General features: G+C 44.7%; 2 protein-coding genes across 8 annotated transcripts in view; both read left to right on the top strand.

Annotated features, from left to right (window-relative positions):
* Nucleotides 1-5,029, top strand: part of tbx5 (T-box transcription factor 5) — a 76,877-nt gene extending 71,848 nt beyond the window's left edge. For all 5 annotated transcript variants that reach the window (XM_062958437.1, XM_062958436.1, XM_062958434.1 and 2 more), the window contains one exon: nt 3,924-5,029. In XM_062958437.1, the coding sequence (XP_062814507.1) occupies nt 3,924-4,510 (587 nt within the window). In that variant the 3' untranslated portion in view covers nt 4,511-5,029. The remainder of the gene's footprint in view (nt 1-3,923) is intronic.
* A 61,958-nt stretch (nt 5,030-66,987) lies between these two features.
* Nucleotides 66,988-138,111, top strand: rbm19 (RNA binding motif protein 19). Of its 3 annotated transcripts, none has more exons than XM_008118682.3 (25): nt 66,988-68,185; nt 68,843-69,025; nt 69,698-69,829; nt 70,119-70,163; nt 70,436-70,652; nt 71,457-71,746; nt 71,900-71,980; nt 72,231-72,309; nt 73,050-73,121; nt 73,324-73,524; nt 74,421-74,551; nt 74,700-74,821; nt 75,548-75,644; nt 75,987-76,097; nt 76,631-76,831; nt 77,014-77,131; nt 77,258-77,415; nt 77,522-77,582; nt 77,675-77,754; nt 77,894-77,949; nt 79,127-79,243; nt 108,541-108,646; nt 112,450-112,570; nt 119,310-119,423; nt 137,608-138,111. In XM_008118682.3, the coding sequence occupies exons 1-24, from the start codon at nt 68,150-68,152 to the stop codon at nt 119,399-119,401; spliced, it is 2,907 nt and encodes a 968-aa protein (XP_008116889.2). In that variant the 5' UTR covers nt 66,988-68,149; the 3' UTR covers nt 119,402-119,423; nt 137,608-138,111. The 3 variants fall into 3 exon arrangements, with proteins under 3 accessions (XP_008116889.2, XP_008116888.2, XP_008116887.2); XM_008118681.3 differs by lacking the exon at nt 137,608-138,111 and adding an exon at nt 126,706-127,987; XM_008118680.3 differs by lacking the exon at nt 137,608-138,111 and adding an exon at nt 124,530-125,116 and having other exon boundaries at nt 66,989-68,185.
* The last annotated feature ends 6,068 nt before the right edge of the window (nt 138,112-144,179 follow it).

Here is a 144,179-nt window from a genome sequence, read left to right as displayed (position 1 = left end):
TCCTGGGCATTATAGTTTGTCAAGGACGTCTGGCAAAAAGGTTAGATGTATGTTTGATAGTAGAGATGGTTTCGTGGTTTGACTCCGGAGACCAGGATTTCAAGCCTAGATCTGCCCTGGAAATCCACGGAGTGAACTTGGGTGAGTCACACTCTCTCTGCCTTCTCATAGCAAACCCCTCTCGGGCGAAATCGTGGCAAGAAAAGCCCAAACATTGGAAACGACTTGAAGGCACACAAAAACTGCACCATGTATTTGACCAACCTAATATCCCGATTCCTCCCCCTTTTTGTCTCCTTTCCTGAAAGCCATATGCCCCAAGATTTTTAATAAAGGAGAAGAATAATTCAATCCTTTCCACACCTGCCAAAGGCATGTATCTATAAGTTACTCTCTCCTATAAACTTGGATGCGATCTCTTTCATATTAGCTTTAGCAAAGTATAGCACCTTGGGTTCAGTCCTTAAGTTGGGTTTGATAAGGTTTTCAACTGAAACCATTGACGAAAAAAGATGGCAATACTAGGCTTAGATGGATGCTGCATGTATTGTAATAGCAATAGTAATAATAATAATAATAATCATCATCATCATCTTAAATATAAATAAATTATTATTATTATTATTATTATTATTATTATTATTATTATTATTATTATTATTATTATTATTATATGACACAGCAAACAAGATAGATATGCTGGATTTCGTTTCACAAAATCACAAGTCGAACACTTCCCAAGTATCTAGGACTGTGTGATGTATTTTCGGATAATGTGTGCCGATCCCAGTAGGGTGACCTTTTGCAGTTGACAGATCATAATTTTGTCAATGTCTATTGTTTCCAGATGCCGGCTGAGATCTTTTGGCACGGCACCCAGTGTGCCCATCACCACTGGGATTATTGTTGTTGTTGTTGTTGTTGTTGTTGTTGTTGTTGTTGTTACTATTATTTTAATGGCAGGATTTACTCAGAATTATGTCATGGACTTCCATTGAGGCTGAGAGGATAGGACTATAGGTTATCCAATAGGTTTCCATGGCCGAGAAGGGCTTCGAACCTTGGTCTCCAACATATTTTGATGGGATTTTCTGCTAAAAGAACATGGCCAGCTTTGGCTCCTCTGCTCCATGATTTGTGGGTGGCAATAGTGTGGCTTCCCCAGCTTTGCTGCTGAGGTTCTCCATGGAGCTGTCCAACCTTAAGTCTTCCCCACTTCCCTTCCCTAGAATCTCCGAAAGCAGCCCCATGGAACAAAATGTTGGCATGTCCTGGTCACACGAGGCCCATCCATCATCTGACTCCGACATACCCAAACGATAAAAGAATCTACAACAAAGGTTTCCGTCCAGTTTTGGGATTCCCACTCTGTGTGCATGTGGCTCCCTTTGGCTCTTTTCCTCCCCATTATCTAATTTCCTTGCATTGTCAGAAGAGAGAGGACTATCTCGCTGGCCAGCCAACGCGGCCACTTGCTTGCTTGCGGACGGAGGCTGGCGTGTCTTGTCTCCTTGCTATCTCGGCAACGTCTCAAGCCCGTCTGAAGGCTCATTTATCAACGTCGCCACGCTTTCATCACAGAGAGGCCACATCCTCTTTGCATTTTCGATGCGTCCAAAGCGGGGCATCCCCGGGGGCACAAAATGCCCTGTTCACAATGTTCTACTATCATGTTTAGACAGAAAACAGAAGACGCATGGAGGAGTGATCTTAGATGAAGGCAACTTGTGGTCCTCTGGGCATCATCCATTTTCCTAGGACTGATGGGACCTTTTTGAAAAGCCACCCCAGTTGTGGAGCTGGACTTTATAGCCTTGCCGGAGTCACGTCCTCTTTCATGGCTTTGTGGTGTTGCCACTCTGTTTTCTCTTCTCCAAACTAAGCTTACCCAGCTCAACCAAACCATTCCTCGGTAGGCTTGGTTTCCAGATCTTTTAGTATCTTGGCCAACTTACATAACAGATATTCCTCTTCCTACCACCTGCAATTCTGCTGCATGCAACTAGTCGTTGAGCCCTTAAACAGAAGAGCGGGCCATCATCATGTTCTCCCTTCCTTCCCCCCTTCTTCCATGTCATTTGCATGCCTTCCGTTCACTTGGCAAACAAAGCTTGTCCTTACATTGTCTTGCGGTTCGCGTTGTGACAGTTTCTGTTATCATCATCATTATGAGCCTGGAAGCGAGAGCAGGGCATCTTTCTTGTCGGGAGCCTGCCTAGCTTCCGTTGAAAGGAAGCCGATCGACTGGCCGCCAATACAGCTGCCCTTTCCGCTGGCACTTCTGGCCGTGCTTCTTCTGTGTTGATGTCTCAGCAGGAGTGCCATTTGGAGACGGGGAGGGCGGCGGACTCCCTACTCCTTGGGAAAAGGGTGGGTACCATACAGCGCGTGGGGCTGGAGGTGGCCTTTTCAACCCTGTTTTGTGGCCCGCTGCTCCCCACCGCTGCATAACCAGCCCTGGCGGCTCCTGCCACCGCCATTATGCATGCCACTGAGATCTGCGGTGACTCCTTCCGTTGCCTTCCTGTCTCTTCTGCCTGGCGCGGAACAGTCGGGCAACCTCTTGAACCATAGAAGTGCATCGAGAGTTGGCACAGTGATGCTAGCGCTGGCGGCTGAATTGGTAATGTGCAAAGCCAGTTGTGTGATGACCATGGGGGGCAAAATGCGGGCATTGCCCTTTGCATTAGACGTAGTTGCAGTCCTCAGCTGGAGAGGCAACACGGATACCTTTACAGATGCACCTACACAATTGAATGAATGCAGTTTGATACCACTTTAAAAAAATAATTTAAAAACATTATACTCCGCTCTATCTCCCTGGGGAACTCAGGGCGGATATCATTGGGGATTCTATTATTCTTGTCCCCACCTCCCCTTTTTGTCTTTTCTTGTTATTCCTACATATCTGTAATAGTCGCTTGATCTTACTAATGTTAAGAAAACTGTTTTTTATTTTCTTCTTTTTTAAAAAAAAAAAGTCAATAAAAGGCTGCCCCTCTTCTTCAAACTTTGACAGTCTAGTGACTGTATAAGCATAGTCAATTTGTCCATCTCTGCTACAGCTATCGTTTCTGTAACCCACTGGAAGGGAAATGTCTTCTTGTTTCCAATAATAAGCGTAGACAATAGAGTTGTGCAAGCCAGGTAAATCGCAAAACAATTGGCCTCTCTTTGGAAGCACTCTTAATGTAGAAGCCTGCAAGTCAGTCAAGAGCAGGCTATTGGCTCCTGACTTTCATAATCTGACTCTTGCAGCAAAGACAACTTGTTCCCCTACCACGTCATTCATTCTGTGCTTATCTTCGCATTTTGATTAATCCCACCCAGAGGAGAACTTTGGCTACTGCAAGATATAATGTGTTGCCATCAGTTCTTTTGAGAGATGTAAAAATGTGGAACGTTCTAAAAGGGTTTGTTCTTGTGACCTGGCCTCTGTTGAAACACTTCACCATTATTTGTTTGAATGCCCTAAATATGATAATATATGGATGAAATACAACCTGTGGGTCCCCAGGTGTTTTGGCCTACAACTCCCAGAAATCCCAGCCCGTTTACCAGCTGTTAGGATTTCTTGAAGGCCAAAACATCTGCAGACCCATAGGTTGAGAACCACTGAAATATAGGAATTCAATTTTTTCACAGTTCTCAATAGCAAGGGTGTTATATAATTCCATATGTTCTGAACAATGCTGATGCATTCTTCTGTGAAACTCTTGCACATTTTATTCTTGAGATTACTAACTCTTCTTAATGCTTTCCTTTTTGATCTGTGACTTCTTCTTGTTGTATATGCCTGTGTTGTGATTTTGTTGTTGTATGCCAATAAAGGTTGTGTATTATATTGTAGTCCAGGTCATCGTGTGAATTTAATCTTTGTTTCCCACTCGTCTAAATATAAGTCCTGTTGTGTCTCCTGGCAGATGAGGAATGTTCGACCACAGAGCACCCCTACAAGAAGCCCTACATGGAGACCTCTCCCCAGGAGGACGACTCCTTCTACCGCTCCGGCTACTCCCAGCAGCAGGGACTGAACACCAGCACATACAGGACTGAGTCCGCACAACGCCAAGCCTGTATGTATGCCAGCTCGGCCCCAGCCACCGAGCCGGTGCCCAGCTTGGAAGACATCAGCTGCAACACCTGGCCTCCGGTGCCCTCCTACGGCAGCTGCACCGTCACGGCCATGCAGCCCATGGACCGCCTGCCATACCAACACTTCTCGGCCCATTTCACTTCGGGGCCCCTGATGCCCCGCCTCGCCACCGTCGCCAACCATACCTCGCCCCAGATCGGGGACACCCACGCCATGTTCCAGCACCAAACTGCCGTCCCTCACCAGCCCATCGTCCGGCAGTGTGGACCTCAAGCGGGCCTCCAGTCTCCCACCAGCGGCTTACAACCAGCTGAGTTCCTTTACTCGCATGGGGTGCCCCGAACCCTGTCTCCGCACCAGTACCATTCGGTCCACGGAGTGGGCATGGTGCCAGAATGGAACGAGAACAGCTAACCAGGCAATGCGAGGGAGAGCAGCGTCGGGTGGGATCTGGGGGTCCGCCGCAGCAAAATGAGGAGTGTTTTTCCCAGACTTGTTTAACTGAATGTTCATATCTATATATATAATCTATCTCTATATATATATCTATAAAAACCAACACTCGAGAACTGGACTGTGTCCTAACTTCCGGGGAGGGGAGGGCAGACCATGGTATTGTATTTCCTCGGCTTTTGTTGCGATCGACTGATCCATGCCTCCTCCCCGACACACAAACACACACTCACCGCCACTGTCATCACACTCAGAAATAGCCACGTTGTTTGCATTACGTCTCCAACCACCGATCCTTTGGGTTTGAGTTGCGTTGGGCATTGGGCAAGAAAACAAAAGGAGAATGCTTGGGGAAAACAATGGCAGCAACAACACTAGAACAAGTTGCATTTTTCCCCACCCCTTCTTCTTCCTCCCCGTCTTTTTCTTTTGGTGTTGATGATGACATTGTTATATAATAAATAATAATATATATCCATATCTTTATTCGATGTTCTTTGGAGACTCTCAGCAAAGAACCAGCTCCCTCTTTTTGGACAGAGGCTTGAAAAGAGTCAGGTGCATAAGGCTTCAATGCTGGGGAGGCCAAATGGTTTGGTGCCTACGTCTAGCTCCGTGCATTTTGACCTTGCCATTTTGCCATGTGCCAAATATTGGAGAAAATGAGAATGAAATCATTCTTTCCCAAAGAGCCTTGCATGTTTGTCTCTCCTCCCTCCCTTCCCCTCCCTGGTTTGAGCTTTTGCTTGAGATGCTCACCAAGGGAATCCGATGACTTTGGATGGAAGATGCCCATAGCTGGCAGGAAAAGTGATGCCCTAAGCCCCCTAAACTGGGCAGCTGTTGAAAAAGAAAACTATTCAACTGTTAGTCCTGTTGGCTTTTCTATATGGGATGGAGATGAGGCTTTACGATGGCCCTGGATGTGGGAGCTTTTGAAGGCATCACCCATTCAGCTTCATGGTGCCTTCAAAGATTGTAGGTTTCTTGTGACACGAGAATGCTTTGGACTAGATAGGCAGCTTAATGTGACTCTTTGGACCATGCTAGATGTTCAGTTAAACTTCCAATGGCAGCCACATATGTAGTGTTCTATCTTCCATAATGTCTGTTACATCAGTGATAGCTGAACATTAGAGTCTGTTGGTGTCTTCTGCAGGCATTGGTGCATTATGCGTGGCTGTGCATTGCACATCAATGCGCATGGACCTAGGCCAAACATTGCATGTCAGTTGTATTGTGCCAAATGTACCACCAAGGTGCCATTTCCTCCAACGTTCCCGCCATGCCACAGGGTGCCCTGATTGGTCTATGGGTGGCAGATGGGCTCTCCAATGCCATTCTTGGTGACATCGGGATTTGCAGGATGCGCTTAGTCTGGACCTTAAAAGGCTTGAATTTGACACCAACATCTAGCCCAGCCATGGATGCCGTGCAACTTCCCAGAACCCATCAGCCCTAGGTTGCATGGCCTATGGATAAGGATACTTTGCTATGGTGATGAGTTCCACAGTTGAGCTGTGTGCTGCTTTTACTTTGCCCTGAATTTCTCACCATCCACTTTCAGTGTCTTCACTACCTGAGAAGGAGAAAGAAAGACCCCTCCCTTTCAGCTTCCTCCTGACTTTCAAGCTGAATGTATCCCATTTGTGCACAAAAAGTCTTTATGGGCCAGAATTGCTGGGCTTCCCTATTTTCTCTTCTCACGGAAGGCTGTTCCCATTCCTTTCCTCTCAATCCACAGAAGTTCTGTGTTTCAGCAAAGGCTATGAACATATACAACCGCTTCCAGATCACGGAACAGATATGTCCATAGATCAAGGTCCAGCAGAAGGTACAGCTCCATGGACGTCCTTCAGGAGATGTTCCTGCTAAACTTGGTTTGCCATTCCTAACCACAAAATGACTTCCACCACTCCAAATTTGGCAGCTGAAAGGAGGGAAGTGTGGGATAACCCAAAACAGACTTCTGTATTGAGCTCAGTATGGTTCTGGTATTTGCAAACCAAGCCTTAGCAGAACATGGCCTTGGCGGAACTGATGTCTTCTGGATCTGACCCTATTGGTTGATCTTGGAGTCCTGGTGTTTGTTATGTCTGAAGTCTGCCCAACTTGGCCTTATATCTTATAAGTGTATCAACTCCACTATTCCATCTATTCCCTTATATTCTGTCCACCTTCCCTTCTCTTTTAATACTTTCTGATCCTGACCAGTCACTATGTATGATGAGATGGCTTCTGTAAATACATTATAGATCACAATGTGAGCAAATGAATTGAGTTTTCAAACAAGTGAGGGCAATATAAATAATCATTTCCAATGGGGAATGTTTCCCAAAAATGGAAGCGAAGCATTGAGTTTCCTTCGAGGCTTTCAACTCACCCGTCTTGACCTTCTAAAATGGAAACATCTCCAAAGCGATTGTTAGAATCAGTAAGAAATATACCCGGCATGAAGGTGGTGGTGAAAAAAACAAAATCAAAGTTGTAAAATGATCCTTTTGTTCTTTTTTTTTGTCTTCCTCTGTAAAAAAAAAACTGGTAATGATAATGCAAAACTATTATCTGCATATGTTAAAGGCGACGTTTAAACAAAATTGTGTTTAAAAAAAGTGCTGAGTTAGGTGGGACACTTGTGTGTAGGTCAAGGAAAGACAATGATCTCGTTGCAGGGTTCTTTGGATGTAATATTTTATTGGTACTAGTATTTATTGAGAAATAGGTATTCTAATAAGTCACAACAGGCCATACAATGGGCAAAGCGGCTGGCGGGGGACTTTGCTATGTTAAGGAGACGCCAGATACCCACCTCCCCTTCCTAGTCTTCTTCCAAGTTGTACTTTTTCCAAAATGACATACAACCCTAATGATGATGGACAGGGTGTACATGTGAGCATGTGAGCGCATAGGGACCTGGGTGAATGTTATATATGGGGAGCAGGGTGACCAAATGCCAATACATCCACGTGTATGTTTCCAAGGGGGCGGCGGGACTCTAGCTATCGGATCTTCCCATATGTTTTGTGTGTGGCAATTGATGGTTAATAAATACCATGTGCGATGAAGTACAAGGTAGTTGGGCACCGGCTTTTCTTTCTTCAAGCCTCCTCTCTTCTTTGTGGTGGGTCTTTTGAGTCTTTGACAACCTACGGCAAGCAGAAGGAGCCAATGTCTTGGCAAGATGGCTTCAGAAGACCTTGGCCTTCCTTGGACCATGACTTGTCCAAGGTCAACCAGCAGGTTGCATGACTGAATTTGAACCCTGGTCTCCGTAGTTGTGGCCCAATGCTCAAACCGCAACACATCGTTTTGTACCCGGAGAAAAAACCCAGCTCAAATCGAAACTTCATCTGGGGAGACTTCTACGCCCAAGAGATGGTTTGCAGAAGTGGTGTCCAACCTTTGGTCCTCCAAATGTTTTCAGCTCCCAGAATTCCTGGCCATTAGACAAGCTGCCCAGGGCTTCTGGGAGTTGGAGGACCAAGGTTTGGACACTAATGCTTTACAGGGTCCACACAATGTCAGCTCTATGTACAGCATGGCGCATTCCCAAGTAAAGAGCCAGATCCCTACTGATGTTCTCCACTAGCCTGAATTCCCCTGCACAAGGGTTGGCCATTGTTGTCCAATGTGGCAACATCTATATAGAGTTCAAGCTTGAAGGTGCAGTGTTGTGTGTGTGGTGTCACTCCATAGGCTGCACATTGCACATTGGGTTGTACGTTGGGGTCCAGGTTTGCTGCCTTGGTTGAGTAGCTCATGGATTCCACTCAGCACCACAATACTGATGTAGGCCCATGGCCATTGATCCCAATGTTGACACCTCCCAATGGGGAACCTCAACGGCTCCAGATGTTCTTGTACTCGTACAATGCTACAATATCCATGCGACTGGGTGGGATGGAATTTGTGCTACTATGACAACCAGAATCAGGGAAAGCTGGTCTGCCAAGAGAAGGCACTTCCAACTATCTTGACACGTATTGAAAGAAATGTCCAAATAAACAGCAAGTGCCTGATCAATGACACCTTGCACCCACACTAACCCATGCAAGAGGAGACATCTCTTCTGAGATGAGGAAAGAAATGTGAACATTCAATAGAACCCATAGAAGAAGGTGGGGACTTGTAGAAAGATTATGAAGGACGTCTTCTTTCTTCTGAGATCATGCTTACATGCATTTGCTGACCAACCATAAATAATATTTTTTTGCTTCAGGATAGTGTTATTAACCATATACAATCCCACCCATTAATTAATTGACTAAAATATAATAATAATCATCATCATCATCATCATCATCATCATCATCATCTGGTTCTCTGGAAGTTCTAGACTTCTGTCTTTGTGTCAAAATAATAATAATAATAATAATAATAATAATAATAATAATAATAATAATATCTGGTTCTCTGGAAGTTCTAGACTTCTTGTTCTGCATTCCCAAATCTACTCCGACTTATGGTCACGCTAACACAAGTATTGATCAAGGTTGGATTGGAAGGTATTGACTCCATTGCCATCCTCTCAGGCTGAGAGAGTGTGGCTTGTGCAAAGCAAGTTGGGTTTTTATGGCTAGGTGGAGCTGGTAGGGATTTTAGGCTAAGTCTTGCATCTATAGGGAACTGCAATGGCGCAATGCAATGGAAGCCGGGGATGTGCAGTGTTGAGAGGCACCTTCACTTTTTGGCGGAGAAGGCTTTGTCAAACTACAACTCCTAGGATACCATACAGCTTTGACAGTTCCAGGAATTGAAACTTTTGGTCAGCACACGTTCACGTTCCAAAACCAGGCAGAGAAATTTCGAAAGCCACGGTATTTTTTCATGCGTGCATTAAAAAAAAAATCCTGCCGGAGAAATGGATCCATTTTTCTTCTGTCCGGTATTAAGGCTGGAGTAATGCTTCGGAAAAATAATTTGTCAAGGCCCCGACTGATCAAAGAAAGGTATATAAAAGGCTCCCATTTAAAAAAAGGAGGAGGTGGAAAGCAAGCAAGCAAAAGACCAACTAAATAAAATAGCTCAAGAGTTCCCCTCCGAGCTCAGAATGAATTGGCAATTCATTTACCCGACTGTCAGATGGGGCAGCTCAATCCTGGACATGTCTTTTCGCAGGAGCCGGATCCAGACGGAAGCAATTGGCCGGCCACTGTGTGTCCATGCTTGGAGTATGTTCATGATTAGAGCCTCCGCGCTCGGGGGATTCGCTCAGATATGACTCCCATTTGCAAAAGCCTCATAAATCTCCCCGCTTCGGATTCCAAAATGTGGGCTTTATGGCTTTCCCCCCCCTGGCCAATGGAATCAATACATAACATCACTCGGCGTGTTTGCGTTTCCCCTCCACCCCCTCTCTGCGAATGTGCAAGCCGCAAAGAAACAATATTTCTTAGCTCATTGCTCTTTCTTGGCGTCAGAATGGCACACAAAACTCTTTGCCAATGGGTAGCCAACTTATCATAAGGTAGATACTAGGGTGCATAGGGCAACTTAGCATTTCTTGGCGTCAGAGGGGCACGCCAAACCCTTGCCAATGGGTAACTTATCATAGGGTGTTTGACACATGTGGTGCGTAGCGTAACTTATATAGGGTATATAGGGTAACATATGGGACATATAGGATTGCTTATATGGAGCATTTAGGGCAGGGGTCCTCAAACTTTTGAAGTGGAGGGCCGATTCACAGTCCCTCAGACTGCTGGCAGGCCGGACTAGGATGAAACAGTCCAAAATTAGGATTGTTTTTGTGTGCCTTCAAGTCGTTTCAGACTTAGGTCAACCCTAAGTCTAAAGTTTAGGACAGAGGCCAGTTTAATGGTCCTGGAGGGCCTTAGTTGAGGGACCACTGACCTAGACGATCTCATAAGACCATAGGTAAGCAAAGAGACCTCCAAAAACCATCTAGACGATCTCATAAGACCATAGGTAAACAAAGAGACCTCCAAAAACCATCTAGACGATCTCATAAGACCATAGGTAAGCAAAGAGACCTCCAAAGACCATCTAGACTATCTCATAAGACCATAGATTAGCAAAGAGACCTCCAAAGACCATCTAGATGATCTCATAGGACCATAGGTAAGCAAAGAGACCCTCAAAGGCCATTTAGATGATCTTGTCAGGACATCAGAAGACCATAGATAAGGAAAGGGACCCTTAAAGACCATCTAGATGGTTTCATAAGACCATAGGTAAGGAAAAGAGTCCCCAGAGGCCATCTAGACAATCTCATAAAACCATAGGTAAGAAAAGGGACCCTCAAACGCCATCTAGACGGTCTCATAGGACCATAGGTAAGGAAAGGGACCTCCAAAAACCATCTAGATGGTCTCATAAGGCCGTAGCTAAGCAACAAGACCTTTAAAGACCATGTAGACAATCTCATAAGACCATAGGTAAGCAAAGAGACCTCCAAAAACCAGATAGGTCTAAAGTTTAGGACTTGGGCCAGGTAAATGACCTTGGAGGGCCGCATCCAGCCCACGAGCCTTAGTTTGGGGACCCCTGATTTAGGGTAACGTTATCATTTCTTGGTATTGGAGGGGCACACAAAAGTTTTGCCGATTAGTAATTTATTATAGGATATATAGGGTATATAGGGAAACCTCTTTCATTATTATTATTATTATTATTATTATTATTATTATTATTATTAAAATAGGCACTGCCAGTCTGATAATTTTTTTGATAATACGTGACAAATAACTTCAGTGGCCGGAGGTTTTGGATATCTTTAATATGGTGCTTGTTGTACGTTTTAAAATTGTTTTATTTGATATCTTAATTGGGTTTGAATCGGGATATGATGTTGTAATTGATTATGTATTGCTGTTCAATGTATTGTATGAATTTTATATGTTGTATGCCACTTGAATCCCACCCACGGGAGAAAAGCGGGATAGAAATGAATAAATAATAATATTAATTAATTAATTATTAATAATAACATTAATAATATTAATTGTTATTATTATCATTATTAGTAAGATACTTGACTAAGCAATGGATGTAGAGAACTGGCTGCGATGTGCCGCCGTGAGTGTAAAGTTACCTTCTTGGCCAAGGATCTCAGCCTTCGACGGCTCGATGCAACACCTTGTTCGATTTATTCCGTACATGTTCTGCTGAAGGCATCATTTGTTAGCGGGAAGGCTCCGTGGGGAGAGATGTCCACCCGCAAGACCTACAACGGCCAAAACGGCACCGTGGCGAATGTGTCCCCTCTTCGGACATCGCGAGTGCCGTCCCGATGCCGTCAGAACTTGCTCTCCCATCAAAAGCTTCGATAATCAGATAATTAGACACTAATCAAAACCCCAGCCGACAAGCCAAGGCCTCGGCGGGTTCCTGGTAGGAACACCTGGAAAAGATTGATCAAAAAGTGAGTTGGCAAAGGGCTGTGATTTATGAGGAGTAAGCCCCGCTTAAGTAGGAGTTCTGTGGAAATATCGCCACTCCAGAGCTCGGGAAGGTGGGGCGAAAGCCCACCGTTCTTCCTGAGTTACTGGATTGTCAAGAGAAATCGCTTGCTATGGTCCCATGGTTACAAAAAGGGAGAAAGAGAGAGCAAGAAAGCTGGGAGTTGCCATCTACAATGCCCTTCCTCGAGGAGAACCCGCTTGGCTTCGATGGGGTTGAATGGATCAGTTGCTTATGAAGGAATTAGAGAGGGAAGAGGTGCCAACCAAACCTCTCCGGGACTCAGAAGTATTTATTTATTTATTTACAGTATTTATATTCCGCCCTTCTCACCCCGAAGGGGACTCAGGGCAGATCGCATTACGTACATATAAGGCAAACATTCAATGCCCAAAAACACATCGAACAGAGACAGACAGACAGACAGACAGACAGACGCAGAGGCAATTTAACCTTCTCCTGAGGGGATGTTCGATTCTGGCCACAGGGGGGAGCAGCTGCTTCATCATCCACTCTGATGGCACTTCCTCATTCCAACGTTGTAAATTAAACTTGCCTCCCCACTTTTATAAGTGGTACCTTATTTCCTACTTGATAGATGCAACTATCTTTCGGGTTGCTAGGTCAGCAACGAGCAGGGGCTATATTTTATTTTTAATTGACGGGTGCTCACCCCGTCACAGGCTGGCTTCGAACTCACCCCGTCACAGGCTGGCTTCGAACTCATGAGCTCATGGTCAGAGTGATTTATTGCAACAGCTGCTTACCAGCCTGCGCCACAGCCCGGCCCCATTCATGGTAAACATGAGTCCAGTGGCTATTTTCCAAAATCTGATCTTTCAAATTGCTGGAATACTCATAAAATCCTAGAACTGGGAGATATCCTAGGGCCATCCAGTCCGCTTCTCCCAGGCAGGAAGGCACTATCCGATCCCTCCTGACAGACGTCCTTCCAGCCTCTGCTTAAAAACCTACAGAGACGGAGACTCCACCAGATTCTCACTGTCGAAAAGCTCTGGCTGCCAGGAAGTTCTTCTGAATGTTTACGTGGAATATTTTCCCCTGTAGTTTGAATCAATGGCTTCATTCTGTGACATCCTCTCACCTATTTAAACCTGGCTTTCACCCCTCCCTCCCCCCCCCCCCCCAGGGTTAACATACCCAGCCCCATAAGCATCTCCTCACAGGGAATTGTAGTTTTGAAACATTGGACCATTTTGGTGGCCCTTCTCTGGACACCTCCTATCTTGTCCATTCTGAGCAAAGTAGAATAGAGTGGGATTAATTCTTCCCTCAGTCTCTGACTGACACAACCCAGCATCACATTGGTCTTTTTAGCTGCTGCATCACACCGTTGGTTCATGTGCAGCTTGTGGTCTGCTGAGATTCCTAGATTCCTTTCACATGGAGTGTTGTCAAGCCAGGTGTCACCTATCCCATATTTGTGCATTTCATTTTTCGTGCTGAATGGTACCCGACATTTCTTCCCATTGAGTCCATTTTGTTAGTTTGGACCCAGCTCTCTAACATGTTAAGGTCATTTTGGATTCCGATCTCACCCCAGGGACATTAACAATCCATCTAAATACCAATTGATGAGGGATACTGTCAGCGCGGGATCAAGATAAATCAAATAACACCAGCTAGGCAGGTATGTGAATTATTCCCTCCTTTCACACCCTCCCAGAGCAGCACATGGGTCTAAATGTCTCTCAAGGCAAACAATTAAATCGAACCAAAACACTGCAGAGTCCTTATCTGTAGTTAGCAGAGATGTATAGCTCTGACCTTGTTTGCTGCTCACCACAATAATACACTTGAGCTCTGGCTTTCATCCAAACTATTTTGGAGGCTTTATTCTTCACTCGTTGCTATATAGGGAGCTATTTACCCATCAGTTCTGCTATCAGTATATACAGAGATCTACTCACAACAACACAGCATGGCAAAGGATCATGGCAATAGAGCCACATGTCAATTGAGCCAATTGTCTAGGCTGTTTCGCTAAGTCCACATCTTCACTTGCTTAACCCTTCAGTGGACCACATGTCCATTAGAACTGTATTTTTTACACACAATGGAGTTACATACAATGCATTTCTTTCCAACACAGAATTATCTACCTGACCGATACAAGGTGCCATTATTTGTCTTCCTGTTGGGCAGGTGGGCATCCCAGAAGCATGTGCCATACAATATTGAAGCTTCTCAAGCGATTAGTAATTAAACCATACAACCTTCTGTGATGTTAGGCGATAATGACCTATTTACAAGACATGCTGATACAGGAATACATTTGGATCCCTTGATATAAGGCAGGAGCAGTTTAAAAGCACACAGCAAGAGAAATAAGTAGAAGACCGGCGACATCTGACTCCCATATGATAAGATGATGAAGTAGCTTTCTTGCCTAGAGTCAGTATCTTCAGTCGAAGGCAACAACAAGGAAGGGAGTAAAAGAGCAGGGCGTCCAATAAATCAGAAAGGGTTTTTCTTCCCCCCTGCCTTCCGATTTATCTTTGCCTGGAATCAAAGAAAGCTAAGAAAGGAAGAAAGACCCGGGATATTGGCGTTTGGGGACTGGAGGTGAGTGAATAAAAGCGATCGGGTTCTTCTCCCCTTTGCAGGCGGCCGTCCTCAAACCACATGAAAACCACAGCTCCGTTGGCTTGTGGTCACAAGAAGGATATTGTGTCCAAAGGAAGAGGAGGCATCCAGAAGATTTCCAGACATTTTCGATATTAAAAAGTGATTGAATGCAACTAAACCAGATGGATCTCTTGGCTTTCGAAAAATAACAAAGAGCCAAGGACAACATTGAACCCTGTAATACACACAGAAATAGGAGTGATTTTATACATAGTAGGACTTTATATATATTGCATAGGTGGTTTTGCCAGTTCCTTCCTCTGAAATACAACCTACGGCACCCAATATTTAGTGTCAGTCCGTCATCCAAGTACTAACCAGGGCTGATCCAGTTTAACTTCCAAGATCAGAGGCGATCTGGTTCTTTCTTGGTATATTTACTCTTTATTTACGCTTTTCATGAAGACAGTGCTTTGTTGGGCTATATTATATTGGCTCTGGGTTGGACTGGATGGTCCTTGTGGTCTCATCTAACTCTATGATTCTATGATTCAGTGCAGCCTTCTGACATGCAGGAATATACAGTAGGGTTGTGTATAGATTCAGGTTGGTTGGTTCCCTTCGGCCAATCTGACTTGTTCGGCTTGTTCAGACGGCCATAACGGCAAGGACTCAGCAGCCATGTTTGATCATTTTAGTTGCCCTTTTCTTGGTTCCAATTTCGTGATATCCTACTTGAATTGCTTTGCCCAGAGCTGGACACAATGTTATTCCAGGTGAGGTCTGACCAAAGCAGAAGAAAGTGGGACTATTATTTCCCTTGATCTGGACACTTCTCCTATTCGATGCAACCTAAAATCGCATCGAACATTTTATCTGCCGCATCTCAGGGTTGGCTTATGTTCAGCTTGTGGTCTACTAAGGCCTCTAGATCCGTTCTCCACGTGGACTGCTTTCAAGCCAAGCGGCATCCATTCTACATTTATGCATTCCATTTTGTTCATGCCTTAATGTAACATTTATCCCTGCTGATGTGTGGGTCTCATCTCTTGTTTGCTCAGTGATCTTGCGGTTTATCTCCTTCTCCCCAAATCCTGGAAAACTGAGTCTATAAAGAGAGATTGAGAGAAACACTGAAAGACAGACAACTTCATCTTCACAGGGGCGACTCCATCACTCGGCAAATCCATCTTTGATGAGATCAAATACAATTTGGTAGAGATGGAGGTTGGGGTGGGGAGGAAGAAAGAAGCCCGCTAAGCTCACTCAGGGCCTTGAAGTGGACTCAAATGGAAAGCAAATCCCTCCACAGAGAACACTTTGGACACATTTCTCCCTTTTTGTGGCCAACAAAATGACTCCAAAAGCCTCCTTTGCTTACTTTCGCCCTGGCTGGAGCTTAGGAGAGAAGACCCAGAAAGAGAAAGGGATGAAACCAGGGGGAAATTGGAAATGTGTTTTTCAGAGCCATCTGGAAAGAAGGGGAAGCATTATTTAGACAACATATAAACTGTTGTCGTAGAAAGGAAGGGAAATCTTGGCCGGAGCTGACATGAACAACTTTTGAAGTGTCGGTTCTGTGAGCATCTCCAATCTCATCCTTCTTGGATGAGGAGAAAGTGGAGAGACAAGAAAGCAGGAGCGATGAATGGCATTTGTTCAGATCTGAATGAATTCTGCAGAAACTCCACCACCAAGGGGGAACATTGCCTGGGACATCAGGCAATGGCTCCCCACATTCCTGTACAAAGCATAACTGGCCCAACCTTGGGGGACTCGGCAACCCGTCCATTAATAATAAAGAGTCAAATATAGAACTACAAATGCAATAGTCTTGTTGCGGAGGAAGGGTTAAAGCATCTCCCACTATGTACTGCTGCAGGAATACTCAAGAAAAGGCAGAGACATACCCCCCCCCCCTTCGCCAGCCTCCTCCCCGGCCCTGCCTGCTGTCTTATACTCTGATAAGAAATGAAAAGGTGCAACTATTTCCATATGGCGCCTGAGCCCCACGCAGGCCTGCCAATGCATAAGAGCTCCCAAGCCTGATAAATGGACAGTCCTTTCTTGTGGCCGCCTCGAACGAAGTTGGCTCGATATCGAGAAAGAACTGAGTAGAAGAGAGGGAGATTTCTCTCCCCCCACCCACCCACCTTCTGTGGTTCAGAAAATTTGCAGAGATTTATCTAAAAGCAGTGGAGTAAGAGCAACAAAGATAGACAAACTGGGATGTTTCAGGAGAAGGATAATATTTTGTAAAGGCGGGGAACAATATCCTCATATATAATGTATGTTTAGATGTAGTACTCACTTATTTACCTCCAGAGATGGACCAAAGGTAGGTTCATCAATGATATGGAGCAAAAAATTTTTAGACTTCTAGGAAATGTTGTTGCCTGAGGCAGAATAGCAACCCTCTGATTTGGCAGGGATAAACCAGATTAATTTACAACGGGATGGCCTGTCTGGTGTAGATAAGCCCTAGGTAGTTAACTGTAAGGAGTATATTTAACCAGGGCCCTATCTACAATATCTAAGGAGTCAGTGTAGATGTGCCCTGGGTAGCATTTCCTGGCTTAACCTCCCCACAATCTTGCCCTGTGAAGCATCAGCTGCTGTGAGCGACTGGAATCTGTTCTCCTGTCAGTTCAGTTGGGATGCAGCAGCTAGAAGAGGGCCTGTGGAGCCCATGACACTCTCTATCAGTGATCTCCAGTGTGATAAGAAGAAGAAGTGGGAAAATTGGAAACATTGGTCAGTTGAGCCCTGACCAACAAGAGAACAGACATTAATCACTCGCAGTAGCTGCTGCCCAGTAAAACAGAATGGGGGACTTTTATATTCCCAATGTACTCCTTATACTGCTACCATGAATACATGTAGATAACCCCTACATTTTTTAATGGGCCTGCCATAGCTGGGACTACAAACTGAAGGATAGAATCATTGCTATCCAGTCCAAATATGATTCAAGTAACGGTTTTCATTGTTGACAAGTGGTGTCAAAAGACACAGATACACACACACCCAATGTTGTTTGGACATAAATCCTTGCAAAACCAACTTTCTCTTGAATCTTCTTAAAGGGCTCAGACTCTTCCTTTGGCCTTTCTGTTGGATTTGATGAAATGCCAGGTTGCCGCAGTCTGTTTGCCGGCTTTCCCACATGCCTCTCAGCATGAGTAACAAATCCATCAAGGCCCATCCAAGCTGAGGGAGGCTGTCGTCTCCGCTTCAACCCTGACCCGTGGGCTTCGGTAAATCGTTCTCTGTCAAGCTGACGGATCCTTTCGCTGAAGGGCCGAAGAAGCGCTTCCTCGCAGGCAGCCAAATATTTCCCCTCTGGAGGCTAATCCGACAGCCTGCCTTGAAGCCAAGATGTTGCACGTCTTCCTGTGAAGATGTGAGCCCCTGAGAAACAACAAGAGCAAAAAAAAAAAAAACCTTCCTATTAACTCCTGGATCTATCACCATCTATTGCTGGAATAAAGAGGGAGCTTTAACTCTCTCCAGCTGGCTTTTACGTTCTTGGAAACGCCAACCCATTACTCACGGTGGGCACTTCTGGGGAGTTTTGAGTCCTGTGGAGCTGTGCATGAGGATCCCTATCAGCAATCGGCCCAATCTAGCTTGAGGAGAAGGACTCTTTTCATGTTTTTAATGCTTCCTGGGGGGAAATGGGATGAAGATCAATGCCTTTGTATGCAGAAAACTAACACATCAAAGGATGTATCGTATCCCAGAGGGGTAACTATGTTTTGTCCATCACTGACTTTATTGCACGAACCCGCCATTCCGTTACAGTTGAGCAATTGCACCCCACAATGCTGCACATGGACAACACTTAGGGTGCATCCACACTGCAGAATGACACCAATTGAACTGCCATGAGTGAATACAGCGAAATCATGGGATCAAGACACCAGCACTATCAATGATAGTGGAGCTGTAGTGAATATATGGCCACGTGGGCTCTATGATTCTATGTTTCTCTGATTCTATATATTGGGTTGACATCTTTTCATTTTGCAACTGCACTCATCCAGCAATTCTTAGTAATTTTGTATCTCATTCTACTCTTTTTTAATGGAAACGTGCCATATAATCGCACTGAAGAACCAAGAGAAGCTCATAAACACTTCTGGGAAGGGAGATATTTTTTGGAGCAAGGCTAAGTACAACCATGGATAGTGAGACCGTGGTATGAAAAGTGATATGAAAAAGTGGACCATAGAGCAGTTGGGAAATTTTCAAAATCCTGGGTGAATCAGAAGGTATCTGTTTTTTGGAGGAGTTTTCAGTGCTATTCCCGTGTAGCTTTTGCCCTCTTCTTGCCTGCCCTCATCCTTTGGACCGATCTGATACAGCTCAAACATGTCATAGGGTTTGCCATAGAGACCTATGTGGAATCAATAGACTTTATCTTGTTAACTGTGGCACTGCCAGGGTCCGAGACCCTCCCCATGAGTGGGATTTTGTGAATGAGCACAAGGGGATCCCAAGGCAGCTTGAGCCTCCCAGCTAAGTAAAATCATCTGCCCTGGCACTGACTCCATGAGATGTATAGTTCACTGCCTTGTCAAGCCGGGATATTAAATTAAGCAATTTTCATCAGATAACACATCTTCTGGTTCGTGTAAAACGTCCGGCAAATCGTTGAGCTCATACGTCAGCCTGATTGAAAGTGAGCTGCTAATCCATTTCACTTTGTAGATAGGCAGCCATGCTTTCTCAAAAGCTAGCTTTCCAGAAGAAGCCTATTGTGGCCATGCAGACAGACCTCGAGCAGAGTCCTTTCCGTTACTGTCTCTACCCGCTGGCAAAGTCATGTTTGCTTTCCATAGTCCTGCTCTTTGCTATTGTCCAAGCTATCTTCCCCTTCCCGACTGAATGGCTTCAAAGATCCAGATCATCTGCTCAGTAGGACTCTTCCTTCCATAATGTTGAGAACTTTGGAGGCTTTATGGAGTCTATAGGCTTCAGGATTTCCATCCCTGGTATATTGGGGCACTCCAACTGAAACAGGTAGACCTTGAGATATGTGTTTCGGACCTCCAGATCTCCCTAACATTGACGACTCTAGGTTGATTAAGATTTCATCTTGCCAAGAAGTTCCTTGACTCCTTGATCTGTTTCATCTTCTCAAGAGCGCTGATGGAGATTTGTCATGCTCACCAGCCTGACCTTAGTTGACCTGGAGCTGCCCATTTCTGGTCTGTTTCCTCAGCATCCAGGCACTGATTCCTGTAAGAGCATTCGTTTACACTCCACACATAGCCAACCCCAAACAGCCAGACGGCCTTGATCTTTCTGCCGTGTAGAGAACCTGTAATCTAACACGCCTGCCTTCGTTCACATGTAAACTCAGTAATACCTGGATGTTGTTATGGGTTTAAGGCACGGCGTTCTCAACAAAACTTCTCCTTCCAATACAAGGCCTCTTTGATGCTCCGGTCTTGGTGACGGGGTATTTATCGGGAACCCGAGCTCCCCGTCCTTTTCCGAGCAGTTGTGGGTTTTAAGTGCCTCTCCCAGCTAAGCCTGCCTTTGCCTTGGCATGGTCGGATTTGCCTCTAAATTCCTTCCAGCTGCGAAGGGTGGGGAGGCGCACTGATAAGGTTTTCTCCCCAGCGTCGGAATGAAACATTGGCCAGAGGTAGCCGCTGAATGCATGACTTTCACTCTCGCCCGCTTTTTGCGGCGCATATGGAATATATTGTGGTCGGCGAGAAATATATTTTAAGAATGCCTCCTGTATCTTTTCAAGGGCTGGATGGCTGCAGGTGTCACCAAAGGTTGCTGAGCATCTTGACTGGGTTTTCGTTTTTTTAAAAAAATCATGGTGCTGGGGAGAGAGAGTTCAGGGAGAAGAGAGAAATCTCTGTCTGAGATTGGAGATAAATCGCTTTGGAGGCTCCAGTTAACTCATGGACCGGCTTCTGTTGACATTGATGCAACCATGGTAAATTTGTGTCTGTTAAGATCCATATACTTCTTTCATAGACTATACAAAGGACTTTATTTCAAATGAAAGAGAGGTGCAGAGAGCTCCATCCATTGACCCCAGCCTCATTCCTACATAGTCTTGAAAGTGAGGATATATTCATTGAGATAGCATTGCTGGTCCAGTTTAACAAACCAGTTTCAGCTGTTTAGTCACCCCCACCCTTGTAGGTTGTTGTTGTTGTTGTATGACACAGCAAACAAGATAGATATGCTGGATTTCGTTTCACAAAATCACAAGTCGAACACTTCCCAAGTGTCTAGGACTGTGTGATGTATTTTCAGATGATGCGTGCAGATCCCAGTAGGGTGGCCTTTTGCAGTTGGCAGATCGTGATTTTGTCAATGTCTATTGTTTCCAAATGCCGGCTGAGATCTTTTGGAACGGCATCCAATGTGCCCATCACCACCGGGACCACCTGCACTGGTTTCTGCCAGAATCTTTGCAGTTCAATCTTGAGGTCCTGATAGCGGCTGAGTTTTTCTTGTTGTTTTTCGTCAATGCGACTGTCACCTGGGATGGCAACATCAATGATCCAAACCTTTTTCGTTTCCACAACTGTGATGTCTGGTGTGTTGTTATTATTATTATTATTATTATTATTATTATTATTATTATTATTATTATTATTTTATTGTATGACACAACAAACAAGATAGACATGCTGGATTTCATATCACAAAATCACAAGTCATTATTATTATTATCAGGAAAGGTGCATCCATTATTTGTTATTTTGGATAGATTTCTCCAAGAGGAACAGACTCTCCATCCCACAATCCACTCAAACTGCCTTCCCCTGTATTATGAATGTTTATGATATGACTTTGTATTATACTTCTATCCTTCATTTTCTTTTTCTACACCTCCCTCGTCTTTGTGAATATATAGTGTAATTCTAGATGTCTCGGAAGTCCGTTATACCAACTTCAATAGGGCTGAATCCTATATCTGTCTGAGTGTATATCCAGCTCTCTCGTCTCCCCCTTTGCTCTCATCCCTCCCTCCCACAACCAACGTCAACATTGGGAAGTTACTACAATTTGGAGGGAACTTACAAAGTGCCAGAGGAATATTTTGACACCTTGTCGCTGAACCGTCCCTAATAGGTCAGACCAATGGAGGCAGAGGGAAATCAATAAATGCTTCCTTGTCATTTTCCTCATAGACTCCTGGGGACTCTCACTTTCTCTCCCCCTCCCATAAGCAAGTCTAACTTTAACAGAGGCAAAAGTTACAGTCAAGTTCTTATCCGCATCCTCCAAATCATCTATGCACTTGCTGGAAGAAATCAACCGAGGACCACAATGACCGAGGCACCCAAATGGCATCACCGAGCATATAATTTTGTTATAAACCATCATCAGTGGGGCACAATTTGGGGTTCAGCTAGATGTCAAAGGCCTGCAGGGATCGGAAAGGCTGGCAAAACACAGTAACACCATCCCTCTTGAAGCCAGGCCTGGATTCTCAGACTGGGAACCTATTATGGACTTTATTGCGCAATGCTGCTATTCTGCAGCAGTCGCAGAATTACCAATAGAACCTATGCATTGGTATGAGCACTCTTCTTATTGCATTTACACAATAGCACCAATTCATGATCTCATTGTCATACTTCTGCATGTCCTCATAATCCTGCCTTCTGCTGCTCTGCATTATTATTATTATCATCATCATTATTGTTATTAATATTATTAATATTAGTAACAATATTAATATTATAAGCAACTTTGTAGTTCTAGCAATGGTTAATTTTTTAAAAGTCCACACCCCTGTGAATGTGAGGGTGGAAAGTGTATGTATTGTATATATGTATGATAGTGAATTGCAAAGATGCATCATGGGACACTGCCGAGAGGGTCCACCTGTGCGTTGGCATTCCCCAATCAATATCTTCATACCCAATGGGACCAATGTGCAATGGTTTCAGTGGTATACACTTTGCTGGTCTCCCCATACAGTAATATAACAGCCGCCCTTTACCAAACGTAGTTTGGTGGATGGAGGCAAGTCTGTCCTTCACCAAGAGTTGGGTTTCAGCCGCACTCAACTTTGAACAGTCCTGTCTTGAAGTTGCAATGAAATCATACGTGGACTTTCTTGGACTGGAAGCATGAACACGTATTTGATGGACCATGGGGTTCCTACTTTTCAAAAGAGAAGGAAAAGTAACCTCAAAGTAAGTATAGGCCGATCCATTCATGGTTTAGTCAACACCATCTTGGCTTCTACTCTTCTTCCAAGGAGGCCTCCTTACACTTGAGTTAGCTGATCGAATTCAAGTGACAACTTTGGAGGCTCGGGGCTGGTGAGTGGGTGGAGCGAGCGGCGGCGTTGGCCTTCCCGCGGGGACGGTGACACCTTGTGTGTTTTGACAGGGGACAGGTTGTTCGGCTGCTTAATAGCCTGTCGGACATCATGTCCGCTCACCTCTCCATTAGGGCCGAGTGGGGACAAACAGAAACCAGGCACGGCTTCGAGGCTTGAGGTGGGGGAGGGGGCATTTCACCGTGGCACCCCAGCTGGTGGCGACAAGTGCCGGGATCAATACGCCAATCCATTACTGCTCCTCCGGGGTCGGAGGTCAGCTTGTTCCATCGAGTCAAGTCCATTGAGGTGCAAGACGGCTGAAAGGCGGAGGCGGCTGAGTCAGAAACACACCGAGGCCAATTTGAGGAGGGTAGTGAATGGTTTCAAGACCCACGGGTTAATGATGGCTCTGTGGGACACTCAGCCAGGCCAATAGCCGTGTCCTTTCCACGACAGAGGAGAAGCAATTGCCTCGTCCTCCAATCCATTGCACGCTCAGGGAGAAGGGATGACCCGGCATGAAGGCTTGCGTGCCAGTTGCCAATACTCAACGGGAGCTGTATTTCGATATTGCAAGAACAGCGCGAGCTCCCCAGTGGGACAACTCGACAGCTCCTTGAGCATGCAATAATGTTGTGCCGAGCAGAAAGCTAACAAGAGGACAGCCCACCTGTTGCTGAATATATTAAGAGCCTAGAGGAGTTGCTAGTGGACGTGCCAATAATGTCAAGATGTTGTCTCTTCCAAAAAAGAGGACAAGATGGGTCACCATTCCTATCGTCCAGAACTGTGGGTGGGAGTTGAAGCCAACATGTGGCGATACCATAGCATTGCCAATATAGGGAAGCAAGATTTTCTTTCCATACACTCAATTTCAGTCTCAGATGGAAGAATGATGGCATTTTGTGCATGCCTAGACTGCGCAGGATGACTGGGAAAGGGGGAGAACAGCAGGTGGGAAGAGAGAGAGAGAGAGAAAGAAAACGAGAACGAGGCTGGGAAAGTACTTGACTGTTGAAGTCCCCTGGCTCTTGTTCTCACTCTAGTTAGCAGTCCTTGAAACCTCGGTGGACGGCCCAGGGATGCAGCAACGCCTGGTTTGTCAGCAAGACTTGACAAGCAAGGCAAGGGAGACAAAATGCGTGCCGGGATGTGCACGTCTGCGTGTGTAACAGCGAGCCGCATATTGATCTTCCTAAATGGAGAAAACACACGCTGAATTTGGTCCAGAGAGGGGGGGAAAACTGAATCCAGATGGGACCTTCCCAGAAAAGCCGAGTTTCCAATCTCTTCTGTCATCTCAAGCCCAGAGACCCCCAGAACCCTGAAGTGTCATTAGACGTTACCGATGAATTTGTCAGACCCAATTTCCTAGGATGGTGTGAAGACCAAAATACCAGTTCTCAGTCAGGAGTAGACCTTTTGTGAAATCAATGGGTATTCATGATCCTTTGACTCTTGTCTTGGACCATCGTGCCCTTGGTGAGTAGACTACGCTTATCTATTGCTTCCTCAAGGAATGTTCCACCATTGGGCAGAATGAGGCAACCAACCTGGGATCAGATGTCGTTGGGCAATGGATTGTTCCTCATAAAGTTCCCCATGGCCCCTGCCCAATTGGAAACCACGCACATATATTTCCTGAAGGTCTACCTCAACCTACATCAAGGTCTACCTCAACCTACATCTGGGTTGCCCAATGGTTGGGTGGGTGAACAACAGTGGCACTCTACTACTTGTTTGTCTCCACTCCCGAGCTGTTGTCTTCTGCTCCCAAACCCAACCCAAACTTCACCGAGCTAGATGGAAAGACCTTGAAGTTCTTCTGCCCGAGACTAGAAGCATCAGATCAATGTGTTTTCGAAAGCTTTCATGGCCGGGATCACAAGGTTGTTGTATGTCTTTCGGGCTGTGTGGCCAGGTTTCAGAAGTATTCTCTCCTGATGTTTCGCTCACATCTATGGCAGGCATCCTCAGAGGTTGTGAGGCATGGATAAACTAGGCAAGGAAGGTAAATATATATCTGTGGAGAGTCCAGGGTGTGACAAGAGTCCTTTGTCAGTTGGGAGCCAGCGTTAATGTTGCAGTTTGGTGAAGGCTTTGGCAGACTTGGGAAAGTTTTTATCAAGGAAGGAAGGAACCAAGTCTTCTATGTTTGAATGGAAGCAAGGAGAGAGACCCCCTCCCCATTTCGAAAGGGGGGGGATGCTGGTTTGTGAGTAAGAGCTCCCTCTGGCGGCACACATGAGATGTGATCTGCTCCATTCTTAGAATTGCTCATGCTCACCAGAAGCAGCAGAGGGTCTGGTCTCTCTGGAGGCAACCAACCACCCTGTAGAATTAATGCAGTTTGACTCCACTTGAGCTGCTGTGGCTCAATGCTATGGAATCCTGGGAGCTGCAAGATCTTTAGCCTTCTCTACCAATGAGAGCAGGAGCCTCACCTAAAAACAAACTCCCAGGATACCATAACATTGAGCCATGGCAGTTCAAGTGGGACCAAACTGTCTGATTCTACAGTGCAGTTGCACTCCTTGATCTTGCCATTTTAAATAAGGGGTTCTATTTTGCTACGGTATGTCATGATAGGACTTGAGTATCCATGGATTTGGGTATCCACTGGAAATCAAACTCCAGTGGATGCCAAAGACTCATCAGGCCACAAAGGGATACAAATTGTGAGTTATTTATCTTATTCTTCGTGTATTTTCAGCAGCCGATGAACGGTATCTGTGGGATTTTGTGCTTCTTAGGCCAAAATAACCTCCCTGGTTTGGGATATTATGCTGATTGACATGTGTGTGTGTGCAGGTGAGGGGTGTCATTTCTTGCCCTGCCTTTGGCAGCAGGTTTTTGGGGAGAATATATCAGAGAATATGTCTGGAAACCGATTTTTGAAAAACACCATAGAGTCTTCACTGTTGCTGACTTGGAGCCTTGACTTAGCTTTCCATTGTTTCCAAAGCTTCCCTTGTTTATCCAGGAACACCAGCGAAATGTACACAGTGCGGACAGTTCTCATCAATCAGACAGGATTATTGAGTCCCCGGAGTGTGAAATTTAAGGTGGTTCGCCTCCATTCTCGGATATTCCAAGAACTGCTGCCGTTTGTCTTCTCAAGCACAAGGAAGCTTTGGCCATTGGAGATGTGGATGGGACCTTGGCTGAAGACCTTTCTTCCCTTGAACTTTTTTTTTTGGGGGGGGGGAATGAATCCACAGATAGAGAATGATTAGGAAGCTTAGAAGGAAACTTACGACACACCAACAAATGCAGATTTACTTAGAATTTGTGAGTAGAGGATTTGTTTTGGACTATAGCTCCCAAAACCTAGATTCTGAGAAATGTCAGCGAGAACATCATGAAGATGTTCTTCGCTTGAGTCCTCGCCAAAAGCAACCTTTCCCTGGATGCATCTACACAGTTGAATGAATGCAGTTTGACTCCACTTGAAGGCTATGGCATCCTGGGAGTTGTAGTTTACACGTTATTGAGCATGTAATGCAGCAGTAGATCCACCTTAGATGTTCCCCATGTTCTCCTTCTCTCTCTGTTTTTGGAGCATCAGAAGCTGCTTCGTATTATGGAAGCCTTGTCACCCGGAATCCTTTTATTTGAAATGAATTTTCTCTCCTTCCGAGTCAAGGCAAGGTTCGGAAAGAGTCCTGTTGTCTTCGGGGCCAGAGGAGATTGGCAGGTCCCCCTGTGTAACCTCCTCCTCCCCGAACTCCACCAACTGATAACTCTGGGAAAATGGCTCTTCTTCATTAAGGCCAAGCCTTCCAGCTCAACCCGGCGAGAGCGAGGTTGAAAGTATAGAGATAACTGGTAATCTTTCCAAAATAAACAGCTCATACTTGCTTGGTAGAGAAGACTCGGAGAGATGGGGTGGCGTGGAAAAGGCTTGATGGAAATGTTATTCTTTGAGTCCCGGATTCCCAGCAAAAAAGTAGAGAAAATGAGACAGGAGGAGGGAAGATTAATGGCACGGTTGAGATGGCTCAGGGGTCCTATCTCGGCTCCGGCATTTCCTTTTTCAGTGGGTTTTAGCTGAGGTTGGATGGATAAGAGGGAAAGCTGGTGCTTAATTTAGATAGAGAAAGGAGGAAAGGTCCTCCTCAAAGACCTCACCTTTGTCCGTTGACCCGAGGTGGCCTTTTGAGGTCTTTCCATGGAGGTAGAGGTCAACTCCTGGACTGAAGCCACAGTTCCAGATCTATTTTCCTGGGAAGAAACCTCATAGCATTCAATCACTCTGCGATTCCTCCTTCTTACTTAGGAGGAGGAAATACCAAGTCCTGAGATCTCAGATCCTTAAAAATATTCATTGAATTCAAGACTGAATTCAGGTTCATGGGACCCATTGTGATCTTGGTGCTCTTTCATGTCTTGGACTGCACCCTTCCTCATCCCAAGTCATGCCCTCTGGTCATCATCCAATACACCTGAAAGACTGGAGAAGGCAAGTGTGTCTATGGAGGTATGGTACAAGTCAACCTTGGGAAAATTCACCACCACACAGCTTATCATTGGCTGCCAAACCCATAACATGATGGTTTCCATGCCCATTAGGTGGTTGATCTGTTCTGGGGTCTAGTCCAAATTGTCAGAGTGTTAGTCATGGTGCTGAACCTACCTTGAGAACTTTAGATAGGTTCATAGGTTGCATTCCAATGTCTGAAATACCTCACATTTCGAAATTGTCCAAATAGGTAGCTTAGGTAGTGAACCATTTGCTTTTTGATGGTTTGGTGTACAGTTGAGTTTTTCAGATATCTAGGTATCTCGAAGTGTCCTCCAGGGTGACTCTTATGATCTTGTTGGAGGACCTCAAGATTCCTCAAGTTCCTTTTTAAAGAATCTCTGGAAATAGAAATACCATTCATGTTTGGATTTGAGTCCTGTCTGTAGGTTTTCCAAAACTGAAATACTTCTGGTCCAAATCATTTTGGGTAAGGGAGAATCAACCTATATTATTATTATTGTCATTATTTCCTAATACAGTAGAGTCTCACTTATCCAACACTCGCTTATCCAACGTTCTGGATTATCCAACGCATTTTTGTAGTCAATGTTTTCAATACATCGTGATATTTTGGTGCTAAATTCATAAATACAGCAATTACTACATAGCATTACTGTGTATTGAACTACTTTTTCTGTCAAATTTGTTGTATAACATAATGTTTTGGTGCTTAATTTGTCAAATCATAACCTAATTTGATGTTTAATAGGCTTTTCCTTAATCTCTCATTATCCAACGTATTTGCTTATCCAACATTCTGCCGGCCCGTTTACGTTGGGTAAGCGAGACTCTACTGTATTATTATTATCTCCTATTATTATATTACTATTTCCTAATATTATTATTATTTTCTATTATTATATTATTATTTCCTATTATTATATTAGTATTTCCTAATGTTATTATTCGGCCGACAGGAAGCTCTGGCATGGACTGGTCCATGAGGTCACGAAGAGTCGGAAATGACTGCGTGAATGAAGAAGAAGAATGTTATTATTATTTCCTATTATTATATTATTATTTCTTATTATTATAATATTATTTCCTATGATTATTATTTCTTATTATTATTTCCTATTATTATATGATTATTTGCTAATATTATTATTATTTCCTATTATTATTATTTCTATTATTTTCTCCATTATTATATCCTATTCTTTTTATATTATTTTCATCATCATTAATAATAAATAGAGGGTTCAGAGATAAAAGAACCTGCCGTCCAGCTCAACCAAACAACCCTTCCAATTTTGCCTCTCTAGGGACAGGCCATGCCAAAACCCAACTCCATCCCACTGGATCTGAAGCCTACTTATTGGGGTTACAATGTTTTGGGGGTTTCTTTTTCGCCCTGAACTTGGAGCGGCCGGGAGTGCAGTGCAAGGCCACCGCAAGAGCGAAGAAGAACCTGCAGTCGGCAATAAAACTAATTTCCCCCTGTAATATATACAAGACTTTCCTTCGGAGAATTATGACCCAAGATGATCAAAGTCTGTAAGTGGTCCTTACGCTATCAGTTTCACCCCCTTAATGCCCTCCTGTCAAAACAAAGCCCCTCCGAAAGGGCTTTGAGGATGGTCACGTGAAGGTAATGGCTTTCCTTTTTTAACAGGAAAAAAAAGAAAAGACCCTAAGTACTTGGTAACATATACAAGAGAGGACTATTAGATCAGGCGCTGTAATTGGACTTACGGCTCAATGTAAACATCCTAGGGTTGGCGAGATAGTCCCCGGGCTTCAAATGCAAGGAAAGAGAAGTGTGTGTATGTGCGTTTCCTCCAAGTTTATTCTGAGGAGGTTAAATAGGATCAGGAGAAGGAGATAGGGACGCGGATTGATTAAACAACCAACCTATCAGGCTCTATGTAATCTCTCGTAAGGCTCTAAGAGCTTCAACAGATTGGCACCACAAAGGGTAATCATTTTAACCGGCCTATCTTGATAATTTTTTTTCTTTTACCCCATGCACTCTCTCTCCTCTCTTTTGTAATTTTTTTGGTGGGCCACGTTTCCCCACTAAGTTCAAACTGCTCAGTCCAATACGTGGAACAAAAGGCCACTCTGCTCCAGGGTGTGTGTCCCTCTCGATTTCTCAACAGCGGTTCTCCAATCGGAAAAGGGAAAACGCATATGAAAAGCAAGAATCAGGGAATCGGCTTTTCAACAAGCGCACAAAAAGTGTGCACCGGTGCGGATAATAGGACAAACACCTTCTGAGGAAACAGCTTGCCAAAAGGGGCCAATAATAATAAAGTAATAATAATAATAACAATAATTATATATATATATATATATATATATATATATATATATATATAAGAATGATGGAATCCTGGCGACCGCCAAAACAACAAAACTAAACACTCCACAACCTCGAAAATTGACAACACAACCCATCATCCACGCCTCTAGGTTGATACAACAAAAAGAAAAGAAAAACAAAGTCCTAATTAGAGGGAGAGGAATAATTGTTTTTATCCAATTGCTGCCAGTTAGAAGGCTAAGCTCCGCCCACTTGGTCTCCTAGCAACCCTCTCACCCAGGGGACAGGCAGAGTTAGGCCTCACTTAGGCCTCTTCCACACTGCCTATAAAATACAGATTATCAGATTTTAACTGGATTAGATGGCAGTGTAGACTCAAGGCCCTTCCACACAGCAATATAACCCATATAATCTTATATTATCTGCTTTAACTGGATTATCTGGACTCCACACCTTTACCCTTTACCTTAACTACCACCAATTCCTCAATACTTTATTTCCCATACCACCACAGCTAGTAATAAATAAAATACATGTCTTTGTACTGTATTTAGCACTGTTCACCACTTTGAATCTCCTTTGAGAGAGAAAAGGTGACATAAATATTATAATTAACAATCAGCAATCGACAACTGACAATCAATAATTAATAATACATTTATATGCTGCTTTCTCTCTCTCTCTCTTTTTTGGAGCCCCCGATGGTGCAGTGGGTTAAACCACTGAGGTGTTGAACTTGCTGACTGAAAGGTTAGTGGTTCAAATCCGGGGAGTGGGGTGAGCTCCTGCTGTTAGCCCTAGCTTCTGCCAACCTAGCAGTTCAAAAAAGTGCAAATGTGAGTAGATCAATAGGTACTGCTCTGGTGGGAAGGTAACGGTGCTCCATGCAGTCATGCCAGTGGCCACATGACCTTGGAGGTGTCTACGGACAATGCCGATTCTGCAGCTTAGAAATGAAGATAAGCACCAACCCCCAGAGTCGGACATGGAAAAACTTTTTGAACTCCTTCACAAGCCAAGTGCTTCAATGGTATGATGCATGGATGCTCATGGGCAAAGACAACTTTCAAAGCCTCCTCCTTCCTCCAGCCCCTTCCATTCCTAGTTGCAAAACAATACAAATATGGCTTCTCAATTGGGTGCTATGTTCCGTGAAATGTGAAATCAGAAAAGAGGGGGAACGATTCCTTTGGCCTTGTGAAACACCTCCCTAGCCCAATCGTCCTCCTTTCCTATATTTGTCACAAAGTTCAACCGAGGAAATTCCAGGCCCGTTGGGATGGATCCACCATCCATTAGACCTGACAGATAGTGTGCTCTGAGGCCTTTGAAGTCCCCCAGCTGGGTTACTTTGTGTATACACGCCAAGCATCAAGCAGGGGAGAGGAGAGCTACGTTTGCCATTAACCCCGACTTTGGACCCCCACCCTCCGCTCTTCAGGCCCTTGGAGCAGAGAATTCTCCAGGACCATTTCTTACCCAGAGTCTGGAAGGATCTGGCCATAAATAATGTTAGTATGGGCCTTCAAGTCAAGACTCAAGGTGGCCCTTCATGGGGTTTTCTTAGCCATGTTTCATCAGTTTACTGATGCCTTCCTCATAGGCCGAGAGAGAGGTGCTTGCTGAATGCAACCCAATGGATTTCCATCCCTGTTTAGACTCTCAAAATCCTTGGCCAACTCCCAAACCTCTAGACAACCCTGGATCTCCTCCAACTTATGACAACCAGGGATGTCACTGGGAGGGCACAGGGGGTGCCAACTACACTCTGAGAAGATGACACCAAAATGTGAAACTTTCAATACATTGCTTTGTCACCCTCATCTTTGGTCTGCCTTCTCCACCATTCGTGACAATGACCATCACAAGGAGTTGCATACGTAGTTCTCCAGCTTTTGGGGAGATGCCATTTCCATGCTCAACGTTTCCAGTTTCTTCTTGGTTGTCCAAAAACCTTCCATCCCTTTAGCCCCCCCCCCCCTTCCCATCTCCTACCATCACCGGGGATGAAACGATGGCTCAGGATGCTCCGTTTTATCAGACAGCTGATGACCTCTCGCCCTGTCTCAGGAAAAGCCATGGCTGGGTCATGTCTTGGCTAATCTCTCCTGCTCCGGGTTGGAGACAGAAAGAGCCTCATTCCTGGGCTGCACCCAAACAATCAGGGCGAAGGGCTTGTCTACGTCCATGGGAAAAAGATATCTCCTTGGCACCCCATCTTCCGAGTCCTTGACGTGACCCTATTAATGCCACACACATCATGGACATCAGAGTGAGCTCACCATAACCAGGTATATTTATACATTTCCCCTTCTTGTAGTTTTATCTGCCCGAGAATGATGGCACCTCCTCGAACTCCAACTCCTATTATTCCTTTGCATTGAGCCATGGCGGTTCAAGTGGAGCCAATCTGTATTCATTCTACAGTGTAGACCAGGGGTCCCCAAACTTTTTAAACATGGGGCCAGTTCACAGTCCCTCAGACTGTTGGAGAGCCGGACTATAGTTGAAAAATAAAAATGAACAAATTCGTATGTATACTGCACATAACTTATTTTGAAGTAAAAAAGTGAGAACAAATACAGCCTTAATGTTAATAATAATCATAATAAAAATAATAAAGAGGGTTGGAAGAAACCCCTTGTGCCATTTAGTCCAACCTCCTTCTGCCATTGTGCACCGAAAGCACAAGCAAAGCACCTCTGACAGATGGTCACCCAGCCTCAAGGTTGTTAACAACAACAACAACAACAACAACAACAACAACAACAACAACAACAACAACAACATATCACACAGTCCTAAACGCTTAGGAAGTGTTTGACTTGTGATTTTGTGATATGAAATCGAGCATATATATCTCGTTTGCTGTGTTATACTGTGTCTTTGTGAAAATAATAATAATAATAATAATAATAATAATAATAATAATAATAATAATAAAGAGGGTTGGAAGAAACCCCTTGTGCCATTTAATCCAACCTCCCTTCTGCCTTTGTGCACTAAAAGCACTAGCAAAGCACCCCTTAATAATTAATTATTAATTAAATAATAATCAAAATACCATTATAAACAAACGTGCACCAGGCGGGGGCCGGATAAATGGCTTCAATGGGCCGCATGTGGCCCCCGGGCCTTAGTTTGGGGACCCCTGGTGTAGACACACCCTAGCTGTTAATCGAGTATGTGCATTGATCCATTTTGCTCTGTGTTGGCTACATTGGGCAATGTCTGTGATACACATCATCTCCACCTTGCAGTCCAACCCTATTCAGAGGGTCACTATCCCTGTCTTATAGGGACTTATAGTGTCATTATTTGTCCCAGCTCTACCTTGATGACCACAGCATTGCACCAAAAAGCCCTCGAGCACCTCAATACCATTTGGGTGGCATTCTCCGTCCCGCTCTCCTTTATCTCCGTCCATCCCATCCATCTATGCCCTTTGCACTGTGTGGTTTCCTTCCCTTCCCCCTGCCCTGTCAACCTTTCACTCAGCTGGAAAAGGATAACCAGGTTGTAGCGGGGACGACAGAGGCCGGGCATTTCCCCGCTGGCTGGCGTGTGTGGTCTTGTCACTTGAAGGGGGAGACGAGGGCCAAGATGTCTTTTCGAGCGGCCTTCCTGGGTGGTAAAGGGGCGATAACACCAATCTCTCCTGCCAAGGCAGAAGGCCATCCTCATCAAGCCGGACAGGCCAACGGGAACCCTACAATTGCGGTTGGCCTACAACTTCGAGTGGACCTCACCAGCAGGGATGAAGGAAACTGGGAGATCCATGTTTCCATCCTTTATTGTATAAGCCGTAGGAAACAGTAACGCAAATTGGAAAGGTTCGGCTGTGAGACGCAATGCGTGAAATCGATAGGAGACACCTGACATAGCAGACAGTTCCTTCTTCTTGCTTAATTGCTGGTTCTCCTATCACACAAAGTAAAACACTGGAATTCACTGTCTTCCGGAAGCAATTAAAAACATGGCTCTTCTGTTGTGCTTTTGAGTAGACAAATCTGTTATAGTAAAAAGGTAAAGGTTTCCCCTGACGTTAAGTCCAGTCGTGTCCGACTCTGGGGGTTGGTGCTCATCTCCATTTCTAAGCCAAAGAGCCAGCGTTGTCCGTAAACACCTCCAAGGTCATGTGGCCAAAGGCATGACTACATGGAGCGCCGTTACCTTCCCGCCGGAGCGGTACCTATTGATCTACTCACATTGGCATGTTTTCAAACTGCTAGGTAGGCAGAAGCTGGGGCTAACAGCGGGCGCTCATTCCGCTCCTGCGATTTGAACCTGGGACCTTTTAGTCCGCAAGTTCAGCAGCTCAGCGCTTTAACACACTGTGCCACCAGGGCCTCTGTCAAGTCCGTTATAACCTGGCCTATATCCACACTGAAACTTGCCCTGTCACTTTATAGTTGATTTCTGTTCAGATTTATCTTCCCTGCTTGTTGTGTCTATTTGTTATATGTTCTATTCTGTAATAGACACTCCCTTCATCCGTTTTGACTGTCGCCCAGACTGTTGTCCTATATTGGACCTTTTAACGCCTTGGATGATTGTTCAATATTATAATTATGTCTATTTTAACAAGCATGACTTGTCTAATTTGTTTTTAAATGCATTCTTTGATATCTCAACTGTTGATTTTATGATTGTATTGGACATTATTATTATTATTATTTGCATTTCTATACCGCTTTTCTCACCCCTGGGGGGACTCAAAGCGGTTTACAACATAATAAATGGCAAAATTCAATGCCTTACATATATAAAAAAAATATATCACATATGTAATTAACACCCCCCCCCCCCCCCCCGTGTGAGCCGCTCCAAGTCCCCGTTGGGAGATGGAGGCGGCATATAAAAATAAAAATTATTATTATTAATAATAATAATAATAATAATAATAATAATAATAATTCCATTCTCCAATCTTCAGGGAGATGAGGAGGAATCTCGGGGAGAGAGCACCACCTTGAAAAGGAAGGAATGAAGGAATGAATGAAAGAAAGAAGGAAGGAAGGAAGGAAGTTTTTCTCATTTGCTAGACTGAAGTTAAGATCTCCATCATGTCTGTGCATGGCATAAATATTTACCCCACACAAATCAGCCTGCATGTAAGGCACAGTTTTGGCTTGCCAGTATCACCACAATGCCAGCCATTTTTAGTATGAATTGCCTATTTTATGCTCCCTTGGTTGGTGTCCAACGGATCTTGAACAGACACTTCCAAAGAACTGCGAGAAATTGTCAAAATGAGAGTTAGCTTTGCAAGAGTCAAGTCAACTCCTTTCCAATGCTTGATGATTTTATCTTCAACGTATTCCACCAATTAACCTGGCATAGACATTGAGCCAATGTCCTGATAGTTTTTCTTTCTGGGACCTCTCCAAACTCATCCCCAACCTTTTAAAAGCAGCACTGTATCGTCCGCTGTCCAAATTTCACTTTGGAGTCCTCTGTCTCACTTTTGTCTGTCTTGTTTTTCCCTTGACACTTGCCAAAGCCTTACACCGCTCGGATTTCCATTGTCTCCTCTGAACTGGTGCTACAAACTTCTGCAATCCAAGAGGAAAGCATTTGGGATTGGCTTGATGATAACTCAAATAGAAAACATTGATAGCAAACGTTCTGGAAGCCTGGAAGAACTATGCAAGTACTTGATACTTAGCAGCGAGCCAAATATATAAATACACTGAATAACGGTCACCTGACTACAGTTAGAGATCAGAGCTACTGGGCTCCAAATGCTTTCAAACTAACCACAGCGAGAGAAATAAAAGATGACATTTGGAAAGATGCCTATTTCTGTCGTCAATGTTTGTATATGTCTGGATTATAATTCATTAATTAAATGATTTATTTATGTATTTTTGCTTGATATCTGGAGTGAAAATCAAGGGCTACTCATCCATACTCAATGTCACTCCTTCCATAGGTATTGGATGCACTCAACCTTCACTGGGTTGAGTTTGGGAGAGGCGGGAAAGATGGTGGTGGTGGTGACCATGAATTTTGTCATCTTTTGTCATTCCAGCCAATGTCCTGAAATGTGGCAAACCTACCAAAATACATAAAATAATTATTTGATGTCTTAGCGTATTTTTGCTTGGTATTTGGAGGAAAACTCGACAGTTGCTGATCGATGCCCTATGTCCATTCCATAGGTATTGGATACATTCAACCTTCATTGAGTTTGGGCGAGGAAGGGATGATGGTGGCTACCATGAATGTTCTAAGTATCTGCAATTCCAGGTTATGTCTTGCAATGTGGCCAACCTACAACAAATTTAGGGAGGCAGAGAAGGCTCTTGCTCATGGGCCTGAGCCAACCAGGAGCAATTCCATCTAAAGCCATGTTGACCAGTGGGCATCAGAAGACCTTAAAGCAGTGATTCCCAAAGTGGGAGCTACCGCCCCCTGGTGGGCACTGGAGCGATCCAGGGGGGCGATGATGGCAACTATTAGGACACGGGAGCGGGGCCAGGGGAGGAGCGGGGCCTCTTCCCATGTGCCAGAGACAGGGCTGAGCACCTGAGGCACCTGTTAGGACATGGGGCGGAGCTAGAGGAGTGGGCGTGGCTTCTTCCCAAGAGCCTGAGACAGGGCTGAGCATCTATACCTCTCCTGAGGCTCGTAACTCCGCCCATCCCAGCCTCACCAAACTGCAACTCCCATGAAAAGGAGAAGGAACCCCATAACCCATCGGTCTGCTTTCCGTGGTCCCACCTGGCAGCTGTCCACAGTGCAAACCTGCCGCACCTGTTTGCAATGGACCACGGCCATTTCCAGATGCCCCGCACATCTGGAATGAAGCAAAGGGCCGGAGGATCAGATATCCCGAATAGCATCCTCTCTCCAGCTTTATATTAAAATTTCCCGTGCCGTCAGGGCGAAAACTGAGACCGTGCCCCTAAGCTCCTTGCCTCTGCAGGACTTTTGTTAGACTTTTTCGGACTCTTTTCCACTCCTGCCCTGTAAATGTCAGCGGTCCCTCGCTTGTGATTTACTGTGCAGGTTCATGAGTGAAAAAATAATTTCAAAACGCTTTCCACCCTCCCAGACGTTTTGTTTAGAACAGCTGGAATGTAGTCCTTTCAAATCTCCACGGAGAGGTATCCAGCAGCAACCAAGACTGCATACTGCCTATATTTATGGTACTTTAAAAGCACTTCATCGAGTAGCCCATTGCACGCCTCCAAGTACAGCAATTTGCCTGTTGAATAGGTTCTTAGAGCCAGTGGTTTGAGCATAGACGTTGGGCTGCGTCTACATTGCAGAATGAAAGCAGTTGGATTATTGTTTCGCTCCAGGTGCTCACCAGCCTTGTAGGATGGATGGATTCCCGCTGATCGAATGAGGCTTTAGATCTTCCTGGGCCAAACCAAACTCTGCACAGTTCAGAAGGAAGGGACGGGGTCTTGGTTGCCTGGGGGGTGCGGGCCATGTCTACTTCAGGATGGCCCCAGCTGAGCTGCTGACGGTGTCTCTCTGTTGTTTTGACCCCAACCTTTCTTCTTCATGGCCAGATCCTCATGGAGCTGTTGAATGGAGCTTTGAGATGAGTGACCCTTGGGGTCATCTGTTTTCAGAGCATGAAATATGGCTGCCCAGTGGACAGAAGCGTAGAGAGAGATAAAACTGCGGCTGAGGAACTTTTACAGGCCAATGAACTGTGACTAATGATGATTGTGGCTCATTAGTCTGGGGCATAATTGATTAAGCCATTGACTACTTAGCACGCTGCCTGGGGAATTAACCCTTTGAGGGAGAAAGCCATGCCTAACCCATTCGCTGTTATGCGGGAAAGAGCTGGTGTCCACTCATGTTTATGGCTAACTGGTGGGTCTCAACCGGTGGGCTTATCTCATATGTGAGGAGGGTTAGAAGACACACAACAACAACAAAGTCTGAAGTCATCAGAATCTATCTGAAGTTTAAACAAAGAACTTCTTCGCAATGGCTAATATATGGATTTTGGTGCTCTAAGGCAGTGATTCCCAAACTTATTTGGCCCACCGCTCCCTTTCCAGAAAAAGTATTACTCAGCGCCCCCTGGAAAGGGGGGCGTGGCTTAGAGGGGTGGGTGTGGCTCCTGCTCAAGAGGGCGGGGCTGAGCCTCTCCCCTAGTCCAAGATGCAGGGCTGGGAGGGGGAGGGGGAGGTGGGCGGGGCCACAAATGGGCGGCCAGGACTGGGGTGGGCGGAGTTACGAGCTCTGAGGCAGGGCTGAGCTTCTACCCTGTCCTGCGGCGCCTGCCAGGACACAGGGGGTGGGGCTAGAGGGGGGGGGGCCTCTTCCCAAGTGCCTGGTGGGGCTGAACCTCTCTACCCTGCCCCATGTTCTAACAAGTGCCTCAGGGGAGGTATACAGAGGCTCAGCCCTGTCTCTGGCTCTTGGAAGGAGGCCCTGCCCCCTTCCCTAGCTCCGCCCTCTGTGTCCCAACAAGCTCCTCAGGAGAGGTATAGATGCTCAGCCCTGTCTCAGGCTCTTGAGAAGAAGTGGTATCTGGGATATCCAATCTACCCGCCCCCCGCTTCTTTGTTTCCCATCAGATGGAAATGTCCAAGGGAGTCTCAGAAGAAGAGCCCCCCAAAGTATCACTGCTGTCCTTTTGCTGGCCTGAGTCCAAGCAAATGCAGGTAGATGCTCCTTTAACCCTTTCCCAATGCAAGAAGGTCAGGGATGGCAAAAGAGCAGGTTTCCGACATCCCTTACATGAGCCGGCTGGATGCCTGCGTCGGGCTTATCTCTCTTCTCCTCGGGAACCAGGGGGCTTTAATCCCAAGCCGGAGGGGGAGGAAAGCAGGGAAGAACAAACGAATGCATTTCACATGATCATCATCCGAGGACTGTCCAGGACTGGGACAATGACCAGATCTTCTTTGTCGCAACGATGACAGCCATTTCAGACTTATCATCCCGGCACTATATTAAGGAACTGAGATTAAATTGTTGTTCATTAGGGCAACATCTGTTGGGAATCAGCCAAGAACAGGCACTGCAAGGGAGACGAGAAAGGGGATCATAGGGGGGGGGGTGGAGGGGATAAAAATGTCCTTGCCCTTTTCTCTGCTGTTCCTTTGGTTTGTCTTATGCAAGTGGAAGAATCTGGAGCCCCGCTGAGTCAAAAAAGGAGAATAGAAGTCTGGAAACTGGAGATATGTTTGTTTCTTGGAGCCATCGCTGAGCTTTCTAAAAGACGAGTTATGGTATAGAATTCCCAGGTGCCAAGGAAGGTTCTTCCAGGCCTCAGAGCAAGAGGAGGAATCTCAGGGTGAGAGCGTAGCCTTGAGAAAGAAAAGATCTGTTCCTACCATCTGCTGCTAGCTATTGCCTCTGGTTTATTTATTTATTTATTTACAGTATTTATATTCCGCCCTTCTCACCCCGAAGGGGACTCAGGGCGGATTACAATGAACACATATATGGCAAACATTCAATGCCAACAGACAAACAACATTCAGTTTTAGACAGACACAGAGGCATTTTTTTTAACATCTTTCCAGCTTCACGATTCCGGCCACAGGGGGAGCTGTTGCTTCACCGTCCATTGGTGGCTGTTCTTCCTCTTTGGAGTGGCTACTCTAGGGTGTCACCTAGAAGTGTCAGAGTTGTGTCACATACAAACACCACCATCCCTTTGCCTGGACTAAGCTTCAGTTGGGTGGTCAGCTTCTTGCCAAACCCAAAACTGTATTACTAAATGCTTAATGGAAGTTGTAAGTTCCCACATAGCATGACATACTCATGTGGTTTTCCCTAGCCCCATGGCAATTGTCAACCATATTGTTGGAAGTCCCACTTCTTCAGACTGGAGATCACAAATGGGACCATCTCATTAAACCTCAAAACATTATGTTAGTACGACTTTTGGGCACGGCCCTTGTCGATCTCTCAGGAGATGGTTGGCGGAGCATGATGGAAGATGCAGATTAATTGATTAATTGACACTCTGAAAGCCCTTCAGACTAATTAGAAGTAAATAATTTATGTCATTGCTGGATCCAAGGTGAGGAAATGGGCAGGGATGGTATTGATCTGGGGAAAAGAAGGAAAAGCAGCTGTTGAGTTTGCGAGAAGCCTCTAAGGAGAGTATGGAGGTTCTACCATGGGACAACCAACTCAGTAATGGCTTTAGTTTCCATCCAAGACATGTGGAAGACTCTGAGCTAGATAAGATCCATGAATCAATTGTTGGGCGCTGAGTCGAGGGCTAAATATATTCTATTTATTCAACAGATCTCCTGAAGGAATGACAATAAAATCTATACTTCTGGATCCTAAAGGCACCAGATCTCTTCCGATGTTGGAAGCTAAGCAGGGTCAACGCTGGTTATCATTTAGATGGGAGATCACCAACAAATACTAGGTGCTATGGTCTCTATTTCAGAGGAAGGAGCTGGAAAAACCACTTCCGAGTCTTCCTTGATGAAGGTCCCTTCTACACTTTTCTTATATTCAAGGTTATCTGATTGGAACTGGATTATATGAGCCTTCACTGCCATATAATCTGGGATAAGTAGATAATCTGGGATTTGATCCTGGGATATAAGGACAGTATAAAGGGAGCTTAAGAAAAACCTGTGGTCACATGGTTTGAAAGCTGCTCAAATATAGGTATCATGTACAATTATCTGATAAGGGAAAATCTATTATCAAGGGAATGTAGTATATCTGCCCTTGTTTGACCGCACATATTCATTCCGATGTCTACTGATGCCCAGGGTAGGATAGTGGTCAAAGCATTTGCCCAGGCCTGGAAAGTGCTTGGTTCAAATCCTCTGCCCATCCATGATCTTGGCCCAACCTCTTTCTTTATTTTTTTTTCCCCTCTCATTTCTTAGTCTTCTCCACTTTGCCTGCTGGTTGTGAACATCTGAAAGAAGCCTCCTCCATCAGACAGAAGTCAAATAACGCTCAACAATGCATCACCTGGAACCCTTTGGAAGCAGAGCAGGCTCCAAGAGAGAATCCCAAAGGCTTAGTGCCAATGTAAATTCACGCAATTACAGCAAGGCGAAAAGATGGTCGCCGCGCGCCTCCTTTTCCTTCTGGACGAACGTTCCTCAGCGCCCAACGCCGGTGGATTTATCATCTGTTAGTAAGAAAGTGCAGAATCGAGAGTGTGCAACAGATGCGGCTGTTATCCGATCCGAGGGATGCCTTCCCTGGCTTTGCTCGCCTCGGACGTCCCCTTCATGTGGTCCATTGTGCAGAGAGAGCCTCCTTTGTTTCCTGGAGTTTGCGATGCCCATTGCCGGTCACATGGATAGGTTTTCACTCTGGCTCGGGGTCTGGCGGGTACCATATGGAACCATTTCTCCGCCTGGATTTGGACCCCTCATCTCCCCCCATGAAAACTTCCTTGCGGTTTTCAGGAATGGTCCCTCAGATGAACTAGGAAGAGGAAAGGGAGGGGGACAGAAACCAGGAGATTTTACACAAATGCAAAGAGGGAACTTTGGAAAAATGAACGCAGACAACGTTGCTGCCTTTGTAGCACAGAGCTTTCGCCTCTCTGTGCAATGACCCTTGACTTATCCATGGGCCGTATCAAAATCATCCTTTTGGCCTCCTGATTTATACATGAGGTAGACTTATACATGAGGTGGACTTATACATGAGCATCTACAGTAATGGATATATAATACAACTAGCTGTGCCCGGCCACGCGTTGCTGTGGCGAAGTATGGTGGTATGGGAAATAAAGTATTGAGGAATTGGTGGTAGTTAAGGTAAAGGGTAAAGGTGTGGAGTCCAGATAATCCAGTTCAAAGCAGATAATATAAGATTATAAATGGGTTATATAGCTGTGTGGAAGGGCCTTGAGTCTACACTGCCATCTAATCCAGTTAAAATCTGATAATTTGTATTTTATAGGCAGTGTGGAAGAGGCCTAAGTGAGGCCTAACTCTGCCTGTCCCCTGGGTGAGTGGGTTGCTAGGAGACCCAGCCTTCTAACTGGCAGCAATTGGATAAAAACAATTCTTCTTCTCCATCTAATTAGGACTTTAATTTTCTTTTCTTTTTGTTGTATCAACCTAGAGGCGTGGATGATGGGTTGTGTTGTCAATTTTCGAGGTTGTGGGGTGTTTAGTTTTGTTGTTTTGGCGGTTGCCAGGATTCCATCACTCTTTTATATATATAGATAATAACGGAATGGGTTTTTCTGCCTCGTATACCAGAATTCAAATCCTTTCTTAACCAAAAGTCATGGTCTTTCAAGATTATATTTTCCTCGTCATCCTCCTTGTGGGAGGAACCATTCTTGTTCCTCCCACAACCCGTTGCCCATGAGAGGACCACTTCATTCCAGGTTTTAGAAGCTCAGCATAGTGGAGAGTGCCACACAAGTCTGAAATAAAACCCGGAGCAGACTCAACGCCCTGCTGACACGGAAGGCACTGGTTTGCCTCTTCTATTTCCTATCTCCAGGGTCTGCTTCATTTTCCACTGAGTGACGGGAGCTAGGAAAGTGCCCTTTTGCCAACCAAGTGGCAGCCGGCACCTCAACGGAGAGCCGACGCTCATGGGTAGATGCCTGTGGTATTTATATATTTCAGGTACTGAGAACAAGACTGCCTGTCAGCCAAGTCCTTCAGCGGACACTCTTGCCCGATCCACCCGCCCTGCTAGCTGTTCTCCCCTTACTTTTCAACAGCTCTGCAGCCCTCCCTCGGCCGGTCCCAACTCCGTCTTGGCACAGAGGAACACATTTTTTACCCCCCCCCCCCCTTTCCCTTTCCCCTAGGTCCTCTAATCTAACATTCCCACTGGGAATGTTTACAGCAAACTGCCACTTGGAACATCTTATCAAGGCCCTCTCCTATCGCCCTGCCACTCAAGGACTGCAATCCACTCCACTGGCTGGGAGGAAGGGGACGGCGGGCCTTTGTGGGAAGGACTTGAGTCAGAAGGAGCAGAAAGCCGAGTCTTCGGGGTAAAAGGAGACAACACGAAATGACCTTGTCACAAACACTGTGGACCCCAAGAGAAACTGGGGTGCCTAGTTTCTATCCCTGAACGAGTCAAGGCACAGGACCATAGTGTTGTTTACCATCACTAGGCATTCTCCTGAATTGAGAAGCTCTCCTGAGAAGGAGACCAAAAGGTCCATGTAAATTCATGGGGTACAAAGAGAATGGGGCATTTCTCACCAGAACGCTCACAGCCAAACAGAAAGAACAGAAAGGGTGCTTCGGAGAATTGTTGGGTGGACAGGGGTCAAAGGAGATGGCACAGTTGGAACTGGTATCAAGGGGTTCTCCCATTTCAAGAGGGACATTGCGCCTTCTCAGCAAGAGAGCTGCCCAAATTCCATGATTCCATTAAAATAGAATCATAGTGCTATAACTATATAGTGGAACAGACCTTAATCCTCAGGGTACTCCCGACCTCAGCTCAAGGTTACAGAAACAACTCCCAACATCATTACCCTGGAGTCTAATAGGCACTGGAGTCCGAAAATGTCAGATCCTAAACATCTGAAGGCTCCTTCAGGTAACCGATGATGAAATAGATCCTTCTTGGGCTGAGATTCAGTTTAGCGGCTGCCAGTCAGAATCAATAATACTGATGGATGAAGAAGCCATGCATTCCTAAGATGCCTTCAGTTGAGTGAGAGCCTTGGTTGACTGGGCTTTCTTGGAGAGGCAACTTTTCTCTCTGGTCTTTCTCATCATCTTATAGGACCTTTTAGACTAGCAATGTCAGTTTGTAAAGGAGTTGCAGTGCATGCTTTTCCTGACCTCTCCAGTCTACCACTGCATAGTGTAGAAAGGCCAAAGATCTTGAGTCCCAGCTAAGGAATTTCCCCCAGATTTCAGCTTAGGTAGAGCAAAGTGGCCCATGGCAACCAGACCAGGGGTTGAGTCTTTCCCCATCATGGAGCTGTGGGCTAACCACCAAGGAGGAAGAACATAGAGGAAGGACCCACCTCAACATTGTTGATGGTCACAAGGCTCTGGCTTCAAGGAGTTGGTGGAAGTTTCATGCACAAGGGGTGACCTCTAGTGCAAGCCGGCTGGAAGCGCAACCAATTCGGCCAGTTTTGCTATCTTCCATGTACCTGTTTTTCGCAGATTATGGAGTTTGCCTTTTTTTTCTCCTTTGGACAGAATGAAGAATTTTGCCAATATTAGAAATTCTCACCTATCCATTTCTGTAGCCGCTGGTGTCCAATGAGGGGTATTTATTGTCTTCGTTGAAGGAGATGTTTCTCATTCCTTCTGGTTGTGATCTTCAAGTGGCAACACTTGGTGATGACTTTGTGGATCTCTTTCTAGGCTAGAATGGGAAGCCATGCATTCAAATGACAAAGGAAGAAGTTCCACCAAAACATTCAGAACCATGATGTAAGAGTTTGATAGTGATTGCCTTGAAGGCAGCTTTGAACAGAGATGGATGGATGGCCATCTTCCAGGAATGCCTGAGTTGTGCATGATAGGAGGTTGGACCAGATAGCCTTCCATCTCTATCATCAATGCAGCTCTTCTTTGGTGCCAATGTTCAAGTGCCAAAATGGGGTCAACAAGAAATGGGAAGGACACAGAACCACAGTTTCTACAACTTCTCATTCCTGAAAGAGAAGAAGGGAGAAAGGTCTCCCGTTAAAACCAGAAAACTCAAGCATTGCTCCATCCCACCATGCACAGACGCACACTAGTATCCGCCACTGTCCTTCCCACCGTTTCAGTCCAACCCTGATGTCATGGAACAGGGCGCCAGCTTTTGAATTGCTGAGCGATTACACCATGCGTTTCAAGGAGCTCGGCCGGAAAAGCAATAACCCACTGGAAAGGGATCACCTCGTGGGTGTTTCATGACTTGGCTGACATGCCATTGGCAAAGGAAAACAAGACAACAACAATAACAACAACAACCCTCCCTCCCTTGCACTAGAGCTGATGTAACTGACAACCAATGGGGAAGGTGAGGGGCAAAGCGGAGGCATTTCCCCTATTTCCGGACAATTCCCCAATTTCCAGCGTCGTAGAGAACGAGACGCTGAAAAATGTTCACATGTCTAGACTTCGTCTATACGCTGGGTTCCCGTTCCAGGGGGTCCCTTGGTCTGTGCTTTTTGTTTTGGGTGCCTGAACCATTTTTCTAATGTTTCCAGTGACTTCAACTATTGCACATGAAGATCAATGTACAACAGGGATACAATGGGACCTAACGCACAATGCGACCCAATGCACTATGGAGTGCCAATGCTCCATGGTAGCGCCTGGTTGCACACCAGGACACTGCTGTCCCTTTATACATCTCCACAATGCCCTAACAGGTTCTTGACTACTGATGATGATGATGATGATGATGATGATGATGATGATGATGATGATGATGATGATGGACCTTCCTGAGGAGCCATAGTAATACAATCCTTGCTTGTGGTGCTTGTCTACAATTGGGCATAACATTTCAGCTCGAGGAAGAAACTCTGAAGAGAAAGAGTCAACTTGCAGATTTGCGCAGGTTAATTCTACCCCAACAAAGACTGCAAATGGACCTAAAAGTGACTATATATCTACTTACCTGGGAGTAAATGCCACTGGCAGGTGTATGTCACCAAGTTTAGGATGGTGCTGGAAATGTTTCAGGGAAATACCCATCTTTTACTGGTGCGCGTACAGCCTTGTGTTCATAGGCTTAGCCAGCATGTTTGGAAGGCAACAGAGACGGGCGTTTGCCTCTCGTAATGAGAAGTGACAGCGGCTCCAGCTTTCCACAAGGGAATTAGGAGGGGACGGATCTTCCTGGAGCCTGTCTCTTCAGAGTCTGATGCCCATCTCACCATCCTGAGGTTGCGCAGCAGGTGAAAGGTCAGTTACCTGCCGCCAAGGCCCGACGTCCCAGCCTGACCCCACTCCTTGGCATTCTTCAGGAACTTCACCAAGACAAAAGCCGCCAGCCGTCTCTCCCACAGAACCCATTCAGTGGACTGGAACATGTGAGGAGGAGAGAGGATGGGTGCCATCCCCAGAGATTTTGCAACCTGAGTCAAGATGGTGCATTTCCCCCCTTGCGTTTCGTGCAAAGAAACCAACAGGGTGGTTGGTTGAACCTTGATTCAGTGCTGGCAAATGGATTGCTATGGAATCCTGGGAGTTGTAGTGTAGGGACCATAAGCCAGAAAAATAGTAAACTTTGCCTGTGCATATGCCCCTCCCTTCCTGTGAGCTGGTGCCTTTCTCCAGGAAGTTCCAAAGGGAGAAGAAAGCTCAGAGTAAACAAGTTAGGTCATTGGTATCACTTGTGCCAAGTAGGTGTGGAAGGTGAGGAAGACCCTCAGCCATTGGTCAATTTTAGATAAGCCGAGATATAAATTCTTTGTTTGCTACACACATGTGACAGCCATTTGCATGGTATGGACCCACAAAATGGGTACCTACGGCTGTTTTGCCTTATCATCAGCTGTGATAACTATAAAAGGCTTGTTTTATTGCTCTCTTGGAATTCTCCCCTTTTCTTCCCCTCCGGGCTAGTCTCCAACAGTAGTTTTATTGTTCCCTTTGCCTTCCCTGCCAAAGAACGCTACAAATCCAAGGGTTCCATAACACGTGGTGTCAACCTGCATTTATTCTTTGGTATAGACGTACCCCTTGGCATGAAACAAGGGTGGCAAGAGTAGGCGGTAGAAACGGGATGAATGCAGGTAGGAACTCAATTAAATTGAAAGCGATTTTCTCATCTCTAGGGCAGCTTGACTACCATGCCTTTTTTCCTCCTGCCTCCCATCTCAACCCCTTCGTTCAAAGCATTAGGGAGAGCAGAAGAAGATGTGGAGGACAGCGAGCATCAAAACAAGGTGTGAACATGCTGAAGGCCACTTTGGACATGACAAACGTCCATCCCTTGAGATCCCTGGGAAGAACAGGCACATGGCACTCTCCTCCACCCCTTCCCTCCTTCCGTGGCTCTCTCGTTCCCGTTTTAAACCCTTCCTCGTATGTCTCTCACATGAAAGCAGCAGAGGCTGGCAATCCCTTGGCAGGTGAGCTCCGTTGCACTCTAGCTGTGAACGCGGGCCACGGAAAGGTGCCGCATCCAGCCGAAGAAAGCACTCCCATCTAACCCTAACCCTGAAGACATTCCCCGCCAACAATGGAAAAGGAAAGGAAAGCAGGAAAGTGACCCGATGTCCTCCCATCTAATTGATTTCCTGAAGCTGGCTCTTGTTTTCCCCATTTGCTGTGGATTGAGTGTACCTGGCGGAGTGTTTCGGCTCCCCGGGGGGAGGCGTTGCTCCTTCCCTGCTTTCTAGACTTTGCAAGGATGATGGACTTATTTGCTTCCATTCTGTGCCCCCCTCCCCTTGTCAACGGCCCCTTGCCTCTGATGGAGACGGATTAGCAATAGAGCAGGCAATCTGGTACACTTCATTACGAGTGCATTCTCCCCAGTTAGCAAGTGGCTCGGTGTAGCGGGAGGAAGAAGGCGGCGGCCAGAAGACTCAGTCTGGGATGGAAGGCTTATATAGTTGGAGACGGTGGCAGAATTTGAAAAGGAGGCTTGTTGGACAATCTTCCCATTTTTTGGATACTTACAGGAATCATCCTCAAGTACACTATAGGACAAGGGTCCTCAAACTTTTTAAGCAGAGGGCCGGTCCATGGTCCCTCAGAGTGTTGGAGGGCCGGACTACAGTTTGAAAAAAATACAAATTCCTATGCACACTGCGCATGTCTTATTTGTAGTGAAAGAACACATGCAATATTTAAAAATAAGAACCATTTTAACCAACATAAACCTACCAGGATTTCAATGGGAAGTGTAGGCCTGCTTCTTGCTGATGAGATAGTCAAGTTACTTAGGATTGTTGTTGTTGTTGTTGTTGTGTGCCTTCAAGTCATTTCAGACTTAGGGCGAGCCTAAGTCTAAAACTGAGGGTGGGGCCAGATAAATGCCCTTGGAGGGCCGCATTCGGCCCGCGGGCCTTAGTTTGGGGACCCCTGCTATAGGATGAATGCAGTTTGACGCCACTTGAACTGCTGTGGCTCAATGCGATGGAATCACCAAGCCTTCTCTGCCCAAGAGTTCTGGCATCTCATCGAACTACAATTCCAACGTTTCCATAGCACTGAGCCATGGCAGTTCAAGTGGTATCAAATGGCCCTCGAATTATCCATCAGCCCTCGACTTATACATGAGTTCGACTTATACATGAGTATATATGGTATACGCAAAGGTGCGGACGGCTCCCTGGGGGATCGAACCATTGTTTGACTCTCCTTGCTCACTTGCGAAAATACAGCCTTCCCGAGACCATGTAGAATGCCGTGGCTCATGTTTCCTTTCCCGACTGTCTCTAAATCACTGTGTCAGGTGCTTGCCTGCCCCCTTCCTGCTCCCCACGCTGCAATTCTTTTCTAGCTCTTCAAATTTTCCCTCGAAAGTCTGGGAGATCTTTTTATTTATGGAGTCTTACCTTCTATTGCCCAGGGAGCTCCAGCTGCAGAGGGAGGCACCGTTGTGGTCATTGGAAATCAAAAGATGGCATTGAAATCAAATGCGTTTCCCTTAAAGTTCAGTGCCAAAGCCCTCCATTCCCCCCACCGCATTGTTCACGTTCCCTTTTGGGTTGGGATGTAGTGTATAAAACAGTTGCACTTTCTCAAAGGTTGTCCTATTTAAAGCCAGCAAGTGCCCCGGTGAGAACATTTACAGTCCAGTAGAACCGGCACAGGAATCCCAGTTCAGTCCCAATTGTAAACTTATGTGAGGATACCAACCATGCATGGTCCTGATAAGCTATTTATTTATTTATTTGCAGTATTTATATTCCGCCCTTCTTTCTCACCCCGAAGGGGACTCAGGGCGGATTACAATGAACACATATATGGCAACCATTCAATGCCAACAGACAAACAACATACATTAGACAGACTCAGAGGCATTTTTGACATTTTTCCAGCTAAAATCCAAAGAGGTCAAAGCAGCCCTGAGCCGAATCCAAAGCTGAGAGGGGAGTTGCTAGAAAACTGAATACCAACACCGGAGAGCTAGGAAGCCGGAGAAGAGGTTTGGGAGCTGTTGTTCCGCAGCAACGGGAATAGTCTGAGCTAATTTATAGCCTGGAGTTAATCAGCCCTACTGACCTCATTAGCTCAGCATCCTGTATTTAAAGCGGAGCAGGACATTGCCTGACCTTTTGCTCCCTGTGCTTTAATTTACATTATTGCTCAAGCGGAGGGAAGTGCCTCTGCCGCAGCCTCCTGCTGATCGGCAACTTTTGTCTGGGATGGACTAGGCTCTGTCTCTGCTATGGACAGACCATGTCAGTCTCCTCCGGCTCCAGCTGGGGCCCATCATCCTGGCTCTTCTCTTCCCCTTCATTGTCCAAAGAGGCCTCGTCCAGGTAGGATATGACACCGCTGTCCCTCCCTTCTGCAGCCTATCATTCCAGAAAGAGATCCACACACACACACACCGCTCATTCATATTTTCCACTTGTTGGATGGATAGCTAGAGGACCATTTATGAGCTCGAAACCATGGTGCATGACTATGGGGTCTGTTCTATTCTAGATCACCAAGGGCCCGAGCATGCTCCTCCATTGTCTAAAAGGACAGGAAGGAGATGAACTAAAACAGTCCATCAGTTTCACTGGCTACTGGTTACCGTATATACTCAAGTATAAGCCGACCTGAATATAAGCCGAGGCACCTAATTTTACCACAAAAAAACTGGGAAAACATTCACTCCAGTATAAGCCGAGAGTGGCAAATTTCAAAAATAAAAACAGATACCAATAAAATTACATTAATTGAGGCATCAGTAGGTGAGATGTTTTTGAATATTTACATAAAGCTCTAATTTAAGATAAGACTGTCCAACTCTGATTAAATCATTATTATCATCTTCTTCAGTGTAGATGTGCTTATGTATCCTTTTAATAATAAGAGTAAACTAAAACATGTAATAATAATAATAATAATAATTATTATTATTATTATTATTACAGGAAAATAATACATGTAGTAATAAATAGAGTAAAATAATATAATAATAAGATCAGTGAAATAATAAATGTAATAATAATAATAATAATAATAATAATAGAGTAAAATAAATGTAATGGTAGCAACAATAATAGAAAAAATAATAAATGTAATAATACCAATAATAATAGAGAAAAATAATAAATGTACCCTATATTCTTGAGTATAAGCTGACCCAAATATAAGCCAACCAGGACCCTCACCCGAGTATAAGCCGAGGGGGGCTTTTTCAGTCTTAAAAAAAGGGCTGAAAAACTAGGCTTACACTTGAGTATATACAGTACTTTCAGGATATAACTCAAAGCACTGACCATGACCCATAAAGCCCTATACAGGCGAGGTCTGTATTATCTGAAACACCAACTCTCTCATATAAAGGTGCCAGAGCTCTAAGGAAGGGCTTTCTCTCAGTCCTATCACCATAAAACACTTTGTGTTGTCGAAGGCTTTCATAGCCGGAATCACTGGGTTGCTGTGAGTTTTCCAGGCTGTGTGGCCATGGAAATGATTCCAACAGATCTCACAACCTCTGAGGATGCCGACCATAGATGTGAGTGAAATGTCAGAAGAGAATGCTTCTGGAACATAGCCAGACAGCCCGGAAAACTCAGAGCAACCCATCGAACACTTTCTTGGTGAGGACACAAGACACACGGCCTTCTTCTAATAAAGAATTTTATTAAATTTTTTATATTACACCGAAAGAGTGAGAACAACCAAGGTATAGAAAAGTAAAGAAAAGAGAGAAAGGTAAAAGTCTACAATCTACAAAAATCTACCGACACACAAAAAAACAAAAAACAAAAAGAAAAAGAAAATGACTTCTATTCCATCTTCTTGGATAATATTTTCTTATCATTCAATAATATTTTTTCTTGCTAAGAAAAAAAATAGCAAAATTGTCTCCCGTAGTCTTCATTTTCTCAAATTGTCAAGATAGACCTGAAGATGATCCCAATTTGTTCTTTTCATTATCTTGCCTGTATTTTTCTTCAACAAAAAAGTCAATTCGTCCATATCCTTTATTTCTCTTAGACACACGGCCTTCTCAGCGGCTGCTCCCACTTTCTGGAACTCTTTCCCATAGGAGGCTTGCCTGGCCCACTCCCTGATCTCCATTTGTTGGCAGCTTTTTAATGTGTTACGTAGGGTTTTAATATTTTGCTATTAAGAGTTTTTTAGCCGATTCTCTTTTGGAGCCGCTTTGTGTCCCGCTCTGGGAGAAAGGCAGTATCCAAATGAGCTGGCATCCCTGCTTGGCCCCTTTCCCTTTTCAAAACCTGGTCAAGCTCAGTTCAAGTTTATCCCCAGGCCTTTTTGGGAGATGGCTGGCGGTGGCCTTCAAGCCCCTGAACGGCCGGCCGCAGCCTGGCGGAAGGACTTTCTCCCCGTTCTTGCCTTGGCACAGCTGCCCTGCCCTTATCTCTTTGAAGATTAGGGAGCTTTCGCATGTCTTTAAAGTGACGTCCTGGGCCTCGGTTTTATTCCAGTAATTAATGAGCGGCCAAGCCTGGCTTTTCCTCCCCGTCCCTCCTTTATCTTTTAAATATGTTTCTCTCCCTTGGAAAAAGAAAACCAGGGGGGCAATATTTCTTTTAACTCGGAATATGGATGAGTCTGTGCCTAGCAGGGCGGCCCGTGCGCCATCTGTCAATTTGATGGCTGCAAAGCCTCTGTTTTGAGCTGGCATCCTGCACAGATTTCAAAGCTGTGAGTCACCCAGAAAGAGCAGAAGGCAGAGAGAGATCCAGCTCATGCCTATAGTGCGTTTCAAGCCATACGGCTACATACTTCCCCCCAAATGTCCAGAAAACCAAGTTGCCACCTAGCAAAATAGATGACAGAGGTCTAACCTTCTGGCTGGGTCAATGGGAGGGATCAGGAAGGAGAAGTCCTTCCCCTCTCTGAGAAAATATTTTTCAATATTTGTATTTATTCACCACTGCTCAATCTTACCCTTCACAGGAGGCTCAGGCAAAAGCAAACTGCAGCAGCCTTGCCTACTCCTGAGTGCCTTTCCTTTGACTATCTTGACCAAACTCTGGTGTTGGTTGGCCACATATATCATACGTGAAATGTTGAAGCACTCAAACTGGACGTATGCCCCCATTTCTTCCTCCCTAGATGCTTCTGAATTAACTCCTATAATAATAATAATAATAATAATGATCGGCACATTTGGTGCCGTGCCAAAAGATCTCAGCCGGCATTTGGAAACAATAGACATTGACAAAATTACGATCTGCCAACTGCAAAAGGCCACCCGACTGGGATCTGCGCGCATCATCCGAAAATACATCACACAGTCCTAGACGCTTAGGAAGTGTTCGACTTGTGATTTTGTGATACGAAATCCAGCATATATATCTTGTTTGCTGTGTCATACAATAATAATAATAATAATAATAATAATAATAATAATAATAATAATAATACTTTATTTTTGTATCCTGCCACCATCTCCCCGAAGGGACTCGGGGCGGCTGACATGGGATCAAGCCCAAAAGGATATAAGGTATAAACAAGTTAAAATATAAAGCAAAAACAATAACAATAACAGTATAAATTCAAATTCAGACACGAAGTATACAAGTAAAACCATAACAGCAAGATAAAAGAAAAAGTCATAAAAACATCAGGAGGCACTATAGTAATAGAGAGCCACCAAGACTCGGAGATATTGCTTCCAAATGGTTTTACCATCAACAATGACTTGTGTAGTCCATTTACGGTTGTCTTACCATACCGATAATACAGTTATCCCTTCGCTTTCGCGGATTTGATAGTCATGGACCGGCACAACTTTAAAGCAACTTCCAGTGGAAGTCTATCATAGAAACACCTGGAAGACCTAGAAAATTCCTAGAGAGATTTTGTCAGATGCAAATACTGGCTCCATGTGTCCAGGGGTGATACTGTACTTGCGGCACAAAAAAAACCCCAGTCTTTCGAAAGATGCCCATACACTGTACTCTGTCGGATAGATGCACAACCAAGGAGATGTCTCCATGATGATGAAGAGGCAGTGCTACATCCAGATGAGAGGAAGAAGACGTTGGCCTTCAACATGTTTTCTCCATGCAAAGATAGGAAGGTGTCCTCCAAACGCACTGGAGAGCCAAGTGTCATCCAGGTGTCAGAGATGTCAGGGACTTCGGACTTGGTTCCTTGCGGACGCCAAAGGAAATGTCAGCCTTTCAGAATGAATCTCTTCTTGGCATCAGAACGGACAGTCGTGACGTTGAGATGCAGGACGAAACGCTTTGCAAAACTGCCAATCCAAAATGCCACGAGCGGAAGAAAGTGGTATGGGAAGCTGACAGATGGAGAACATTTGCAAGAGCAGAGATGGACAGGCAGGTAAGGTGAAGAGAGGAGAAGACCGCCGAGAAAGAAAACCATGCAAAAAAGAAAGAATTGCAAATGTGGAAGAATGACGTCAAAACTCTTACTGTCAAGGACAAATCTCTTGACAGTAAGATCTGTTTGACTGCCTTGGAGGTGGTGGAGCTCTCTGCGAATAATTTTATTTTTATTTATAGTGAAACATGATACATTGAAAGTGGTGGAACAATATATCAATAGAAAAGTGGGAAAGCATCAAGAGGAAGAATAAACATAGAAATAGAGGTTAAAAAAAGACAAAACCAAAAAAAAGGAAAAAAGAAAAAAAAGAAAAGAGAAAAAAAATCGGGTTATACTTCCCATCTTGGCTTCGGAGTTGTCTCTTTCATTAATTGTGTCTTTATGTATTCCGTTTCATCTACTTTATATATTAGACAGGTCTATCATAAAATCCATTCTTCTTTTTGTTAGGAATTTTATAAAGTTCGTCCAGTCCATTTTGTTTTTCCCTTCACTTATTTTTTGTGTTAACTTATCCATTTGTACTGTCTAGTATTCTTATTATCCATTCTTCGGGGGTTGGGAGTCTTTTTCCTTTCCAGATCTTTGCAATTGTTAATCTTGCCACTGTGCTTAAATAAAAAAAAATTACCTTCGTTTTTCTTAAATTTTGTGTTCATAAAGCTTAATAAACACGGTTCTGATTTAAATTTAATTCCTACAATTTCTTGTGTCATTTTGTGGACAGTCTTCCAAAATTCTTTAATTTTCTCACAGGTCCACCATTGATGAAAAAATGTCCCAATTTTTTCCCCGCTCTCTACTTTGGAGATCTAATAAAGGTCCCTCTTGGGAATGTTTAAGTTTTCAAAGCAGGGGTTGGACTAGATCAGGGGTCCTCAAACTTTTAAAGCCGAGGGCCGGTCCACAATCCTTCAGATTGTTGAGGAGCCGAATTATCATTTGAGAAAAAAAACCGAACAAATTGCTATGCACACTGCACATGTCTTATTTGTAGTGCAAAACAACAACAACAATGAAAGAACAATACAATATTTAAAAATGAAAACAATTTTAACCAACATAAACGTATCAGGATTTCAATGGAAAGTGTGGGCCTGCTACTGGCCAATGAGATAGTCAATTTAATTAGGATTGTTGTTGTTGTTGTTGTGTGCCTTCAAGTCATTTCAGACTTTGGGCGAGCCTAAGTCTAAAATTAATTATTTATTTACTGCATTTATTTACTACATTTATATCCCACCCTTCTCACCCCGAAGGGGACTCAGAGCAGCTGTATGTACATACAATATTTTATTATTATTAGCATAGCACAATATTAGCATTATATATTACTACTAGCTGTGCCCGGCCACGCGTTGCTGTGGCAAAGTGGTGGTGCTATTGGTTAAAATTGTTGTGTAATTTTTATTTGACTTTATTTGCATTTTTAAATTAATTTTATTGTAAGTTATATTTTTATTTATTATATTGTATTATTTTCTTGTATTATTTTTAGTTATTTTCTGTTATTGTAGTATTTTATTGTATTAATTTTTTTTAGTGTTTTTTATTATTTTTTATTGGGTTGCTAGGAGACCAAGTTGGAGGAGCTTAGCCTTCTAACTGGCAGCAATGGGATAAAAGCAATTATTCCTCTCTCTCTAATTAGGACTTTATTTTTCTTTTCTTTTTGTTGTATCAACCTAGAGGCGTAGATGATGGGTCGTGTTGTCAAATTTCGAGGTTGGAGGGCCTGTAGTTTTGTTGTTTTGTGGGTCGCCATGATGCCATCACTCTTTTATATATATAGATAATGAACTATACCTCTATACTGTAATATTATATGTAACATATAACATATAATTAATATTATTATATGGTATTATTATTAGTATTATATTGTATAACATTATAATATTATTATCAATATTATATGTATATACAATATATTATATTATTAAAACTGATATAAAAATATCATATTATAAAACGGAGGGCGGGGGCCAGGTAAATGACCTTGGAGGGCCGCATCCGGCCCCCGGGCCTTAGTTTGGGGACCCCTGGACAAGATGATCTGCGTGGCCCCCTCCAACTCTAAGATTCAGCCCTTCTTGACACTGAACTAACAGGTGGACTCCATAGACTCCGACTTCTCTGATATCGTTCTGCATAAACACTGCTTTTGACAGAGATCGAAGAGTCTTGGGAGTGGGGAGGAGGAGGCAAACTGCCCACGGACATGTCAATGGGGGGAAAGAAAAGGCGAAAAATGTCCAAAGAGGTTGGAGATGCAGCAGCGTGTAGGGTCCAAGGGGCCCTGGCGGGGAAGGAAAGCTCCCTGGTAGGAAGAAAAATAAATAAGTGCTATTATCGCTGATGAATTTCTGCCTTTGATCTCAGCTCCTCTCATCTATGCTCACGGAAGACCTTTCTGCCCCTTTCTTTCTCCCCTCGCCCATCTTCCTTCCTGGGGTATTCCTATATTTTTAATTCCCATAGTCAGTCTAGTACTCTTTTTGGGCAGAGGATTTTTATTTTTATTTTTTTGCAGTACTGGAAAGATATCTTTCCCCCAACTCTGATCCAATGGATACAGTATTCTAAAGGGTGATGTCTTGACGCAACTTACAAATGGACTTCTATGCAGATACATAACCTACCTTGATTGAAATCTGCTGAGTTCACTTTTTAATATAGTAGAGTCTCACTTATCCAACATAAATGGGCCGGCAGAATGTTGGATAAGCGAATATGTTGGATAATAAGGAGGCATTGAGGAAAAGCCTATTAAACATCAAATTAGGTTATGATTTTACAAATTAAGCACCAAAACATCATGTAATACAACAAATTGGACAGAAAAAGTAGTTCAATACGCTGTAATGCTATGTAGTAATTACTGTATTTAAGAATTTAGAACCAAAATATTACGATGTATTGAAAATAGTAACTACAAAAATACGTTGGATAATCCAGAATGTTGGATAAGCAAGTGTTGGATAAGTGAGACTCTACTGTAACACTATGTCACAAAATTTGTTATGTCATTTCCTAATTGCTTCTATCCTAAAAACATGGGAAAAGCTTATTACGCTGCCAAAACTTTGTTTTTGTGGGACATCTTACAGTAGATTTTGCTATAGCTTTTCAATGACTATCTCATTGAGTCTCAACCAATTCAACATACTGTACATACTCGAATATAAGCCTAGTTTTTCAGCCCTTTTTTTAAGACTGAAAAAGCCCTGCTCGGCTTATACTTGGCTGAGGGTCCTGGTTGGCTTATATTTGGGTCGGCTTATGCTCAATTATATATGGAACATTTATTATTTTACTCTATTATTATTAATACATTTATTATTTCACTCTGATATTATTGTTATTACATGTATTATTTTACTCTGTTATTACCTTTATTAATTTTACTCTATTATTATTAATACATTATTATTTCACTCTGATATTATTGATATTACATGTATTATTTTACTATGTTATTACATTTATTAATTTTACTCTATTATTATTAAAAGGATACATAAGCACATTTACATTGAAGAAGATGAGACTAATGATTTAATCAGAGTTGGACAGTGTTATCTTAAATTTGAGCTTGACGTAAATATTCAAAAACATTTAACCTACCAATGCCTCAATTAATGTAATTTTATAGGTATCTTTTTTATTTCTGAAATTTACCACTTTCGGCTTATACTGGAGTGAATGTTTTCCCAGTTTTTTTGTGGTAAAATTAGGTGCCTCGGCTTATATTCGGGGATATACGGTAGTTTGTGGCAGCCATAAAAATGACATTTCTGGAGGAAAGCAACTACTTTCGAAGTAAGGCCAACACAATTAAACGGGAAATAAAACTTTCTAATCAGGAACAGAAAAAAAATCAAATTTTGTAACATGGGATAATTTCCTTATTCCTTCTTGTTGTAATGTTAGGACAACAACAATAAAGGTGGCAAAAGTCCCGATGTGTCAATGTTTTATCATAGCCTTATTGCTGTTTGGAGGTTTGCCTCTTGTCAATCCTATGCATGCATTCATGTTCTCAGAGAGCAAGTTTGAATGAAAACATTTGCTTAAAGAGATAGTGGACCAAAAAAACCCCACGCTCATTCATTCCTGTTCCATCGCAATATATTTCCGATGCCAGTCTCCTTCCAGCAGCTTTCCTGGATCCTCCGCAGCCCCCACTTTCTCCTCCCAATTGCTGCCTTTTTTCTCCCTCGATTGATGGGTCTTGACTCATTATTACGCCAAAGAGTCTCCAGAATGGCATCTGCTCCTTCTAGGCATTTTGTCCCAGTTTGAACTCCCGATTTTCCCGGCACGCTCTGCAAAGGAAATTGTAAATATCCACGGGCAGCATGGGCTTGCTCTTCATGGCTGCGTCTATCATCGTGTGACTTTTACACAAGGCGGCCTCCTCTCTTCATGTATTTTATATTGTGGTATTTTATACTGTGTATTTTATATTGCTGCATTTTATTGTATGTGTTGGGCTTGGCCCCAGGTGATTCGCCCCGAGTCCCCTCGGGGAGATGGGGCGGAATAGAAATAAAGCTATTATTATTATTATTACTATTATTATTATTATTATTACTAGCTGTGCCCGGCCACGCGTTGCTGTGGCGTTGTCTGGTGGTGTTGATGAGAAATTGTTGAGGTAGTGGTGGTATTGAATGTCTGTTGTATGGTTGTCTTTATGTTTAGTATGCACACTGAAGTGGATTATATGGCAGTGTGGAGTCAAGATAATCCAGTTCAAAGCAGATAATATAAGATTCTAAATGGGTTATATAGCTGTGTGGAAGGGCCTTGAGTCTACACTGCCATATAATCCAGTTAAAATCTGATAATCTGTGGAAGAGGCCTAAGTGAGGCCTAACTGTGCCTGTCCCCTGGGCCAAGTAGGTTGCTAGGAGACCAAGTGGGTGGAGCTTAGCCTTCAAACTGGCAGCAATTGGATAAAAACTATTATTCCTCTCCCTGTAATTAGGACTTTATTTTTCTTTTCTTTTTGTTGTATCAACCTAGAGCCGTGGATGATGGGTTGTGTTGTCAAATTTCGAGGTTGGGGGGCCTGTAGTTTTGTTGTTTTGTCTGCTGCCCTGATGCCATCACTCTTTTATATATATATAGATTATTATTACCATATATACTTGAGTATAAGCTGACCCGAATATAAGCCGAGGCACCTAATTTTACCACAAAAAACCTGGGAAAACATTGACTCCAGTATAAGCCGAGGGTGGTAAATTTCAGAAATAAAAATAGATACCAATAAAATTACATTAACGGAGGCATCAGTAGGTTAAATGTTTTTGAATATTTACATAAAGCTCAAATTTAAGATAAGGCTGTCCAACTCTGATCAAATGATTATTCTCATCTTCTTCAATGTAAATGTGCTTATATATCCTTTTAATAGTAATGGAGTAAAATAATACATCTATATATATATAAAAGGGTAATGAAATTTCGGCCTAGGACAAAACAACAAAACTACACATCCCAGAAACACTAAACTTAGCAGCACAACCCCTCATCCATGCCTCTATGTTCATACAACAAAAAGCTCCAGCTACTCCAGAAAACAGCCAGGCTTTGAGACTACAAGGCTATTCACTGCTATTCCACCTGGCCAACAAAGGATTCCCATAAGCCACAGCAACGCGTGGCTGGGCAAAGCTAGTGTAATTATAATAATAATAAATACAGGAAAATAATACATGTAAGAATAAATAGAGAAAAATAATAAATGCAATAATAATTATAATAATAAGATCAGAGTGAAATAATAAATGTATTAATGTATTATTAATAATAATAATAATAATAGAGTAAAATAAATGTAATAGTAGCAACAATAATAGAGAAAAATAATAAATGTAATAATACCAATAATAATAGAGATTTATTATTGGTATTATTACATTCTCGGGTATAAGCTGGCCCAAATATAAGCCAACCAGGACCCTCACCGAGTATAAGCCAATTCAGTCTTTAAAAAAGGGCTGAAAAGCTAGGCTTATACTGGAGTATATACATTATTATTATTATTATTATTATTATTATTATTATTATTATTATTATTATTATTAAAAGGGTTCAATCCAGCCCCCAATTTGCCAAAACAGTGCAATCGCACAATTTTGGCATCTTTCCTCTTTGCAATATCAGGACTGCAGCAAGGTCACTATCACACAAGGAAGAGCAACGGAAGAACAATGGTACTGAATTCATTATAATTTTTTCTCCGTCAGTGGAAAGGGATTATCCAAATGCTACGTGGCTGTAAGCCAAATGTGGTAAGTCCCATCCAAATATAATTTTACCCTGCTGTAATTGTGCTTTATCAGCCTCGTGTGATAAAGTCCTTCCTCAGTGCAGGTTCAGGAATGCATCCAAAGCCTATGGCTCTTACGCCAAACATCCTTTGACAGAATTACTGTGTTGCATTAAAATCTCCAGCCAGCGGGTGGCAGCAGGGAAGCTGGATTCAGGCATTGAGAAAGCACTGCGAAAAGGCGCATGCCGCACACATCCCAAGCCTTCCTTGATGCTAACAGAAAACATATGGGACCTCTCCACCCAACATGCAAGTGCGAGTTACATGCAACGTCCACCACAAACAGCTCAACCCTGAGCAGGGATTGCAAAATGATGGAGCCGTTTTGACTTTGCTACATGTTGACTTTTGACATTAAATGTACGTAACATGCATACCTTTCTCACAAGCGCTTTTGTGTTCATCGGAAAGGCACGTCAAGGCCCAGCAGAATTAAAAAGAACCCTTCAAAGGGGTGGGATTTTGAGTGTATAAATCTTGGAAGGCAGAAAGTCACCCCGACGTAAAATATCAATACTGTCCTGCCTCCAAGTGGAGCCTGAGATGCGCTTGGAAGGACAAAGTTTCTTCTGGGGTTGGGAGACCCAGCTTTCTCTAAGGAACCCATTTGTCGTTGTTGTTCTCTTTGCCTCCTTGCAGATTCTTATAGAGAAAGGGAACATTATTTTTCCTGCCCACGATCATCCAAGCATCCTTAAATACAAAGGAGATTATCACACGGCACCGTTAAAGTGTCACTATCCCACTGTAAATCCCACTTGGAATTCTGGAATGTGTAATTTAGTGTGGCACAGGACCTCTCTGGCTGGGAATTGGAAACTGCAAATCCCAGAAATCCACAGGAAGTGGGCATAGGATTTGAGGTGGGATAACAGCCTCGTGTGATAACTCCTAAGACTCCAACAGACACAGCAGTCCCTCCCTGGGTTCAATGTCACTTCCTCGTGCGTAAGAATGCACAGGATGGATTGCAAGCAGCCTTTCTTATTCCTGGAAGGCCTCGTATACCATCGCTGTCATACTTCTTGGTCCTGGATCATTTAGTGCCCTTTGGATGGATCACGTTTTTAAGGAGCTCAACCACATAGGAGTGTTGGTGGTCCACTAAGGAAAGATTATTTCGAGGGGATTCAGTCCCATCTGCATCACCTTGAACCCCTCTGCTCTTCCCTTTCCTTCCAGAGTTCATCGTCTTCAGCCTGATGCCGTCCAGATGTCTTGGTTGGGGACGATGGGAGTTGTAACCCCAAACAGCTGTCTCGGGGAAAGCTGGCTCGGTGGTCTTTGGGATCCCTTCTGACTCCTCCTGCCGTTCGAACCTCTGTGTATGTGTGTGTGTGTCTCGGGAGAAATTATGGTCTGTAACTTGAACAGGGAAAGGAGGGGGGACACCCGCGTTCGCCCCCAAGGCTGGCTCTCAATTTCCTGGCTCATAAAAACCCACACTTCCTTTCGACTCTGGTTTCCAGTGGGTCACACAACACCGGCAATTCCCCCAACGGTTGTAGGAGAGAGCGATGGAGTCGGCTCCCCAGCCTTCCCCTCCCTCCTTCCCTCCGTTTCCCCTTTTTGTGTTGTTTCCCAAAAGAAAGAAAGAAAAAGCTCCACATGTCAGAGACACATGGAAAAATGAGCAAGAGAGCTCCCCCGATGCGGGAGCAAAAAGCCAGTCGGTTTACAGGGTGCCGAGACTGATGGAAGGGCAACATTCCCATTTTAAGACTGACCCTCTTGCCAATTGCGAGCGCTCGCTTTCGGGCCTTTTTCTCCCCCTCTTTTCTTTTAAAGCTGGAAAACAGGCCAAGAGGCGGTTGTTAATAGACTAATGATTTGCTGGCCTTCTGAATACAAGGGCAGGCACGACCCACCGACTGCTCCTCAATGTGCAGCCTGTTCTGTTTTTTCTGAAACCCAGACAATAAAATGCAGTCAATGATCAGCTTTTGCCGAGGGCTTGTCCTCCCAAGGCAGGGGATTTTACAAGGCTGCAACGCTAACAGACTGGTTCGCAACTCAACTGCGCTTTTAAAAGAAGGCCGGGGGTTTCTATAATGGGGCTGTATTCTCCCCGTTACAAAGTGTGAGTTGAGCTGAACAATGAGAGGTCGGAATCGAGGTGGAGTCTCTTAAGGAAGGAGCACTGATCTGGGAAGGAACGCATTGAAGAATAAAGGCCACCTTATTCGGGGAGCGTAATGGCTGGGGAATCCGGACAACAGTCAAAAAAATATGGCCAGGATCCTAGACCAATATGCAAATATCATACGTAAGTTACACTGTATTTTAAGTTACATTGTGTCATATTTAAGTTACCAATATTGTATCTAAGTTACATCTGTGCTTCCTGATTTATTAGGCAGCAGCTGCTGCAAGCGGCGGGGATCTAGCCTCCTCCCATTTGGGCACAACATACTGACATTTCCACTGTCTCCTCCTTCACTTCAATATTCGCCAAATCTTCCAATACAACTCTATGATGTGGTGGCCAAATGTGAAGTCATTTAACAGCATCCGGTGGCTTTGATAGTTTCAGGTAACAGAGGTCCAGCCTGAAATGTATTTCCTGTGGATACAGGAGTCCTCCTGAATGTATAATGTGGACAGAATACCCAGCAACACTAGAGAAATGGAGGACATCCCCCAAGTGCCTTCTGCTTCTGTATAACTTCCTTCCAAGTCCACCTTTGCCTTGCTGTCTTGGGCTCCCTCCTTATGAGTGACAAGGACAGCTTGCTTGTGGATGCAAGCAATGAAAGCCATGAATGAAGGCCAAGGGTGTCCTTCGGAGAGCAATGTTTGGGCCCGAGGGAAGCCTGTCAGATCATCCGTGTTTCATGGCTGTGACATGACATCTAGGGTCCGGTGTCCAAAGTCCTCCAAGAAAACGCCAACAAAGGGGGAAAGAGGCACCAGAGGCAGACAGGGATGGAGCTGGGCCAGAAGGAGTAGATCATTGCCAATAGAAGAAAATAGCAGTCACTGACTGGTTGCCTTTGATAAGGACTACAACTCCCAGAAGGCTGGCTGGGAGATTTTGAGACACAAAAAAATGTGCCTAGTTCTGGGACCGTCATCTCTCTTCTTCCTAGGATTGTCACCTTTTCCTCATCAGTCTCAGTACTCCATTCCAGCTACTGAGAACAACAGTGGAGCAAGGTGTTCCAGGGAAGTTGGCAACCTTCGCTGTCTTCTCCCAACTGTACAACCCACAATGGGTTAACTAGCCAAGCCGGCTTTGCCTTTTGCTGCCGAGTGAATCCAAAGGTTAATTCTGCCTGGACTCCGTCGCCATTTTTCTGGTTGAGTGGGCAGAATCCCTCAAATGGCACTTTGCATGCCAGGAAGGAAGGGGGGAAGGAGAAAGAAATGAAAGCTTTTACATCCAAAAATAACTCGGGAGCAAAGTAGGATAGGAGGGCAGGTCAGGAGAAGAGCGGGAGAAAAGCAAAACTACTTCGCTCGGGGTTAAAGCCTCTCGTTGGGTACCTGAAGCTCACCTTTTGCAAACCGACAGATGAAGCTGAAGCAAATGAAAAACACAAAGATGGGAAGTTTTGCACCCGGCCTCCTCCTCCCTGTCCATCAGCCAAACCTATTCCATGTTTTCTCAATAGACTTCTTTGGGCGCTTGGATCTCATGTCACCCGAGTGGCCAGTCTGCATCCGGTTTGGAGGAGTTTCAACAGCGCTCTCCAAGGTGCTGAACCAATATAGAAATCGGCTCAAGCACCTTGGAGAGCTACTAATATCAAGTCAGTCCAGAGTTTACGGGATGGTTTAATATGATATATACTCTCCATCCTATTTTAATAGTAACTCTCAAGCAAGCAGAAACTACATTTATCCAGCATCTAACAATCCCCGAGGTTCTACTGTAGCCAGATTTCAGACAATGTGTCTGTATAAACACAGGCTGAAGAAATGGGCTCTTTGGGGTGACAGTGTTCCGATTTCCCTAACCAGGGTGCCCTTGGGGATTCTGGGAGCTGTAGTCCTACAAAAGTAATGTTACCATGGCACACAGGGAAATGGGAATGGCATTCCCGATGGTTACCTGTGCTCCCGTGTTGTATACCTTCTCATTGCTTGCAAGAAACATTTCTTTGGTTTTCTCAGGAAAAAGGAAGGAGCCCTACGTTGATAGAGTCAATAATAATAATAATAATGCCGTGCCAAAAGATCCCAGCCAGCATTTGGAAACCATAGACATTGACAAAATTACGATCTTCTAGCTGCAAAAGGCCACCCTGCTGGGATCTGCGCGCATCATCCGAAAATACATCACACAGTCCTAGACACTTGGGAAGTGTTCGACTTGTGATTTTGTGATATGAAATCCAGGATATCTATCTTGTTTGCTGTGTCATAATAAAATAATAATAATAATAATAATAATAATAATAATAATAATAATGATTTCATTTTTGCATCCCGCCACCATCTCCCCGAAGGGACTCAGGGTGGCTCAGATGACAACAGATTAAAATACAACCAGTAAAATTAAGCATAATAAATACATAAAACATAAACAAGAACAACAATCAGTTAAAACAATGCAATAATAATAATAACAACTGGACATTCCCTCCAGGAACCTTCCTTGTTTGGGTCGGAACTGGTTACGTGTCAAAGCAACTCCTTGGCAGTGTACATTGCCTCCCTGTTGCATCCAAGGTCAGAATCCGCCTGTCTTTCTGCCATGCCTCGGAGCCACCAACCAAGCTGGCATGTGCTGACAGGTGCTGCCAATGCGCTCTCTCTCTCCGTCACTCTCTTTTGTATGTGGCATGTGCTGGCTGTCAGGTGGGGCCTTCCCTCCCCCCTGACACGTTTGACCCGTGTCACCTTGTGTCCTTCCCCGCTGTTTACCTCTCCGACAACAGTCCCCAGAATTCCCTGATGAAAAGGACCCACGACAGGAGGTCGGAAGGTATCGCCCAGAAAAGAAGGTTCTCGATGTTTCACAATACAATCAAGATAGCCAACACTATCAATGGGGAGGAACAGGTTGGTTTGGAGAGGCTGCAGCAGTTTGCTTTTGCCTGAGTGCAGTGTGGAGGCACCCCAAAGACGCTGCAGGGAAGAGGGGATTTGGTTGTAATTGGGTGGGCTTTCCAGCAAGGAGAGAAAGGGCACCCTCAGTAGCTGTGGAAGTGCCGGTGGAAGGGGGAGGAGAGCGTTAGCATCCATGGGCCACCCTCGGCTGCCTCCCACCCCCCCCCCCCCACATTAACACAGAGCTCAGCTGTCAGAGGGCTCCCACCTTTGATCACGGCGCAGCATTCCTGCTGCTCCGACTCTCCCAGATGTGGAGCTGATCAAAGGCAGCTGTTGCCTGGACCCTCCCCAGAGTCGGTTGAGACACAAGCCGGGAAGGAAACCAGGAGCAGGAGAGGAAGACGGATGGCCAGGAGAGGGGACAATGGGAAGGATCGCCCATGCGCACATCATGCGCCCTCCCATAGGTGGGCAGGCAGGAGGGAAGGCTCAGGGTGCATCTCTACACTGGGGAACAAATGCCGTTTGACCCAACTTGAACTGCCACAACTCCGTGCAACGTAACCATGGGAGGCCTTCAGCCTTCTCTGCCACAGAGTGCTGGTGCCTCGGCGAACTACAAATCCCAGGATCCTGTGGCAGTTCCAAGTGCACCACCTGTCACGAAATATACACCTAGGGGCGCATCTAAGAAGGAATGCTGTGTGACATGGCGTGAACTGCCACGGCGCAATGCAACAGGATCCTGGGAGTTGTAGTTTCCCCAAGGCTCCCGAGTGCCAGAGCCTCACTGAACTGCAGCTCCTCGGATTCCGCAACACTTACTCTATTTATTTATATATCATGTCAGAAACGAATTGAGAATACAGTGTTCCCTCACTACTTTGCAGTTCACTTTTCACAAATTCTCTGTTTTGTGGTTTTTCAGTAAACTCTAAAAGACTATTATAAATCATAAAAAATTACAATTTACAGCCTAAGGAAGGGAAGAAGGAGAAGCCGAAGGGAGAGAAAAGGAGCCCAAGCGGCAATGGGAGGAGAAGGAGGTGATTTAAAAACACACAATTGGTTGATAAAGACTTAAATAGTGTATAACTATTAAAATAATGTATAAATATATAGTGCCCCTACTTCGTGGATTTTCACTTATTGCCGGTGGTCCTGGAACCTAACCCCTGCGATAAATAAGGGAACACTATACAGTTATAATGTACAGAGAAACCACAAACAAAGTTAGAAACTTGGCATGATACTAAGAGTCCTTTGACCAGAAGCTGGCCACTTGGAGTGCCTCTGGTGTGGCTGTGAGAAGGTCCTCCACTGTGTGTGGGGCAGAGCTCAGACCACATTGTAGTCAGTGGTCTGTGGTTTGCTCTTCTCCACACTCGCATGTCGCAGACTCCACTTTGTGGCCCCATTTCCTAAGATGGGTTCTGCATCTCGTGGCGCCAGAGCCCAGTCTGTTCAGCACCTTCCAAGTCGCTCAGTCTTCTGTCCGCCCAGGAGGGAGTCTCTCATCCAGTCTCAGCCACTGATTGAGTTTCCAGGTTTTAGCCTGCCACTTTTGGACTCTCGCTTGCTGTAAGTATCTCTGAGCGAGTAGCACTGAGCCGTGGCAGTTCAAGTGAGATCAAGCTGCATCCATTCTGTAGAACAGATGTAGCCTAGGTATCCACAGACCATTTGCCCCCTCCTTTTTCCGTGTGGCTGCCTCTCTGCCTTTCCTGTCAGGGTCTTTCGGGACGTTCAAGTCAAGCTGTCACAAAGCATTAGGAGCCCGGCTCCTCCGAGGAACCGGACATGGAATGGCACAGCGCAAAGGAGCAGCGGGTCACCTTGCTGGGGAACAAGACGCCTGAGGCCTTGCGGCGGAAGTCTCCAAAGCCAAGTGGGGTCTCAAATCCAGTCGAGAGTGGGCAGCCAAGAATGCTTGGAGATGCCTTCTACGGGTGGCAGAAAATTGGGGAGCAGAGATACTTTGGAAGGTGCCTCCTGCACTGTGAAAGAGATGGAGAAGGACAAGCAGAGAAGGAAAAAAGTGTGTGGGGTGGGAAGGCTACATGCCACTCACTATCAGCAAACAGCTGGATTAATGGTAGAAATTCAGTGCCAATATACATATAACTGGGGGAAAATCATAATAATGTAACACTGACATTTAGCTATACAGTAGAGTCTCACTTATCCAAGCTCCGCTTATCCAAAGTTCTGTATTATCCAATGCAATTTGCCTTTTAGTAGTCACAGAATCACAGAATAGTAGAGTTGGAAGAGACCTCATGGGTCATCTAGTCCAACCCCATTCTGCCAAGAAGCAGGAAATTGCATTCAAAGCACCCCCGACAGATGGCCATCCAGACTCTGCTTAAAAGTCTCCAAGGAAGGATCACAGTCAGTGTTTTTGTAGTCAATCTTTCAATACATTGTGAAATTTTGGTGCTAAATTCATAAACACAGTACAGTAGAGTCTCACTTATTCAGCACTCATTTATATAACATTATGGATTATCCAACACATTTTTGTAGTCAATATTTTCAATACATCATGTTATTTTGGTTCTAAATTTGTCAATACAGTAATTACTACATAGCATTACTGCGTATTGAACTACTTTTTCTGTCAAATTTGTTGTATAACATGATGTTTTGGTGCTTAATTTGTAAAAACATAACCTAATTTCATGTTTAATAGGCTTTTCCTTAATTCCTCCTTATTATCCAACATATTCGCTTATCCAACATTCTGCCGGCCCGTTTATGTTGGATAAGTGAGACTCTACTGTAATTATTACATAATGTTATCATGTACTGAACTGCTTTTTCTATCAATTTGTTGTAAAGCATGATGTTTTGGTGCTTAATTTGTAAAATCATAACCTCATTTGATGTTTAATAGGCTTTTCCTTAATCCCTCCTTATTATCCAACATTTTCGCTTATCCAAGGTTCTGCTGGCCCATTTATGTTGGATAAGTGGGACTCTACTGTACATTAAAACAATTAAACATATGCATACGCAACATTTAAACACTAAGACAAAGTAGAAATATAGAAATATTAAAATCACAAGATCCAAAAATCATATACCGTGGCTTTTCTAATTGTCATTGCATGTATTTCTTAATTACCTTGTCAAACTACAACTCCCAGGATCATGTAGCATTGAGCTATGGCAGTTAAAGTGGTTTAGATCCGCATTAATTTGACATTTCATGCAGTCATGGTCTGGGACGATCCTGAACAGTTTGCAATGTATTTATTTTTTTGAAGGGAGGGGGTCTTTTATAATACATCCAAGCTGAAGGCTCCCCCTATTGACTGCAAATGGTATTACACTGGACCACATTTGGCTGCTAAAGTATTCTTCCAGTTTGGCTACTAACTAAAGGTGAATCTCCCTTGTAGTACTGCAAACTACAACTCCCATGATGCCATAGCACTGAGCCATGGCAGTCCAAGTGGTGTCAAATTGCATTGGTTCTGAGAAAGAAGATAAACATTTGCTCTCACTGCTTTCACCGCTTGGAATCCGGAAGTGTTGCTCAGATGTGGCTTACCTCTGCCAGCAGTCCCTTTGGCAGAGAGGACGCCTGGTTTGTTTTTTTCCCCAACGCGCAGGCGCACAGCTGCTCCAACGCGGAGGCGGGGCTTCCGCTCCACGTGATCTACTGGGAAATCCAAAGATGGCGGCGCCCATGGAGCGGCGTGTTTGTTGTTTGTAGTTTCTTCTCCTCCGCTGGAAAAGTGAGACTCCGCATCAGTTCCCGACATGTCGCGACTTATCGTGAAGAACCTGCCCAGTGGGGTAAGGGGAGATGGGGCTATGTGCGTGGTTTCTTGAAGCTCTCTCTGTTTTTTTTTAATTGAAGGTCTACACAGTCGAATTAACCCAGTTTGATACCACTTGAAGTGTCATTGCTCAGTGCTGTGGAATCCTGGAAGTGGTATTTTTACATGGTTTCCAGCCTTCTCTGCCAGTGAGGGCTGTACTATCACCAATCGCCAACTCCCAAGTGTCTATAGCATTGAGCAATAGAAGTGGTATCAAACTTCATTAATTTTACAGTGCAGATGCACCCTGAAAGGTGTGCAGAAGAGACAAAGGGGGAGGGGGGAAGAAACCTCTGGATTGTTGTGAGGATTCCGACCTGTATAGCCATGTTCCAGAAGCATTCTCTCCTGATGTTTCACCCAAATCTATGGCAGGCATCCTCAGAGGTTGTGAGGTATATTGGAAACTAGACAAATGAGGTTGATATATCTGTGGAAGGTCCAGGGTGGGAGAAAGAACTCCCTTGCCTAGTTTCCAACAGACCTTACAACCTCTGAGGATGCCTGCCATAGATGTGGGCAAAATGTCAGGAGAAAATGCTTCTGGAGCATGATCCTACAGCAAGAGTTCTTTCTCCCACCCTGACATCCTTTGAATAAATGATCCAGTGTCTCTTTTGCTTCCCTGCAGATGAAGGAAGATCGCTTCCGCGGCCTCTTTGCTGCCTTTGGGACGCTGACCGACTGTGCCTTGAAGTTCACCAAGGATGGCAAGTTCCGCAAATTTGGGTTCATTGGCTTTAAGTCTGAAGACGATGCCAAAGCAGCCTTGACACATTTCAACAAGAGTTTTATTGATACAGCCAGAGTCTCGGTAATGTGCCTTTCAACTGCATTTAGATGTTAAATGAGCGGGTGGGATATATAGGTTTGACTGAGAACTAGGTAGTTCTGTTAGTAAGTACTGAAATCTATTCTGAATCTGGAAGAACTGGGATAAATAGTGTTCCAATAACACAGTAAACCATGGTTTATCACATCAGGTGCAAGTATTGTACCCATGTGAAATATTCTAAACCCGACACACCACAGTTTCCCCTTTATGACCAAATCAATAATCTGGGTGTACTCTGCAAAATATATGTTATGTGTTTAATGCATTTTTAGTCATTTTAAATTAATATTTTGATTGGGTTGAGTGTTTAAGGCATTTTAAACTTTTATTTATTTTGTTATTTATTTATTTTGGAGATTTCTATGCCACCTTTCTCCAGAGCGGACCCAAGGTGGCTCACATCATTTAAAAAATATATACGGGTTTTTTTTCATGTCAGGAGCGACTTGAAAAACTTCAAGTCACTACTGGTGTGAGAGAATTGGCCGTCTGCAAGGACATTGCCCAGGGAACATTGCCCGGATGTTTTGATGTGTTCACCATCCTTGTGGGAGGCTTTTCTCATCTGGAGTAAAACTTATGAGGAGGAGTTGGCACACTTTCTCCGCCATTTAGTCTGTGAACTGACTTGCGCCTTGAAATTCTTTTCAGGTTGAGTTCTGTAAGTCGTTTGGAGATCCACAGAAACCTAGAGCATGGAGCAAACATTCCCAAAAGCCGCCAGCCACCGAGAAAGTACCTGAAAAATCTGCAAAGAGTTCAGGCCATGCAGAAATTAAGCAAGTAAGTTTGCAAATCATTTCACTGCTGTGCCTGAAATGTCTGGAAGAAAGGTTTTGGGCGTCTTGGTTTTTTAACAGTATATCCTGAGAGCAGTTTGTGAATTGATATTAAGTTTCCCTATCATTTTTAAGCAGAGGCTGGGTGGCCATCTGTCAGGGGTGATTTGATTATGCTTTCTTGCATCGTAGGGGGTTGGACTGGATGGCCCTTGTGGTCTCTTCCAACTTTATGATTCTGTGATACCCTTTTTTTAAAAAAAAAAATCTGCTTTTGTATCATTCTTTCCTAGGATGAAAAGAAGAAGAAAAAGAATCAGCCAGAAGATTTTAAAAAGGTAAATCTTGGCCATTTGCAAACAGTCTGCTTCAGGCCCCACCTCTGATGAGGGATGGCAAAGTACAAAGATGATTTGGGTGATTATTTTGGGCTATGGCTCCCAAAATGACTGGGTTAACCCTAGATCTCCCAGTAGATCCGAGTCATTCTTCTCATGTTCACCTGAGCCTTTTAATGGGTACCTGGCACCTTTGACATCCCAAATGATATTCTGCTGGGACTTCTATAACTGTTTGTGACTCGCTCTTTGCTTGGTTTGCTTTCCCTCAGCTGGAAGGAGAGGAGGCCTTCCAAGACTTCCTGGAGGCGCACAAGAAACGGTCTCAGGCGACCACTTGGTCCAACGACACAAAAGCGGAGGAGGCCAAAAAGAACCGTGCCAAGGTGACGGATGACTATCTGAATTTTGATTCCGATGAGTCGGAGAGTCTAAGCGAGGAGGACGCTGAGTTTGGGAATGAGGATGGAGACGCTGGAATTACCCAAGGTACTTGATGTGTTGGGTTGATGTACCATTTCATGAGCGGTGTTATCTTGGTAAAGAAAGGAAGTGCAGACTTCATGTGCCTCTTTTTGTGCCATTCCTAGCCACACCAAGTGCTAATATTAATCTGGGGGATCATGTAGTCTTCACTGCACAATTAAAACTTTTGCACCAACTGCCCATTCCTTGAGAAGCAAGATCTGGCCATGGTGGTTCATGCCAGTCTGGATTACTGTAATGCGCTCTACATGAGGCTGCCTCTAAAGAGTGCTCGGAAAGTTCGGCTGGTCCAAAGGGCTTGCAACCAGACTGCTCACTGGAGCTGGCTGCAGGAAGCGGTCCACCCCTGTTGCAGCTAAAATAATAATAATAATAATAATAATAATAATAATAATAATAATAATAATAATAATAATATCTTTATTTTTATATCCTGCCCCATCTCCCCGAAGGGACTCGGGGTGGCTCACATGGGGCCAAGCCCAACAACATACAATAAAATACAACAGTATAAAATACACAATATAAAATACAGCAATATAAAATACATCACAATCACAGTAAATCAACAACACAGTTTAACAGAGTAAAAAGCATAATAAGTATAAGCTGGATAATTGTGCTGTGATAGAAACGATGCAGGCGAAGTGAAGTTGGGCTAGATTATGTATCTGTCTGCTACTGATTTGCATTTTCTCCTTGACCATATCTCCGATTCTCCCCATTTGGACTGTATGCAAGTCCTTTGGCTTATCTTTTAACCCTCTCATGATCCAATATCACTCATGTCTTCTTCCCACCCTGCAGAGGAGGCCCAAAGCCCCCAAGGAAAGGCCGCAGCCAGGCCAGAGCTGTCGGATATGGACTACCTGAGATCAAAAGTGGTGAAAAATGTGGAGTCCTCGCCTTCATCTGAGGAGGAGAGTGAAGCTGAGGAGGTGGATGAGAAGGAGCCTAGTGAAGGCGAAGAGGAGGAAGCGAAACCCAGTCCTGGGCGCCAGGCTGGCTCTGGTTTGATAGCAGAATCTGGAGCGGGTGAAAAGATGGAAGGCTTGAAAAAGGTTGCAGGGACAAAGAAAGAGAAGGCCACAACCGAGGTATGACCCAGCCCTAAATTCTAGAATTCATCAGTCTCTCATTTGGTCATGGCTTGGTGATTTGTTCAGTTCTGTTGTGTCTGTTTATGAATATCTCAGTGTCTTGGGATCTTTCCTCAAAGTGTTCCACTGACAATTCTTGTGTCTTCCCAGGTGAAAGCTCAGGGCGGTGCAAATGAACCCACCACGTCATACACAGTGAAGCTGCGGGGCGCCCCTTTCAATGTCACAGAGGTAAGGATCCCTGTTGTTTTGCCTGGCTCTGGCCAATGGAACTGAAGTTGTTGTTTGTAACGTTCATGCCATTGATCTCTGTCCTGAGATTATGGAAGCTTGAGAACACTTTCACCATCTGACTGTGATCCCATACTGGCCTGACCTGCCATCCTAGTCCAAACAAAGGAACTTTTCCACGTGCCGGGTGGGGGCAAAGAGGCCTCCGATACCTGCTTTGCTAACGTCCTTGGGCTTTTGTTGTCTGCAGCAAAACGTGAGGGAGTTTCTTGTGCCGCTTCGCCCAGTCGCGATCCGAATTGTGAGGAACGCCCATGGGAATAAGACAGGTAAGAGTTGACTTCTTGTGTTTGCCAAGTGCTCTTTTCTTGGGTGCCATCTAGCTCCTGACTGGGGCTTATGCCACATAGGAAGGCACCATCCGAACACTCCCAGCAGATGGCCATCCAGAGAAGGAGATTCCATCACAACAAAGTGAACTTACTTAAAAAGCAAATTTAATATAGACACTTCACACTGTTGAACTCAAAATACATTCCCTATACTGACATTGTAGAAGAGGTATATTATTCTAGGCAACTCTGTTTGTGCTTGAATTGCTGTGAGTTTTCCGGGCTGTATGGCCATGTTCCAGAAGCGTTCTCTCCTGATGTCTCACCTGCATCTATGGCAGGCATCCTCAGAGGTTGTGAGGTCTGTTGGAAACTAGGCTAGTGGTCGGGCTTGCCCCCATGTGAGCCACCCTGAGTCCCTCTGGGGAGATGGAGGCGGGATACAAAAATAAAGTTATTATTATTATTATCATTATTATAATTATTATCTGTGGAATGATATGGTAGAAAAACTCTTGTCTGTTTGAGGCAAGTGGGAATGTTGCAATTGGCCACCTTGATTAGCATTGAATGGCCTTTCAACTTCAAGGTCTGGCTGCTTACTGCTATAGATGCAGGTGAAACGTCAGGAAAGAATGCGTCTGGAACATGGCCATACAACCCAAAAAACTCACAGGTGATTCTGGCCGTGAAAACCTTTTACAACACATCTGTTTGTGTTTGTTTTCTCCTCCCAGGTTATGTGTTTGTCGATTTTAACAATGAGGAGGAGGTTCAGAAAGCCCTGAAACGGAATCACGAATACATGGGTAGGTATCCACCTGTTTAGATGCTCATTTGGGACTCACACCCAGGTCTGGGTTCATGTCCTTTCTTGACCCTGCAAGCTCAGTGACTGGGCAGTCACTCTTTCTCAACCTCACATACCTCTTAAGGTGGTTGTTGTGCTCTTGGGATGAAGAGATGACTGACAGTTCTTTACGTATCCTCTTTTTCTGCCTTCTTGTCCAGGTGGGCGGTACATTGAACTCTTCTATGAGGAGCACTCCAAAAAGACTAAACCTTCCTCGAAGGACCCGGCCCGGACCTGGCAAAGGACAAAGAAGGTTGATGAGGAAGACGAAGATCTGTCTGACTCCGGGAGGCTTTTTGTGAGGAATCTTCCCTATACCAGCACTGAGGAGGACTTGGAAAAGCTGTTTTCTAAATATGGTAGGCAGCCATCACAAGCCTTAGATTACCCCAAAATATACCATTTTCTTTCTATAGTCCCTCAGAATGTGGACGACTGTGACACGGTGTCACTTCTTGGCTTTCTAAAGGCTTTGTCATATATATATTGTTGTCGAGTATTATGTTTTATTTTTGCCTTTATTTTTTAGGTTTTTAATGTTATTGTTTATTATGTTGACATTTTGTAATTTGTGTTTTGCAGTGTTTTTGCTTCTTGTAAGCCTCCCCAAGTCCTGTTTGGAGAGGGGATGGAATATAAAGTTTATTATTATTATTATTATTGTTGACACAAAGACACAGTATGACACAGCAAATGAGATCTATATGCTGGATTTCGTATCACAAAATCACAACACTTCCCAAGCGTTTAGGACTGTGTAATGTATTATTATTATTTTTATATTATTATTATTATTATTATTATTATTATTATTGACACAAAGACATAGTATGACACAGCAAACGAGATCTATATCCTGGATTTCGTATCACAAAATCATAAGACGAACACTTCCCAAGTGTTTAGGACTGTGTGATTTATTATTTATTTATTAGCGACATTTATATCCCGCTCTTCTCACCCCGAAGGGGACTCAGGGTGGCTTACAAGTTACATATACATACAATAAATTATATTATTAGTATAGCACAATATAAGCACTATATGAGCATTATATATTATTATATTGTACTGTAGGACTATACTGCAATATTGTTAGCAATATTACATGTAATATAAATATACAATTATAATAGTGTATTATTATTATTACATTTTATTACATCATAATGTTATCAATATTATATGTATATACAATATATTATAATACTATGATGTATTATTATTATTGTTATTACTTTTATCTCTTCCGCAGGGCCGCTTTCGGAGATCCACTTTCCCATTGACGGCCTGACCAAGAAACCCAAGGGCTTTGCCTTTGTGACCTACATGTTCCCTGAACATGCGGTGAAGGCCTTTGCCGAAGTGGATGGGCAGGTTTTCCAGGTAAGGACGTTGGAATTCAGGCGGCCTATTTGAGTGTGTGCAGTGAGGATTTCTTTTGAGACCCCTTTCCACTCGAAATCTTTCTTTTGCCCTTGTCGACCTGCTTCCGTTTCCCAAAAAAGTTACATTCTCGAGGTGCTCTCTTTAGGGTCGAATGCTCCATGTCTTGCCTTCCACCATTAAGAAGGACGAAGGGGAGAGTGGCGACGATCCTGGGGCCTCTTCCTACAAGAAACAAAAGGCGTCCAAGGACAAAGCCAGCAGTTCCAGGTTTGCGCTCGCAGTGGGCAAATGTTCGGTGGTTGGGAAAGACGCTCTTGGAATAGGAATTTAGGAACTGCCAAACCAGTGGAACTACAAAGGTTATCCAGAAAGGAGATTACGTTTTGGAATTAAAAATGAACAAAGTATAGGAGAAAACATTTACCATATGCAGTTGAAAGCCACACCCAAATACCACATCTCATGTAGTCACCATTCAAATCTAGATGAATGAGCTTTGCAACTCGTCTCCACAAAATTCTGCCGCTTGCTTCCTCAACCACTTATTTCCAACAATGGGGGCGTGGCTGGCAACACAGCATTTTGGCGACACTGCGCAGCTGCTGGAAGGGGTGACCGGCTGGTTGAGGAAGCAAGCGGCAGAATTTAGTGAGGATGGAGTTGCAAAGCTCCTTCATCGCTATGGTAAGTGCCTAGATTTGAATGGCGACTACGTGAGATGTGGTATTTGTGTGTGGCTTTCAACTGCATATGATAAATGTTTTCTCCTATACTTTGTTCATTTTTAATTCCAAAACGTAATCTACTTTCTGGATAACCCTTGTAGAATTATTGCCAATTGCCAGTTAGTGTAAGCTGCCTTGAGTCTTCTCGGGTGAGAAAGGCGGGGTAAAAATGTTGTAAATAAATAAAAATAAATAGAATTACCAGCAATACTTTGTACCTTATAGCTTGATCTGCCATTAGCTAACCCTGCTTTGCTCCCTTTTCCAGCTCACATAACTGGAACACTCTGTTTATGGGGGTGAACGCTGTGGCCGACGCCGTTGCGCACAAATACAATGCCACCAAGAGCCAAGTGTTCGATCATGTGAGTCGTAACTTTATTTTTTTTAATCTACTGTCTATTTCAGCCCTATTTAAACTATTTTTGTGGTCCCCACTTGATTCTGTCTGTGGCCATCTTAAGCGTATCCTAGGAATCAGAGAGGTTTTTAGGTTGATTTTATATAATAATAATAATAATAATAATAATAATTTTATTTTTATACCCCGCCCCATCTCAGGGCGGCTTACATTTTTTTTTAATATTGTGGTTGTTTAGGGCTCATTGCTATTCCCCATGCCAGCCCTCAAGGTTTGACCTGCCATACGGATGGAAATTGTCCAATTACCAGCTTATTTTGACCCATACCTGGTTTTCTCTTGGCAGGAGCTGAAGGGCAGTGTGGCCGTGCGGGTGGCGTTGGGAGAGACGGAGCTGGTTCAGAAAGTCCGCCAGTTCTTGCTGGAAAACGGTGTCAGCCTGGACTCCTTCAGCCAGGTAAGAATCCTGCACTTGGGAGCTTAATTTTTCATCAGTGATGTGTTCTCCTCCGGAGCAGAGGTCTGAATTCTTAAAGAATTGGGTCTTGTTTTAGAGAGATTATAATACTATAATGATATATATTGTATATAATTATTATTAATATTAATATTTTAATACTATCATTATTAATATTGTGGATGGTAATTGTTAATAACAATAATGAAGATGGAAATAATAATAATAATAATAATACATATCACACAGTCCTAGAGCCCAGCATCCATAGGGTACTTTGGGCCCTCCAGATGTTTTTCAACTATCACTTAAGAGCCAGGATGGCTGGGGGTGTAACTGCAGTATAGAATGCAGTTGGACCCTAATAATAATAATAACAACAATAATAAATACATCACACAGTCCTAACTGTTCAACTTGTGATTCTGTGATACAAATCCAGCATATCGATCTCGTTTGCTTTGTCATACTATATGTCCTTGTGTCAGTAAAATAATAATAATAATAATAATTTGCCTTCTTCTTTTTGCCAGGCTGCCAGTGAGCGGAGCAAAACAGTGATCCTGGTGAAGAACTTGCCTGCTGGCACAGAGGCAACTGCGTTGGAGGAAGTCTTTGGGGCCTACGGCAGCCTTGGGCGGGTGCTGCTCCCCGAAGGAGGAGTGACGGCAATTGTGGAGTTTCTGGAGCCCACGGAAGCGAAGCGGGCGTTCACAAAGCTGGCCTACTCAAAGGTAACAACAGGGAGACCAGGCGTCTGGGGTTTGAATGTGGCCAAAGTGGCTAGATGTTGTCGGAAGATCCTCCAACTCAGTCATTCCTATGCAGAGACCCACCATTACAACTCCCACACATGCCACGGACTCATCATTGAGTTGGCTCACCTAACTGTGATCTTTCTCACCTTTTCTCCCAGTTTCGGCATATCCCATTGTACCTTGAATGGGCACCCATGGGGGTCTTTTCTGGCCCTGGAAAGAGAAAGCCTGAGAATCCAGGAGTCAAGAAGGAAAGTGAAGGGCCAGCAGAAACAGGTATGCATGTGGGTTTGATATATGTCAAGATCCTGTCCTAAATCTATGGGGTGGGTGGCTTTGCCCACTTGCAGAGTGGCTGCGAAGCTGCGTCCAGGATTAATAGTGGTCTCACTCATTGCATAGGTGGCTCTAAAGTTGACGAAGTTCAAATGGAAACGGAGAAAGGCCAAATTGAGGAGGAGGACGATGAAGATGATGATGATGATGAAGAGAGCCTTCCAGGGTGTACGCTTTTTGTAAAGAACCTGAACTTTAACACCACTGAGGAAACATTGAAGGAGGTGAGCTTTTGCCTTACTGAGCTACCTATTCTGGAGTCCCAATTTACTTGTATTGATAGTATACGAGGCTGAAATCATGGAAATATTTTTTTTCTTTTTTGGCCAGGTTTTCACCAAAGCCGGCGCTGTGAAGAGTTGCACTGTCTCCAGGAAGCGAGATAAAGCCGGTAGGTTTTTTATGAACCATCCACATTCTCCCCAGAGCTGTCTTGGATTTGAGAGCCTCGCTTCTCACCGAGCCCGTCTCCTTATTTTCTAGGGACGCTTCTCTCCATGGGATTTGGATTTGTGGAATACAGGAAGCCAGAGCATGCGCAGAAAGCTTTGAAGCAGCTCCAGGTGAGATTGAGATGCTTCTTCATGCTCTTACGCATGGAAAAAGGGCAGACTTGGGACTCACAGACAAATGGTCTGAATGCTGCAATGTTTTGAAGTGGTTCAGTTTGGGTTTCCTTCATCTGTGTTTGGGTTTTTGCAGGGTTGTTCCGTGGACGGCCATCAGTTGGAGGTCAAGATCTCCGAAAGAGCCATCAAGTAAGTTTCTCATCTGAGTGACAATCGTTCCTAGTCTTATTTTATCTGAAATCGTGGAGGGATCCCTGCTGTTCCGCCCTCTTCTACTCTTGCGAGTCCCCTTAGCAATAAACCATGCTTTGCACTGATGCCCCTTGGCATAACTCCCTCCCCCCAGCAACAACATAGTACTATATAATATAATAATATTGTTCTATGGTAATAATATATTGTATATACATGTAATATTGATACTAATATTATAATGTAATGCAATATAATTCTAATAATACAATATAATAATATTAATTATATCTATATATATATAAAAGAGTGATGGCATCAGGGCAGCGGACAAAACAACAAAACTACAGGCCCCCCAACCTCGAAATTTGACAACACAACCCATCATCCACGGCTCTAGGTTGATACAACAAAAAGAAAAGAAAAATAAAGTCCTAATTACAGGGAGAGGAATAATAGTTTTTATCCAATTGCTGCCAGTTTGAAGGCTAAGCTCTGCCCACTTGATCTCCTAGCAACCTACTCAGCCCAGGGGACAGGCACAGTTAGGCCTCACTTAGGCCTCTTCCACAGATTATCAGATTTTAACTGGATTATATGGCAGTGTAGACTCAAGGCCCTTCCACACAGCTATATAACCCATTTATAATATTATATTATCTGCTTTGAACTGGATTATCTTGACTCCACACTGCCATATAATCCACTTCAGTGTGCATACTAAACATAAAGACTACCATACAACAGACATTCAATACCACCACTACCTCAACAATTTCTCACCAACACCACCAGAAAATGCCACAGCAACGCGTGGCCGGGCACAGCTAGTAGTACTATATAATATAATAATATTGTGCTATGGTAATAATATATTGTATATATATGTAATATTGATACTAATACTATAATGGAATGCAATATAATTCTAATAATACAATATAATAATATTAATTATATACTATATATTATATATTAAATGTAATATTACTAATACTATTATGGCATAGTGGTATAGTGCAATATAGTAATAGTAATGCTAATGGAATAATATATTGTATGTAAACATAACTTGTAAGCCGCTCTGAGTCCCCTTCGTGGTAAGAGAGGGTGGGGTATAAATGTAGTAAATACATAACTAAATAGCTCACCTGCCATTGTCTCGATTGACCAGGTCGCCAGTGACGTCAACTCGCAAAACACAACGTCTCAAGAAGCAAAAGAGCTCCAAGATCTTGGTGCGCAACATTCCCTTCCAAGCGACGGTGAAAGAGATCAGAGAGCTTTTCAGGTAAGGAGATGGACCTTTTACAGGCCACATTGGGCATTCTGTACTATTATTGCTGTTATTACTAATAGTATTACTAATAATAATATTAATTTTTAATTAAATTTTATTACATTTCTATGCATAATGTATTATGAATAGAAATGTATAATAATAATAATAATAATAATAATAATAATAATAATAATAATAATAATTGTAGTTATTTACTTACTTCATTTATACCCTGCCTTTCTCACCCCATTGGGGGACTCAAGGCCACATTGCGCATTCTGTACTATTATTACAGTTATTACTAATAGCATTACTAATTTTTAATTAAATTTTATTACATTTCGATTCATAATGTATTATGAATCGAAATGTATAATAATAGTAGTATTACTAATACAGTAGAGTCTCACTTATCCAACGTAAACGGGCCGGCAGAACATTGGATAAGCGAATATGTTGGATAATAAGGAGAGATTAAGGAAAAGCCTATTAAACATTAAATTAGGTTATGATTTTACAAATTAAGCACCAAAACATCATGTTAGACAACAAATTTGACAAAAAAAGTAGTTCAATACACAGTAATGCTATGTAGTAATTACTGTATTTACGAATTTAGCACCAAAATATCATGATGTATTGAAAACATTGACTACAAAAATGCGTTGGATAATCCAGAACGTTGGATAAGCGAGTGTTGGATGAGTGAGACTCTACTGTAATAGTATTTATTTATTTACATCATTTTTACCCCACCTTTCTCACCCCATTGGGGGACTCAAGGCGGCATAGTATTACTAATAATAGTATTACTAATAATGGTATTACTATTATTATACATTATGTATTATTTGTTTACACTCCTTTTTCCCCCCAAGGGCTTGTCTACACTGTAGAATCAATGTCATTTGATCCCACTTGAACTGCCATGGCTATGGATTTTGGGAGTTGTAGTTTGGTAAGACACTAGCCCTCTTGAGCAGACCTTGTAAAACTACAACTTTCCGGATTCCCTAGCCTTGAGCCATGGCAGTTCAAAGTGGTGCCAAACTGCATTTGTCCTGCAGTATGGATGCACCCTGGCATTCTGTAGATATGCAAGTTGAATGAGAACTGGTTTCCATTGACTATATTTTAATGTATTGAGTTTCCGAACTGTTGGCAGACAGGTTGAAGTTTGTACGACTGGTGCCAAACATGTAGATTTGAGTTCATAATTCTTCCCAGTGTTGACAGGCTCAGCAATAGTGATACAAGTTTCTGTGAAAGCTGGTGTCGAGTGTCTCGTTGGTGTTGTGTTTGTGTCTTATGTTACCTTTTGGAAGCAGCCGGGCATTTTGGAATTATGCGGAATGGCCGTGTCTGGTTCAAAGGCATGGGAGTGTCATGGCATCAGTGATATGCACCTTGCACACTCCTCTGGCATGCATATGTGTTATACACCTATGGACCTACCATATGTGCATTCGGTTTCAGAACATCCCATTTTGCAAACAAGTTGCCGTTGCCCTAACTCTTATTTATTTATTTACTGCATTTATATCCCGCCCTCTGTCACCCCGAAGGGGACTCAGAGCAGCTTAAAAGTTACATTTACATACAGTATATTATATCATTAGCATAGCACAATAATAGCATTATATATTACTATATTGCACTATACCACTATACCGTAATATTATTAGTAATATTACATGTAATATATAATTAATATTATTATGTTGCATTATTATTAGTATTATATTGTGCTACATTATAATATTAGTATCAGTATTACATGTATATACAATATATTATATTATTACCCTAGCACAATATTATTATATTTTATTATATTATAAAGTTAGGCTTTATAATACAATTTTATTATTATTGTATTATAAAGTGAGGCTCTGTCTCCTCATTGTGAAGGATCTCAGCCACTTCCTAAACATATAAACTGATATCACAACGGGATGCTTCTGGAGAGGAAGAAGATCCCTTTCTCATGGCTTCGGCTGCAGCTTTAGCGCTCCCGCTCCCTCTTTGTGACTCCGAAGCCAGTCTTGGCTCACGTTGCTCTTCTCTCGTCTCATCTGCAGGGGGCACTCTTCATCTTTCCAGCCAGGGGACCTCAATATAGAAGGTCTAACCCTGCTTCCGATTGGGAGGTTAAAGCCTTACAGTTGCCAAATGTAGGGGTTTTGTGTCATCGGAAGCTACCATCAAATCATTTCAGTCTTTTGCTTTAGAGATCATGGGCCAGGAAAGGATTGTCATGTTGCTCGTGTCTTTCCTTCCCTCCCTTTCTCTTTCCTGTCTGGGGAGAGGCTGATAAATTAGAAAGGATGGTTAATAATAATAATAATAATAATCTGAAAATACATCACACAGTTCTAAACACTTGGGAAGTGTTCGACTTGTGATTTTGTGATACGAAATCCAGCATATCTATCTTGTTTGCTGTGTCAGACTATGTCGTTGTGTCAATAATAATAATAATAATAATAATAATAACAACAACAACTTTATTTTAATACCCTGCCTCCATCTCCCTGAAGGGACTCGGGCGACTTACATGGGGCGAAGCCCAATAATAATAATAATATTAACACCAACAACTTTATTTTTATACCCCGCCTCCATCTCCCCGAAGGGACTTGGGCGGCTTATATGGGGCCAAGCCCAATAATAATAATAATAAATATAATAATAATAACTTTATTTTTATACCCCGCCTCCATCTCCCCGAAGGGACTTGGGCGGCTTATATGGGGCCAAGCCCAATAATAATAATAATAAATATAATAATAATAACTTTATTTTTATACCCCGCCTCCATCTCCCCGAAGGGACTTGGGCGGCTTATATGGGGCCAAGCCCAATAATAATAATAATAAATATAATAATAATAACTTTATTTTTATACCCCGCCTCCATCTCCCCGAAGGGACTCGGGTGGCTTACATGGGGCCAAGCCCAGGTGGTTACAAACAATGAAAAAGACAAAACAATATAAAGACAAATCAGTAAAACTTATTAAAATCGCATATTCAACAAGACATAGAAGTTAAAAAAAACAACAGTTTTTTGGGACAGTTACAAGAGAGTACACAGAGCACATAAGTTTATCTCTTTGTCTCCCAAGCCCTGGTTTCAACCCAACGTTGCTCTGGTCTATGAATGTCCCAAAGGGCTGGGAGCATGGGATGTTGGACTATAATAAATAATAATACTTTATTTTTCTATCCCACCACCATCTCTCCAAAGGGACTCGGGGCGGCTAACATGAAACAGAAACCAATATAAATAACTATATATAAACACTGTAGAATAAGAGTAGTTTGATACCACTATTAAGCAATCCGTAAGTAAATTGATCACTGAATCCTGGAACCAGGTGAATGCCGATATTCCATTATAATTCAACCTAAATTGAATCCCGTTGCCTCTGTTTAGAAAACTTTCAACAGTGGGTGCATCCACATTGCAGAATAGGAATGTTTGGGACTTCCAGTAGTCTACTTCCATTGCAAAAAAAAAAAAAAAGGAGAATATATGTTGTATTTTCTCGTCGTTGCGTTTTTGTCTGCTGGGGAGTTTGGCTCGCTCTCGGCTGGAGCAAAGATTATTGTCCTTGAGAAAAAAAAGAAAGCAATAGCAGCTCAGCTCCTCGCAGTAGTGTTTTTTTCCCCTCGTAAAAAAAAAAATGAAACAAACATTTATTCCAAGCCTTTTTCCCCCTGTTGTGATCGCAATCGAAATGGCAGTGGGCAATGGACTCATGGAGTCGGCAAGAGAATTGAAACACTCGGGTGCCTGCGGGCAAAGGAAACGCAGGTAGATGTGGACTGCGTCCTTAAATTCCTATCTCGGGCACCGGGACAAGCTCTGGCGCAGCGTCTAACTCTTGACGCAGGAGATGAAAGTATCTTGAAATCGGTGCAAACGGGTTGATACTCAACTTTAGGAAAAGAACAGAAAGACGGGAGTCTGGCGCCTTCCCAATGAGGCAGAGAAACCTAGACTTGGGTGAGACCCCAAGGGCCCATTTTGTCACGCAGGAAGGCACAACTCAAGCCCTCCTGACAGATGGACATCCAGTCTCTGCTTCTAAACCTCCAGAGAGGGAGACTCTTTTGGTCAGGTGAGGTCTGACCAAAGCAGAAGAGAATGGGACTATGACTTCTCTCGATCGTATTGACGCAGCCTAGAATCCCATTGCCTTTTTAGCTGCCGCATCACCTTGTTGACTCATGTTCGGCTTGTGGTCCTCTAAGACTCCTAGATCCCTTTCACATGGACTGTTTTCAAACCAGGGGTGACATATATATCTCCGCATTTCATTTTCTATGGCCTAAATGTATTTATTTTTATTTACAGTATTCATATTCCGCCCTTCTCACCCCGAAGGGGACTCAGGGCGGATTACAATGAACACATATATGGCAAACATTCAATGCCAACAGACAAACAACATGCATTAGACAGACTCAGAGGCATTTTTTTTTAAACATTTTTCCAGCTTCACGATTCCGGCCACAGGGGGAGCTGTTGCTTCACCGTCCAGTAGTGGCTGTACTTCCGCATTCCTTTCCTCGTGTTTTGCTGGCAGTTTTATGGTGTTGTAAATTAGTTAAATTAGCCTCCCGCATAAAGCATCCCTAAATTTCCCTAATTGACAGATGCAACTGTCTTTCGGGGCTGCATAGGTCAACAGCAAGCCGGGACTATTAATGGTCGGAGGCTTAACCCGACCCGGGCTTCGAACTCATGACCTCTCGGTCAGTAGTGATTTATAGCAGCTGGTTACTAACCAGCTGCGCCACAGCCCGGCCCCCTAGGTGTTTGGACCCAGGATCCTGATCCTGTCCTAGGCACAAGCACTATCTCCACAAGGATTGATGCGAATCCAGCGTCCACAGTATCGGCTTTTCCCATTTGTAGGATGGCAGCGTCTTAGATGGGAAGCGGTTCTCCCACACCTCCCCCCCCCCAATAGCACCCCCTCATTTCTGAATCTCATTTTCGCACTTTCATCAAGCAGCCCCCCTCCTCAGCTGTGGTTTCGGAGGCTATTTTGACAGCTTTTGTCAGCAAAGTGCAGCTGGCTGCCATCACCTCTTATTGGCTGCAGACACCTCTGGCATCGTGCGGAATACGATTAGAATCTGATTAGTGGCAGAGGGGCAGACGCCGAGTTGCTTCCCCCCTCCTCCAAGCCGCCACGTTTCCACCAGCCACTAAACTGTTTTGCCGGCCTGTCGGATTGTTTGTGTCTCTTGCAGTTTCAGGGTCAGTGAAGGGGTTAAAATCCTTCGGAGAACAGATATATTTGTGGGCTGTTTACCTTTTTCTTGCTGGAAGTTGGACCGGCTTCCCACCAGCACGAACAAGGGCATCGCAAGTGGAAACCTGCCTCTCCCAACCTGCACGCAAAGCATAGTTTCTGGAAATACTGGATTTAGGGATAGCAAGATCTGACTCACTTTCTCTAGGCATCCTACTTTTAACATTATTATTATTATTTTATTTTATGACACAGCAAACAAGATACACATGCTGGATTTCGTATCACAAAATCACAAGTCGAACACTTCCCAAGCGTCTAGGACTGTGTGATGTATTTTCGGATGATGCGTGCAGATCCCAGTAGGGTGGCCTTTTGCAGTTGGCAGATCGTAATTTTGTCAATGTCTATTGTTTCCAAATGCCAGCCGAGATTATTACTATTATTAATAAGGTAAAAGGTAAAGGTTTCCCCTGATGTTAAGTGCAGTCGTGTTCGACTCTGGGGGCTGGTGCTCATCTCCATTTCTAAGCTGAAGAGCCGGCGTTGTCCGTAGACTCCTCCAAGGTCATGTGCTGGCATGACGGCATGGAGCACTGTTACCTTCCTGCCGGAGTGGTACCTATTGATCTACTCACATTGGCATGTTTTCGAACTGCTAGGTTGGCAGATGCTGGAGCTAACAGCGGGCACTCACTCTGCTCCCTGGATTCGAACCTGCGACCTTTCGGTCTGCAAGTTCAGTAGCTCAGCGCTTTAACACACTGCGCCATTGGGGGCTCCTAATAATATTAATATATTATTATTATATTATTATTATTATTAATAATAATAATATAATTCTATCCTGCGGATTTTTTCCCCAAGGTGACTCAAACCTCTGGGCCTTTTGGTTCCAAATACGAAGTTTGTGACTATTAAGAAAGAAACCAGGCCAAAAAAATTATCACCCATCTCCAGTTGCTATCTGTATGTCATCGCTGTCTATCATATCAGTGATCCATGATATCTATATTTTATCAATCATATCTAAGCCTTCCATCCACACACAAATATCTATATCTGTTTATGAGCACCTGCAATTCTAAGACTTGCCCAATTTTGATCAATGTTTATATGAGGGGGTCGAGTGCATCTTAGAATTAAAAGATATGGTTGGAATGGCATTTTGGCATTTTCAAGGCTAACGCCAGCTCCGTTGCTTTGGTAAGGCTTTTGCAAGAAGAGTCGGCAACTGTTCTCTCACTTCCAGCTTTTGTGCCTCGAGATGGATCTCTGGAGATTAGCAGATGCAAATCATCCTGAAGCAGAGAGCCTCCCTGGCAGATTCTTGGTCAGGAGAGGGATGTTGAAAGTGGTAGGAAATCCATTGTTAGTCCCACCTCGGAGCACATGGGAACGGCTCGGCACAACTGACTTCAGGCACAGAGCTTAGTTCCTTTTGCAAAACCTTTTTAATGCTCCTCCAGCCCCTAGTTTTCCATCTTGTCCTCTGTCTAGTTGGAAGTCTTTCTAGTGATATCAGCATTGGAAGAATGCTGGGAAAGAGCTGGGGGAAAACAAACTTTGTTTGGTTACTTTTTAATATTTTTAACTCCGGGCATTCAAAAACAGCCTGTCATCTCTACCTACGTGCACTTAGGAGCGATGACCCCTCTTAACAAGGCAAAGTTTCCTGATCTTCAGAGTCCTTGTAAAATAGCCAAAGTAGTCTTAACAATGTCTTCAGACTGAAAATCTACCTAATTTCCCCAATAATGCACTCCAAAGCCACTTGCAGCATCCAAACATTTAGGAGTCATTAGCTGAGCAAATGAGTGTTTTATTTTGGATCTCTAATGCAGGACTGGGCTTGGTACAAAGCTTCTTAACCAACCTAATAGCCATCATTGACCCTGTAAAACCTAAAATATAGCTCCCAAAGGGCAGCTTAATTAAAAGCATTAGTCATGTTTGAAATTATCTAGATATATAAATAAAGTACTTCCGAGGCAGACTTTATCAAGGCCACTTATAGGCTGCTTTGATCAGTTGTTTTGGAGGGACATCATGTAGAAAATGGGAACATAGTAATGAGATTCTGCTAAACATTAGGAAGAGAAGGCTCAAGACCTTGTAAAGCAGTGGTTCTCAATCCGTGGGTCCCCAGATGTTTTGGCCTTCAACTCCCAGAGAAGTTTCTCAAGCCTTAGGGTGACGCTGGGGCTTTGGCAGGGTAATGTCTGTTCCTTTTCTCCAACCACATGGCACCCAGAATATCCCTGTGCCCTGCTCCAGAACGCACTGGTGCCTTGAATCTGGGGTTGCCCACAAAGAAAGGGGCAGGATCATTGCACAAGATGGCTCTGGGTACCTCCTTCTACAACAACCGAAAAAATAATAATAAATAAAATAAAACTTTATTTATACCCTGCCACCATCTCCCCACGGGGACTCGGGGCAGCTCACATGGGGCAAGGCCCGACCATCATAATATACAAAAACAACAGCATAAATATATTGCCTAATATACAAAAAATAAAACACAGTAAGACAATAAAACAGGAGTTAATACAACAGTAATAATATCTGTCAGAGTAATTTGCAGCGTAGCAGCAGTTGTATGTTGTCAATGGAGTGCAGAACGAAGAAACGTCAGAGACGATGGTAAAAAATATGTACAAAGCTTTACTGTACAAGACAAACAAACTTTCAGACGAACACAGGCTTGGCTTTCACTCTAGGCAGACAAAACTCAGAACAGAGCAAGATCTCAACTGATGCCATCAGTAATGTACAAAGTAAGTAAGTAAGTAAGTAAAAGTTTATTTGTATACCGCCCTCTCTCCCAAAAGGGACTCAGGGCGGTTTCCAATATAAAATCAGCATAAAACATTGTACAATAAAACACTGAAAACACTATAAAACGCTATAAGAATTAGAAACGAAAACAAAACATAACAATTGACTAAAACAATCACATAAGCAGAAGGAATATAATCACACTTGTGTCTGGACACTCCCTGGTTCCAGCCACACATCAAGGTCAACACAGCTTCTCAGTAATTAACCCTTTACAGACTATAGCATACTCTGGGTGATGCAATCAGTATGAATACATGCCAGACACAAATTTCATTTGAACACTACTAATACACAAATCCCACATTAACAATATCAATCAACCGCCAAGTACAATTCAGTCGACTTCATTGGTGTCATCTTCTTAAGAAGTATCATCTTCTTAAATTCTGGGTCTCAATCCTAAATTAGTACAATCTTGGGGTTGTGAAATATTTGTCAACAGTAAAATTTTTCTGAATGCCACCTAGTGGCTGTTGTAGGCATTGTCACAAATCTGTTCTGCAGTATTTACAACAAAAGATGCTTTGACTGTACTTCATGAAAAGGAAAATCAGCCTGTTTAGCAAGCTTATCAGTAAATGTTTGATTCTTCTATCTGTTTTATATATCCGGGGTTGTGTAAAAGTGTCTCTGGCGAAACGGGGTCACAAGAGGAAAAAGTGTAAGGAGCATACCCAAACTTAAATCAGCTACAGGGTTTCATCCATTATCTGCAAAGAAATGTGCCCACCTTTATTGAAGGAAAAAGTGGCAAAGATACTGCCAGACGGCTAAAATTTCCAAATGAATTGTTTCTCCTCACAACACCGTGGGGAGAAATACATGGAGGGCTGCTGCTTTCACAGTAGTATGAGAGCAGGAGAAAAGAAAAGTGCACTTCCTCTGATTCTGTCAAGCAAAAGAACAACTTGATAGATGATTCTAACATTGGCGTGATTTTATTTTTTTCAAAAGATCACCGTATCCAAATGGTACATCTTGCTCCTTGGGAAGAGGATTATAGATCTCTAATGGTGTTAGTCCTCTCTCTTTGTCAACGTGAGATGGAGAGCTCTATTAAAAAAATAGTTGCCTGGCTGGAAGATGAGCTTTGCGGCAACGGAAACTTCCTTTTCTTATTATTTTTCTCGCTCTGAAAGGTTGCGCCAGACCTTTTGGCTCCTCTTCCGTCTGCGTCGCTTTGCCCGGTTTCTGGCTTGAAAGCCCCGAAGGAGAAAGGAAGTGGCGCCTTCATTTTAGGGAGGACTTATTTCTCATTCCGAGATCTCGCCATTTCTTTAATGGAAACGCTTAATGAGAATCCCGGCCACCTTCGTGGATTTGCATTTATTTGATCTCCCATGCACGTTTTCCTCCTTCTCATTAAAATAATTAATCTCACCAGAGTCATTTTCTGGAATTATAGAAAGTAAAGTTCTTCAAAGTCTAGCTAATTTTTTTTGGAAGGGATATATTTCTGGCCCAGCAAAGCCTTCCCCTAACGCACCAAATGTTCATGCTCGGATCAGGTTTTGTCACTGTTGGGTTTAACCCCACATGTTCCACCAGGATTCCTTAACATCATTATTTTTCGTCGTCAAAAGAGACAAACAATGTATGGGGAGCATTGGATTGGGATGATGTTCGGTCAATACAACTCTCCAAGATATATTTTTATATCAATATTTCTTGTTATCGCTGTGTGACTTCAGGTTGTTTCTGACTCATGGAAAGCCTAAGATGACTCAGTTGCAGGGTCTTCTTGGCAAGGTTTGATCTGAGGCGGTTTGCCTTTCTTGGTGGCTGAGATAGTGTGACATACCCAAGATCACCTAGTGACGTTCTGTGGCCAGCCACATTCCGCAATTCCAATATTTGTGCAGTGGCCAACAAATGTCTACAGCGGTGGTTCTCAACCTGGGGACCCCAGATGTTTTTGGCCTTCAACTCCCAGAAATCTATTCTAGTGAACCCGTTCAACTCCATCGTGAGAATAGCTGACATCTCTCCATGGCCTGAATTGCTTTGCCAAACACCGTAGAAAGGCTGTAACTGCACTATTAGGTGCCCAGAGGCTATGGTTACATCCAGTACCAGACTAGGAGAACATCCTTGTAAGCAACAAACCATCTCTGGCTACATTCTGCACCGGTGACATCGATCTCAGATAAAGATCACAACATATGCATTAGCTCGTGCGCACTTTGTCATTGTCTACGTAACTCTGGAGTTCTATTAAATACTGATACTTGGAATCTTTGGGCCTCCAGAATATATCCCCTTCTCAAAAGAGTTTCTGAGATCCAGTGTTTCAGAGAACCTGGCACCAGCAGGACAGGCGAGATCAGCACAACCCATCTCCTACTTGGTGAAATTATTCCATAGGAGTAGGCTCCAGAGTGCTAAATTACTATGACAGTGGTAACCCAATGACTGTACCTGTCACTATTTGTCATTGTCTTCTCCAACTGAGAAGCTGTCAAGAAGGAATCGTTGCCGGGTATGAGCAGGAGACGAACTGAGTCAACGTGGTCTTGTTGCACTTGAGTGCCTTGGCCAGAGCTGGGATAGACAACCTTGACTCCAGATGTTTTGGATTACTTTTATACAAGGCCGTTGACCAGGCTGACTGGCACTTTGAAGAGCGGTGGTTTAAGACTTCTGGAGAGGACTAAGTTGCCAACCCATAGAGTCGGAAGAGACCCCAAGGGCCAACCAGTCCAACTGAGAAGCATGGAGATGGAATGAGAAGAACTTGGAGAGAGATGTGCCAACTGTAAGTGTTGGTACCCTAACCGGAGACTTTGGGGTCTCTAGGAACCCATAAGTGTCTGGTGGTACTCCTGACTCACAAGATTTCTCAGTACTTGCATATTGTGGGCTTGAGCATTCCTTCGCTGTGACATATCTCCAAGTCCTGAAGTGGTTCTTCAAAGGTTTCCAGACCTTGGGTTGTCTTGGTCGCCCTTCTCTAAACCGGCTGCCACTTGCCAATATCCTCCTTGGACTCTGCTGCCCAGAACTGGGCACAGGATTCTGAGCAAAGTCAAACAAACTACGCAGTACAACTTGGTCGGATGGTGTGCTCCCATTGATGCAGCAGAGCCTTGCTAGAGCCACCCGTCTGTTGAAAACACAGAAGACGAAAACAGTAATGCATTGCCCATAGATGGCAGCAGTTCGCAATCCTTGCGAGAGCTCCCTGGGAATGCCGGAATTGGAGGGGAAATCGAGCCAAAGCTGGAAGGACTGCAGGAGAAATAGGGTTCTAGGTGCCGTGTTTGACATGGCAAAAGGCCCTCTCCCCTCCAAATAAAGCAGCACGGAGCTATGCATTCGAATGGCAGGAAAAGAGATCCCACTGAAACATTAGGAAGAAATTCCTGATGGTAAGAGCTATTCGGCAGAGGAATACATTGCCTTGGAGTCTCCTCCTCTGGGGTTTTTTAAGCAGATGGCCATCTGCTTGAAGTGCTTTGATGGTGTGTTCCTGTATGGCAGAAGGGGGTTGGGCTGCATGGCCCGCGTAGTCTCTTCCAGCTCTAAGATTCAACCCCTTTCCACTATGCAGGAAGACACAGTCAAAGCCCTCCCAACAGATGGCCATCCAGCCTCATCCTAAAAGCCTCCAGAGAAGGAGACTGAAAGAGTCCCAGGCAGTATATATCCCCTGCCAAACAGCTTTTACCCATTTATACCCATATGTATAAATCTTTCCTTTTATTGTTTGCTTCATCTTCACCGCTGTAAAGAAAGCCATGTCTCCGATTTTCTCAAACTCATCAAAGTAACTTGGTGGTTCTGATAATATTCAAAAATTGGGCTGCACAGCTTCCAGCTGTCAAGAAGCACCTTCCTCTGAGTTGAAGATCTAGAGTCATTTTTGTCTTTGAAAGAAGACAATTGGTGCAATTGGAGAAATCGCCGAACTGCCGCCTAGTTGGTCTGTTCCGAAAGAGAAGAATAAGATTTACTCCACCTTCTTGTTATCACTCCTGTGGAGGAAGATGCTGCTCATTTTAGAAGAAATTTAAAGGGGAAAAATCATTTCCCTTCAAACCGATGCTTCCCCAATTTAAACAGGATCTTTTGGACATCTCCAGACCCTTTCCCACTCCTGATGCATCTTTGCCCTTCTTTATTTTATAAGATAGCTGATAATATTCCAGTTTGGGGGAATTTAATCAAGGTATAAGTGAGGCTCGGCCAAAGTCTGACATGACTTGAAGGCACACAACAACAACAACAACAATCCTAATTAACTTGACTATCTCATTTGCCAGAAGTAGGCCCACACTTTCCATTGAAATCCTAATAGGTTTATGTTGGTTAAAATTGTTTTCATTTTTAAATATTGTATTGTTCTTTCGTTGTTGTTGTTGTTGTTGTTGTTGCACTACAAATAAGACATGTGCAGTATGCATAGGAATTTGTTTGTATTTTTTTTCAAATGATAATTCGGCCCCTCCACAGTCTGAAGGATTGTGGACCGGCCCTCGGCTTAAAAAGTTTGGGGACCCCTGTCTTAGATAATAAGGAGGGATTCGGGAAAAGCTTATTAAACATCAAATGAGGTTATGATTTTACAAATTAAGCACCAAAACATCGTGTTTTACAACAAATTTGACAGAAAATGCAGTTCAGTATGCAGTAATGCTATGTTGTAATTATGGTATTTATGAATTTAGCACCAAAATATCATGATATATTGAAAACATTGACTACAAAAATGGCTTGGATAATCCAGAAACTTGGATAAGCGAGGCTTGGATAAGTGAGACTCTACTGTATTATTATTATTATTCATGATTTTAACATTTTATCTTGTATGTGGTTTTTATGACTTGTTTTTATGGTTTGATTATTGGTTTTATTGGTTTCTTGTCTTGTTTTTATTGTTCTATTCGGGCTTGGCCCCATGTAAGCCGCCCTGAGTCCCTTCGGGGAGATGGGGCGGGGTATAAGAATTAAATAATAATAATAATAATAATAATAATAATTATTATTATTATTATTATTATTATTATTATTATTATTAAAGACGTTGTATGACACAGCAAACAAGATAGACATGCTGGATTTCGTATCACAAGTCGAACACTTCCCAAGTGTCTAGGTGTCACGACCCAGGCGGCAGAGGCACCAATAACCATACACAGAGGCCAGAATCTAACTAATATCTTTATTGAAGGAATTTATAAAGTTAATAAAAACAAGTATAGAAAATAGTCCAGAATTAGACCCTTCAGGAAAGGTCAGAATTAGTCCAAAAAAGCAATGTCCAATAAGAAATATTAAGGTCCAAAGTTGTAATCCAATAACCGAAACACTCACTTTGCCAAGCAAAGTGAGGGGAGATGACAAGGTCCTTAGTCCATAAAACTTGAGCGTGGCTAGGAAATAACTTGATACTTGAAACAAGGCTTGAACGTGGAACAAGGTAACTAAGAACAAGAACAAGGTCCGTGGAATAACTTGGTAAAATCCGTGAAACAAGGCAAGGATTAGTCCTGGGAAACAAGGCAAAGTCCGTCGGTAAACAAAGGCTGGGAAGCAAGGCGAAGGCTGGATAGCAAGGCAAGGCTTGAGCTGAAGCGAGGCTTGAATCGGAGCGCGCTGTCCAGACACAACTCGCTCCGTAGGCTGACGAATTGACTCCGCGAAGTTGCTACGCGGGCAAAACACCTATATAGAGTCCAACTTTCTCACCAAAGCGGTTCTCTGGGAATCAGAAACGAAAGCTAAACTCTGAGACCAGATGTTAAACTCCTTAAAGATTCTCACGAGAACCAATGTTAATTGGCAACATTCTTAGCTGCTATCCTCGCACTCCTGCGCGAAGCTGAATCCAAACTTCTCTGTTGTTTACAAAACTCCCGGCGCAAGAACACGGGAGAAGTAGGCTCTGGGGTTGTTTGACATACTTCTGGGGCACAACTTTCTTGCAGGTGCAAGGTTTCCAGATCTGCCTGGGAAGGATCTGGCTGAGAGGAATCCAGTTCAGACTGGGAAGGTAAAAAACCCAAGTTTTCATCTTCATCAGGGATTACAATGTCCTGAGCAGGACTACAAGGCCCATGGTTCATCACACTATCCCCCTCCTCAGGGCCCCTCCCAAACTGGGGTCCTCTCCCCGAGGCGCGAGGTCGCGGTTTGGTGGGATAGGTCAGATGGAAGCGACGGGTTAGATCAGGAGCATGGACTGTGGAGGCGTCTTCCCAAGAGCGTTCCTCAGGCCCAAAACCCACCCAGTCAATGAGATATTGTAGGCGGCGGCGATGAAAGCGAGAATCCAAAATGTCCTCAACCTCGAACTCCTCCTCCCCATTCATCAAAACAGGAGGGGGGGCCGGTTGGTCTGTATCAGGACGCACACCATCCGCCGGAAGGAGCAGGGAACGGTGAAACACTGGGTGAATGCGCATTGAACGCGGAAGTTGGAGTTTGAAAGTCACGGGGTTTAATTGCGCCACCACTGGATAGGGGCCAATGAAGCGGGCATCTAACTTCCGGCATGGGCGGTGGGAGGGCAGAAAGCGAGTGGACAGAAAAACCCGATCTCCTACCTTGATTTCGGGGCCCGGCTGGCGGTGTTTGTCAGCGTGGCGTTTATAGTCCTCCTTGGCTTGGTCCAGTTGCTGGAGCAAAAGTTGTTGCACCGCTGTGAGTTCCTGCAGCCAATCCTCTGCTGCGGGAACTTCTGAAGTTTCAATGACAGGGGGAAAGAAACGTGGATGGAAACCGTAGTTTGCAAAGAACGGCGTTTCTTTTGTAGAAGCTTGAACTCCATTATTGTAGGCAAACTCAGACAGTGGTAACAGAGAAGCCCAATTGTCCTGTTGGTAGTTTACATAACAGCGAAGATACTGCTCCAAAGTGGCATTGGTGCGCTCCGTTTGCCCATCTGTTTGGGGATGATGAGCTGAAGATAAGCGAGAGTCTATGCCCAGTAGTTTTTGTAGTGCCTTCCAAAAACGAGAGGTGAATTGAGATCCACGGTCTGTGACTAAACTCTTGGGCAATCCATGTAGTCTGAAAACATGCTGAAGAAATAGATCCGCAGTTTCTTTGGCCGTGGGGAGGCCTTCGCAGGGAATGAAATGGGCTAACTTGGTGAATAGGTCCACCACCACTAAGATCGTGGTGAATCCACAGGAAGGTGGTAGGTCAGTGATGAAATCCGCGGAAATTATTTCCCATGGGCGAGATGGGGTAGGAAGGGGGTGCAAAAGCCCTGAGGGCTTCTCCCTTCGTATCTTGGAGCGCTGGCATACTGGGCAGGTGTTGACATATTTTTCCACATCCTTGCGGATCTTGGGCCACCAAAAATCTCTTAGGATCAAATGCATGGTTTTAAATAGTCCGAAGTGTCCTGCTGGTTTGCAGTCATGACACAGACGAAGCGCTTTTTCCCTGCCCGGTCCGGGTGGGATATAAACATGATTTCTATAGCAGAGCAGCCCATCTTTAAGCGAAAAGGGAAAATGCAGACCTTGGCGAAGTTGGTCCTGCGCCCAGGCATCTGCTTGCTGACTAGCCCTGATTTCTTGAGCACAGATGGGTCCTGGAGTAGGGGAAGTTGAACCAATGGGACTGGATTTGGTGTTCCCCACTGTGAGCGTGGCAAAGTTCTCAGGTTGTAGCAGTTGGGATTCAAAGGTCTCCTTGCGTCCTGCAGCGTATTCCGGTTTACGTGACAGGGCGTCTGCTTGCTTGGTTTGAGCTGGGGTCACATAATGGATCTGGAAGTTGAAACGTTCAAAGAATAAAGCCCAACGTTGCTGCCTCTGATTTAGTTTGCGGGCAGTTCTTAGATGTTCTAGATTACGATGATCAGTGTGGACTTCAATGGGGAATTTGGCCCCTTCTAGCCAATGTCTCCAAGTTTCAAAGGCTGCCTTTATGGCCAGTAGTTCTTTTTCCCAAATGGTGTAATTCCTCTCTGGTGTGGTTAGTTGACGAGAATAAAAGGCACAGGGGTGGAGGTGATCTCCCACCGGTTGTAAGAGTACAGCCCCAATTGCCACATCAGAGGCGTCCGCTTGCACCACAAAAGGGGTTCCAGGATTTGGGTGCTGTAGAATTGGCTGGGAGGTGAATAGTTTCTTCAGTTGCTGGAACCCTTTCTCTGCTTGATCAGTCCAGCGGAAAGGCTGCTTTCCACGGATGCAGCTAGTGATGGGGTCGGACCAGCGGGCAAAATCTGGAATGAACTTGCGGTAGTAGTTCGCGAACCCCAAGAAACGCTGCACCTCTTTCTTGTTAGTTGGCGCCCGCCATTCCAATACTGCTGAAACTTTGGCTGGATCCATGGAAAGCCCTAGAGGCGAGATGCGGTAGCCAAGGAAATCTACCTCTTGTAGATCAAAAGCGCATTTTTCTAGCTTGGCATAAAGTCCATGATCCCGCAGTCGTTGCAACACCATTTTGACGTGGTTCTCATGTTCTGATTGTGATCTGGAAAACACCAAAAAATCGTCCAGGTAGATTATCAAGAATCTGTCTAGATAGTCCTGAAAAATATCGTTGACAAAATGCTGGAACGTTGCGGGAGCTCCGCATAAACCGAAATTCATAACTCGGGACTCGAATAATCCGAATTTAGTCTGGAAGGCGGTCTTCCACTCGTCCCCTTCTCTGATGCGAACTAGATTATAAGCCCCCCGAAGATCCAGCTTGGTGTAGACCTTGGCTCCTCGAAGTCGGTCCAGTAGATCCGAGATTAAGGGCAGGGGATAGCTGTTCCGCTTGGTGATATTGTTCAATGCTCTGTAGTCCACCACCAAGCGTAATTCCCCTGACTTCTTCTTCACAAACATCACTGGGGAGGCGGCTGGGGATTGAGAGGGTCTGATGAACCCCTTGCGAAGGTTTGTCTCTAAGAATTCCCTGAGAGCTTCTTGCTCTGGTTCAGTCAGGGAGTAGAGATGCCCTCGCGGGATCGGGGCCCCCTCCACCAAGTCAATGGCACAGTCATAAGGTCTATGTGGGGGTAATTTTTCGGCTTCTTTCTCATTGAATACATCCCAATACTCGGAGTACTTCTTTGGCAAGGTGATGATGGGCTCGGAGTCTGTGGCATGGCATACCTTGGCTACGAGGCAATGGTTTTGGCAGTACGGTGAAGCAAACTGCAGTTCTCTGTTGGACCAGGAGATGTTAGGGTCGTGGAGTGTCAGCCATGGAATTCCCAAAATCACAGGGAAATGGGGAACCTCGGTAACAAAGAAGGAAATCTCTTCCATATGTTCCCTTATCCACATCCTGGTGGGTTCCGACCACTGGCTTACGGGGCCCGTCTTGAGGGGACGGCCGTCTATGGCTTGCACCACACGGGCATTCTTGAAATCATGATATTGTAATCCCAGAGAGTCGGCATACTCTCTATCGATGAAATTGTTGGTAGCTCCAGAGTCTATCATGGCGTGGATCATGACGGGTCCCCTTTTTGCTGACCATAATGTGACCACGAGAAGGAACAGGACCCCGGTTGGCGGCTCTTGGATGGATTTTTTGACCGGGTTGGCGAGCCTCTCTACACCCGGTCGTTGGCTTCCCCCGCCGGCTGTGTGCCAGTCGGCTCAGACGCCTTCGACTCCGTGGAGGACGCCGCCGCAAGACGGGCGGCAGGCTTCCCTTTGGCTGGGCACTCTCTGGCGAAGTGGCCCCCGTTCCCGCAGTACCAGCAGAGGTTCAAGCGTTGACGACGGGCCTTCTCGGCGGCATCTAGTCTGGGACGCACATTGCCCAACTGCATCGGCACCTCCTCGCCTCCTCTGGGGTATGGGGTTGGCGGCGGGGGTCTCCACACCGGACGTGGCTGAACACTGGCGGGAGCGGGGGGTTTTGCCCCGGCTCTACCGCCCTGGCCTCGAACCCATTGTTTCCTGTTGGCAATCATGACTTCAGCCCGTAAACATTGATCAATGAGTGCCTCGAGGGTCTGGGGAGGATCCACCTTGGAGATTTCTTCCAGCATTTCAATGTTGAGACCCTCCCGAAATTGTCCTCTGAGGGCTACATCGTTCCAGCCGGTGTTGTGGGCCAGCACTCGGAACTCGGCTATGTACTGAGACATGGGTCTGTCTCCTTGAAGGAGGCGCCGGAGTTTGTGACCGGCTGCCTCCAAATTGTCCTCGATTCCCCAGGTCTCCTTAAGGTGATCCAAGAAGCGTTGTGCTGAACTTAGGTGGGGGGAGGCTTGATCAAACAGGGCCGTCGCCCAGCTAGCCGCTGGTCCGTCTAGAAGACTGTAGACCCACGCCACCTTGATGTCTTCTTGGGGAAACTCGGCATCACGGGCCTCTAGATAAGCTTGACATTGGCGGCGGAAAACATGAACCTTAGCAGCTTCTCCAGAAAACTTGGTAGGCAACGCCATGGCCGGGAGGCGAACTCCGCGCTCCCTCAACCCTTTTATTTCTCCATCCTGCGCGTTGAGTCTGTCACGGATGCGGTCCACTTCGTCCTTGCTGATGGTGTAGTTGAGCGGCTGTCCAGCCGGCGCGGCTCCGGTAGACATCCTGGCCTCGGTTAGTTGGTGCTTATGGGTGGCGGAGTCAAACTGTCACGACCCAGGCGGCAGAGGCACCAATAACCATACACAGAGGCCAGAATCTAACTAATATCTTTATTGAAGGAATTTATAAAGTTAATAAAAACAAGTATAGAAAATAGTCCAGAATTAGACCCTTCAGGAAAGGTCAGAATTAGTCCAAAAAAGCAATGTCCAATAAGAAATATTAAGGTCCAAAGTTGTAATCCAATAACCGAAACACTCACTTTGCCAAGCAAAGTGAGGGGAGATGACAAGGTCCTTAGTCCATAAAACTTGAGCGTGGCTAGGAAATAACTTGATACTTGAAACAAGGCTTGAACGTGGAACAAGGTAACTAAGAACAAGAACAAGGTCCGTGGAATAACTTGGTAAAATCCGTGAAACAAGGCAAGGATTAGTCCTGGGAAACAAGGCAAAGTCCGTCGGTAAACAAAGGCTGGGAAGCAAGGCGAAGGCTGGATAGCAAGGCAAGGCTTGAGCTGAAGCGAGGCTTGAATCGGAGCGCGCTGTCCAGACACAACTCGCTCCGTAGGCTGACGAATTGACTCCGCGAAGTTGCTACGCGGGCAAAACACCTATATAGAGTCCAACTTTCTCACCAAAGCGGTTCTCTGGGAATCAGAAACGAAAGCTAAACTCTGAGACCAGATGTTAAACTCCTTAAAGATTCTCACGAGAACCAATGTTAATTGGCAACATTCTTAGCTGCTATCCTCGCACTCCTGCGCGAAGCTGAATCCAAACTTCTCTGTTGTTTACAAAACTCCCGGCGCAAGAACACGGGAGAAGTAGGCTCTGGGGTTGTTTGACATACTTCTGGGGCACAACTTTCTTGCAGGTGCAAGGTTTCCAGATCTGCCTGGGAAGGATCTGGCTGAGAGGAATCCAGTTCAGACTGGGAAGGTAAAAAACCCAAGTTTTCATCTTCATCAGGGATTACAATGTCCTGAGCAGGACTACAAGGCCCATGGTTCATCACACTAGGACTGTGTGATGTATTTTCGGATGATGCGTGCAGATCCCAGCAGGGTGGCCTTTTGCAGTTGGCAGATCGTAATTTTGCCAATGTCTATTGTTTCCAAATGCCGGCTGAGATCTTTTGGCACGGCACCCAATGTGCCCATCACCACCGGGACCACCTGCACTGGTTTCTGCCAGAGTCTTTGAAGTTCAATCTTCAGGTCCTGAGAGCGGCTGAGTTTTTCCTTTTGTTTTTCATCAATGCGGCTGTCACCTGGGATGGCAACATCAATTATCCAAACCTTGTTCTTTTCCACAACTGTGATGTCTGGTGTGTTATTATTATTATTATTATTATTATTATTATTATTATTATTACGCCGCCCTGAGTCCATCCATCCTTCTTGACCTCTATCCGTCTATCCATCCTTCTATCACTCCCTCCTGTGCCAAAATGCTTCCTTCACTTTCTGCGAACCCCGGCTATTCCTTGATCCCAAAAGGATCCTTGGCAATGGCTCCGGCCAGGGATTTCATGGGCTTAGGCCGCGCGATGTCTTCCCGTGCCAGAAATCCCCTTCTGCCGCCTGCTTCCTCCAGGAATGAGCTTGGCGTCGCAAGTATCTCCCACCCCTGCCCTCACTCTTGTATGTTCATTCATTAACTTCTTTTCCCCGTGGTTACCAAGGCGACGTTATTGATGACGCCGATAATAGTAATAGAGTTTGGGGAGGGGGGGGGAGAGAAATGTGGCCGGCGATTTTCCTATTTTTGCTAAACGGATTTGGAGCTAACAAGAGAGGAGGCTCTATTCTCTCCTTTTCTCCCCCCCGCCTTACAAAACAGATATTTCCTGCGTCGAGTGTTCAAATTACTTCTCAGTGTCCACCTCTGGCTGTCCGCATTCTTGTAATGATTTCATTAGCTTGAATTATCCACGTTATTTTCCTGTAATGGGATTAGCCGCGCCAGAGTCATCCGAAGAGCAAAAGGCCGGGGAGGGGGGTTCTATACGTGTTTGCACGGGTGTTTTGCGGGAGAAGGGGGGGCACATTTCTCCGCGTGTTTCCAACGGACCACGACGGAACCCAGGGACGAAACTATTTGGCCGAAAGACTCCTTCCTCGCCTGAGGAAGAATGGGGCCATTATTCCCCCCCGTAATCGGCCAATTGGCGGCAAGTGGCCGGGGATGGTTTCGAGAGGGTGGGAAGTGCGATTTTGCAGGAAAGTGATTGCGCGGCGAGAAGTGCATTTTGCCGAAATGGAGCCCATCAGCCCCGTTCTAGAGACGCTGTTGCGCCGTAAGTGCGGCCGAGTGTCATCTCATTGCGGCCGACGAAGCGCGTGGCCAAATGTGGTTTCAGGGCTTCCCTTTCGGGTCTCATCTCTTGCCAGAATTGCTGCCATATATTCCATTATCAAATACGTTGTGGGGAGGGGACTCTTCTTTCAAAGTCCTTTAAACTCGTGCTGTGGAAGATGGGCATTCAGTGGAAATACACTATAATACCACCCATACTGATATCTATCTATCTATCTATCTATCTATCTATCTATCTATCTATCTATATATAAAAGGGTAATGAAATTTCGGCCTAGGACAAAACAATAAAACTACACATCCCAGAAACACTAAACTTGGCAGCACAACCCCTCATCCATGCCTCTACGTTTATACAACAAAAAGCTCCAGCTACTCCATAAAACGACCAGGCTTTGAGACTGCAAGGCTATTCACTGCTATTCCACCTGGCCAACAAAGGATTCCCATAAGCCACAGCAATGTGTGGCTGGGCAAAGCTAGTATATATATGTAAAAATGTAATGTCTGTTTTTCCCATGGAGTAAACAACAAAACCACTGAACCAAATCACACCAAGTTTGGCCACAAAAGACATAGTCATCCAATCTATGTTTTTCAATTAAAAAACTTAGGAAAATAAAGTCCAAATAACAGAAAGCCTCCAAAAACCCAAAAATGCTTACTACGCATGTGCAGAGGCCCCACGGGAACTGAACTACATTACCCAGAGAACCTTATAGAATTATAAAATCGTAGAGTTGGAAGAGACCTCGCGGGCCATCCAGTCCAACCCCCTGCCAAGAAGCAGGAAAATCCCATTCAAAGCTATGTGCGGAGCCTAATGCCACTCTTAAAAAATGTTGCCATGGTGGAGCAACCTTGCAGCTTCAAAGTCAAACTGCTTCCTAACCAGGGGATCCTCCGTTGGCCACCTTGACAGATACAACTTCTTAGTGTAATGGTTCTACCTTGGCTCCAAGTTATGAAAATATGGATGTGAGCAAAGTATGATGTGGCTTGGACTATTTTGGTCACCCTTCTCTGTTCCTATCCTTCCTGAAATCTGTTGCCCAGAATTGGACACGGGATTATTATTCCAAGTGAGGTCTGCCCAAAGCAGAAGAGAGTGGGATTATGACTTCCCTCGATCTTGACATTAGAATCGCATTGGCCTTTTTAGCTGCTGCATCACACTCTTGGCTCATGTTCAGCTTGCAGTCTGCTGAGTCTGCTAGATCCCTTTCCCATGGATTCTTTTCTAATACACTCCAATATCTGTCTATTTCATTTTAATTGCCTAAGTGGAGTACTGTACATTTCTCCTTGTTGACATCCATTCTGTTAGTTTTGGAGCAGTGCTCTAATCCATTATGGTGCTTTTGGATCCAGAGTCCGACCTCTCCGGTATTGGCTTTCTCTCCCAATTTGGTGTCCTCTTCAAATGTGTTGAGCATGCTCTCTATTCCGTCGTTGGAGTCATAGATAAAGATGTTGAACAGCGCTGGGCTGTGGCTTTTGTCGCGTGAACCTGTGTTGTGCGCAAGGGGAACATGGGCTGGGTGTGGATCAGGTGGGTTGTGCTTTTTCCCTTCCCTTGGAAGACTGAGCAGCTTGTTCGCCCTGGTCGCGATGCACGGAAACGCTTGTGCGAATAATCAAATTGGTTAATAAAAGCGATTTCTGGAGGAAAGGCTGGCGTTTGGGGGAGTGTGCCTTTGCGAGTGCGTTGTTGGGGTGGGCGCCAACGTGTCACAGCGATTGGGTAAAGTGGCATTGCCGAGCGAATCTGTTCCAATGGCTCATTTGCCATCTGTGACTTCTGGATTGCCTTTTTCAAAATCCTCCAGAGCTGGCTGGAAACTTTTCTGGCTCCACCCGGTTGTCTCGGATTAGCCGCATTTTTTTTTGCCCCCTTTTTAGAGGCTTGTTTTGGAGAACACAGACCTAGATGAGGAAGATCAAGGGGAAGGAAGGTCTTTTACTTGGAAAAAGGGACCTTTGGCTCTTGAGACTTACCCAGGGATCCATTTACGCTACACTATTGTAGTGTTGTGGATCCATTTTTACTGCCGTTGCTCAGTGCTATGGAATCCTTGACTTTGTAGTTTGCCAAGGCACTACTCTTCATGTATTATTCACTTATTTCTCTGACTGAAAATAATAAATATCACCCTAAACTGCAAATCTCAGTATTTAATTTTATGTTATTCTATCAGGAAAACATTAAATGAAAAACTCAATTTTGCACTAGAATGCTAGGATACTTCTATACTGTAGAATGAATGCAGTTTGACCTCACTTTAGCCTGGCTCAGTTCTATGGAATCCTGGGAGTTATAGTTTGGTGGGGAACTAGCATTGCTCGACAACAGCATCCTTGGGCAGAGAAGGCTAAACTATAACTCCCATAACATTGAGTCAAAGCAGTTTCAAATTGCATTAATTCTACATTGTAGATGCATCCATACTGCTACTTTGCTTACTGTAAAAAGACCCTGCCATTCCATCCTATGGAATCCTGGAATTTGTAGTTTGGCTAATGATTCCAAAGGTCCCTCCCTAAACTACAAATCCCAGGATTCCATAGGTAAAGGTAAATGTTTGCCCTGACGTTAAATCCAGTGGTGACCGACTCTGGGGGTTGGTGCTCATCTCCATTTCTAAGTCGAAGAGCCGGCGTTGTCCATAGACACCTCCAAGGTGATGTGGCCAGCATGACTGCATGGAGCACAGTTACCTTCCCGCCGGAGCGGTACCTATTGATCTACTCACATTGGCATATTTTCGAACTGCTAGGTTGGCAGGAGCTGGAGCTAACACCGGGTGCTCATTCTGCTCCCGGGATTTGAACCTGGGACCTTTTGGTCTGCAAGTTCAGCAGCTCAGCGCTTTAACACACTGTGCCACCAGGGGCCCATAGGCAACTACAAATGCCAGGATTCCATGGGCAACGTGAGATTTCCAACTATTTAGCTACATATTCAAATTATTATTTTATTATGACACAGCAAACAAGATAGATATGCTGGATTTCGTACCACGAAATCACAAGTCGAACACTTCCCAAGTGTCTAGGACTGTGTGATGTATTATTATTATTATTATTATTGTATGACACAGCAAACAAGATAGACATGCTGGATTTCGTATCACAAAATCACAAGTCGAACACTTCCCAAGTGTCTAGGACTGTGTGATGTATTATTATTATTATTATTATTATTATTATTATTATTATTATTATTATTATTATTGTTGTATGACACAGCAAACAAGATAGACATGCTGGATTTCGTATCACAAAATCACAGGTCAAACACTTCCCAAGTGTCTAGGACTGTGTGATGTATTATTATTATTATTATTATTATTATTATTATTATTATTATTATTATATTATGACACAGCAAACAAGATAGACATGCTGGATTTCGTTTCACAAAATCACAAGTCGAACACTTCCCAAGTGTCTAGGACTGTGTGATGTATTTTTGGATGATGCGTGCAGATCCCAGTAGTTAATAATAATAATAATTATTATTATTATTAATTATTGAGGGGACAACGTAGTCAAATTAGTGTCCAGTTGGGCAGAGCCTGTGCCGGTTGGTGTGTCTCGGTGTCTCTCTCTGTTCAAGGGCTTCCTTTTCCCCATTACCCTCTTCATGCTCCCATCTGCATACAAATAGGTACTTTGGCCGCACACTGTAGCCGCCGCCGTTTGCGAAAGCTATCATTATTTGCGGGGCCGCCGTCCAAACATGATGCAGATGCAGACACCCCCACCCCCTTAGATCCGCCCCTCCGTCCCGGCCTGCGCAGCAAATTAGAAATGTGAGAACCCTTTTTTTTCCCCCGTGTTGATCAAAACAGGCATTATTCCTCGCCGGTGACGACGGGGCGCATTATTGTGCTGGAGAGGGTAATTGGTGCCTCCTCCCCCCTCTTCAAAAGGTGAACATCATAATTGGAAAAGAGAGGTGTGAGTGGCTGGCTCGGGCTCCGGCGGAGGGGGGGCATGAAAGCCTCCCTCCCTCCCTGTCATTTTCGCAGCTTCGGGGATGTCAATGGCCGTGTTATGGATTCTAATTATCAACACAGTAGGGGAGACTGGGGGGGGGGGACATGCCACTCTCGCTCCCTCCCCGGTCAAGGAGTCCTTGGTTACCCCCATTGTTCTCCCCGGCTTGCAACTCGCCTCTCGGAATTCTCTGCCGGGACCCTCCGGAAAAACAGCGCTCCGCTCACCTGGAATAACCCTTTGTCCCGTTCTGGGCATCGCGATCTCAGGAAGGTGTCCGGAGAAGGGCGTTAAAAAGGTCAAGCTGCAAATCCCTCCGGCTTGGAAACCATCCATGTGAAAAGGATCTAGGGGTCTTAGTCGGCCGCAAGCTGGAACAGAAGTTGACAGTGTGATGCGGCAGCTCAAAAGGCCAATACGGTTTGCAGCTGTTTGCAGTGGCCGGACTGAGGGAAGCCATAGTCCCACTCTAGTCTGCATTGGGTTCCTCATGTTGTGGTGACTCTCAACCATAACATTATTTCCGTTGCGACTTCATAACTAATTTTGCGATTGTTATGAATCATAATGTAAATATCTGATCTGCAGGGTGTATTTTCATTCACTGGACCACATTTGGCACACATACCCAATACACCAGAACTCAATTGACAGACCCAGTCTTTTGAACTTGAACATGTCCATTTGTATTTTAGAATGTTTTTATGAACGTTGATGTAAGTTAATAATTTTTTATTTGATTTATATTGTATTGTATAATTTTTTATATGTGTGTTTGTTTTAAGCTGCCCTGAGTCCCCTCTCGGGTGAGAAGGGCGGGATATAAATGTTGTAATAAATAAATAAATAAATAAATAAATAAGTACAGTAGAGTCTCACTTATCCAAGCTAAACGGGCCGGCAGAACCTTGGATAAGCAAATATCTTGGATAATAAGGAGGGATGAAGGAAAAGCCTATTAAACATCAAATTAGGTTATGATTTTACAAATTAAGCACCAAAACATCATGTTAGACAACAAATTTGACAGAAAAAGTAGATCAATACGCAGTCATGTTATGTTGTAATTACCGTATTTACGAATTTAGCACCAAAATATCACGATATATTGAAAATATTGACTACAAAAATGGCTTGGATAATCCAGTTCCTTGGATAAGTGAGTCTTGGATAAGTGAGACTCTACTGTACTGGTGAAGTTGGGGGGGAGGTGATTTTGTCATTTGGGAGTCACAGTTGCTGGGATTTATAGTTCACCTACAATCAAAGAGCATTCTGAACTTCTCCAGCAATGGAACTGAACCGAACTTGGCACACAGAACTCCCATGACCAACAGAAAATACTGGAAGGGTTTGGTGTGCATTGACCTTGAGTTTGGGAGTTGTAGTTCACCTGTATCCAGAGAGCATCGTGAACTCAAACCATGATGGATCTGAACCAAACTTTTGGGAGCTGAAGTTCCAAACACCAGAGGACCATAATTTGGGAACCACTGGTCTATGTAATGCAGGCATGGGCCAACTTGGGCCCTCCAGGTGTTTTGGACTTCAACTCCCACATCTGGAAGGCTGAAGTTTGCCCATGCCTGATATAATGGGTCGAGGTCTCCTGTCATTTTATGACAACCCCATAGATTTCATAGGGTTTTTTTAGATGAGGAATCTTCAGAGGTGGTTTTGCAGATCCTTCCTCTGTGGTGTCTTTTGGCGGTCTCCCATCGAAGGACAGACCAGGGCTGATCCGACTTAGCTCCCACAATGAGACAGGATCTGGTGCCTTCGGGGTCTTTCACCCCTCATTCTGATATTACACAACTGGACTAGAGGCTTTGCTCCGACGCGACGGTTGCTAGTGAGGAAACCCCTTGGGCTTTTGTTTTTGCCCCTTTCCCTCCCGGCAACTTTGAAATTACATGCCGCCTTCCCGCTGCTTTCGGCTCCCTTGTTTGAGCTTGTTGTGTGTTTTTGTTTCAAAGGAAAGAGCGAGACCGAGGAGGGGAGCGGGGGAGGCGTTGGGCGCTCCGAGGCAGGAGACGTGCAGATTCATTTTGAGGCTTCATAATGCTCCACTTACGCACAGCGCAGGCCCGAGGAAATTCAGGAGATGGATGCCTGGTCATGCCGGCGGTGCAGCAGGTTAACTCCCTGGATTTAGCTTCTATCATTTCACGAGAGCGTTTACGGCACTTTACCGTGTTTATTCCCAGGCGCGGGCCCCACTCTGGCCCATTGGCGTCGCCGGGCCCCGTCGCCACCACGTGCCGGGAAGATTGTCAGATCAAACCACACACCCGCCCGACCAGGGACCCGCGTTACATATTCATCGCCTCCCATTTGTACAAGAAGTAGCGATAAACAGACCCAGAGCCAGGCAAAGGCGGCAGACTTTTAGCAGGCGTTTGGCCATGGGGGAGAGCCAGGGAAGGATACCGGGTGAGACATTTCGGAGACACACTCTGCATTGACGCCTAGAAGGGAAGAAGAGACCCCAAGGGCCATTCTGCCATGCAGGGAGACACAGTCGAAGCACTCCCGACAGATGGCCTTCCAGCCCCTACTTAGAAACCTCTAGAGAAGCTGTCAAACAGCTCTAACCATCAGGAAGTTCTTCCTAATGTTTACATGGAATCTCTTTTCCTGCAATTTGAACCCATTGCTCCATTGTGTCCTAGTCTCCAGGGCAGCAGTAAACAAGCCAACTCCGTCCTCAATGGGTTATCCTTTCAAATATGTAAACAACATTGCTCTCAGGTCTCCTTCTCTCTGCCTTCTTTTCTTCAAGTCGGACATGCCTAGCTCCCTAAGTGATTCCTCCTTTGGATTCATAGTTTCCAGACCTTGGATCATTTTGGTTTCCCTTCTCTGGACACTTTCCAGATTGTGCATATTCTTCTTAGACTGGACGCAGGTTTCTTCTTCTGCCCAAAGCAGAAAAGAGTGAGATTATGACTTTCCTTGATCTAGACACTAGATTCCTATTGATGCAGCCTAGAATCACATCGGATTTTTGAGCTGCCGCATCACACTCTTGGCTCACATGCAGCTTGTGGTCTACTGAGTCTCCTAGATCCCTTTCCCATTGACTCTTTGAAATTCATTTGGTTACTTTTGGTCCAGCTCTTCACTCTGTTAAGGTCATTTTGGATCCGGATCCTGTCCTCTGTAATGTTAGCTGTCCCTCCCAATATGGTGTCATCTACATATTTGATCAGCATGCCTTCTATTCCATTGTCCAAGTTGTTGATAAAGATGTGGACTAGCACTGGGCCCACCCTGGCACCCCACTAGGCACGTCCTTCCAGGATAAAAGGCACAAAATGCCTTGTAAAGATGCCTACAACTCACACTTGTCTTTTGAGCCTTTCCCTGACTCTGAGGTTAGAGCTTAAAAGAAGCCTTCCCAGAGATGGAAGAAATTGTCATGGCTTTTTGACTCCCAGTTATTGAGCCAAGGTGACAACATCCCCAAAATCACCAAATTGGGAACGAATCTGTTGCAGCCAAAGACGAAGCCACGAGAGAGGATGGGTTGATTGCCTTGACTCCTTGCCATGAGGCAGGTTCCTCTCGTTCTCACTGGAGCTTGTGCACAAATCAGCTCCCCGCTGTGTTCCTCCCCGCTTTCTCGATTCCGGGTAAACAAGCGTTGTGTGCAAACTCGAGGCAGGAACTTCGGAAGCAGCCTGAGGTTGAGTCCGACCGGTGGTTGATCTAATCCAATCTGTCGACTCTCTCGGAAGATTTCAGGCAAGATTGCTTCCTGGCATCCCCTGATAACTTCCCATCCACGGATCAACCCTTGGCCCCGCTGAGCCTCCAAAGTCAGAACAAGGTGTAGAATAAATGCAGTTTGACACCACTTTAAGTGCCATGGCTCAAGGCGATGGAATCGTTGGAGTTGTCATTTCACAAGGTCTTCTGGAGTCTTCTCCCAGACTACAACTCGCATCCTTCTATAGACTTGAACCACGGCAATTCAAGTGGCATCGGACTACATTATTTCTGCAGTGTAGATGCTCTCCCAAGTTGGGTGGATCTTGGGACTCCTACCCAAACAAGACAAGCCAGGCTTGGAACAGAGTCAGGGCTCTTTGGTTTAGGCAGACAAAGAAGCTATAAACAATTACACTTGATATGGAGGAAGGTAGGGAAGTGTTTCTCTCCAGAGCAGAACCTGGGTGGCACGAGGTTCAAAACAGGTGAAAGGAAGGATTCCTTTGGAGACATAATTAAAACCGTCAAATGAGCTGCAGGTCAGGATAGACGCCAACTTGTATATCGCATCTACAAGTCTTACCCTGTTATTATAGGCAATACATAGAATCATGGGCTGTCCTCTTTTTTTCTCCCCTCCGTCTTCTCTCCCCTCAGTACTTTTGGAGAACTGAAGACAGTCCGCCTCCCCAAGAAAATGGTTGGCACTGGAACGCATCGAGGATTCGGTTTTGTGGACTTCCTGACCAAACAGGATGCCAAGGTAAGCAGCTCCTTGTAACCCGTTCCTTATGCCTGAATATAAGAGAAGGCCCAATTGGAAGGTTACAGGTAGAGCATCCTTTATGCAGAATTCCAAACTATGTAATAGTCCCAAATCCCACATGATTGGGTACGATAGTGACCCTTTGCTTTCCAAAGAGTCAGTGAACTGTAGATTGAATGCAGTTTGATCATACTTGAACTGCATGGCTCAATGCTATGTTATGCTAAGAGCTGCAATTTGGTGAAGCACCAGCACTTTACCCAGTTTGTCTTATCCCCTCTACTTGGGTGCCAAATCCATGTTTTTACTTTGATTATCATTTTATATTTTATCATGTTTAGAGTGTTGATTTTTATTTTTGTGTCTGTATTTTCTGATGTCATTTTATTTTGGTTTGTTGTATTATCCGGGCTTGGCTCCATGTCAGCCGCCCTGAGTCCCTCCCGGGAGATGGAGGCGGGGTATAAAAATAAATAAATTATTATTATTATTATTATTATTATTATTATTATTATTATTATTATTATTATTATTATTATTATTGCTGTTGTTGTTGTTGTTGTTGTAAAACTACAACTTCATGAGCCTGAGTTGCTTTGAACTCAAGCTGCAGAGAATAACTTGGAGCCACTTCCAATTGCTCACTTTGGCACCTCGCTCAGACTACTTTCTGGACAATTGCGGTCCTAGTTTTTGTTCTGGATCCGAGGAACTGCTGCATGTCTTTCTGTGGCCATTAGGGGGCACTGCTCTTCTGGATTTTTTTCTTTTTGGGGGGGGGGGGGTTGTCTTTCCATCTCTGGGAACCTCCATTCCACTTCCACCACTCTTGTTTGGTTTTTACGCCTTGACTTTATCATTTTCCGAGAGGGATTGATGGGGATTGCGCAATTTCCTTTCAACTTTGGCAGTGATAAGTCCCCATCCCCATTGTTCAAATGGGCAAAGGCTTCCCATAACCATAGTCCGGCACTATATGGATGAAGCTCCCTACCGTCTTCCTCTCCGACCCTGCTTTACGTCCTTGTGCCAAATGTTGAGCCCACAGCCATCCCTATGCGTATGTGTGTGTACAGGGGGGCTGTCTTAATATTATTCCTTCCCCTTGTCCTTATGCCACGCTCCCCCTGGCATTGGAAGGCACGAAGAACTCAGCTGCTCCCGAAATCCCAAAACCACCCATTCTGGAACGATTCTCATCCCTCTTTCGGGAGCTCAGATGGCACCGCAGAACTTGTTTTCGCCCCTTTGTTTTCAAGGAAGGATGGGAAATCCATCAACCGCCTAATGTTGTCGGCCTTTTGTGTCCCTCTAATGGCCTCGCCTCGGGGCTCTTTGGGCTGAGCGTTTAATGGGGCAGCAGGGAACGAAGAGGCAGCGTGGTCCCTGTCCCCCAAATTAAGAGTGTTTAGATCCGGTGAGCCATGGCACCCCAGGGAGGTGAACCCGCTGGCCCGGGTTCCTTGATCTATGGGGTCGGCCTTCCTGGGACCGAGACGGCGGCCTTCCTAGTCTCTGGAACAAGCTGGCCTCCTCCTTAATATGACATCCTTTCAAATATAGAAATACGGCTCTCACGTCCTCTCTCGGCCTACTTTTCTCCAAGCTAAACATCCCCAGCTCTGTAGCTGCTCCTTGTAGGAGTTCATGGCTTCCAGACTTTTGATCATGAATAGAAAGAGGAGCATGACTTCCCTCGCTCTCAACACTCTCCTCCTATTGATGCAGCCTAGAATTGTGTTGGCCTTTTTAGCTGCCGCCTCACACTGTTGCCTCGTGTCCAACTTGTTGTCCACGAAGACTCCTAGGTCCCTTTCACACGGACTGCTTTCAAACCAAGTGTCCCTCACCCTAGATCTATGCGTTTCATTTGTTTACATTTTGTAACCTGCTCTCAAGAATGCAGCATTGCCCCAGCTCCCCCTCTTGCTCCCTCGAATCCAGCACATCCAGCACTGGGAAGTGCGAAATTAAAAAGCGCCAATTACCAAAGGAGAGCCTACAATTAGAGCCACAGTTGCCTGGGAGGGCTGCTCCTGCCCACGCAAACAGCCAGTGCAGCTCCCTGCCACTGGCTCCTCCTCTCCGCCTTTGCCTCTCCTTCCCCCCCCAAAAAAAGCCCAAGAACACCCCGCCGCAGTGTTTGTTTAAGTCGACAAGTTGCTCTGCTAATTGGGTAACATTCAGTGTGAAAATGGGCATTTGAAAAACACAGGCGACAGCCCAAGCGGGGCGCTGGCAAATAAAAACAACTGACGTAGGCAGCAGGAGAGTACAAGGAATCTCGAGCTTCAGAGGAGCCAAATGTAACCCAATGGGAAAGCAAAATAAAGGGCAAAATAAAGGGAAAGAGAAGGGTCTTTGGGGCACAGAAGGCAATGGAGTATGTGTCTCCTCTGCGTTTCTATAAGGAAGGATTAAAAATGAGGACTGACGGGATAGACCTGATTCTTGTTGCCGCTTCCGTTTCTCTAAAATGAATGGAGACTCCATCCATCCAAGAGCAGAATTCCAATCTGGGATGGATCTTGGGATTTGGGACTCATATCTTCCAAATTCAGTTCCTTTCCCCTTTAAAGAAATGCAGTTCAATTGTGTTCCTATTGACTCCGACATAAGCGGATTCTCCCCAGGCTAAAATTCAGGCAACGCTTCCCCAGTTTGGGCCCCAGAGTCCAGGTCCCAGATGAAATAGACCCTCGCCACTGATCATTGATCGGCGATAATGGGGGAAAAAGCTATGGTTCTTCTGTCCTCGATCGAAGGCACGAACCAAGCATTCCTATTTTTTTTTTTCAGACTGTATTAGAATTGAATTGTTCAGAAGGTTTTGAACGAGGGAACGCAGAAGCAAAGAAGAGAGGGCCAAGGGGAAAGGTGGTGGTTGGTCCAAATACAGTAGAGTTTCACTTATCCACCATTCGCTTATCCAACATTCTGGATTATCCAACGCATTTTTGTAGTCAATGTTTTCAATATATCGTGATTTTTTGGTGCTAAATTCATAAATACAGTAATTACTATGTAGCATTACTGCATATTGACCTACTTTTTCTGTCAAATTTGTTGTATAACATGATGTTTTGGTGCTTAATTTGTAAAATCATAACCTAATTTGATGTTTAATAGGCTTCTCCTTCATCTCTCCTTATTATCCAACATATTCGCTTATCCAACGTTCTGCCGGCTCGTTTATGTTGGATAAGTGAGACTCTACTGTACTCCTACGTCTTCCAAATGGAAGACTAGATTCCCACCAGAAGGAACAGTGCAGTTTTGCATGCTTTGGGAAATGTTTCGTTTGAACCTGACAATATGCCTCTGAGAAATGAAACAAGACAGTCAGGTGAACCTTGAGCATTGAACCCAAAGTATCCTGAACCTTTCTGAGACCTGTTGACATATTTCCCAAAAAGTATCCTGTGGCTTTGTTAACCAAGACACGGGTGGAATGTGTTCATTTCCCCGTCAAAAGTCATGAGTGATGTTACTTGTTAGTAGTGTGCCACCAATGTGTGTAAATATTTCTAAAAATGCCCCAAATCTTTCCCCAAACCCATGTTTTGAAGGCCTGAGTTCACATTACTCATTGAACCAAACAAACAAATGCCGTTTGTCTCTATTGTGGAGAGTAATGTTGGTGTCCCCCCATCGTCTCATGTATTATATTCATACGTTATTTCCAAGACTTGCCTTCCGCTTAAAGTGTGGCTCATAGGAGGCTTGGCTGGAGACCTCCTTTGGAGATGAGAGGTGGGACAACTAGCCTAACAGTGATCTGTGTGTTTCTCTTCCTCTAGCAAGCATTCAACACCCTCTGCCACAGCACCCATTTGTATGGACGGAGGCTGGTCTTGGAGTGGGCCGACACAGAGGAGACAGTGGAGGCCTTGCGGCGGAAAACAGCAGAGCATTTTCACGGTACTGTAGCGCATGCCAGCAACCGCGCATTTGGGTAGGACTCAGGGGAGCCAAGCTGTTGGTGTGTTGTGAACTTCATGGTCCTTGTGGTTGCCTTGTCTGAGAAGTCCTCCGTGTGCCAAATTTTGGAAGAAGAGGCTCAAACAGGACGCTTTGGCTAGATGGCCATCTGTCAGGGGTGCGTTGTTTGGGGTTGGACTAGATGGCCCTTGGGGGGTCCTTCCAACTCTAAGATTGTATGAAATACTGGAATAGCGGAAATGGAGTGCTCTGCTAGACATAATAATAATAATAATAATAATAATAATAATAATAATAATAATAATAATACCAACACAATCCTAGACACTTGGGAAGTGTTCGACTTGTGATTTTGTGATATGAAATCCAGCATATCTATCTTGTTTGTTGTGTCATAATAAAATTATTATTATTATTATTATTACAAGAAAACGGCACTACAAACTAGAGCTGACAGCTGGCACAACAAAACATTGCATGGAAAGTTCCTTGACAAAATTGAAGGCAAAGCTGACAAGGAGAAGACCTGGCTCTGGCTCACGAATGGGACCCTGAAGAAGGAGACAGAAGGCCTGATCCTTGCAGCCCAGGAACAAGCCATCATAACAAATGCAATTAAGGCCAAGATCGAAAAATCAGCTGATGACTCAAAATGCAGGCTGTGCAAGGAAGCCGACGAAACCATGGATCATATCCTCAGCTGCTGTAAGAAAATTGCACAGACAGACTACAAACAGAGGCACAATTATGTGGCCCAAATGATTCATTGGAACTTATGCCTGGTGGGGTCTTAGCCTCGTCGGTGTCATACCGTTGCCATCTTGTAAGGAACCATGGAGAGAATCAGGGTCAGAGCCAGGGCAGATTCATAGAGACCTGATGGGGTCCTCCTCTCCTGGCTTCCCTTTCTCGTTTCTCTCAAGAGACTCCCGAGATCTGTGTATCTGCATTCGTAACACAAGGCAAGCCACTGGCCTGTTTTCTGTAAGAGGTTTGCGGCAATCCTGGTGAAAGGGAAGAGAAGTGCCTGTTCAAGGCGGGGCGGATCGGGGCCACCGCATTGACATTTCTGGCCCGAAACTGCTGTTTCCTGCAACTATCGACAAGCATCGACAGCAGCAAACGGCACCGGTTGGCAAATATTAGTGTAAGGTTTTTGTCCCTCACCAACCGGTGGGAATAAAACATTGATCGGTGGGTCTCCCGTGGGCCCCGCCTTCAACAGTTGCTTAGCACAAAAGAGCTGATGTGAGGTCTCCTCTCGTGCGGTGCAAATATTGCCTGTTTTGCAATAGAACCCTTCCTAAAGAGCACGTTGGAGGAATCTGTACCAAAAGATGCTCAAGTACTGGGAGAAAAAATCAGTCTCGCTGCTCTATAAATCTTCTATAAAATCCCTAAGGTGGGAACTGATGGTGCTCAAAGCCCTTTTGAAGGTGTGAGGCACTGTTTGGGATCTGTTTCAGGCAGCGAAATAGCTTGGGCCGCCTCGAGAGGGAAATGAATGTATGCGAGCCAAAGGGACAACAGTCGGGAAAAAAATCACAACCTACAATATGCTAAATACCTTTCCAAAATGCATACCTCTCTGCATGGAAACCTCAACACTTGGAGGGAAGGCTCTTTGTTAGAAAGCATGTTTGCCAAACCTTGAGTGCATGTAGCCTTTTCTTTCAGACACACATAACGCCATACAGCATGCACTCTTGTTTGATTTTCGGTGCCACCTCCTCTTCCATCACACATTCTTCCAGAGACCCTTTTTGTTGTTCCTGGAGGAAAGCAGCAGACAGAAAAGTCGGGTGTAGGCCAGAGTGATCCGCTAGCTGTGTGCTATTCATCCGGAAGCTTTCAGAGGCTTTCAACGTGGTTTCCCGGCTGTGGCGCCTGGGAATCCATTGGACGGCACACAATAGTGCTGGAGGTACCTGCTCTGAAAATCTTTGTTTGCGCTTCTCTCGGGTAGATGGAAATGGGTTTTAGATTTGGCGGTGCCTCCCTCCCCCTCGCTCCTGTTGTCGTGAGCCAAGGGTCAGCGCACTTATCCGCTCACCTTGCCACGGTGCGGACGGTGCCGACCTCTGTGGCTGGCAACTTGCCGTTGTCCCCAAAGGATTGAAGGACTTGACCAGCTCAAGGAGCAGAACCTGCCCCCGCCAGTGTCGAGGCCGAGAGTTTGTCGTTCGATGCAAGAGCAAAGAAGGCTGTGATCATGCAGTTTTTCTGCAACCTTGCACCAGGTGCCTCTAAAAAACCACGATTTGGGGACTTGACAGAAAATAGCAAGATTTGGAATGGCTGTAAGGGATAATGGGAGTCGTGGTCCAAGCCTTCCCTACCTCTGTCCTTCTTATGCATAGATGCTGTTGTTTTTGTATAGCAGAATCATAGCCAAATTCATAGCTTGGGCCCCAAACCTGCCCTTGAATTATACATGAGATAGACCTATATATGAGACTAACTTTGCCCAGCCACGCATTGCTGTGGCTTATGCTTTCAGAGTGTTGCTCTTTATTTACTGTCCTGATTTTAGAGATTACATTGTTCTGTATTATTATATCACAGTAATTATTACATATTATATTTATAGTCTTATATTATCTTCTTAGAACTGGATTATATGAGGCCCCTTCTACACAGCTGTATAAAATGCACACTGAAGTGGATTATATGTCAGTGTGGAGTCAAGATAATGCAGTTCAAAGCAGATAATATAATATTATAAATGGGTTATATAGCTGTGTAGAAGGGCCTTGAGTCTACACTGCCATATACTATAATCCAGTTAAAATCTGATAATCTGTATTTTATAGGCAGTGTGGAAGAGGCCAAGTGAGGCCTAACTCTGCCTGTCCCCTGGCCTGAGTGGGTTGCTAGGAGACCAAGTGGGCAGAGCTTAGCCTTCTAACTGGCAGCAATTGGATAAAAACAATTATTCCTCTCCTCTAATTAGGACTTTATTTTTCTTTTCTTTTTGTTGTATGAACGTAGAGGCATGGATGTGAGGTTGTGCTGCCAAGTTTAGTGTTTCTGGGATGCGTAGTTTTGTTGTTTTGTCCTAGGCTGAAATTTCATTACCCTTTTATATATATAGATAGACTTATACACAAGTATGTATGGTATATGTCTACAGCAGGGTTGTTGGATGTTTTCTGGGCTGTATGGCCATGTTCCAGAAGTATTCTCTCCTGACGTTTCGCCCACATCTATGGCAGGCATCCTCACAACCATACCTCACAACCTCTGAGGATGCCTGCCATAGATGTGGATGAAAAGTCAGGAGAGAATACTTCTGGAACATGGCCATACAGCCTGAAAAACATACAACAACCCTGTGATCCCGGCCATGAAAGCCTTCGACAACACATTGTCTACAGCAGCATTGTCAATGGACTAGGTGGCCTCTTGGTCTCCTTTCCCATTTTCCTGGAATAAAAACAATGGGGAGAGAGAAGCACCAGGCCCTCCCCAACAAGGCCAGTTTCAAAGCTTGAGCGGTGATGTCTTGTGTTGCCCCTGAGCTGAGCATCTCCTTCCTCCCGCTCGTAGTTTCTGCCTCGCCTTGCCTCTTGCGTGACGTTTTCTTGTGCCGTTGCCTTGCGCGGCAGCCGTGGGCTCTCTCTTCAGCATCTCGCCTCCCTCCCCTCGCTTCCCTCCGCCCGCCTTGGAGGGTTGTTTTGGAAACATTTCCGAGCGAGCCAGTAATAATCCCGTGCACACTCCTCCCCTCTCGGGAGCTGCAATTCGTGCGGTGGAGGTACTTGCTCCCAATCCCGCTAAATTACTATTGACTTGTGTTCGGTGCGCTCCGCAAACATTTCACTCAGCCGTCACCAGCAGGGCCAGCGATCTCCTGCCAGGGGTAACTTGGGAGGCCAGCTGCGCGAGGCCGCGTTTCCTGCTCTTCCCCATCGATCAAAGAATTAAACTGACAGAAGGGAAATTTTCAGCCCAGGCTGCAGCCGGGATAGGGGAAGGCGAGCGCATCTCGGGCCGAGGGGGGGAGCTCGGGAGGTCGCGGGGGGCTGCGGTGGGCCTCCGTTTCCTGCGCCTCTGCTGAAAAGATGTGAGCAAATTCAGCCAGAAGTGCTTTATTCTGAGCCAGCGGAGGGCATGGGTCCTTTGCCTCCTGCTTCCCGCACAGCTTTGGCTCAAGACAGTGGAGCAGATGTGAATCCATATTTTTGCTCTGGTTTTTATCAAGGTGTCTTTAAAGCATCTCCAAACAAAGAGTTCAGTGCCACATCCATACACAGTAGAACGAGCGGAACACAAGGCCCACTTATTGAATCCCAGGGGCTCTGGAGTCTGCTATCTTAAACCAAGAGCTTTGGAGCAACAGTATTTGTAGTGGTTTGGGTCCTGGATTCTGACTCTGGAGACAGGGATTCGAATCCTGCTAGAGAAACCCACTGGGTGACGTTGGGCAAGCCTTCTTCGGGAAGACAGTTGGTGGCACCCAGTATCCATTGACGGCCCTTCTGAACTTGGGCAAGGTTCCTTTTTTATTTTTTTGGGACTGCCACTTCCAAAATCCACTGTGGCTGGGGGATTCTGGGAATGGCAGTCCGAAAAGATACTTTCCCACATGCTCTGGATGTTTGGGGAACATAGGTCTAGGTCTGATCTTGAGTGTTTGTGTGCCTTCAAGTCTCCATAGACCTCCATGAATTATCATCAGGTTTTCTTAGGCCAGGAATCCTTAGGAGGCGGCTTTGCCTTCCTCTGAAATAGAGCCCACCGCAACCGGTATGAGTGGTCTCCCAGCCAAGCATTAACCAGGGTTAATCCTGCTTGCCTTCCAAGATCCAATGGGATCTTTGCCTAGTCTTCCACCAAACATCGGTCTCCTATAGGTATCTGTTCCCTCTTGACGTTGGCTCTTGTTTCTTGACTTTTGGACAAAGCCAACTCAAAGGAGGGGGCACTGCTCCTGTCACTTTTCCAGGAGCCCCCCCCCCCTCGCGCCGCCTCCCTCGACAGTCATAAAAGTACAGGAGCAGGAGTACAACCGGTCCTGGCATTTTGTCAAGGAATTAATTGAAAAATAAAATCATTAGATGGGGGGGGGGGGGGGACTCCAGAAATGCAGAATTGTTTGGAAGAGGAGGAAGAAGACGAGGAGGACGACAGCGGGGTTGGGGGAGCGAGCGCCGCTTTTGTCAGGTTAATTTCTCCTGTATTGATGTTTTGTGACATTTACTTGCTGTTTATCTTGGGAAGCAGCTGTAATGCTAAAAGAAAATTTGGCAGCTTGTGCCGCGTGTTTATTTTACACCCTTTTCCCGGAGTCCTGCAAGTACATTTATTTGTTTGTTTGAGACGGGCGTTTTGATGGCTGCGATCGGGCTTTGAACAGCTGTTCTCCACATGGAGAGCTGCTTTCGGTAATGAGAGAGAAGTACAGACGGCGAGGAGGTTGTTTGGTGGGTTTGGTTTTTATTTTATGGTTCTTTTTTTCCCTTCCGCATTTTCCAAAAAAGTTCAGGGGAGAAGGAATGATCCCAAGGGGGCCCATAAGTCACCCATGACTTCTGTGAACTTTGGAAAGAAGGGTTGAGGTAGATATAATAAAACATGGGAGCTTTAAATCACACGCAAAGCTATTTCCATTCCGTCTTCAACTCTGTTCTGTGATCCAATCTCCCTTTTCATGCCTACCTTCTTACACAACTGGTGAGGTTGGATGAATTGCTGGGATCCCAAGGAATGGGATGTCAATGATGGACCTCTATGTTCTCATGGAGGCCCCATTCCTTGGCGTCTCATGGAGGCCCATCATTGGCATCCCATTCCTTGGCACCTCATGGAAGATCATCATTGGCATCCCATTCCCTGGTATCTCATGATGGCTCATTGTCAGAATCCCATTCCTTGGCATCTCATGGAGGACCATCATCAGCATCCCAGTCTTTGAAATCTCATGGAGGCCCATCATTGGCATCCCATTCCCTGGCATCTCATGAAGGACCATCGTCGGCATCCTAGTCTTTGAAATCTCATGGAGGCCCATCATTGGCATCCCATTCCCTGGCATCTCATGGAGGACCATCATCAGCATCCCAGTCTTTGAAATCTCATGGAGGCCCATCATTGGCATCCCATTCCCTGGCATCTCATGAAGGACCATCGTCGGCATCCTAGTCTTTGAAATCTCATGGAGGCCCATCATTGGCATCCCATTCCCTGGCATCTCATGGAGGACCATCATCAGCATCCCAGTCTTTGAAATCTCATGGAGGCCCATCATTGGCATCCCATTCCTTGGCATCTCATGGAAGACCATCATTAACATCCCATTCCCTGGCATCTCATGATGGCCCATCGTTGGCATCCCATTCCTTGGCATTTCATGAAGGACCATTGTCGGCATCCTAGTCTTTGAAATCTCATAGAGGCCCAGCATCAGCATCTCATGGAGGACCATCATCAATATCCCATTTCATGGCATCCTAGCCATTCATCCAACTTCAAGAGCTGGGTAGGAAGGTGGCCCTTCCACATCCGTGCTCTTTGGGAGGGACATTTTGGGGAGATCTTTATGGTTGTGCAATGGATCTGCTCGACTGTGTTGTACTTGCTTTTGCCAGGGGCTTATAGGACTATGGTTAACAATGCTGGGAGGCTCCAAAGAGAGGTCTGGTCAGAGGATCAGTATGTGATGCTAAAGCGGACTCTTTTCCCTTCTCTCTCCCCGTCCTTGCTTGAACCCACACAGATTCCGCACCCAAGAAGAAGAAGCGCTCGGCTGTCCTAGAAGAAATCCTGGACAAGCTGGAAGATGATGGAGACAGCGAGGGAGAGAGCTAGGGCTCCTCCTCCGGGCAGCAAGGTAGGTGGAGTTGGAGCCATTGAATTGAGAGCGGTGTGAATGGCACTATGAGACCGATTCTCTGTTCGGAACATGAAACAATTATCTGCTTCGCCCCGTCTTTTAGGCCCCTATCTGGTGTGTGAACTGTCATTGGTACCATCCAAAACATCTTTCAGTCTTAGACCACTGGTGTCCAACCTTTGGTCCTCCAGTTGTTTGGGACATCAGCTGCCAGAATTCCTGAGCATTGGACAAGCTGACCAGGGCTTCTGGAGCTGGAGTCGCAAACCTGGAGCACCAAAGGTTGGATGTTGCTGGTCTAGACCTTCCACACTTGGTGTTGAGGCTTCTCTCAACCATTTCCCATGTCGTAGCAGAGAACACCCTATGGGTGTCAACATCCTATTCATATAGGTTGGTGATAATACATAATAGGCATAGCGACCTCCTTAACCTGTCAGAGTGGCTCTGGATCCCACCCCGTGATATCTTTGCCCGGAGAGCTCAGTAGGGATTGTTGATTCCAGTCATTTTCTGTGCAAAACATGGAGCTGTGGTAAATCCAGAGATGGCAGTGCAGTAATCGAGATAGACGCTAGGACGCAGACGGTGTTTGGTGGATCTCTTCCAGGGGCGCTTTGGGTCCCGTCTTCCTCTTCCTCCTCCCTCGCCGCCTTGGCTTTCATGGCAGGGCGGCTCTCTCCCCCTCCGCCCTCCCCAAAAGACAGCGCTCTGTGCTCCGCCGACAGATTAGTGCAAGCCGAGCAGGTAGGCTTTCGCGGAGGGAGACGAGCCCGGTTTCGACATCTAATTCAATTTGTTCTGCTGAGATTGGAATATGAAATGCTTGCCACTCAGATGTTCAAAGGCACTGGTGGGGTGGGGTGGGGAGGAGGGCGAGGAGGAGGTGCACCCAAAGCGCCTTCAGAAGTTTACATTTTTTATGAAGACTGATTTAACCCGTCATACCCAACCACTCCTTGTCCAGACTGAATGTCATTGCCTCTTCAGTGGCTTACCCTAGAGTAGACCAATCTTTCCCAACGAAGGGCTCTTGGAATCTATGATGCCCCAGATATGCAGACTACAATTCCCATATTCCCTAGGAGTCTGCCATGTTGGAGTCCAACAGCACCTGGATGGCTACAGCTTCTGCCATCAAGATGACTTGGACTTATGGCCACCCCATGAATCGGTGGCCTATCTTCAACAGGTCTTCCTTAACTGACTCTATCCATCTTGAATGCGGTCTTCTTCTCTTCCTACTTTAGTATTCTATGATCCATCTTGACATCTCATAATCCTGTCTAGTTCCTTCTCGGCCGCCTTTCCAAGTCCCAGTCTTCTTCTCATTTCTGGACTGGTGAATGATTGAGCCAAGCGATGAAAAACTTGAACTATTTCAACGTCTTCATGGTCAACTTCAACGTGATGGAAACTATCTGTGGTCCTGATTTTCATTTCCTCCATGTTCTGCTGTCGATCTGCCTTGGCACTTCCTTCGATGACTTTCCTAATCATTCGAAAACAGAAAAGTGAAACATAGAGCATGTGTGTCTTTCGGTCAACCTTCTCTGGATGCCATCTAGTGTGTCCATCTCCTTGGAGACAGGATTGTGTTCCCAGGTGAAGTCTGACCAAAGCAGAATAGAGGTGGACCATGACTTCCCTCATTCTCAACACTAGACTGCTGTTGTTGCATCCTAGAATCGGATTGGCCTTTTGAGCTGCCACATCATACTGTTGGCTCATGGTCAACTTGTGGTCTACGACGACATCTATATCCTTTTCTGATGAACTGCTTTCAAGACCCATTTGCCTAAGTACGGTACATTTTCCTTTGCTACCAAGGTATGGATAGTTGTGATTTTTGTCGGGGTGTTTCTCTCTTGTCTCTTGCTTTCTGGTGCACATTGGAATACGGGAGAAGCCCTCCTTTCCTGGGGCAACAACCGCCTTGTCTACCAGAGACGTGGCCAAACGGCAGGCTTCCTCCTGCTCTGCTCTTCTAAATGTATTCACTGGGAGGAAGGGAGGCAAGAGAGAGAGAGAGAGCGACGTGGCGGGGAGCTGAGATTTCACATTTATCCATTCATGAATAATAATCAGGCTGAGTAATTCACAGTAAATGGGTATCCAAATTGGCTAATAAGGAAGGCTTTCACCTCAAACTGAAGCTGGGCGCGAGACCGAGGCTATCAACAGACGCTGGCGATGGCATGCGTGTGTACGCGATGTGACCTGAATCGGTGAAATATGCAAACCAGGGCCCCGGTGCCAACAAAATAATAGGCATCGCTCTTAGCAGACGGAGGAGAGAGCGGCCCTGGCAGGCGGACAGCGCGCCAGCCTTCGTGGGGGCTCCCCACCGCCGGCGGACAGAGGCCTGGTTAACTTCTTCCTGGCTCTCGCTTACCAAGGATGAGTCTAGAAAATCCATTGGGCCCAGGAAGATCTCACCAGTCACTGATCCCATCATGAAACCTTGAGTTTTGAGATGCTGAGGGAGGTGGTATCAAACTGTCATGATTGTGTGGTGCGGATCCACCTATGCTCTTTGCTGTTTTGCACGTTCCAACCTCCAGACCTCTTTGAAACGAAGGGACAGAAATACTCTTGCAAGCGCCTGTGGCTATACCCAAAGGGAGAGAATGTGCACATACTTTGAGCCTTCAAGATCAAGGCTATAAATAAATAAGTCTGGGAGAGAAGGCTCAAAGGCAGCATTTGCATTTGCCCCAAAGGGTTGGATCGGAGAGGATGCCCCAAGGCCAGGAGCGCTGGACTTTGCGGGAATGCAGCCGCCTTTGCCTCTGATGCCTGAGCGTGATTGACACTTACAAATTACCCGGCCCAAAGTGTCGAGTCTTTGACCCCGGAGTAACATCTCCAGCACGCGCGAGATTTGCCGGCGTTTTGTCATCTAATTACGACAAATCCCTTGGAAATTCACCGGCGGGTGCATTGGTAATGCCGTCACCGTCTTCGTGCGCCGCCTCCTTCTCCCTCCTGCCCAAGAGAACCCCACCGGAGGCCTCGGTTGGCACAAGGAATGCCAGCGGTGGGATGGATTTCCAGAAGACTGACAAGGAACGTGAACGAGCTCTCACATGCGCGCTATATGCATTCATCCATGTGCCTTCAAGTCACCTCTCGACTCCGAGCGTCACAATGGACTTCATAGGAGAGGTGGTTTTGCCAGTTCCTTCGTCTGAAATGGAGCCTAGGACACCCAGGATGCATTAATTGTCTCCCATCCAAATCCTCACCAGGGCTGACCCTGCTTAGCTTCCACGATCAGGCAGGATCTGATGCCTTTCGGATATTTGGGCCTTCCACATACATCCTATATTATTGTAGCCTCTTTGAATTAACTATCTCATACTCAGATTACTAACCGTACAGAACGTACCCCATATTTGCAAGGGATATGTTCTTGGACTTCATGAGAAATGCAAACAATAATCAGCCCTATTGAAATGAAGGACTGTTAGCACTGTTTCCCAAACTCTGGTCTTCCAGGTGTTTTGGACTTCAGCTCCCAGAATCCCTGATCACTGGCCAAGGCAGTGGAGGCTTCTGGGAGTTGAAGTCCAAAACACTTGGAGGACTAGAGATTGGCTTTCATTCATCTAAAGCAACATTGGATTGGGATCGAGATGGTAGACATTATTGAGGCTCAAAGAGGCTGCAGCAGTTTGCTTTTGCCTGAGCCGTCTGGGAAGGGAAAGATTCCTTCCTCTGAATTAATGGCGTGCAAGTGACTTACACTTTGAACTCAGTTTTCGGCCATTGAATTAAGCTGAGAGAAATGGGGGAAATGGAAGGGTGGGAGAGAAACTGGGACATTGTTTTAAAACAGTGGGGTGACAGGATTATTTGTGTCTATCTCCGCCAAATTGGAACAGGTGGGTGGCATGGCATTTATTAGGTCCTTATTTTATTATCTATGCATTTTATCTCATCATTGTACTCTTGCATAGATATCTCAGTTCCTCCACCTATGTAGACGACAGAAGTGTATTTGGTGGTTGACTGATATCATTAACTATTATAATGTTTTATATTGTATTTTTATCTTGTTATATTGTGAAGTGCATGTTTGTTGTTTTTACTTGATTATGTTGTTCGGGCTCTGCCCCATGTAAGCCACTCTGATTCCCCCTTGGGGCGGGGTATAAATAAAGTATTATTATTATTATTATTATTATTATTATTTTATTATGACACAGCAAACAAGATAGATATGCTGGATTTCATATCACAAAATCACAAGTCGAACACTTCCCAAGTGTCTAGGACTGTGTGATGTATTTTCGGATGATGGGCTCAGATCCCAGCAGGGTGGCCTTTTGCAGTTGGCAGATTGTAATTTTGTCAATGTCTATTGTTTCCAAATGCCGGCTGAGATCTTTTGGCAGGGCACCCAGTGTGCCCATCACCACCGGGACCACCTGCACTGGTTTCTGCCAGAGTCTTTGAAGTTCAATCTTGAGGTCCTGATAGCGGCTGAGTTTTTCCTGTTGTTTTTCGTCAATGCGACTGTCACCTGGGATGGCAACATCAATGATCCAAACCTTTTTCTTTTCCACAACTGTGATGTCTGGTGTGTTGTGTTCCAGAACTTTGTCAGTCTGGATTTGGAAGTCCCACAGTATCTTTGCGTGCTCATTTTCCATTATTATTATTATTATTATTATGGAGCCCCCAGATGGCGTAGTGGACTAAGTGACTTGAAGGTTGGGTTGCTGACCTGAAAGCTGCCAGGTTCAAATCCCACTTGAGGAGAGTGCGGATGAGCTCCTTCTATCAGCTCCAGCTCCATTCGGGGACATGAGAGAAGCCTCCCACAAAGATGGTAAAAACATCAAAATATCCAGACAATGTCTCCTGGGCAACGTCCTTGCAGAGGGCCAATTCTCTCACTCCAGAAGTGACTCAAGTCGCTCCTGACACGGAAAAAAAAATTATTATGACGCATATGACATTGGTTCACTTTGGCAGACCTTTGAACCTGTAGCCTGAGTGGATCAGAACCCCAGAGTGTCCTGTTGTCCCCAACTGGTCCATTTGCCTCCAAAGGGACAACGCAAGCAATACATCTTCTTTGTTTTCCTCCCCCAGTTTCGAACCAAGCCAAGGTTGGGAAGACGCTGGTGCCCAAATGGATCCCACGCTTCAACCGCCTCCAAAGAAGGCCGTATTGGACCCCCCACGAGACAGCCGCGAGACTCCGCCGTGGCCACCCCGGGGTCTCTCCTCTCGCTGGAGGAGGATTAGAGAAGGCAACAATGGCTGCGCTCGCCTGCCAACCTGGAGAACTGCCACGTTGGCTTCTTTTTTCAAAACGAGAGACGGAGCCAACCTTTTCAGCAAACAGCTTAGCTGCGGCTATCGCTTCCCCCCCTCCCTCCTTTTGGAACAACCTGTACAGTTTAGAAAAAATAATGTACATAAAGGCCCATGTATTGTCAGTTTGGACCTGGACCGAAAGTCATCTTTGAGCTGTGTCTGCCTCCGAATTGTTTCCCTGTTATACTCACCGATTGCATCCTTATGAACCCTGCAAACCCCTTTTTAGAATTTTTCAATCATTCGTTTGTGTTTTCAGTTGTTCCAACTGATGTCATTGCCAGCTGTGCAAGGATCTTGTGATATTGGGCAGAATATGGTATTTTAATAAAAAAAATTCCTGATGGATCAATACGGAATATACTCCTTTTTGTCACCATATCAAAGTGGGTCGTTCAAAATGCAAAAGGAGCTTAAATAAAGCGTTTTCCTGCTTTCTGGTAAATAACTAGATCAATCATATATCTTTATTATATGACCAACATAAGTAATCAGCAGAAAAATACAACATTGCACAAAATACGTACAGTAGAGTCTCACTTATCCAAGCTAAACAGGCCAGCAGAAGCTTGGATAAGCGAATATCTTGGATAGTAAAATTAAGGAAAAGCCTATTAAACATCAAATTAGGTTATGATTTCACAAATTAAGCACCAAAACATCATGTTAGACAACAAATTGGACAGAAAAAGTAGTTCAGTACACAGGAATGTTATGTTGTAATTACAGTAGAGTCTCACTTATCCAACACTCGCTTATCCAACGTTCCGGATTATCCAACGCATTTTTGTAATCAATGTTTTCAATACATCGTGATATTTTGGTAAATACAGTAATTACTACATAGCATTACTGCGTATTGAACAACTTTTTCTGTCAAATTTGTTGTATAACATGATGTTTTGGTGCTTAATTTGTAAAATCCTAACCTAATTTGATGTTTAATAGGCTTTTCCTTAATCTCTCCTTATTATCCAACATATTCGCTTATCCAACGTTCTGCTGGCCCGTTTACGTTGGATAAGTGAGACTCTACTGTACTGTATTTACGAATTTAGCACCAAAATATCACGATGTATTGAAAACATTGACTACAAAAATGCGTCGGATAATCCAGAACCTTGGATAAGCGAGTCTTGGATAAGTGAGACTTTACTGTATATGTAAAAGTCTCACGAGTCGAATGCTATCAGCCAATTTGGATGGGAATTGAAATGGTATGGTTGTGAATACGGTATATAATAACTTTAATAATAATAACTTTATTTTTATACCCCGCCCCATCTCCCCGAAGGGACTCGGGGCGGCTTACATGGGGCCAGGCCCGATAAAACAAACAAAACAGTAACAAAGCAATAAAACAATTATCCCAGTAAAAAACATCAACATCAATAAAAACAATCATTAAAATCAACGGTACTTTCATAGGAGTTAGAAGCACAGGATGGCCATCTGTCGGGAGGACTCAAATTGTGTCTTTCTGCCTGGAAAAATGGGGCTGAACTGGATGGCCTTTAGAGGTCCCTTCCAACTCTAGGAGTCTTTGTTTGCTTCTGTCCAAAGTATAGGATGGTGATTTAGGACCAAAGGATAAGAGTTGATTGTTTCTGGGTTTTTTTGTGTTCCTTGGAACTTTGATTTGGATCTGGGCAAACAGAGCCCTTGCTTGGGATGCTGGTGTTACATTTCTGGTGTCCAGCTTACTTTGGAAGGTGGCACGTTTTGCCCGTAGCGGTGCCCTTTTTATCCTGGAGGGGCTGGCAGAGGGAGAAGCCTGGGCATTCACTGGAAAACACGACATCCAGAGGTGCGAAATCCACCGCTCTCTCGGAGGAAGGAAGGATGGCATCTCATTCTCACCTCGGCCTGGTGCTGCCGAGCGGAGAACTCTCTCCTTGGGGAGAGAAAAGAAACCTCATTCCTTCTCCCGCTTCCTTTTATTTCGTAGGGACGGTTGGGCTTGTCTGGGCAGCTCAAAAGGCTGGAGAATGAAAGCAAGGAAGCCATGTCCTCCGGAGGTGTGAATTGACGCTGCCAGTTTCCTGCTGGAATAGCATGGAGGCATCTCAAGGAGAGGAGCTGAATATCAAACTGATTTTGGGAGAATGAACTTAAAGGGATCGCATTGGTGCCCAAGCCCAGGAACAGCCCTGGGTTTTGGTGCTGTAGAACCGGGTAGACAAATGCACACCCCATTTATCTCTCTGTGTATAAAAGTCCAAGTATGTGCAAGCAGTCCCCAAGACAGGGCCTGTAGTTTATTCTTAAGTTGAACATATATGTAAGTCATACTACCCTGTTTCCCCTAAAATAAGACATCCCCAGAAAATAAGACCTAGTAGAGGTTTTACTGAATTGCTAAATATAAGGCCTCCCCTGAAAGTAAGACCTAGCAAAGTTTTTGTTTGGAAGCATGCCCAACAAACAGAACACCAGAGCATACAGGATTGGTAAATGTATATACCATAGAGTGTTGTACATGGAAATATTAGTAGTAACAAGAAGTTCTTGATAGGATTCACAGTTTGTCTAGTTATGCTGGTTTGTGATGACAACTACTGTACAGTATATGATAAATGTTCATTTTTTTGTTCAACAATAAATGTGAATTTTTCTTCATGGAAAAATAAGACATCCCCTGAAAATAAGACCTAGCGCATCTTTGGGAGCAAAAATTAATAGAAGACACTGTCTTATTTTCGGGGAAACACGGTAGGTATATTTTTTAGGTGTAACTCCAGCCAAATACTGTATATACTTGAGTATAAGCCTAGTTTTTCAGCCCTTTTTTAGGGCTGAAAAAGCTCCCCTCGGCTTATACTCGAGTGAGGGTCCTGGCCGGCTTATATTCAGGTCGGCTTATATTTGAGTCTATAGGTATTCAGAGTTGGACAGTCTTATCTTATTAAAGTCTTATTATTATTATCTTAAATTACAGTTTTATATAAATATTCAAAAACATTTAATCTACTGATGCCTCAAATAATACAATTTTATTAATATCTATTTTTATTTTTGAAACTGACCCGTAGCTGCTGCATTTCCCACCCTCGTCTTATACTCAACTCAATAAGTTTTCACAGTTTTGGTGGTAAAATTAGGTACCTCGGCTTATATTCGAATATATACGGTATATATTTATTTGCTGTGCCCGGCCACGCGTTGCTGTGGCGTATGGGGATCCTTTGTTGGCCAGATGGAATAGCAGCGAATAGCCTTGCGGCCTCAAAGCCTGTCTGTTTTCTTCTTTTGGGAATCCTTGTTTGGTGAGCTGGAATGCAAGGGAATAGGCTTGCTGCTTGGAAGCCTGGGGACTTGCGTTCTAACAGAATGGTTTTTTGGGCTGCTAGAATTGCACTGAATAGCCTTGCTGCTTCAAAGCCTGTCTGCTTGCTACCTAGGGGAATCTTTGGTTGGTCAGCTTCAATAGTACAATAGTACTTCAATAGTACAAGAGTAGTATTGCTGCTTCAAAGCCTGGCTGCCTTCTACCAAGGTTAATCCTTTGTTGGTCTGGTCGAATTGCACTGAATAGCCTTGCAGCTTCAAAGCCTGGCTGCTTGCTACCTAGGGGAATCTTTGGATGGTCAGCTTCAATAGTACAGAGTGGTATCACTGCTTCAAAACCTGGCCGCCTTCTACCAAGGTTAATCCTTTGTTGGTCTGGTCGAATTGCACTGAATAGCCTTGCAGCTTCAAAGCCTGGCTGCTTGCTACCTAGGGGAATCTTTGGATGGTCAGCTTCAATAGTACAGAGTGGTATCACTGCTTCAAAACCTGGCCGCCTTCTACCAAGGTTAATCCTTTGTTGGTCTGGTCGAATTGCACTGAATAGCCTTGCAGCTTCAATGCCTGGCTGTGTTCTACCTAGGGGAATCCTTGTTTGGTGAGCTGGAGTCGCACCCTCAATGAAAGAGCTGCTTTGAAGCCTGGTTACTTCCTTTGTAGGGAGAGTTCTTGCACATGCACATAGTGGGGACCAACATTTGATTTGGAGCCAGTGGATGGCCATCTCTCGGGAGTGCTTTAGCTGTGCCTTTCTGGATGGCAGAACGGAGTTGGATTAGATGCCCGTCGGGGTCCCTTCCAACTCTCCGATTCTGCATCTCCTCTTGGCGAAACCTCACCGAGAGTCTTTAATCGTGCGATCTATTTTAATTCCTTCTCCACACGCAGCTTGCGGATGAGCGATCCAAATATTGAGAGCGGGTGATATATACTGTTGCGTGTGTGGATCGCAACGGTGCCACGTTGGGCTGGGAGAAATGTCGTGGGCACTTCATAAAACGAGGGCCGCGAAGCCGAGAAGAAGTAATTAGCGCGGCTTCCTCCAGTGAGTAAAACCCAAATGTCAAACAATGCCGGAGCTATTAAGTCCATGCTCTTTTTTAAAAAGAAGAAGAAGAAGAAAAGCAAGCCGAGTGGTTGTGTCTCTCCAGGTTGAAGTTCCCTGTGGCAATGGAAAGGTTTGCTCATTTCAAGTCAGCTAAGTGGCAGATGCTGATGGAAAGACACAGAAGCTGGTCCAAGAGGCGGCAGAAAATCCCATCCAATTCATTCTTGCCACCAGAGGGTGTGCCACGTGCCTTCTCTTCCCTTCAGTCAGAATGAGAAATGTCTCACGATAACAAATCGGAATATTCATTGATTTGCAAGACAGCTTGAGTCGCCCTTCTCCAAAATGCTTGGTTTTTGTCATATTTTACGTATATAATTTTCCACGTTTGCTGGGTTCTGTAAAAAAGCGACAAACCCTTCAGATCAAGAACACAAAATCTAACACATGAGAAAAATGTCTGTGAAAGTGCAGCTCTCTCACTCTGAGATTCCTCCCTGAAAGAAGACTTGACTCCTGGCCACCCTGCTTGGTTTCTTCTTGTGATGTTCCACCTCCCAAAGGAACTTGGATACAAGTAACTTTTTCTAAGTCACTACTTGTCATCCATTCCTTTCGAAGCTCGGAACACAATTGGTTCCGCTGTTGGAGTGGCAAAATGAGACAAAATAATAATAATAATAATAATAATAATAGTAATAATAATACTTGGGAAGTGTCCGGCGTGTGATCCAATACAACAGCCAGCAGAGTGTCAGCTGTGGACTCATCTTGTTGTGTTTCCAATAATAATAATAATAATAATAATAATAATAATAATAATAATAATACTTGGGAAGTGTCCGACGTGTGATCCAATACAACAGCCAGCAGAGTGTCTGCTGTGGACTCATCTTGTTGTGTTTCAAATAATAATAATAATAATAATAATAATAATAATAATAATAATAATAATAATACTTGGGAAGTGTCCGATGTATGATCCAATACAACAGCCAGCAGAGTGTCAGCTGTGGACTCATCTTGTTGTGTTTCCAATAATAATAATAATAATAATAATAATAATAATAATAATAATAATAATAATAATAATAATAATAATAATGTATTTATCTGGGATAGGAGAGGCAAGGAGAATGAGAGTCACCAAGAGAAGATTCAGGGCATCCTGGCAAAGGAGAGATGCCCCACGTCGCCAAGGCCCGCTGAATCTGAGACTGGGGTTTGCTGGGCAGATCCGCAGAGATGTATGGACGGCACTGGTCCCTTCCCAAAGCATCCTGCCTCCCGTTTCCGTGGCACAGAAGAGCCACGCCAGGCCTGGCTGCCTTTGCCGACCGATTTACGGCCCTCCGCCGCCATCTCCGCAGCTTTATGGAGAAAGCCTTGGGGCACAGGACCGCGCCATCACTCACGCCTGCCTCCACGAAGCCCCAGCCGCTGCCATGGCAACCGGGGCGAGATGATGAGTGGCCTGCGCTCAGGTAGCTGCGAGCCACCACCACGGATGAGTGGCCCAAGGGGAGGAGGAGGGGGCAGCCGGGCCCAAATGTCGCTCCTGATTCATGCCCGCTGGGCCTGGCAGCCAATACTTGCCGTCAGGGCAAAGCCGGGCCCTTTCTGTCCTCTAAGTCGGTGCCACTACAAAGCCCATCAACCCCAGGGAGGACGGTCTGGAGGTGAAGCAAGTTGTCAACACACAGATTGTGTTTGCCTTTGGTTTCCTTCTTCCAAGTGAAAGCGTGCCACAGAATGGCTCTGAAGTCCCTTGGAAATGAACCTGGGGAAAGGACTGGAAAGGTTTCCTATAAGCGGATCACGATATCCCCAAATTTGGATGCCAAGCTACAACTCCGCTATCAGGAAAGCAGAGGCCTACAAATGACTCTAACTTGTGGTCACACTATCTTAAGGTCTTCTCGACAAGATTTCTATAGAAGTTTACTATTACTTACTTTCTTCTGAGGCTGTGAGAGTGGCACTTGCCCAAAGGCACCCAGTAGGTTTCCATGGATTCTTCCCAAATCCTAATGCAGACCTCAAAACAATGTACCACAATGGCTTTAGTACAAATGTTCTGGGGGAAAGTGTAGACTTATTATTATTATTATTATTATTATTATTATTATTATTATTATTATTATTATTATTATTATGACACAGCAAACAAGATAGACATGCTGGATTTCATTTCACAAAATCACAAGTCGAATACTTCCCAAGTGTCTAGGACTGTGTGATGCATTATTATTATTATTATTATTATTATTATTATTATTATTATGACACAGCAAACAAGATAGACATGCTGGATTTCGTTTCACAAAATCACAAGTCGAATACTTCCCAAGTGTCTAGGACTGTGTGATGCATTATTATTATTATTATTATTATTATTATTATTATTATTATTATTATTATTATTATTATTACACAGCAAACAAGATAGACATGCTGGATTTCGTTTCACAAAATCACAAGTCGAACACTTCCCAAGTGTCTGGGACTGTGTGATATATTTTCGGATGATGCGTTCAGATCCCAGCAGGGTGGCCTTTTGCAGTTGACAGATCGTAATGTTGTTGTTGTTGTTGTTGTTGTTGTTGTTGTTGTTGTTATTATTATTATTATTATTATTATTATTATTATTATTATTATTATTATTACGTTTATGATTACAGTAGAGTCTCACTTGTCCAAGACTCGCTTATCCAAGGTTCTGGATTATCCAATGCATTTTTGTAGTCAATGCTTTCAATATATCATGATATTTTGGTGCTAAATTCGTAAATACGGTAATTACAACATAGCATTACTGCGTATTGAACTACTTTTTCTGTCAAATGTGTTATATAACATGATGTTTTGGTGCTTAATTTGTAAAATCATAACCTAATTTGATGTTTAATAGGATTTTTCTTAATCCCTCCTTATAATCCAAGATATTTGCTTATCCAAGGTCCTGCCGGCCCGTTTAGCTTGGATAAGTGAGACTCTACTGTATGTTTATTTATACTCTGAGCGGACTACATTAGGAAAACTGCATGCTTCCCTTTCAATGCTGGAAGGCGGCAAAATAATTAAATATCTCTATGCCATGACCCAATCTGACCCCCCTGTGGATGGGTCAGGAAATTTGTTGGAATTCTAAGAAATTTGCTTCCGAAGAAAAACCGCCTTGAAGATGCCCCTCTTAGCAGCCAGAACAGCGGAAGAGTGACAAAGCAGCCCCTCGAGTTGGACTTTTTTCACCGGCGGAAGACAAAAGAGAAGCCCATCAATCATCTTTAAACAAAAGCCACTCCAGCCCAAGGGTCTGTTTAAAAGCTCCTTATTTAATTAAAAGTCCCATTTTCCATATTTATGGCTCTTGATTCAGTTAAATATTAACTGCCTGGGCTCGGGCGGGTGGATCCGTTGTGGAGAGGACAAGGGAAGGAGGTTCCACTTGCCTGAGAGTGCCCACCCACGGGGTTCTTGGCATCGAGGAGGGAGGGCCAGTGCCAACAGATGCCCAGATGAACAGAAGCGGGCAACGTCAGGGTGGGCAGCGGAAATCTTGGCCAGGAACTGACGGAGACCCTGCGGAACAAGCAGGCAAGGCTTTCCATGGATGGGTTTGTCAGAATGGGGCTGCTGTTTTGAGGTTGAGAGAGTGTGACTCTCCCAAAGCCACCCAGTGGGTTTCCATGGCTCAATTTGAACCGCACCTTCCAGAGTTGTAGTCCCAACGTTGGCTCTCATGAGGTGGAGATGCTGGAATGCTTTAGCTGGAGAGCCTGCCTTGAGCAGGGGGTCAGACTTGATTGTCTCTGGAGGACCCTTCCAACTTTATCTTCGTGTGGTCCTATGGATGAGCAGGAGGGCCCGAGTAAGACCAAGTCAGTGTTAGGACGTGTCCTTCACAAGGATCCATTCCCAGGTTTATGGTGGATGTGGTTTGACACCGCTTGAACTGCCATGGGTCCAAGCGATGGAATCCTTGGAGTTATCGTTTGCACTCATAGGCAGAGGAAGCAAAAGACCTTGCAAGACTACATCTCCCAGGATTCCATCGCACGGAGCCATGGCAGTTCGAGGGATGTCAACCTGCCTCCGTGCATCCTTTGTTTGAACTCGGAGGGAGCTATCCGAGGTGCTGAACCTCTTTTGGGCACCAGGATTCAGCAAGTGGGAGGCATCACTTAACCTCTGGCTTGGATAAGAGATTGGAGTCTCTGCCCCATTGATCCGGAAACATGAAGTTCAATGGGTGCTGTCAAGAAGCTGGCCTCCCATTGGCTGCCAGAGGAACTCAGCAGAGTTTGAATTGTTGTTGTTATTATTATTATTATTATTATTATTATTATTATTATTATTATTATTATTATTGCATGACACAGCAAACAAGATAGATATGCTGGATTTCGTATCTCAAAATCACAAGTTGAACACTTCCCAAGTGTCTAGGACTGTGTGATGTATTTTCGGATGATGCGCGCAGATCCCAGTCAGGTGGCCTTGCCACTTTCTCTTTCGTGTCTCCTTTTGTTTCGTCCGAAAATGGCATCTTTCATTTCGTGCATCCGGATGGACGATATGACACAAATAGACGAATGAAACAGATGAAACAAATACCATGGACATCACTATTTGACTCTCAAATTGTCACTTCTCTCCGGAATGATGAGAGCCCTTGGGAAGCACCTTTGGATGGTGAACCAGTTCCCAATCCACCGAACAGTAGCACTTTTTCCAATATCACAAGAGAACATCTTGTAGGCCTTCCGTCCACACATCTCCCAAGTTTGTAACTCTATAAAGAAAAAGGAATGAGCTCAGTCTGGCTTGACTTGAGAAACCCATGTTGACTTTTAGTGAGCATGGCATTCCTCTCTAAGTGCTGACAAATTGCCTCTTTCATAAGACGCCTTCTTGGCCTTCTTCAAGTTCAACGTCTCTCCTTTCTAGACCTTTGGCCATTTTGGTCGCCTTTCTTAAGGCCCATTCCGGCTTCTCCGTTTCCTCCTTGAGTTCCATTTCCCAGAACTGGGCATCGGATCCCAAGTAAGGCTCTGATCAGAGCACAAAATGGGGCTATTAGTTCCCTCGATCTGGACACGATGTTCTCATTGATGCCACCTCAAATTGCCTTTGGCTCTTTTCAGCTGCCGCTTTACACTGTCGGCTCAAGTTTATTTTTTCCCTCCCTTTCTTGCATCCATTTCGAAAGAATCTGAAGAAGGCCTGAAGAGGCCAGGTTTTGTGCATTTCCTCACCGAGAAGCCAAGCAGGCATTTGAAAAGCCTGCTTCTAAAAATACATACCATTGAAACGCACAATGAAACATGGGGCGAAACGGAGGGCGATGTGTAGGGTTTAGGAGAAGTTCACCAGCAGATGCAAACTTTACCAGAAAAGGAGAAAGAACGGCTTTCAGATCGGAAAAATAAAAGTTTCAAACTCTGCTCAGTGCCGGAGTTGAGATGGCAAAGCAATGTTGAATTCAGAGACATGCGTACAATGAAAGAGAGGTTGAATTTGGAGACTGCGGGCACGTCTACATCATAGAATTAATGCAGTTTGACCCCATTCTAACTGCAGTGGCTCAATGCCATGGAATCACGGAAGCTGTAGTTTTAAAAAGTTCTTAAACTTCTTTGTCCAAGAGTGATGGGGCCCAACTAAACTAGAAGATCCTATAGTCTTGAGCCATGGCAGTTCAAGTGGTGTCAAACTGAATTAATTCAACAGTGCAGATGAGCCCATAAGAGATATAGGGTGGGTGATGCTTTGCCTTGGAAGCAGTTCATGAGAAAGGGATCTAGGAGTCTTGGTAGAGCACAAGCTGAACATGAGTCAAGAATGTGATGCAGCAGCTAAAAAGGCCAATGCGATTCTAAACTGCTTCAATAGGAGGATAGTATCTAGAGCAAAGGAAACCAGAGTCTCAATGGCAGAGGGTCAACCTAAGCTGCCAAATGGGGATGTTAGAAGGGTACATTTTGGATGGGGAGCGGTGGGTAAGAAATAAAAATTATTATTTACATAACAGCACATCACTTATGCACATTAGGTCCAAGGGTCTAGGATTCGCTCTGTAGTAGCAAGCCATAACTTCTCTATTCTGTGCATATTATTATTATTATTATTATTATTATTATTATTATTATTATTATTCCCAGGCTCACTATTAGTCTGGCATGTGGATTCATTTTAATTATAGAAATACATTTTAATATTTTAATAGTATTTTTACAATGTTGATGTGTTTTTAATTATTCTGTAATCCGCCTCAGGTCACATGGAGAGGTGAGTAAGAAATAAAATTATTATTATTATTATTATTATTATTATTATTATTATTATTTTATTATGACACAGCAAACAAGATAGATATGCTGGATTTCGTTTCACAAAACCACAAGTCGAACACTTCCCAAGTGTCTAGAACTGTGTGATGTATTTTCGGATGATGCGTGCAGATCCCAGTAGGGTAGCCTTTTGCAGTTGGCAGTTCGGAAATCGTGATTTTGTCAATGCCTATTGTTTCCAAATGCCGGCTGAGATCTTTTGGCACGGCACCCAATGTGCCGATCACCACCGGGACCACCTGCACTGGTTTCTGCCAGAGTCTATTATTGAGACTGTAGTTCCATAGTCTTGTTTTGCTCCAATGTGGTAGAGAGTGATACTATTACTTCCCTAGGCAGTACACTCCGACTGAGAATCGCATTGGCTCTTTTTGCTGCCGCATGACACTCCTGGCTCATGTTGCGTGGACTCCGAGCTGAACGTGAGTCTAGAGTGTGATGCAGCAGCAGAAGAAACTGATGCCGTTCTAGCCTGTGTGATGCTATGATAGAAAAACCCTCGACATATTGCTTGTGGCGGCCCCGGATTCCTTGCAGCAACGGAAGCTAGGCTCAGGATTGCCGTGCTTTCCAATCCCGGGGAGATTTGCAGGAACAACAGGGGTTTTGCGACCATCGCCGGCACAAATCTATGTCTCATTTTCATATCTGGCAAAATGAAATGACACCGGACCCCACGGCCGAGCCCCAGAGGAGCGGATGGAAGGGGGGACGGGCACCATCCCAATGTGTGTGTGTATTGTTTGTGACTCTAAAGGGGAAGGTAATGCAGGTGATGAAAAAGAGCTGGTAATTTTCTCCTGGGATGCAAGGCTGGGGGGTGGATCAGGGATGGGGCTTTATTGGGGGGGGCGAAAGCCAGCGAAAACCACAGGGATGTCGGCGAGGAGGAGAGAGACACCAGGTTATCAGAGAAGTGTGAAGACAATAATGCAATCTGACATTTCTGAAATGAGACCCCCCGGTTGCCCTGGCAACGGCTCACGTGGGACCAGCTCCCCAGAGACGGCAGCGAGATGTACTATAAATGATGTTTGATTAGAATTTAAATCATTTAGGTGGAGAGAAGATAGGCCTTTTGTCAGCAAGGAGGCCCCTGGGGGGGTCAGCTGCCAAGCAGCTGGGCTCAAGTGTATTAGCCCGGGCATGTGTTACACCGGGGAAGGGGCCAAGGGTCGCCTGGTGGGTTGATTACTTTTGGCCTCGCCGTCCTACCATTTACAGTAACCGGGATTACAGTATTGGGATTGCAAGCCGTGGGCATCGGAATCCGTGCCAGCTTCGTGGCGTTCCTTTATGGGGGGTGGTCTTGCCAATGCAAGGCATAAGTGCCATCCTTTGGCTCCAGGTTGGCTATACTACCTGTTGGGACCCGTGTCTAGAATTATAGGATCATATAGTTTGAAGGGATCCAAAGGGGACATACAAATAATAATAATAATAATAATAATAATCCAGTACAACAGTCAGCAGAGTGTCTGCTGTGGACTCAACTTGTTGTGTTACAAATAATAATAATAATAATAATAATAATAATAATAATAATAATAATAATAATAATAATCCAGTACAACAGTCAGCAGAGTGTCTGCTGTGGACTCAACTTGTTGTGTTACAAATAATAATAATAATAATAATAATAATAATAATAATAATAATAATAATAATCCAGTACAACAGTCAGCAGAGTGTCTGCTGTGGACTCAACTTGTTGTGTTTCAAATAATAATAATAATAATAATAATAATAATAATAATAATAATAATATAAAAATATAATAATAATAATAATAATAATAATAATAATAATAATAATAATAATAACTTCAAAGACTCTGGCAGAAACCAGTGCAGGTGGTCCCGGTGGTGATCGGCACATTGGGTGCCGTGCCAAAAGATCTCAGCCGACATTTGGAAACAATAGGCATTGACAAAAATTACGATCTGCCAACTGCAAAAGGCCACCCTACTGGGGTCTGCACGCATCATCCGAAAATACATCACACAGTCCTAGACACCTGGGAAGTGTTCGACTTGTGATTTTGTGATACAAAAACCAGCATATCTATCTTGTTTGCTGTGTCATAATAATAATAATAATAATAATAATAATAATAATAATAATAATAATCTTTATTTATACCCCGCTCCATCTCCCGAAGGACCCGAGGCAGCTTACTCTGGGACAATCCAACCCATTCTGCCATAAAGGAAGGCATCATTGAAGTCCTCCCAACAGATGGCCATCCAGCCGTTACTTCAAAACCTCCAGAGAAGGAGACTTCTGAACTCCGAAGCAGCATAGTCCACTGTTGAACAGCTCTTTCAGGAAATTATTATTACTGTCATCATCAACATTATGATCATCATCAGAATCCTAGAGTTGGAAGACACCCCAAAGGCCATCCAGTCCAACCCTTTCTGCCATAAAGGAAGACACTATCAAAGCACTCCCAACAAAAGGCCACCTACTCTCTCCAGTATGCAAAGCCAGAGCATTTTCCTGTTTTTGTCAGAAATTCCATATCTGGTGCCAGGTCCACTCCAACCTTCCATCCAAACTTGTACAGTCCATGATATAGGACTTTGTTTGAGCGTGAAGTCAAGTTTCCCCTCCATTGGGTGCATCTCCATGGCAGAATAAATTAAATCTGGCCTCACTTGAACTGCTGTGGTATCAGTTTGCATTTCTACAGTATAGATGTACTGAAGTTTGAGTCTGGGAGTTCTCCAAGCCGTTGAATCTATTCTTTGTGGGAAGGACTACAACTTCCATAGCTCTTGCCATTGGCCATGCTAGAGGGTCCTTCTAGGAGTCAAAGTCCACACTGGACACAAACTGGGTGGCGGGTTTGAGGTTCAATTGTGTGCCTTGAGAGAAGAATTGTCTTCTAAACCAGCCCCAAAGACGGTGAGTTTCATCTTCATGGTCAAGACTTGAGAGGCACCTGAAGTCTCCTTAGAAGGGGAATTGCTGCTTTTGGAAGTTTTCAAGGCAAGCAATTCCTCTTCTGCTTTGGACCCCCCACAGAAGTACAGTCCAAGGAGGACACCTAGAATCAGAGCATCCTAGAGTTTGAAGCGACCATCCTTTCCAACCCTCTGGGCAAAAGGTCCACCATGCCTTCTTTAAGCCAAGCACAGTGACGCTGAAGTGGAACGAAACATCTCACCTTTCCGCCCACTCAGGTCCCCGTGAATTTCCCCGCGAGCCCCAGAGACCCCCGCGTAATAGACAGCCAAAGGTTAGTGAAGCTGTTTTGCTAAATTTACACCTCTTTCCACGGATGGAGGCAAGGGAGGGGAGGAGACACCGGCCCAATCCTCGCCGGAGCTATTACCGCCCCGGCTTGATAGCCTTATATATCACGGTGTATTAATGGATGTGTTCGGCAACGTATCGAGCGCCGTTCGTCGGGAGACAGTGCCGGCTGTATCAGCACTTCCTCGTCCATCAAAGCACCAGATCCCCGAGAAGAGGAGAGGAGGAGAAACTGTCGGCCAGGGTGGTCTCGGCGCCTCTCCCCAAACCCTTATTATCCGGTCCCCTTTAGTATGCCTTTGCACATAATACATTTCATATGACTCCAGGACACAAAATAAGGCTCTAACGCCAGTGGTGTAGTGGTCCCAGGACTTTTGGGATGAAAGTATCAGGATTTTTTGAGGAGCAGGATCAATGGCAGGGGTCCCCAAACTAAGGCCCGGGGGCCGGATGCGGCCCTCCAAGGTCATTTACCTGGCCCCCGCCCTCAATTTTATAATATAATATTTTTATATCATTTTTAATAATATAATATATTGTATATACATATAATATAGATACTAATATTATAATGTTATACAATATAACATTAATAATAATACCATATAATAATATTAATTTTATGTTATATATTACATATAATATTACAGTATAGTGGTATCGTTCTTTTGAAGTAATATATAATGCTAATATTGTGCTATGCTAATAATATAATATATTGTATGTACATACAGCTGCTCTGAGTCCCCTTCAGGGTGAGAAGGGTGGGGTTATAAATGTAATAAATAAATGTAGTAAATAAATAAATAATTTTAGACTTAGGCTCGCCCAAAGTCTGAAATGACTTGAAGGCACAACAACAACAATCCTAATTAACTTGACCATTTCATTGGCCAGAAGCAGGCCCACACTTCCCATTAAAATCCTGATAGGTTTATGTTGGTTACAATTGTTTTCATTTTTAAATATTGTATTGTTCTTTCATTGTTGTTGTTGTTGCACTACAAATAAGACATGTGCAGTGTGCATAGGAATTTGTCCAGTTTTTTTTCCAAATTATAATTCGGCCCCTCAACAGTCTGAAGGATTGTGGACCGGCCCTCTGCTTTAAAAGTTTGGGGACCCCTGATCAATGGCATCATCTGCTGTTTCCTTAGTTGTAGTCTTCGTGTAGCATAATATTTGCAACTAATGTTCTTATAGATCTTCTGCCACTCAGACGGGGGTTGGTCCAGGAATTAGTAGCCTTCGAAATGTTAAACTCTATTTCCCATCATCTCTACCTGGCCTAGTCAACAGGGAAGGCTTCCCAACCCAGAGCAGAACATAGTCCAGTAGGATCTGACCTGGTCTCCTATCCTTGACATGTTTGTGTCCCTTCATGAACCCACTCTTCCTGTGTTCCTCGGTGCTGCATGCTCGGCTCTTAATGGCGCTGCCTCGATACCTCTGTGACTTACCCGCGGCCATCAATTCCCCTAAAAAGGAGAAAGATGTCAATTGATCAAGAAGGCGGCAGCCGCAAGAAGGTGATGGATGGACCATGGTTAACACAGCTGCCAAAGCCAGCCCTGAGAAGACAAACAGGACTGGGGCTACAGAGCCGGGAGGCAGAAGGAGGCAGTCACTTCAGGCAGCAGATGCCAAGGGGTGAGCACCCACCGCTGCGCCCAAGGGATATGGCCTGGAAGGAGTCCACCTCATCCTGATGGTACACAGATCACAGATATTATTATTATTATTATTATTATTATTATTATTATTATTATTATTATTATTATTATTGGCTCAAGGTCTTAATTGCCCTGCCAACAAGATTTTACCTTCTCCCAAGTTCTCAAGATCTTGGGAACCTATCAACAGCATTCCATGATTCCTAAGAATCCTCCTAACAAAACCCTTTAGATGATTCCAGACTGTCACAAAAAAGTAGTGTGTGATGGACCACATAAATAGAAGCCTACCTACAAACTAGGTCAATTTGGGCAAGTCGAACAAACTATCTTAGCTCCAGAGGAATGCAATGCGATGGCAAACTTCCTCTGAGCCAAGAACACCCCATGACAGGTTCACCTTAGGGCCACCGTGATCAGAAATTATTTGAAGGCACACAATAACTTTTGGAAATAAATATATTGCATAGTGAGCAGCAGAGCCTTGCATACATTTGCTCAGAAGTAAATCCATTTATGTTCAATGGTGCTTACTCTCAAGTAAGTGTATATTAAATTGTGAGTTTCAGGGTGGGCCTTGCACTCCAGAGGTGAGAAAGTATGACCCTCCAGATGTTGTTGCGGTGTGACGCCCAACCATCTGAGCCAAGATAGTCAACAGTTATATTGCAGACAGAGACAGAACATCCAGAGCCCTCCATCATCCAGTGTTCACCCAGCCATAGATAGAGGAGATGGAGCAAACCATTCATGGATAAAGGTGATGGTGCAAACCATCCATGGATGAAGGAGGTGGAGCAAACTATCCATGAATGAAGGAGGTGGAATAAACCATCCATGGATGAAGGTGATAGAGCAAACTGTCCATGGATGAAGGAGGTGTAGCAAACTATCCAGGGATGAAGGTGGTAGAGCAAACAATCCATGGATGAAGGAGGTGGAGTAAACCATCCATGGATGAAGGTGGTAGAGCAATCAATCGATACAACCGAAGGTGTAGAGCTCAGCAGATGCTTTGTGCCCGTCCCACATCAAGACACTTTAGTCCGGTCTTGAGTCCTGATACCATATGGGTCCCGAAAGCTGGGCCTAGATGCCTTAGGTATCTCTCCCCCCCCCCCCCCCACCAACTTTTTCCTTCCACTTCTCTTTCTCCATCTCTCTCTCCCTCCTTCCTTTCCTTCACAGCTGTTCTTTCCTTCTGCTTGTGTTCCCTGTTCCCTCCCTCCACTCTGCCTCAGAGACATACATAACTCTCCTGTGAAATATATACAGTGTAAATATATAAAAAGCCGGCGTTTGCCTGCTGCTTATGTATTCATGAAATAGTAAATAAATTTTATGGGATAATGTGAAGGCTGCCAAGGAGCAGAGAGATGAAAACTAACCCCTAATGAGACTCAGTGTCAGCGCCGTGCTCTTGGTATTGATCTGGTGGAGTGGAGAAGGAGGTTGGGCTCTTTTTTCCTTCTTCCTTCTCCTTCCCTCCATGGTGGAGACTGGCAGGCTGAGGAGCTGGAGCTTTTGCTGATGTGCCCATTTTTATTGCCTTTGGAGGGGGTCATAAACTTGCCAAGGCTGGAATGGAGGGAGTGGTTGGAGGCAAAGGGAGGAAAGAAGGTTTCTGTCTCTGCCGGAGGAGAGAAGCCTTAACTCCTTTGGAAACAGATGGAGCTGGGGTCACTGACCCAGAGGTTCATCAAGGCAGAAGCAAAGCTATTATGCAGGACCAAAAAGCTGGGCGATTTATTGAGATGTCCTCCTGGTGGACCTCCATAACCAGGTCTAGAACATCTCAGGACCTTCCAAAACTGGGGAGCTTAGGGACAGCCCTGGTGATGTCACACAAGGAGGGGCCTGGTGATGGTCCAGGTTCCGGGGAGCTTCCTTGGATTTTTTTGGGAAAGAGTAAGAGTTGTGTGTCATCTACGTATAGATGACACCGAACTCCTAAGCTCTGGAAGGCCTCACCCAGTGGTTTCATGTAGATGTTGAAAAGCATGGAGGATAGAATGGAACCTTACAGAACCCCACAAGTCAATGGCCAGGGGTCCGAGCAGGTGTCCCCCAGCATCACCATCTGGATACAATCCTCCAGGAAGGAGCGGAGCCATTGCAAAGCAATGCCCCCAAGACCCATTCCGGAGAGCCGGCCCAGAAGGAGACCATGGTTGATGGTATCAAAAGACTCTGAGAAATCCAAGAGAATCAGCAGGGACACATTTCCCCTGTCTAGCTCTCTACGGAGGTCATCCACCATGGTGACCAAAGCTGTCTCCGTTCCATGACCAGGCATCCTAGTGTGGATGTGACGGAATGAGACATACATGATTTTAATGTTTATTTTTAAATAAAATAATAAAATTGGTCCTACAAGGCTGTCTGAGCTGAAAGGAGCGATGGCCTGGCAGAAGAGGGCAGGACTGGGTGGCCCTGGGTGCCTCTTTCAACTCTAAGAGGCTATGATTCTTGAGGTTCAATGGTCAGCCTGTGGCGCTCTTCTCCCCTTGGCAGGGACAGGCCTGCAGCCTCTGTGTACGTCTCTCGGATATGTCCTTTATTCACCTGCCCACAAGTGACGCAGCATCTTTCCAATTAATTCTACTGGCTTGGCTTCCCTCCATTCAGGTCTCAAGAAGAAGGGGAGGGGGTTCCCAAGCGGATTAAAGGAGCAGAGGGACGGGGCTTCGCCAGGCGTGATGTCTGCCCCTCGGCATGTGCCCGGCGGGAGGGAAGCCCGGGGCCAAGTCCTGCCCGCCTCCTTCCCCGCTGGTGTGATTTCGCACACTGCTGCGCGGAGAAATTGCGGCCCATCTTGCCAAGGCAGGCGGCAGGCTTTCCTCCGAAGGGGGAGAAGCAAGCCTGCTGGGACCCATCATGGTTCAGGCCTTTCCAGAAGATGCATTGGCGGGTGAAGCCCTCGCCTCCCCACTCCCCTGTGGCTCCCAAGAAAGAGGACGGGGCCGAGAGCTTCAGGCGACACAATATTTCCCCAGCCAGACACGTTGCTTCCGAAAGAAATCGAAAGATATCAGTGTGACATTGTCTCCGACACTGTTGACATTGTACATGATCTCTGATCCCCGTGTTGGGGACATCTTTGGAAAGGTCCCATTGGGATCACAACTCTCATGAGCCCTCAATTGGGAGTTGTAGGTGCATTTCCCAAACGCTGCCTTTAACACAGGGGTCCCAAAACTACGGCCCGCGGGCCACATGAGGCCCATCAAAGCCATTTATCCAGCCCCCACGGCACAAAGGCAGGAGGGGGTTGGACTAAATGGCCCAAGGGGTCTCTTCCAATCATTATTATTATTATTATTATTATTATTATTAACATTGAGACTAGGAGGCCATCTGTCAGGGGTGCTTTGTTTGTGCTTTTGGAGCACAAAGGCAGAAGGGGGTTGGGATAAATGGCCCAAGGGATCTCTTCCAACCATTATTATTATTATTATTATTATTATTATTATTATTATTATTATTATTATTATTTCTTGGTGGCCAACTATAGTCCGGCCCTCCAGCGGTCGACACTAGTGAATTAATGCATTGTGACCCCATTTGACCCACCATGGCTCAGTGTAATGGAATCCTGGTGTAGGGACCATAAGCCAGAAAAATAATAAACTTTTGCCTATGTAGCTTTGCCTGTGCAAATGCCCCTCCCTTCCTGTGAGCTGGTGCCTTTCTCCAGGAAGTTCCAAAAGGAGAAGAAAGCTCAGAGCAAACAAGTTAGGTCATTGGTATCACTTGTGCCAAGTAGGTGTGGAAGGTGAGCCATTGGTCAGTTTTA

Source organism: Anolis carolinensis, chromosome X (genome assembly GCF_035594765.1).
Source record: "Anolis carolinensis isolate JA03-04 chromosome X, rAnoCar3.1.pri, whole genome shotgun sequence".
In the NCBI taxonomy this organism is placed as follows: Eukaryota; Metazoa; Chordata; class Lepidosauria; order Squamata; family Dactyloidae; genus Anolis; species Anolis carolinensis.
Note: the sequence above shows the minus strand (reverse complement) of the source record. Positions and strands in the feature narration are given on the sequence as shown.

What these genes read in the sequence shown, in the direction of transcription:
- rbm19 (XM_008118682.3), top strand. Translation starts at nt 68,150, where the DNA reads ATGTCGCGACTTATCGTGAAGAACCTGCCCAGTGGG. An exon ending in AAGAGAAGGCCACAACCGAG is followed by an intron (nt 71,747 to 71,899) that starts GTATGACCCAGC and finishes GTGTCTTCCCAG; the next exon opens with GTGAAAGCTCAGGGCGGTGC. An exon ending in AAAGCTGTTTTCTAAATATG is followed by an intron (nt 73,525 to 74,420) that starts GTAGGCAGCCAT and finishes TCTCTTCCGCAG; the next exon opens with GGCCGCTTTCGGAGATCCAC.